The sequence below is a fragment of the Alosa sapidissima genome, chromosome 10 (genome assembly GCF_018492685.1).
Source record: "Alosa sapidissima isolate fAloSap1 chromosome 10, fAloSap1.pri, whole genome shotgun sequence".
Lineage (NCBI taxonomy): Eukaryota > Metazoa > Chordata > Actinopteri > Clupeiformes > Clupeidae > Alosa > Alosa sapidissima.
The window spans coordinates 37883040-38026258 of NC_055966.1; the positions used below are offsets into that span (position 1 = coordinate 37883040).

At 41.6% G+C, this 143219-nt stretch overlaps 7 protein-coding genes and 2 long non-coding RNA genes across 16 annotated transcripts; 3 read left to right on the top strand and 6 right to left on the bottom strand.

Annotated features, from left to right (window-relative positions):
• Nucleotides 1–600: 600 nt before the first annotated feature.
• LOC121721397 (free fatty acid receptor 2-like) lies at nucleotides 601–6331 on the bottom strand. Of its 2 annotated transcripts, XM_042108284.1 has the most exons (3): nucleotides 5919–6331; nucleotides 2817–3825; nucleotides 601–2770 (listed from the first exon to the last, which is right to left on the bottom strand). In XM_042108284.1, exon 2 carries the CDS (start codon nucleotides 3798–3800, stop codon nucleotides 2817–2819), a length of 984 nt encoding a protein of 327 aa, XP_041964218.1. In that variant the 5' UTR covers nucleotides 3801–3825; nucleotides 5919–6331; the 3' UTR covers nucleotides 601–2770. The 2 variants fall into 2 exon arrangements, with proteins under 2 accessions (XP_041964218.1, XP_041964217.1); XM_042108283.1 differs by having other exon boundaries at nucleotides 601–3825.
• A 13802-nt stretch (nucleotides 6332–20133) lies between these two features.
• Nucleotides 20134–24162, bottom strand: LOC121720668. The gene is made up of 3 exons (XR_006034602.1): nucleotides 24072–24162; nucleotides 22447–22506; nucleotides 20134–20634 (listed from the first exon to the last, which is right to left on the bottom strand). It is a non-coding gene; the product is annotated as an uncharacterized LOC121720668 (long non-coding RNA).
• A 4606-nt stretch (nucleotides 24163–28768) lies between these two features.
• On the bottom strand, nucleotides 28769–36050 carry LOC121720858 (stonustoxin subunit alpha-like). Its single transcript, XM_042107330.1, has 3 exons — nucleotides 35884–36050; nucleotides 35336–35425; nucleotides 28769–30931 (listed from the first exon to the last, which is right to left on the bottom strand). The coding sequence occupies exons 2-3, from the start codon at nucleotides 35421–35423 to the stop codon at nucleotides 29373–29375; spliced, it is 1647 nt and encodes a 548-aa protein (XP_041963264.1). The 5' UTR covers nucleotides 35424–35425; nucleotides 35884–36050; the 3' UTR covers nucleotides 28769–29372.
• A 1004-nt stretch (nucleotides 36051–37054) lies between these two features.
• LOC121720510 (stonustoxin subunit alpha-like) lies at nucleotides 37055–41321 on the bottom strand. 2 transcript variants are annotated; one of them, XM_042106711.1, is made up of 4 exons: nucleotides 40661–41321; nucleotides 40028–40117; nucleotides 37650–39284; nucleotides 37055–37426 (listed from the first exon to the last, which is right to left on the bottom strand). In XM_042106711.1, exons 2-4 carry the CDS (start codon nucleotides 40113–40115, stop codon nucleotides 37410–37412), a joined length of 1740 nt encoding a protein of 579 aa, XP_041962645.1. In that variant the 5' UTR covers nucleotides 40116–40117; nucleotides 40661–41321; the 3' UTR covers nucleotides 37055–37409. The 2 variants fall into 2 exon arrangements, with proteins under 2 accessions (XP_041962645.1, XP_041962646.1); XM_042106712.1 differs by lacking the exon at nucleotides 40661–41321 and having other exon boundaries at nucleotides 40028–40203.
• A 4956-nt stretch (nucleotides 41322–46277) lies between these two features.
• LOC121720511 (zinc metalloproteinase nas-33-like) lies at nucleotides 46278–61562 on the bottom strand. 2 transcript variants are annotated; one of them, XM_042106714.1, is made up of 14 exons: nucleotides 61466–61562; nucleotides 61178–61235; nucleotides 56547–56906; nucleotides 55845–55904; nucleotides 55598–55720; nucleotides 55035–55152; nucleotides 54591–54769; nucleotides 54389–54470; nucleotides 48927–49051; nucleotides 48167–48427; nucleotides 47690–47794; nucleotides 47513–47568; nucleotides 47358–47425; nucleotides 46278–46702 (listed from the first exon to the last, which is right to left on the bottom strand). In XM_042106714.1, exons 2-13 carry the CDS (start codon nucleotides 61218–61220, stop codon nucleotides 47408–47410), a joined length of 1530 nt encoding a protein of 509 aa, XP_041962648.1. In that variant the 5' UTR covers nucleotides 61221–61235; nucleotides 61466–61562; the 3' UTR covers nucleotides 46278–46702; nucleotides 47358–47407. The 2 variants fall into 2 exon arrangements, with proteins under 2 accessions (XP_041962648.1, XP_041962647.1); XM_042106713.1 differs by having other exon boundaries at nucleotides 46278–46705; nucleotides 47361–47425; nucleotides 55035–55155.
• LOC121720512 lies at nucleotides 57182–75810 on the top strand. 2 transcript variants are annotated; one of them, XR_006034570.1, is made up of 4 exons: nucleotides 57182–57376; nucleotides 61050–61116; nucleotides 61662–61734; nucleotides 75661–75810. It is a non-coding gene; the product is annotated as an uncharacterized LOC121720512 (long non-coding RNA). The 2 variants fall into 2 exon arrangements; XR_006034569.1 differs by lacking the exon at nucleotides 75661–75810 and having other exon boundaries at nucleotides 57186–57376; nucleotides 61662–61781.
• Nucleotides 63051–88274, bottom strand: si:dkeyp-97a10.3 (putative uncharacterized protein DDB_G0271606). Of its 2 annotated transcripts, XR_006034568.1 has the most exons (10): nucleotides 88086–88274; nucleotides 87841–87895; nucleotides 84784–85125; nucleotides 83632–83901; nucleotides 75682–75966; nucleotides 75233–75337; nucleotides 74890–74945; nucleotides 72546–74375; nucleotides 63644–63721; nucleotides 63051–63587 (listed from the first exon to the last, which is right to left on the bottom strand). XR_006034568.1 is itself a non-coding variant. In XM_042106710.1 (9 exons), the coding sequence occupies exons 2-9, from the start codon at nucleotides 87878–87880 to the stop codon at nucleotides 63698–63700; spliced, it is 2952 nt and encodes a 983-aa protein (XP_041962644.1). In that variant the 5' UTR covers nucleotides 87881–87895; nucleotides 88086–88274; the 3' UTR covers nucleotides 63051–63697. The 2 variants fall into 2 exon arrangements, 1 of the variants encoding a protein (XP_041962644.1); XM_042106710.1 differs by having other exon boundaries at nucleotides 63051–63721.
• Nucleotides 88275–106655: 18381 nt separating this feature from the next.
• LOC121720769 lies at nucleotides 106656–109289 on the top strand. Of its 2 annotated transcripts, none has more exons than XM_042107179.1 (6): nucleotides 106656–106989; nucleotides 107178–107262; nucleotides 107364–107705; nucleotides 108603–108833; nucleotides 108913–109009; nucleotides 109107–109289. In XM_042107179.1, exons 2-6 carry the CDS (start codon nucleotides 107223–107225, stop codon nucleotides 109132–109134), a joined length of 738 nt encoding a protein of 245 aa, XP_041963113.1. In that variant the 5' UTR covers nucleotides 106656–106989; nucleotides 107178–107222; the 3' UTR covers nucleotides 109135–109289. The 2 variants fall into 2 exon arrangements, with proteins under 2 accessions (XP_041963113.1, XP_041963114.1); XM_042107180.1 differs by having other exon boundaries at nucleotides 107189–107262.
• A 15770-nt stretch (nucleotides 109290–125059) lies between these two features.
• si:dkeyp-97a10.2 (neuronal growth regulator 1) lies at nucleotides 125060–131669 on the top strand. Of its 2 annotated transcripts, XM_042107178.1 has the most exons (7): nucleotides 125060–125279; nucleotides 125390–125447; nucleotides 125563–125697; nucleotides 126780–127124; nucleotides 127514–127750; nucleotides 129868–129964; nucleotides 130415–131669. In XM_042107178.1, exons 3-7 carry the CDS (start codon nucleotides 125643–125645, stop codon nucleotides 130473–130475), a joined length of 795 nt encoding a protein of 264 aa, XP_041963112.1. In that variant the 5' UTR covers nucleotides 125060–125279; nucleotides 125390–125447; nucleotides 125563–125642; the 3' UTR covers nucleotides 130476–131669. The 2 variants fall into 2 exon arrangements, with proteins under 2 accessions (XP_041963112.1, XP_041963111.1); XM_042107177.1 differs by having other exon boundaries at nucleotides 125060–125447.
• Nucleotides 131670–143219: the final 11550 nt, after the last annotated feature.

Here is a 143219-nt window from a genome sequence, read left to right on the forward strand (position 1 = left end):
GTTTTGTGTTTGTGGTGGGGTCTAAGCTAACTGGCTAAGCTAACTGGCTAATTTGTTTTGTGTTTGTGATGGGCTGTGCCTAGGTTGATGGTTGGTTGGCCAGGGTTTTTTATGGCGATGGTTCAGTCCACATCAACAGGACGGACCAACCTAGCCAACCTTGACCATGCCTGGGCTGGTTAAGAGTATTTTGGGTACTGGATATTTCAATGTGGTAATATGGTGGCAGCATGGAGGGGAGTGTCTCCAGGACGCTGGTTTCACTGTTAAGCCTTCATGAGGTGTCGTGGGCCTAACTTAACGAAACATCGGTGAATGAGGGTGCCCACTTGATAACCCCAATGACATGCCGCATACTATATACTGCTGTTGGATGGGCCATTTGTATTGTGCTTGTGACCATTTGTTGGCGGATTTGTGGGTAGTGTGCTTTTTAAAGTTAAACTTGAGCAGGGGCTTCTGAATGTGTTTTTACCTTGGATTTTGGCACAAGGGATTTTAACATCTAATCCTGTGTATTAATGTAAAACAAATTCCAATAAAGTCTTTCAGTCTTTCCCCGTGCCTTAAGGAATGTGTCTAGAAGAAATCCTGTATGAGAAAAGTATTTTATTGAAATGAGACCCAGGTAACACATATGAATGTATGGATATCTACTGTATGATAACTCCAGTGAAAAATAATTTACATGATTTAATCGGTTGATAAATTTACTACTGGATGACAGCAAAATAATTGACATGATTTAATCGGTTGATAAATTTACTACTGGATGACAGCAAAATCATTTACATGATTTAATCGGTTGATACATTTACTACTGGATGATTTAATCGGTTGATAAATTTACTGGATGACCGCAAAAGCGATTGACAAAGACTGGGAAATAAAAAAAATGACAAACTGGGGAATTGCCCTAAAGATGGCTGGAGAACATTTATCTCTCAAATAAAAAAGAGGAAGAAATATGCGGAAAAGAAGTGAAACTTCTCTATAACTCTATATCTGCTGACCAAAGCATAATAGTATTTTACTATTTTTGTGAAATCGTATTTTTGTCAGTATTCATCTGGTTGGCAGGGAGATAAAAGGGTAGTAATTGGATCTGATCTTATCTGATTGGAGTACTGATGTCTCTGCTTCTGTTTGAAAGTGCATTTAAATGATCTCACCTGTGAAAAGATGCACTGAGCCTAGAAACGATGCTGATTGACAAAATAAAAAAATAAAAATAAAAAAAAATAAATAAAAAAAATCATGCTGTCTGGTTGTTTGATTATCTGCTACAACATTATCAGCAGAGTTGATACTATTTTAGTCTTAGTATAGTGCTCTTATAATGCCCCTGGATATGTCATCTGAACTCTTATAATGCCCCATATGTTATCTACAGTGCAACCGGAAGGTTTTCAGACCCTTTAGTTTTTCACATTTTGCTATGTTTCAGACTCATCTTAAAATGGATTCAATCACAATAATTCAATACTCCACAAAAGCAGATGTTTGAAGTGTTTTGTAAATGTATATATAAAATAATTTTATCTGAAATATCCCATTTACATAAGTATTTGTTATGACATTTGCAATTGAGCTCTGGTGCATTCAATTTCTATTAATGATCCTTGAGATGCTTCTACAACATGATTGGAGTCCACCTGTGCCTACACACATCTGTCTAGGTCTCACAGTTGATGATGTATGTCAAAGTGAAAACCAAGCCACAAGGTCGAGAGAATTTTCCATAGACCTGCAAGACAGGATTGTGTCAAGATCTGGGGAAGGGTACAAGAACATTTCTGCAGCATTGAAAGTACCGAGAGAGCCTCCATCATTCTCAAATGGAAATGTTTGGAAAAACCAACAGTCTTTCTAGATCTGGCCACTCAGCCAACCCGAGTAATCCAAGACAGAGGGCCTTGGTCAGACAGGTAACCAAGGTAATCAAGGTAACCAAGGACCCAATGGTTACTATGAATGAGATCCAGAGTTCCTTTGTGAAGATGACAGAAGCTTACAGAAGTACAACCATCAGTGCTGCACTCCACCAATCAGGCGTATGGTAGAATGGCCAGATGAAAGCCATTTTTGCCGAGAGTTTTCCAAAAAGCACCCGAACGACTCTGAGACCATGACAAGTAAAAAACCTTTGAAAACCGATGAAAAAGATTGAACTTGACCACAATTCCCAACGATGTGTGTGGAAGAAACCAGGCACTGAGCTGCACTGATGGTTATTGGAATTGAATCCATTTTAGGAATCTGAAACATAACAAAAGGTGGAAAACTTGAAAGGGTCTGAAAACTTTCCGGTTGCAATGTAACCTGCTCTATATTAATGTGTAAATTATATTTAAAAATAAAGATACTGTATCCTAACATAAGTGTCAACATGAGATATAAGACAACATGACATACATTTAGGTAAATTATTTTATGGATATAAATTCATTATATAAAATTGCAACAGACTCAGAACAGAGTCTTTGTAGGCCGTGTTTGCCTCTGTAGGGGGAAGGAAATCTGCGATCATAACACATGTTGCAAGGTGTCCTACATCCGTTAACAGACTATTGAAATAAACAAGCAAGAACAAGAAGAAGAACAGGATGACTGTGCCAGCACAACCATTGAACACACAGGGTAAATAAATTATACATTATACATTATACAATACCCTTCAACAAACCCTTAGAAATCTTAGTAGTAAAATGTTCATAATATGACCTTCAAGAGGATAAATATCTCCATAAGTTGAGGAAAAAATGTGGTCCTAGCGTGAGCTATCGTTGGAGCTTTGTGTGCGCTCGTCCGCAGTCCTAGCGTGAGCTATCATTGGAGCTTTGTGTGCGCTCGTCCGCATCTGTGCAGGTCAACAAGGGACAGTAGACTGCCCTGCAGCAGCACCACAGGTGCAGCCTGTCCACCATGCTCCTCATGACGTGCCTGAACGTGCTCCGCAGGGCCGAGGAGGAGAAGTAGTAGATGAAGGGGTCCATGCAGGCGTTTAAGGTGCTGGTGAGCACGGCGATCTTGCGCCACCACGGGCTCCTCCAGTAGACGAAGCCCACCACATGGGAGAGGTTGTAGGGCCCGAAGCAGACCAGGAACACCAGCATGGTGCCAGCGGCCAGGCCAATGGCCCGGTAGCGCTTGTGCGCTGTGATGTTGGGCAGCCGGGACAGGATGCGGATGAAGTTGATGTAGCAGAAGGAGCAGATGAGCAGGGGGATGCAGAAGAGCACGATACACAGCTCCAGCCGCACAGGCAGCAGGATCTTCAGTTGGGCTGGCGTGAACTCCTCGTAGCACGTGTCACGCTCTGACGGCTCGATGGCCGTCTTGTTGGTGTGGTCGTAGTACTGCATGATGTAGACGATGCTGCAGTGCGCCATGGAGATAGCCCACGCCACGAACCCAAAGACCACGGCATAGAAGGGCCTCCGTTTCAGCTTGTACTTGATGGGGAACGCAACACCGAGGTAGCGCTCCACGGAGATGGCAGTGAGAAACAAGGTGCTGTTGTAGATGGTGGTGTAGAAGATGTACCCTGATAACGGGCAGAAGAAGTAGGGCATGTTCCACTTCATGTCGTCTACAGCTTCCTTCATGCGGAAAGGCAGGAACACCAGGAAGAGCAGATCGGACACGGTAAGGTTCAGCAGCAGGATGTCCACGGGCGTTGGATTCTGACGCACCTTCTTGATGAAGGTGAAGAGTGCCAGGATGTTGGCCGGGAACCCAAAGACAAAGGTGATGATGCAGACAGCCAGCACTAGCTGCCTGTCGGGCTGTATCTCCATCGTGCCGAGTTAGAACAGCAAAAACCTAGAGCAGGAAAAAACACAAACACGTCATCAAGGGTTACCCAACATCCCCTCTCAGCTCAAGTGAATTGCAACACACAGACCACAGGATTCTTCACATCAGCAGCAATCCCTGACACAAAGTAGCCACATTTATAAATACACAAAACTCAAAACTTCACTCAATTCCTTTGCAGGTATTTCTATCACAGCAGTGTAAAGTTATGTGAGGCATTGTCAGGGTCAGGGTCAGGGTCAGGGTTAGGGTTAGGGTTAGGGTCAGGGTTAGGCATTGTCAGGGTTAGGGTTAGGGTTAGGGTCAGGGTTAGGCATTGTCAGGGTTAGGCATTGTCAGGGTTAGGGTCAGGGTCAGGGTTAGGCATTGTCAGGGTTAGGGTCAGGGTTAGGCATTGTCAGGGTTAGGGTTAGGGTCAGGGTCAGGGTTAGGCATTGTCAGGGTTAGGGTTAGGGTCAGGGTTAGGGTCAGGGTCAGGGTTAGGGTCAGGGTTAGGCATTGTCAGGGTTAGGGTTAGGGTTAGGGTCAGGGTTAGGCATTGTCAGGGTCAGGGTCAGGGTTAGGCATTGTCAGGGTTAGGGTCAGGGTCAGGGTTAGGCATTGTCAGGGTTAGGGTTAGGGTCAGGGTTAGGCATTGTCAGGGTTAGGGTCAGGGTTAGGCATTGTCAGGGTTAGGCATTGTCAGGGTCAGGGTTAGGCATTGTTAGGGTCAGGGTTAGGGTCAGGCATTGTCAGGGCTTCATTTGTCCCTCTCTGCTGAAATGCTCTGTATGCGCAAACACATACTGTACTGTACACCTGTGCATGAAGGCAGAGAAAAGAACAACACAAATCCTTCCGTTAGAGTTCACTCCACTGTGAAGGACACCGTTTGCGTAGGGAAATTGAATTTCTACACTAGACGAGATGTGGGATTACCTCAATTCTCTGCCTGCAATGTCCCAGATTACATTATCGCCAAGTAATAAAAGTGCTACTCAATGACCCTTGAGTGTGAAATGAAACACTCAGCTGAGCTCCATGGGCATTGGTTTTGAAAATGGCCCACAGGAAAACTTCATCTACAGATAACTGATTACCACCATGGAAATTAAAATGACCTGATTATGTCTTGTGATAGTGTGTGTGAGAGTGTGTGTGTGTGTGTGTGTGCCACTCTTCCTTGTTGGCTAGTGGCCCCCTGTATACAAATTAGGGAGGTAATCAAATCAAAACACAAAAGACAGATAGTTTTCAAAATTTTGTTGAAAACCATGTCCACAGCAAGCGTGTGCTGTAGTTGCATGGTGTAGGCCTGCATGTTACAATTTTAGCATGTGTTCTGAATTCAAAACGTAATTATATTCAGATGCAATGTGCTGTATGCCAAATCCCATTAAATGAATGATTCATTTTCCTTCAGTTAATGACCTGTAATAAGGATTGTAATTAAGTTACATCCGCCTTCACAAAGCAATTCAGGAAATCAAAACACATTTAAGGACGTCGTTACGTTCAGTGTTCACAGTGACAGGAGTTCAGTTACAAACTAGGGGACATGCGACTGCAAGTCATCACAACAGGCTATAGGCAGTAAATCTAGGAATCGAGCCAGGGGTCGAGCTACACACACACACACACACGGTGTGAGTGTGTCTGTGAGTTTGTTAGTTTTTAGTGCCTATTTATTACTGTTTATTTTTAAACACACTGCCTGAAACTGATGAGAAACAATATTTTGTTTTGTCTGTGTATGTGAGTACGTGTATGTGAGAAATTACAAATAAAGCGAATCTTGCTCGGAAGCATAGTTTGTGTCACACTATGAACTATAAGCAGTGACATGAATTTGTGAATGACAAACAAGACATAGTCAAGACCTCTTTAAAAATGTAAATAGACTTTATAACTATGTGTCTGAACCCAGTATTACTTAATCTATACTTACATCTTGGCATAGACACACTAAGCATAAAAGTATAAAAGATGATTATTCATTGCAATGTAATTTAACAAGTTTCTTATATTTGTTCGTTACATTTGTTTTCTAGCTTCAAAGTCTCATCAAGACAACACATATCATACTGAACTATGCAACAGAGGAAAATGTTATACCTTACCTTAGTACCAGTTAGACAGAGCCACCGAGTCTGATGTGAAGATGACAAAGTAGGAAGTGCTTTTTGGGAGGACAGTTTAAAGTGATGCAGCAATGCACATGCACACACTGTGTACACACTTCCACATTTTAGGACTATAAAGGGTATTGCATTCACAAATGACCACCCCTAAGCATCACATCCTTTGAATACATAAAAAAAAAACTTTAAATATCACCCTGAATCAGCAAGCCATGTATTAACTCATGAATAAAAAAAAACATGGTATTACCTTTCAGCTTTCACTAAGGACTGTTCAGACATATGACAAAAGTCCACATCAGCAAATGTGTTCATAATACAGGTTGCTTTCTAAGGAGAGGCGTGTCCTCTGTACTATCTGGAATCTTCCGACACTGTACCTGCTCTTTGCCTACCACCACTCTGCAGTCCTGGTTTCATCTTTTTGATCATCTCCGTTTTCACACAGACAGAATCTTATTCTTACAATTTACCAAACACACAACCCCATGCACACACACACACACACACACATACACACACACATTTAATTCACACTGTATAAACTAAATGACTTGTCTATGCTCTTTCTTTTAAATATATCACTGGTCTTTTCAGCCCATGACAAACACACATATTATTTCATGTTTGACACATTTTGACTATTTGGGTGGCAGGACATTCAGTCACTGCTCAAAACTACTTGAACTCTAGTTAAACTGCCCATCCCCCCTCCTTACAACTTACCAGACACACAACCCATGCACACACACATTTAATTCACACTGTATAAACTAAATGACTTGTCTGCTCTTTCTTTTAAATACATCACTGGTCCTTTCAGTCCATGACAAACACACATAATCTTTTCATGTTTGACACATTTTGACTATTTGGGTGGCAGGAAATTCAGTCACTGCTCAAAACTACTTGAACTCTAGTTAAACTGCCCATCCCCCTCCTTTTCATCGTTCAAAACTCAGGTCATGACTCGGCTCTTTCTCTACGCTACTCTGAATATCTCTTTGATCACCACAACTTCCTGTGATCTGTTGTGTTCGTTGCCCCCCTGTGCTTATTTACTGCTATCCACTTCCTCCTGCTTTTACTGCTATCCACTTCCTCCTGCTGTTAATTCTTATGCTTCATTGCATTAAGTGACAAGCGAGTGTCTTCCATTTTTCTATTCAGTTCTGTTCTGGGCTTGTTCTAATCTAAAGTCCAGTCCAGTCTAGCCTGGTCTATCTAGTGTGCTGTCCAGGAATGCATCATTTCTTTATTGGAATTTGGAAGTTCTATGATGAGTCAACACATATATCAGGCATTTTGCAAAAGGAAAACTGGAAAGTTACTCATTACTTAACACACGCACACACACTATTAATATTTTGAAACCCAATAGTTGTGCAAGATAGAGTAGTATGCTCAGAGGTTCCATTGTTGCGTAAATCAGGATTTCCTTGGTAAAATATACACGTTTGTCAGACACAACTGCATAGCCACTTACAATGCAAATGCTGAACTGTTTTGAAAGCCTTTCTATGGCCACGCCCACATGAAACCATCAGGCATATTTGTTCTCACTGCTTTCACACCTTTAAAGGGATATTCCACCATTTGGGGAATTCTACTCATTTTCCACCTCCCCTTGAGTTAAACAATTGATTTTTACCTTTCTCCAGTTCATCCAGTCGTTCTCTGAGTCTGGCGATACCAGTTTTAGCTCCAGCCTAGCATCATTGAATCTGATTAGACCATTAGCTTCTCGCCTGCTAGCATCACGTTTAAAAGTGACCAAGATTTCCGGGAATTTTTCCTATTTAAAACTTGTCTCCTCTCAAGTTAGAAAGTGTAATAAGACCAACGGAAAATGAAACGTGGCGATTTTCTAGGCTGATTTGACATGGAACTATACTCTCATTCCAGCGTAATAATCAAGGAACACCATGGGCACAGCAGCACAATATCATGCAGCACCTGAAAATAGTCCCTGTAGGCTAACTTCCAGCAACAAGGTTGAGCTGCAGCAGACAAATTGGTTAGTGACTGGATTATTACGCCTGAATGAGAGTATAGTTCCATGTCAAATTGGTACTTTTTTTGTATTTTCTGTTATTTTTTTAACTCTAAATGATATGTTGTATGATTATGAGCCAGGTCGTAGCTGGTTAGCCTAAGGCACGGTTGCTTTTCTGGACCAGTGAGTGACATTTGGGTAATTTTCTGCGGCACACCTGATGATCTCTCACGGCACCCCCGGCACAGTGGTTGAAAAACACTGGCCTAAGGCACATCGTAGCTGGTTAGCCTAAGGCACGTCGTAGCTGGTTAGCCTAAGGCACGTCGTAGCTGGTTAGCCTAAGGCAGTGTATCTCAAAGTGTGGTCCGCAAGCTATCCCAAGTGGTCCGCGAGCAGACGCAGTCGTAGCTGGTTAGCCTAATGCAGTGTTTCTCAAAGTGTGGTCCGCAAGCTATCCCAAGTGGTTCGCGAGCAGACGTGGTAAAATACCCCTGATGAAAAAAACAGCTAGAAACCAGCTTATGCTGGTAGCTGGTTTTAGCTGGTCTTTGCTGGTTTTCTTCCAGCTCTTGCTGGTCTTTGCTGGTGTAGCTGGTTAGGCCACCAGCTGGACATGCTGGCGTGACCATCTGAGGAAGCTGGTCATGCTGGTGTGACCAGCCTGTCTTGTAGGATACAGCTGGTGCAAGATGGTCATGCTGGTGACCAGCCTGTCAAGCTGGTCATGCTGGTTTGCTAGAATGACCAACATAAGCTGGCATGGCCAGTTAAACCAGCACTATAGACCAGCAACACCAGCTAAAATGACCAGCTTGAGGTGGTACGACAAGCAAAAGAAACCAGGTAGGTTGAAGGTATGTTTTCGCAAGAGTTTTGCTGGTCTAGCAGGACAACTATCATAGGGTGGTCATAAAAGCTGGTTATCAAGCTGGTCAACCAGCAAACCACCTTTAGCTGGTCAGGCTGTTTTTTTCAGCAGGGACAATAGATGAGTTGTTTGCAATATTGAACCAACTTGTATAAATCCAAACAGTTCTGCAACACTATTTATGTAAGCTATGCCACTTTCAACCATATGAATCCTCTGACACAATAAGCAGTTGCAAAGACAATAAGTAAGGTCCCTGCTGAAAAAAACAGCCTGACCAGCTAAAGGTGGTTTGCTGGTTGACCAGCTTGATAACCATCTTGTATGACCACCCTATGATGGTTGGCCTGCTAGACCAGCAAAACTCTTGCGAAAACATACCTTCAGCTGGTTTTCCTAGCTTATGATGGTAATTCAGTTGGTTTTGCTTGTCGTACCACCTCAAGCTGGTCATTTTAGCTGGTTTAACTGGCCATGCCATCTTATGTTGGTCATTCTAGCAAACCAGCATGACCATCTTGCACCAGCTGTATCCCACAGGCTAGCATCCAGCTGGTGGCCCAACCAGCTACACCAGCAAAGACCAGCAAGAGCTGGAAGAAAACCAGCAAAGACCAGCTACCAGCATAGGCTGGTTTCTAGCTGTTTTTTTCAGCAGGGGTGGTTCAGTGAGTTGGCCTAGGCCTATTGTGTAATATACTGTTTAAGTAGGTCTACTGTTTTTTTTTAGCTAAGTGGTTTGTGATTTTTTTTTTTTTTATTGGTCAGGTGGTCCTTGGTCTGAAAATGTTTGAGAAACACTGGCCTAAGCCATGGTCTAAGGCAGTGGTCCCCAAACTTTTTCTTCTGAGGGCCAGCTCACTATGCCTGGCTCTAAGAGAGGGCCAGAGACTCGGAGTATATCAGTAACCATAAATAGCTTAGAACTGTGAATAACAGCAGTCTACCTAGTTGAATATTCCATTACATTTAATCATAGGCTACTGCAATCTAATACCCTTGTTAGCTGTGTTTATATTGCCATCATGCCATATCAGTGTAAAATGTAGCTCAAATGAAACAATACTAATAAAAAGACTTAAGCACTCCTAAAAGTATTAGCAGGGAGTCCCAAAACTATATTTTATTCAAAATGTGTGAACTCTGAACTCTGTGTCTTTACCTACACAGCTCAAGTTGTGAACAAGCAATATCCTACAAATAATTTAAAGTTCTCAAACTATGAGAGTTTTATGAAGTGCTGGCAAAAACATCTGAAATAACCACTTTCACTGACCCGATGAGAACTTTGTGAATTGTGAATTTGTATGAACATTTGAACAAGTGAATAAAAAATAGAAATAATTATCCCAGAAAGTCCCAAAAATATGACTTGAATAGAAGTTAGTTAGTTATTAACAATTAATTGATAAACTTTTATAATACTTTGAGCACTGATGCAATCAGCATAGGCATCTTACATTGTTTGCAGGTAGGCCTACATTTCATTCCGTTTTCGATCGCAAACTCGAAACAGCGCCAAAACAACCACCAGTGGACAAAAAGAGTATTACATGTGTACTGTTAAGACTCGCCATAGAGAATGAATGGGGGAAATTACGGAGGTTATAGTTTGACGATGTTGTACTCCCGTGCGGGCCAGATGCTATATACCACGGACATGTTTTGGAGGGCCACCCAAAATGAGGTGGCGGGCCGTAGTTTGGGGACCACTGGTCTAAGGCACTGGCCTAAGGCATGGTCTAAAATACCTTTTCATACAACCAATTCTGATTACTAGGGCCCCAAGGGGAGGGAGGGCCCTTTAAATGTCTGGAATATACTGTGCTTCATTGTATTTATTATGGGGACCCATCAGGACTGCCTATGCAATCTGCTCTGCCCTCCATCCAGCCCTCACCCACTTAGACAATAAAGACTCATATGTGAGAATGCTGTTCATAGACTTCAGTTCAGCATTCAATACCATAATACCACAACAACTCATCAGCAAACTGGACAAGCTAGGATTCAGTACCTCCCTCTGCAACTGGCTGATGGACTTCCTGTTGCAGAGACCACAAGCAGTATGTGTCGGGGACAACACCTCAAGCACTCTGACCCTGAGCACGGGGGCCCCTCAAGGGTGTGTGCTCAGCCCCCTGCTCTTCACACTGCTAACACATGACTGTACAACCACTCACAGCTCCAACCATCTGGTGAAGTTTGCGGACGACACAACACTGGTGGGCCTCATCACTAAGGGCGATGAGGCTCACTACAGAGAAGAAGTAGACCTGCTGGCTAAATGGTGCAAAGACAACAACCTCCTGCTAAATGTCAGCAAGACCAAGGAGATTGTTGTCAACTTTCAGAGAGGCCACAAACAACTGCCACCACTGTCCATCGACGGAGATGCTGTGGAGAGAGTGAGCAGCACAACATTTCTGGGGGTGCACATCAGCGACGACCTCTCCTGGACCACCAACACAGCATCACTGGCGAAGAAAGCCCAGCAGCGCCTCTACTTCTTGCGCAAATTGAAGAAGGCAAGTGCCACGCCTCCCATCATGACTACATTCTACAGAGGGACCATCGACAGCATCGTCTCCAGCAGCATCACAGTGTGGGGCGAAAGCTGCACAGATCAGAACAGGAAGACCCTCCAGCGCACTGTTAACACAGCTAAGAGGATCATTGGAGCACCACTCCCCTCCCTGCAGGACATTTACACCACCCGCCTCACCCGCAAAGCACTAATGATTGTCAAGGATACAACCCACCCTGCACATGAACTGTTCAGCCTCCTGCCCTCTGGAAAGCGGTACAGGAGCCTCCGCTCCCGCACCACCAGACTGGCAAGTAGCTTCATCCACCAAGCAATCAGGATGCTGAACACTCTACCCACTCTCCCATCACTGACAGCCCCCCCCCCCCCCCCCCCCACCAGCCAGCCAGGAACCTAGGAAACTAGGATCCTGTCTACCCTAACCCCCCCCCCCCCCCCAACACCGCCCTGTGGAACTGCACTGTGACTGCGCAGCCTAACGTGTTGCTGCTTCACATCAAGCCTGATATACTTGAAATTACTGCATACTGCATATCAATGTAAATATACAGGTCACACAAGCACAAGTTTAAACTTCATGTAACTGTTAAGACTATATAAATATACAACACAACTACCTCTATTTTTTTTTTTATATATGTCCTATATTTCTATTTTGATACATACATGCTCTATATTTCAGTCTTGCACTTTAATTTAATGTTTATTGTCTATGGCTATGTCTATAGTATGTCTATGTCTGTATTTAAAGTACTGTATGTCTATGTCTGCATGGGAAAGTAAGAAACTAAATTTCAATTCTTTGTATGACCAGTGCATGTAAAGAAATTGACAATAAAAGCCGACTTGACTTGACTTGACTATGCAGCTCAGGCCCTTGGTATAAAGGGCCCTCCTGAAACTCTCACACTACGCACGTCTGTCAGGTACTCCTCAGACAACATTGTGTCATTCCGTGTGAAGCACAGTAACCGTTGTCCGATGTCTAGAGAGGAAGAGGGAGACAGCCACAGGAACTTGCACTGTGACAGAAACGGCTTGCATAACCTAGTCAAGTCAAGTCAAGTCAAGTTTATTTATATAGCGCATTTCATACACAGAGGTCATTCAATGTGCTTTACATAAACAAAACCAAACAATAATAACAAATAAAAAGCACAGAAAGGCAATATAGTCAAAGAATAGTTAAAAGGTAAAGATCATAATAAAAAGAAAACATAAAACACAAGGTAAAATAATTTAAAAATAAAGGATAATTAGAAAGCAAAAGACAAAAGTAGTAAAAAAAAGTAATAAAAGATAAAGTAGAATAATTATCAAGGCAGATTCAGAATTTGTAACTCGGCACAGTTAGCAGAAAGCATCTGAGAACAGTTTGGTCTTAAGTCTAGATTTAAAACTGGCTACAGTTGGGGCCTTTTTGATGTCATCCGAAAGTTGATTCCACAGCTGAGCTGCATAGCAGCTAAAAGCTGCTTCACCATGTTTAGTTCTAACAGTAGGTTTTACTAGCAGGTTTTTCACCTGGGACCTGAGAGGACGAGAAGGTGTGTGCTGCTGAAGCATGTCTGACAGGTTTTTAGGTCCTGCTCCATTTACTGATTTATAAACAAGCAATAGTGCTTTAAAGTCAATTCTGTGACTTACTGGAAGCCAGTGCAAGGACTTAAGAATTGGAGTAATGTGGTCAGTTCTTTTAGTTTTTGTTAGAATCCTAGCTGCTGCATTTTGTATCATCTGAAGCTGTTTAATAGTCTTTTTAGGAAGGCCTGTGAACAGTCCATTGCAGTAATCAACCCTGCTGGAGATAAATGCATGAATGAGTTTTTCTAAGTCATATTTTGACATCAGCCCTCTGAGTCTGGCAATATTTTTGAGGTGGTAAAAAGCTGATTTAGTTGTCGCTTTCATGTGGCTGTTGAAATTTAGATCACTGTCAATTAATACACCAAGATTTTTAACTGTATCCTTTGCCTTCAACCCTTTTGTGTCAAGGAGACTGGCAACCCTAAGTCTTTCCTCCTTTTTACCAAATATAATTACTTCAGTTTTTTCTTTGTTCAGCTAAAGAAAATGTTGAGACATCCAGGTGTTGATTTGTTCTATACACTGACACATAGATTCAAGAGGACCATAGTCGTTTGGTGACAGAGCTAAGTAAATTTGTGTGTCATCTGCATAGCTATGATATGAAATCAAGTTATTTTGGATGATTTGTCCAAGTGGGAGCATATAGAGGTTGAATAATAGTGGCCCCAAGATCGACCCCTGGGGAACACCACAGGTCAAGGACGTTGGTGTTGAGGTACAGTTTCCGATGGCAACAAAGAAGCTCCTTTCTTGTAGATATGATTTTAGCCAGCTGATAACTATGCCTGTAAATCCAACCCAGTGTTCTAGTCTGTGTAGTAAAATATTGTGATCAACAGTGTCAAATGCTGCACTAAGGTCCAGTAGCACTAGGACTGATGTTTTACCTGAATCTGTGTTTAGGCGTATGTCATTGGAAACTTTTATGAGAGCTGTTTCAGTGCTGTGATTTGCCCGAAAACCAGACCGAAAGTAATCAAAATACCCATTTGATGTTAGGAAGGTGGTTAATTGATTAAAGACTACTTTTTCAATAATTTTGCCAATAAAAGGTAGATTGGATATGGGCCTGTAATTGTTTAGCATGGAGGCATCCAGGTTATTCTTCTTGAGAAGTGGCTTTACAACAGCTGTTTTCAGTGACTTAGGAAAAGTGCCAGACAGCAGTGATACATTTACAATTTGAAGGACATCCGCCGCTATGAGATGAAAAACAGTTTTGAAGAAATTGGTAGGCAGAGTGTCTAAGACACATGTGGAAGAGCTGAGATTCTGTACCGTTTTTTTAAGTGTTTCGTAGTCTATCAAGCTGAACTCTGACATTAAGTTTAGTTTCCCTCTGTTTGTTACTGGAAGTTCAGGTTGTTGAATTTGTAATTGAGCAGATATGTTGAGTCGGAATTTGTCAATTTTACCTTTAAAAAAAGATGAAAACTCATTGCATTTATTAGTTGAGAGAAGTTCAGGTGCTAATTGTGAGGGGGGATTTGTTAATTTATCAACAGTTGAAAATAGAATACAAGTGTTATTTGAACTTCTATTGATAATGTTAGAAAAAAAGGACTGTCTTCCTTTGCATATTTCAGAGTTATATGTGCGGAGCATCTCTTTATGGATTTCATAGTGGATCTGAAGTTTGTATTTACGCCATTTTCTTTCAGTCTTCCTACACTCTCTTTTTAGAAGTTTGACTGCTGGATTTAGCCTCCATGGTGCTTTCTGTTTGTCCTTAACTTTCTTGAATTGTAATGGAGCAATGTCATCCATAATGTTTGCCATTTTTGCATTAAAGTGATCAAATAAGTCTTCTACAGAGTCTGACAGTTGACTTGACTTTAGTGAAAGTGCTTGCTCAAAGAGAGCACTTGTCTGATCATTTATGATTCTCCTTTTTACCATCATAGCTGTGTTTTGAGTGTGTGGGGACATAGACACATCAAAGAACATGCAGAAATGATCAGATAAGGCCAGGTCTTTAACAGCTGTAGAGACATCGAGACCCTTTGTGATAACAAGGTCGAGGGTATGGCCGAGAGAGTGTGTTGGCCCCTGTACATACTGTGTTAGGGAGAAAGTATCGATTAGTGCAATGAATTCCTTGGCGTAATTGTTTTCAGGGTTATCCACATGCAAGTTTAGATCCCCTGATATAATAAGACAGTCAAACTCAACTCAATAAGACAGTCAAATGCAAATGACTGATAGCAGTTCACCTAGCTCTTCAAGAAAAACTTTTGCTGAATGTTTTGGAGGCCTGTAAATTGTCAGTAATAAAATCTGTGGAGACGACTTAATGCATGCACACAGATATTCAAATGAAGTAAAGTCACCGAATGACGACTGATTGCACTGAAAAGACGTCTTAAAAATTGTGTCTTAAAAATTGTGGCTATCCCCCCACCTTTTTTATTTGCTCTGGTAGCACACAAAAAACTGAAATTTGGGGGAGCTGATTCAATGAGAGTAGCAGCACTGTTTGCTTGATCTAACCATGCCTGTTAAAAGTAAAACATCAAGGTTGTGTGTGCAAATTAGATCATTAATTAAGAATGATTTGTTTGAAAGAGAGCTGATATTTAGGAGTGCTAGTTTTGCTGTAAGTGTTGGGGAAAAATGGTCCATGGGGGAAATCTGAGGTGGAATTGGTACGGGTAGGAGATTGGACTGGTTTACCCTATAAGCTCCATGCATTTGTGTTCTATTTCTTGTCAATACAGGAATAGAGAATGTCATGGGCTTACTGGGTCCCGGCATGTTCTCAAAACTACTGTCAGTACCATTTATATTGCAGGGACCCTGAGAATATCATACAATACAGTCATCATCATCATCATCATCAAATAATTGAACCAACCTATGTGAGTTTGACATTATGGATATAGTTGGATGACTCTTCCAGGCAAAAGAGAGTGCTTGCAGAGTTCAAGTTGAGTGAGTCAATGTTTAGGAAGTCGAAGCCTAATGTGCTTCACCTACACTTTCAATGTTTGTTTAGGTACCTCTCGTTGCTTAGTTACAGAAGGAAGACTAAGCATTGAATGGACTATTTGTAGTAGAGTCTATAGGCACAATGTGAGACAGATACCTCTGCACCTCAACAGGGCCATGACCACATCACAGTAGGGCTGGGTGATATGGACCAAAACTGATATCCCGATATTTTGGGGCTGATTGGCGATATACGATATCAATATTTTAAACAGAAAGAGCTAAGTGTTTCATATTCACTCAACATGACAAAGGGGTTGGGGCAGCCGTGGCCTACTGGTTAGCGCTTCGGACTTGTAACCAGAGGGTTGCTGGTTCGAACCCCGACCAGTAGGCACAGCTGAAGTGCCCTTGAGCAAGGCACCTAATCCCTCACTGCTTCCCGAGCGCCGCTGTTGATGCAGGCAGCTCACTGCGCCAGGATTAGTGTGTGCTTCACCTCACTGTGTTCACTGTGTGCTGAGTGTGTTTCACTAATTCACGGATTGGGATAAATGCAGAGACCAAATTTCCCTCTCAAAAGAGTATATATACTTATACTTACTTATGACAACACAACCAGCTTTAATTAGAATAATTTCAGACTGCTCTAACACAGCTGTGCAAAAAAGTGTAAACAATAGTATAGGCCTACCGATACCAATAGGCATAGTAGGCTACAGCTGCTCTGATAAAGCTGTGCAAATAACAAAAGACCAATAAGTCCACCCTGACTGACAACACAGGCCTACATTGTACTGCACAATGCAATATTTTGCGCACAAAAATATTGCAGTAGCCTACTGCAGAAAAAAAACTGCAGTTTTGTCACACAATGCACAGGGTTTGATAGAGCCTAGATGATGTTGGGCAGCCGTGGCCCACTGGTTAGCACTCTGGACTTGTAACCGGAGGGTTGCCGGTTCAAGCCCCGACCAGTGAGCCGTGGCTGAAGTGCCCTTGAGCAAGGCACCTAACCCCTCACTGCTCCCCGAGCGCCGCTGTTGTTGCAGGCAGTTCACTGCGCTGGGATTAGTGTGTGCTTCTGTTCACTGTGTGCTGAGTGTGTTTCACTAATTCACAGATTGAGATAAATGCAGAGACCAAATTTCCCTCACAGGATCAAAAGAGTATATATACTTATACTATACTTAAACCATTTTTGGTCCTAAGTTTATAGATCTGAAACGGGAAACAACTAGGGCATATTTTTATGTCATCCAGAAGTTGGTTCTGAAGCTGAACCATATAGTAGAAAGCTGCATCACCATGTTTAGTTCTGACAGTGGGTTTTACTAATAAATATGTCTCCTGTGACCTGACTGTCCTGTGGCCTAATTCTGAGAGGTCTGGGATGTGTGCACTGCTGTAGCATGTCTGATGGGGAGATAGGGAATTAGGTCCTGTTCAATTTACATTCATATGATTTATAACCAAGCAGTAGTGCTTTAAAGTCACTTCTATGACGTACTGCGAGCCAGTGCAAGGATGTAAGTAATGTGGTTCTTGTCGTTTTCCTGAGGGCCCTAGCTGTTGCATTTTTTAGCACCTGAAGCTACTGCAGTGTTTCCCCTACAATGTATTCATCAGCGAAATCTAGTAGAAATCAAGCGCCACTGCAAAAAAAGTTGCCTAATTAAAAAAAAAAAAAAAGACGCAAGTGAACTTCAGGAACAGCTTAACTTATGTTTAAGTTTATTAGCAGACGCAATTTTGTGCAAAAAAACGTAGCCTACATTATGTTAACCAAGGAACCAAATTAAACACGCCAGCGAGATAGCTCGCCCCTACCTTCAGTAGCCTATTCCCAGATAAATTCCACGCATTATTTTGTTTTTGTTGTTTGTTTGTGATACAGGCAATGCTTTCAAGCCGTGTTGCTAACATACCTAGGCTGTGAAATTAAGGTCTAGCTAGCCTATTGGTGGGTTTAATTGAATTTGAGTAATAGGATACTTACGGAGCCCCGGATATGTCATGGGGGAAAAAAATAAAATAATAATAATAAGTTGTGGCCACGAAATAGCAATTCGTTCCCACAAAGTACTAATTTGTGTCCACGAAATATTAATTCGTTCCCACGAAATAGTAATTTGTGGCCACGAAATAGGTAGGCCTATAGGCTGTGCACTGGACAGCTGGATGAGCAAATCAAGCGCAACTCCTCAAACAGGAACAGTCGCTGTCACACAATGGACAGGGATAGTATGGTAGAGTGTTATTTTAGGCTGGGAATGAAATACAAACACATTTTGAAAAGCCTGGCATTGGAGGGATTCATTATTAGCGAGAGGCATCTCCACAGATGTATACAAAGTGTATACAACACGGAATTCGTATCCGAAAAGAAGACGTCAGGATCCTCCTCTCTCTGCTGGACCCCGTTGGTTCACAACTTCGACGGACCAGACGTCTCTCGAGGAGGCAATATTTTGCTCAGGGACCTAACTTTGTGTGGCACATAGACTCATATGACAAACTAAAGCCATACGGGATATGCATTAATGGCTGCATTGACGGGTTCTCATGCAAAGTCATGTGGCTGCGGGCCGCTCGCACCAACAGTGACCCGATAGTCATCGGGGGGTACTTCGTGGAGACACTGGAGCGCTGTCCCAGGCTCGTACGGACTGATATGGGCAGTCTTCTTTTCGGATACGAATTCTGTGTTGTATACACTTTGTATACATCCACCGATAACCGTGATCCTTTCCAGAGCCTTGCAGTTGGTCAACAATGAAATCTATCCCGGCGTCCAAGTCGTAGGGGAGACCGGGGCTGGTTGGAACAGGGGCAGGTTGAAACACTGTTAATATCCAGGTTACTAGAGGGAGCTGCAACAAAATTCCAACACTAAACTGACGGCCTTATTGAGTAGAGTAAACTCACGTATGTAACTGGTCTCCAGGTCATTAACCCTTTGTAGTGTCAAAACTTAGAATATGCACCTCCCACTAAATACATCCTAGAAGGGTAATAGTTAGGGATATATAAAAAATATTCATTATAATTGATTGCTAGGGGACTCATCTATATCTTAAAATGAAGTTTGAAAACCTGAGGTGATTGACATTAGCAGGCTAACAGCATTTGTGCAAAAAAGTTTGACCTAATGTGGGCGGGGCAGGTTGGCACACTGATTTTGGGGTTGGTTGGCACATATATTCCCTATGGCTATTTTGTGACAAATCTATAAACTTTGTATTTTACACATAAAAACATCATCAATCTTTATTTTAGCATTGTTATTGTAATTACTGAATATAGTTTTACATTTGGAAGCATTTCAGACATTTTTAAACATTTGAAGTAAAAAAACAATCGGTAGGGACCAAATTGGTCATGACGGTGGGCCCTACTGAAGAAAAACACACATGAATGACATCAGCAAAGCCCTACAGGCAGTGATATAGATGAGCACTTCAAGCAAAAGCAAAAGGAGTACTGCAAAGGACTATAACATAGGTGTTCCAACCAACCCCGACTACATGTGCCAACCAACCCCGTGCATGGGGCAGGTTGGCACACGTGCACAACACCACTTTAATCATATATAACTCAAAACAAGGGATAATTTGTTGACATTGAATGTATACATTTTGTAGCTGAGATCCCAAGCTTTCAGTTAATCACAATTTGACAATTTCAACGCATTTTAAGACGGAGAAATATAGCCGAGAGTGAAAAGTGTTCCAACCAGCCCCGGTCTCCCCTACCCACGCCGGTGCAGCGACCTGGCTCTTAATAGTCTGGAGATGCCTCTCGCTAATAATTAATCCCTCCAATGCTGGGCTTTTCAAAATGTCTTTGTATATTAGTGTGATTTAAAATTGTACTATTAGTACTCTCCTACCTATTCTGTTACATGACAAATTACACTTTGATTATGACAAAAACATTTTATTGACATGAATGAAAACAAAACATAATATTCATCCATAACAAAAGTAAAACATTTTTCTGAAAGTTATGGATCTCTTGAGCATATCTTTTCAAGTTGGATGTGGTAACGCGATAAAACATGCATTTGGGCGTATTATATTATTTCACATGCATAGATTTTTCGAGTGGCTGTTTGGAGCGCTGGTCAGATTCCTCCTCGCTCGCAGCATTTTCTTCCATGCTTGGGGAGCAGTTTCCTCTGAGTGCACACGCGCAGAGAATTTGCGCGCACACATTTAATATCTACGTGTGAAATAATATATAATATAATACACCGGAATGCATGTTTCATCGCGCAAGTGCTTTTTGCCACTATTGTGTCGCGATACTCTACAGCCTCATTGGTAGACCATCAATTCAAAATGCAGATTTCATGAAAAACAAAAGTTGTTTACCCTCCTAGGTGAGAGAATTTGCCCTCTAAGCTTGAAATTGTTTACTGGACACCCAGCCTACAAGCCAACAACTTAACAGTCTAACATGGCTAAATTTGTAATGCATGATCGTTTATTGCTTATTTGTTTGCAAAGTCTTCTGGCCCAGAAAGAAAAACATGGTGGTTACGGATCATGGCTGAGGAGGAAAGGTACAGCTGGTAGAGTTGTGCAGTGAGTGAACTTCCCTCCCAACACTGAGATGTGGTGGCAAAAGCTGTGGTAGCTAGCTTCCTTACTAGCACACCATCTTCCAGTCCAAGATGCATAAAGTTTTCGGTGGCAACCCGGGGCTGGACAGCAGTCAAATGCATTGACCTTGGTATTAGAGAATTTGTCTCTGTTGTCTGTGAACAGAAAGAAGATTGACAACATTTTACAAGATAAACAATATTTTACACAGAAATCCATTGGCAATGATGAGATTAATACAGATTATCTGTACCTATTTGACATTTACTTTTTATGGGTCAAATTGGTATTGACACCATCTGTTTGCCATCCTGGTTTGGGTAGACCTGGCCAGGTAGTCTTTCCTTAACCCTTAAACCCCGATTGACGCAAAGTGCGTCAAAAAACACACCCTCTCTTCTCTGTTACATTTCTCCGCAACTGTTCATCGCAGCGAGATGAAACCTGTATTGCGTGACAGAGGAGAAGTGGGGCTTTCCAACGAGACCACTTGTCTGTACGTTAAAGTATGAACATTTTGAAAAATCTTGAAATTAAATCAAATTGCATCATATTTACAGTCTATACTTCTCTGCGTTCACCTGCGCACCCATTACTCTCATCGATCCTTCTGGCTTATGAAAACAGACAAAGTGACTGCAAAATAATAACGTCATGTACACAAACCAACGCTGCACACCCATTACTCTCGTTTGAATTACTCGCGGACCCGTGATCGGCTAGATATGCCACACGCATGTCAAATGAAAGAGGAGACACAGAGCTATCATTTGATACCAAGTACATCCTTCTGGATGATAAAACAGACGAAGTGACAGCAAAATAATAACTTCATATAGCTGGACTTACCCCACGTTTTTGTCTGTTTTTTGTGGCAAAGCATGTTTATAATCCAGCGCTATCGTGTGTTTCTCTATGGCAAAGTATGTTCATTATCCGGTTTTGAGATCCTAGCAAATTCCTGCATGGCAGGGCTCACATTGCATCCCAATTTGTTTAACAAAGAAACACCTTTTTTGCCTTTACTTTGTTCATGGCAATCCAGTAAAAAGTTGAGAATCATTATGAGTGCATACACATAGGCACGCAGGCTAACACGCAATCTCGGGTCAAGTCAGGTCAGATCAGTTCGTGTCACAGATATGGAGCGCAGAAAAGTCATTTTTCACCACTAAATAAAAAATGGCATTTATTTCCTTAAATCACACACCACATATTTCTGTAAATTGCTCAGCCCCAGAGTATCCCTCCAACATGGCAATTATATTGCCCAATTCAGGACAGTCAGCCCTACACAAACATGAAATGCATGTAGAGCTATGAGCTTGCTGTGGTGAGATACATGTCAAAATATAAGAATTTTTATAGTACACTTTTTATATTTTAATTCTTTAAAAATAAAAATCAATGCTAGTACTAATACATGAAATGATGGCAGATCTGGATAGCCTAGACTCTGCTGAAAAATAACAATATATAATATGTGTGTGTGGCACTTACAATGACCAGAATAAATCCTTATGAATAAAGGTAGTGAAAATGCCCTAAAAACAGCTTAGGGTTCTAAGGGTTAAAGCGTTGTGCACCTTGGCACCGATATGAGTGCAACCACCCTGTTTTCTGCATTTGATTACCTTAGATTCCTTTGTTTCCAATACAACTGTATTATCGTTTTCGGGTCAAATGGCATTTTAAATGGGAGTCGTAGGGGCACTAGCCTACTATTTTGATGCATGAATCAAAATCATCATGTATCAAAATAGTTCTGCCCCTACGACTCCCATTCAAAATGGCATTTGACCCAGAAACGACAATACAGTCAAGCTTAATGGTGGCGCTTCTGACTTAATTATGCTTTCAAACGAAAGTTTGACTCAGGTACATTCACAAAAAGACCCTAGGTTGCATTTTGGCTTGAGTTATGCTTTAAGAGTAATGGGACAAGGTCCTGGATGAAGAATATTTACCTTTACTGCTGATTATTTGAGGCGTTCAGACATCTCGGTTTCAAAACTGTCCAGGAACACCTGTAAAAACATAGTTAGGCTACAGATTAAAACTAGGTAAATTACAAACACTACCATGAAATGAACTTGAATGCTCTGTCAAACACAAATAATTTAAAAAAAATCTAAATCTATCGCATAAACCAAGGCATAATATCAATCATGTAGCTATAAGCTTCAACTTAGTAGAACAACAGGTTTAATTCCCCCTCTAATATCAATGGTGGAAAAAAACATTCTACTTCATAAAATGCATGTACTTTGTCCTGTAGACTCATTTTAAAAGATGTCTCCACGATTAAAGAAAAAAACAGCTACAATGTCATTAGCATGCCTAATGAATGTGAAGTGTGAAGTGTGACTAGCCTAGCACCATCCTCCTTTCTGTGAGTTAACTTAGAGGCCGTTTACACGACACCACCGGGTGGATTTTCTCTTACCGCTTTCACACCTTTAACGACTCCGGCAAGAAAAAACCTTGCGTGTACACACAGAGGTGATCCGTAAGGCTAAATGTGCTGTAGTGCATATGCCAGACCAGTCGATGGCACCGCTGTGCAGAAGCTTCACGATAATTTTGCGTGAATCGCTTAGAAGAAAACATTGTTGAAACAGTTTGTTAAGCCAGAGAATGTCTAATAAGTGCTCTGGTTAAGCAGTCGCATGAAATAAGGAGACTACAGACAATTCGGTTTTCAATTCAACTGTTAAACTAATAAAGTTCATTTTCAAGGTATGTGACTGCTGTGTGAAATTTCAAATGCTTAGCCTACGCATTGCATTAGGTCTGAGCACCACTGGAGAAAACACTAACATGCAGTAAGCTAATGTTTAACTAAGTTAAGCTAACGTGTGCTTCTAACTTAGCCACTAAAGGCTGATAGGCTACATTGTGCACATAAATCATGACAGGGGAAAGAAAAACATTTTAATATGATAAATAAATGGTTTGTTTTGACAAGCAACATGTCAGGTCGAGTGCCGTGGCTGAGTTGAGAGGTGTGGCTACAGTATGTCGTCATAAAGTTGCCGGCTTCGCACCTACAGGCGTCTACACAGCGAAAGTTAGCCAGCGGTTTCAAAAATTCCCACTTCGGAAGCCGGTTTCAAAAGCTGTCAGTTTCAGTCTCCTAAACTGCCGGCGTCGTGTACATGCAAGGCGTAACCGTTAACAAAACCTCACCGGTTTCACAAAAACCGGCGTCGTGTGCACGGCCCCTTAGCCTACACCACACATAATATTAAAGAACATTGGTGAACTTTAGGCAAACGTTGCTTAATAAAGATCATACTTTCTTCCATCATAGTTTGTCTAACGTTAGTGCTAGCCAACGCTTGTCAATAATCCCACAAACACAAAGCAGGCTAATGTAGTTTTCTTCTTGATAGGGATCTGGTCGACGTTTATGACGTTAACGTTAGCTAAATTAGCTAACGTGATCTGGCATTGCTAGCTTGTACTAGCAAGGATAAAAACAAACTCTTGAAAGATTGCTAAGCCATCAATTTAACTTCTCCAAAGACTACCGAAGGTCATAAAGAGTAAGCTACATCAGAATCATTTAACAATATGCTTTGGGACTCACCTGATAACGAATAACTTGGCACTTTAGATCCAACTGGCTTCAGCCCTTGTTATCTCATATGAGGAGTCCTTCTGGCTCTGTAGGACCAACGTCTCTGCCATGATTAGAATTTATGGTATCTTTAATTTGGACAAACCTGTAACCTTATACGGACCGTAAACATATGCATTTTCTGGTCTCTACAGTCCATCTGTCTTGCAAATAAAGTTACAAGCATAGACTGTATAAAATAACGTTAAAGGAGAATTCCGGTGTGATATTGACCTAAAGTGTATTGAAACATGATACCGAGTGTGAACATATGTCTCATAGCCCATCTCGGCTTGTCCCCTGCACTCCAAAATCTGGCGCTAGTTAGCCGATGCTACCAACAGCTTTTTCAACAGTGGTGCTTCGGCATCGGGCTAGCCATGCAAATAAATCACTGTTTTACACCTATTTACGAGGCTCAATGTATCTCCACACTTCATTGGTAGACTTCCGAGGGCCCTGACATTTAAAACGAGACATTGAGAACTTTGAAAAAGCACTGGTAGTTTACTTACAAGACGATTTATACAGACAGTATCTTCACGAAGTTTAGCGTTTGCAGCCATCTTGAATTTAGTCACGATAAGTCGAGCAACGAGTAAGAATGAGATGAGCTATGAGACATACGTTCACACTCGGTATCATGTTTCAATACACTTTAGGTCAATATCACACCGGAATTCTCCTTTAATGTTTGCTCACACCACGTTTTGCTCGAAAGCTGCAGATCCGCCCACTCCATTTCAAATTCAAACAGCCATGTTATTGGTCAACTGGACTGCCTATACATTTAACTGTGTTGCCTATAAATTTAACAAAATGCCACATTCATCCTCTCACACAACCTCTACTACATCACAAACGTATAGGCTACTACCTTACTAAGACACAAAATCAACAAAAGAAAAAAATATTATTTGATGACCAAAACTGATAGATCAGTGTGTCTAGGCTAGGTTATTGCACATTGCCATCCATGTGGCTGACATATCAGGCCTAAAAGCTACACACATTAGTATTTCATTAAAGGTGAGATGACTATGAAACTATACAAACAATGTATTAGGCCTACCAAAAAAATATACTTTCCATAAGTACACTATATTACAACTCTAAGTATTAGCCATTTAATACACTTAATCTAAATAAACTTCTTTACCATTTAAAATACACTAACAACAAAGTACACTTTTTAAAAGTACATTACAAAAACACTTTGAATATTGCACAATAAGTATATTTAATTTTAGTACACTGAAGTTGAACTTAATAACATCTACTTTGAAGTATACTTTCTAAAAGTACACATTAAACATACTTTACATAAAGTACAAAAAGTGTAAGCATACTTTCTTTATACTTCATGTACTTTAATCATATTTCTAACACACTAAAGTATACTACTTTTTTACCTGGGAACACTCTACCATACTATCCCTGTCTATTGTGTGACAGCGACTGTTCCTGTTTGAGGAGTTGCGCTTGATTTGCTCATCCAGCTGTCCAGTGCACAGCCTATAGGCCTACCTATTTCGTGGGAACGAATTAATATTTCGTGGCCACAAATTACCTATTTCATGGCCACAAATTACCTATTTCGTGGGAACGAATTACTATTTCGTGGGAACGAATTCATATTTCGTGGCCACAAATTAGTACTTTGTGGGAACGAATTGCTATTTCGTGGCCACAACTTATTATTTTTTTCCCCCATGACATATCAGCGGCTCCGTAGATACGCAACCATTTACATCTGAGATAGTTTGTAATTCCTGTAGAGCTCACCAAAATTATAGATATGATACAAGACACTTATCTGCTATAATCCAAGATAGATTTTCTTCGAGTTTTTGAGCATTTATTTTACCAAATGACATGGGAAACATAATTTCATCCACATATTCTTATGCACCATGCACAACAACGCTACTAAGTTAGCTTAAAACCAATACAGTAGCCTGGTCCTTACCGCCTGTGACTACGTTTCTCTTCGTCATACAGTCTGGAACAAAGTAATAATAATCTGTCTCCATAATGGGCAGATGCTTATTTTGAGGTTTAAAATCATTGGAGTTCCCTTAACCAATCAGCAACGTTTGGTAATGACGTATGCTGTGCGCCAGAGTTCAGGCTCTTACGCTTCCCACTTCTGCTCTCAGTAGTAAACAGACCGCTGGCTAGTATGCAGGCTACCTGACCGCCAGGGCAGTCTCTTCGTAGTGGATCTATCTCTAACTTGCGCCAGCCACAGACCGAGAGTTGTATACCAAAAGCGTCACGTCGCCGAGATTATATCAGCTCTTGTCACACGCCAGTTTTCCCTCTTATCTCTTCTCGCCGCTTATCAGACGATTGTTGTTCTACGCATCCCGGTGACTCCAGAGGCCCTCGAGAGTTGCGACAACTTCGCGGATAGCTTCTAGCGTCTCTTCCTCCGTTGCCATTGTTGCTGTGCTGTTGAACTACAAGCTTCGCTGGACTACAAGCAACTCGGCAGGCAAGTTCCGCGTCATCACTCAACTGTTCGCTGATTGGCGCGGTCGTATGCGAACCGCATACTGTGGGTTGGGCCAGACTACGTGCGAGGCTGAAATCAAATTTTGGCCGGAAGTACGTAGGATGGTTAGCCTAGAAATCTAGACGCACCCTAGCGGCGGCAATTTAATTTGCTCAGCCTGTACGTCTAGTATCAAACTATAGGGATTTCTATTGGCTGACGCCGTGGACGTCATCCAATCACAGCGCTCTATTTTGTTAGTCTTAAGGCGGGCTTAACAGGATAACGACAGTCCTGTGACGGTTGAACAACAAGGAAGGTGGCTATGGTGAACGAAGAGCGGTTGTTTGAATCGGCGTTGGCGTCAACTTTGGAGGAGTTGGACTTGTGCTTTTCTTTGAAAGTTGAGCAACACAATGCACTTAAGTCATTCCTTTCGAAGAAGGATGTATTTGCCGTTTTGCCGACCGGATACGGATATGGTCGTAGCGCTGGCCTATTGCATGCCTAGGCAGTTTAAAAGACAATTCTCTGCCCGTCTCTTGGATTAAGCGAGGTGAATGGTTCGATTCCAGACTATACATTTCAATGATATAGGATGGCCTGCCAGGCTATAGGATGGTAGCAGGCTACCAATACAGTGTAATGACATGAAAGAGAAGTCTATATAGTTTACACAGTGCTGTGCAAAAGTTAAGACACCCATGCTGAAATTGACTAAAGAGAGGAATAAAAAACATATTTTGCCTTTTGTCTTAATTAAAAAAAAATAGGACATAAATTATTTTTTATTGTATCATGTATCGTAAATAAATAAATGTTATTATATAAATAAATGTCTTAACTTATGCACAGCACTGTATATTCTAAATAGTAATAGTTTGTACAATGGCCTACAGTGTACAGTTGTACAGTGGCTAATTACGAATAATGTAAATGAAAAAGGTGAAACAAGAACATGAATAATCCTGTTTCAAGTACTGCAATAATCAACCTTGTGTTGATGGTTATGTCATAATTTGTAACTCAATCTGTCCATTTCTTTCACAAAATTCACCAGAAGTCACCATTTAAGGAATCATTTTTAAAAAATGTTTTCTTTTTTTTGGGGGGGGGGCTTCCTACGATCAACAGCACCGCTGCTGGAAAAAATTCTAGGGGAAACACTGTACTGTATGGTTGCAATAGAATCTAAGGTAGCAACTTTATACTCATTCAGGCAAGATCAATATACGGTATATATATATAATACAGTACATATAATCAATATACGGTATATATATATATACACATATATATATAATACAGTTAAGAACAAAATTGACTGAAAATAACACTGCCACATGCCAATAGGTTGTAAGACAATGTGGTAGAAACATGGAATCCAAAAAAATAAGCGTTTTTATCTTTTCTCTTGACCAATATGTTTGCCACATGCCTATAGGTTGTAAGACAATGTGGTAGAAACCGGATTGGAAATAAAGATGTTTCCAATGATTATTTTAAAAGGGTATGAATAATTGTGGACACACCATTTTTCATAAAAATGTTAAAAAAGATAAAAACACTTATTTTTTTGGATTCCATGTTTCTACCACATTGTCTTACAACCTATTGGCATGTGGCAGTGTTATTTTCAGTCAGAACAAACATATTGGTCAAGAGAAAATCAATATTGAATCAATATTTGCCAGGGGTATGAATAATTTTGTTCTTAACTGTATATAAAGTGACTTGTGGGCCCAAACAGCACCAACAAAGCAGTCTTTCAGAGTATTTCACTGGAGTTATTTGAGATATACTAATCCAAATGAGACCATAGGTGCTCTCTGAAAATATATTTGAGTACTAGCATATCACTGGTACACGAGTACTAGCATTATATACGTTGCTCTCTTGGTACACTAGGCCATTTTAGTGTGTAGCAACCACAAAGCCTTCTTGTGATTGAATCTTTCCAGAGTCTATATGATTTTATCTTTAGGACTGATATGTCCAGAGATAACTAATATACATCAGACAATCTAGGAAATTAATTGAATTTAATTTAAACTGCTCTGAATAAGCCTTGTCTTGGCACTAGTGAATGAATGAATCCATTTCCTGAATTTCTGAAGTCTATTTAGCACCCCTGATTATTACAAAAACACTGAGTGAAAGTTGAAACCTGTTAAGCCAGTGGTTATTTTATTATTTTTCTTGTTCTTGTTCTTTTCAAAATACAGAGAAACAGAATTATTAAATGCAGACCCAAATAATTTGCAATATCCACTATGAGCCACTGGGCGGCACTCATGTTTATGTATTGCTGTCATGAACCACTTCACACATTTTGAATGGTCAAAGTGCCTAGAAAAAACATAATCATTTTAACCATTACAAGAACATAATAGACAAGCAAATAGACAACTGGCATTAAACAACATAATTACCGGTACTCTTTAAACATATAAAAATTATGTGGAAGTTCAAGCTTGTATGTTCTGAAATATTCTTCCCCTTGATCTCCATCCAACAATAGTCAACAATAATCAGGCAATGGCAAGTTAAATGCCTGCAAGCAATCAGGAACATTATCAGCAAATACTGTATTTGGGTATATTCTACAATTGTATTCCATGTAAAACTAGATAGTATCCATTTACATGCCATAGGTATGCTGCACTCTCAAATATGCTCAAAGCCCCATCATTCCTTTGGTCTGTATCTGCTGGCCTCAAGGAGATGTGATCATTAGCCGACCATTGGACACTTTAAATAATCTAGTTTTTCCTTTAATCATCAAAGCTCAGAAGATCCTCCTGTTCTTTAGTGGCGCTCCCTTCTCTCTGGTGGCTTGTTAACCCATCGCCTTCACTAACCGCCATCTCACACTCCTCGTGCTTCTCTGGCGGTTTCAGGTGGGGGTTTATGCACTTCCCATTCTTGTAGACGCGGAGAGAGGATCCCGGGTGAGAGGCATCTGTTACGTAGCTGATCAGCGCCGCATGCAAAGGATTCCTCGCACATCGGGCCTTCACCCCCAGGAAGATCGGGCAGCAGGAGCGCAAGGCTGGAATGGCTCCCGGATACTCATACCAGGGCACAGTGTTCTTCGAGAATGTCTTCTGTAGAGCAACGTTCACGTCGGCCATTTTGGCAAAGTCCTCACAGTTCAGGCACCCTTCTAGGTTGGAGAGGTACGGTTCAGGGTACTCCAGCGAGGTGAAGCTGAACATGACCACCGTGTCCACTTTCGGATGATACAGGACTTTGTCCAGCTCTGGGCCTGGTGGCACCAGTGAGGTGCTGCCGAGTAGGCTGATGTAAGACTGGACGATGGTGATTTCAGTTTCTTTCTCGTTGAGCCACTCCCTCATTTTTATCTTGGAGAAGGACGACTCTTCGTGGAACCTCAGGATGTCGGTGAAGGCCGTCTCGGCAACTGTCCCCCCTCTGATCTCCGGCAGCACCCCCTTCAGTTTCCGTTTAAAGATGATGGTGTACTCTGCACGCATGTTCTGGAAGCTCTCCAGTTTGTCTCGGAGCACTGTTAGGCTCATGTTCTTGCTCAGCTTAATCAGGTCACGTGCTCTCATTTTAGCCTCATGGAGGTGCTCTAAAATCAACTCAAGCATTGACACCGCGGACGCATTGATGTCTCGCACTAGCTTGGCGGCCTTTGGTTCCAGGTTGTTCAGGGGGTACAGCCAGACCCTCATGGGCACGGCAGCCTCTCCTTTCTGCCCCAGCAGGGAAGGAAGGTGCTTGTACACAATCACAGCCTCTTCGAATGATGAGGGGTTCTCTTTCAGTTTGAAGTCGCCGTGAAACTTGCAGCTGAACTTTCGTGCCTTGCGTTTGTCCTCCTCAGTCATGGCCACTTTTCCCTCACCTGACAACTGAAGCAGGGGAATTTTATTGATCATTGCCTTCAGGGTGCCTTTGATTTCTTTTTTCTCCTGATAGTCGGAGGCCATCTGGTCAAAAACCATGAAGGCCTCGGCGCCGTAGAGCACTGCAGTAACCACGTGCGTGGCCTCATTCCTCTCAAAGATCTCCGGATGCTTGATCTCCATGTCGGTGGCAATGAGTTCTTTGAATTGTGTGGTCTCCTTGTATTGCATTGTCACCCTGCACTGGCGGGTCGAAGAAAGTCTGTCATTCAGAAAACTAGCTGAGCCTTCAATACTCACTAGTCCCAGCAAGAAGCTTCCTTTTAAAGAGGCACTGATTTCAAGGAATTTGCTTTTCTGTCTCATGGAGTCGGATGCTGTCACATCGAAGGACGTGTTCTGATGTCCTTTGATTCTCATGACCTTTTGCATGTCTTCATCAGACCATAGTGTCACACCTTGGAGTAAAGTTCAAAGGTTTTATTCATAATCCAAAATGTAAGACATTGTCTGATAAATGATAAATACTTTACATTGTTGTGTATATAAAGTTGTGAGAATAAGTTTACACACCCATGCTAAAGTTGACTGAAAAGAGGAATAAAATCTTAATGCCTTAATTAAAAAAATTAGGAAAAATCCATCCTTTTAAGGACACCAATTTTCTTTGTGAATGAATAATGTATTGTAAATAAATACACGTTCTTCCTTAAAATACAGGGGGCATACACACCCCTATGTTAAATTCACATTATTTTTAAAGGCCAGTTATTTAATGGATTCAGGAAAGTTCCCTTGGCCTTTGGGATTACAATATCCCCACATCATCACATACCCTTCACCATATCTAGAGATTGGCAAGGGGTACTTTCCATAAGATCATCTCTCAATGTAAATCAAATTAGCTATTAGGTTAACTGAAATAAAACCATGCCAATCTCTAGGTATGGTGAAGGGTATGTGATGATGTGGGGCTATTTTAATTCAAAAGGCCAAGGAGACTTTATCAGGATGCATAGTATCCTGTATAGTATAGGGGTGTGTATACTTATGCTCCCTGTATTTTAAGGAATAATATTTATTTATGATACATTATTCAGTCACAAAGCAAATGAATGTCATTAAAGGTTGGATTTTTCCTCATTTTGTTAATTAAGGCATTAAGATCAACTAGAAAAGCATTTCCTGAAGGAAATACAGTGCATGAAAATGCAAAAAATATTATGTAAAATATCATACAGAGTAAAAACAAATAATTTATATTATAGATATATTTCAGATATATTGCAGATATATTTGCAATAGTATTGGTAGGGTACATATGTTGGTTGTTATGCCAAGTTAAGTTGCTGCTATGCTGGTTGCTTGGGTAATGCTGTTGGTTGCTATAGTGGTTGCTAGGCTGTTGCTAGGGTATTTGACATGGTTGCTGGGCTGTTGCTAGGGTACTTGAGGTGGTTTCTAGGCTGTTGATAGGGTAGTTGTGGTGGTTGCTATGCTGGTTGCTAGGTTAAACTCATTGGTTGCTATATTGGTTGCTAGGCTGTTGCTAGGGTATTTGACATGGTTGCTAGGCTGTTGCTATGGTACTTGAGGTGGTTGCTAGGCTGATGCTAGGGTAATTATGGTGGTTGCTATGCTGTTGCTAGGGTACTTGATGTGGTTGCTAGGCTGTTGCTATGTTAGTTGTAGTGGTTGCTATGCTGGTTGCTAGGTTAAACTCATTGTTTGCTGTATTGGTTGCTAGGTTGTAACTGTGGAAGTGGTTGCTAGGCTGTTGCTAGGGTACTTGAGGTGGTTGCTAGGCTGTTGCTAGGTTAGTTGTGGTGGTTGCTATGCTGGTTGCTAGGTTAAACTCATTAGGTGCTATATTGGTTGCTAGGTTGTACCTGTGGAAGTGGTTGCTAGGCTGTTGCTAGGGTATTTGACATGGTTGCTAGGCTGTTGCTATGGTACTTGAAGTGGTTGCTATGTTGGTTGCTAGGTAGGTGGTGGTTTAATATAGTTGAAATGGCTGTTAAATAGGTGGATAGTTTAAATCAGCCATCACCAAATGGCGGACCGCGGTCCGAGTCTGGACCGTGACGTGATCCTATCCGGACCCAGACCATAATAACCTAATTTAGATTTTCACGTAAGATTTCAAAGCTGCGCTAAATGTTTTGTTGGTTAGGATAACAGCATTTACTTCAGGAGCTTCAGGAACCATCATTTAGCTTGCTGCTACTCAGCCAGTGAAATCTGTGAATTCTGATGAAGTCGAGTCAGTGAGTAAAGTAGCCTACTATGGAGAAGAGACTGATAGCCTGAAACGAGCGAGGAGAGGAGATGGGACGAGAAACAATCAGATGGATATCTAAGTTAACGATAAGTAAGCTATTTTCAAATCATCGATTGCTCAAAGAGGAGAAAGCTAGACAGCGAGAACAGAGCTTTATATATAACGATACTACCACGCAAAACTGTCACGTCCGTAACGCCAACTAAATATGGATGTGACAGTTTTGCGCGGAATTTCCCTGGACCGCTTCTATGTATTCTGAGACAGCCGATTTTAAGCGCCAATTTGAAGCACCTCTACTAGACAAAGCATATATTTTGAGCAAGCATAGGGTAGGCTAGGCCCATTCAACAGTAAACTGAGACCACAGAATATTTTACGATTTAAGAAGGCAATATGATTGATCCACCACAATCTAGTTAAGCCTACATGCATTCACTGCCCAACAACGTGATATTCCTGGGTTTCCAGGATTTCGGGTCAACATAAAAAAAATTAAAAAAATTAAATTAAACTTGCTGATTAATGATGAATATCCATCCTTGTCTCAGCTCAAATTTTATTTTAAGTTCACGTTGAGATCTTAAAAATAGCCAAGGATACTCAGTTTTTCTCCCCAATTAGGCTACTCTTATCTTGCCTTATTTCTCCTCATTTCGAATGTTGCCTTTTAGGCTACTTATTTTATTTCACATTAAACATTAGGCCTAGGCCTACAATCTTCTATTTCTTGAATTTCCCTTTGGGGATCAATAAAGTATCTATCTATCTATCTATCTATCTATCTACAACTAGGCTCCATCCATCCATCCTAATTAGGGTTGCAAAATTTCGGGAATTTTCAAAGTTGGAAACTTTCCATGGGAATTAACGGGAATATATGGAAATTAATAGGAATAAACGGGAAATAATGGAAATAAACTGGGAATTTTTAATATGGCAAGTTAGTCTATAACAGGGAACTTAAATGTAGTGGGCAAAACCCCATCTTGCAGCATAATATTAGTTAAAACAACCTGATTTAATGCAATTTCAGTCAAATTTCTACCCTGCACATATGTCAATCTCATGCACACAGCAATCAGCATAGGCTACTAGACATAAAGGAAACCTATGGTGCGTTCATGTGCATGGGGAAAATCAATTCCCAGTGAAAATGTCATCTCATGTGGGAATAACTGGTGTGAAACTGGGGGAAGTTTGCAAACAGAGTTGCCCAGTTATGGGCTTGTCGTCACTTTTGTCCTCATTCAAATGGGTGTACGCCATTTTGCATAAACTGTAATGGGACGATTAATCTGTCTGATTAAGCTTGACAACTTATATATAACTTAAATAATCTATAAGGTTTGGTGAGGGTGGTATGTTGTGTCATTGTATTTTTTTAAATTTTTTTTACAAATCTTGGATTTTAACTGAACAAACTGATAGTTAGTTAATGTTCCAACCAATCGGATTTTGTTGTTGAGTGGCGTGGTTTGTCTTGGGCAGTTCAGTGGTTTCAGTGTTGCTAGCTTAACACGCTAGTAAAACATAGGCGGAGAATGGGTTTCCCGCTAGCATGGTAGCTAGCTTTGTATGCTAAGCTAAATGAAAATACGAACAAACAAATCATATTGCTTATTACGAAACAAAATGTTAATGTTTGTATATGAAACAGTATAAATTACCAAAAATTCCCAGTTAATTCCCGTAAATTCCATGAAAGTTTCCAATTTGGAATATTCCCAATATTCCCCCAGCTTAACTTCCCATGGAAAGTTTCCGGTAAGTTTCCGGAAATTTACCGGAAATTTTCCGCCCCTTTGCAACCCTAATCCTAATATTATACATACATACATATACATAGCCTAAACACGCACGTTAAACATTATGATGCTCCGGACCTTTGCTTGAGGAAATTTTCCGTAACTGGACCTCGCTGAAGATTAATTGAATACCCCTGGTTTAAATGGTTAAATTGTTTAACAGTGAATTATTGTGGTGAGGACTTTTATTTTGAAACAGTTGTGGACAGAGGAAACAGTGGAACAGGATCTGTAGTCTTAAGAGAATTAAATTTTATGCTTAAAGCCTGAGAAACCGACAGTTGGTGCAGGTGGCCTGTGATGTCATCAGCCCAATGTTAAGTCTATGGGGAAATTTTGAGTAGTTTTTAATTAATAGTTTAAAAAGTATAAAAGTTACAAAGATGAAAAATACAAAGCCCGGATGTCACAAGTAAGACGTACGTAACAAATTTTGAATGAAGTTTCTACGTTAAGCGGTTGAAGCTGCATTAACTGCGTTAGAAGAAGAAGAAGCCTAGGAAGAACAGTACAGTGCATTTTCATGCACTGTAATTACCAAAAGATGATTTTTTATTCCTCTTTTTAGTCGACTTTAGCATGGGTGTGTAAACTTATTCTCACAACTGTATTACACTCCTGTGATATTACTGTTTGATCATTGAACTGAATTAGAGGAGGAGCTATTAAAGTGACTCATAACGCTGAAATGGCAGAATTCACACACACGCTCCTAGACGCACGCTCTCTCTATAGTTTTGAACATCAAATGCAGTGCTGAAGCGGTGGCCTACCTGGAATGATGGTGTCGTTGCGAGCGTTGTAGAGCATCCCAGGATGGAGAGGCCGCCCGAGTGCTGCTATCTGCCGATCTGAGTGCATGACTGCAGTACAGCAAGTGTGCAAGTGAACAAGCGCACATCATTTCGTAGTAGCTTTTTTTAACTCATTAAGTCTGATGTTACTATGTCACAAATACGACAGCAGGCATTATCATATTATTGCTAACCAATCAGTGGTGTAATGAATTTCTAATGACCAAATTGTTAATTGTCAGAACAACTCAGAATTCTAGATGCCAAACCAGTGAGTGTCATCAAAATTGAGATGATGATATGTACTATATTAAATGTTAATACTTATATACTTATACTATCATAACTGAGATGATGATATGTACTATATTAAATGTTAATACTTATATACTATCATATCTGAGATGATAATATGTACTATATTAAATATTGTAATACACAGGAAATACACAATTTGCCTTTCTTACATCAAAGCAAAGTTTTAGAATGTGCGTATTGAATCAACAGATCGTAATGATTATATTTACCTCAAATAGTACCACAGAATGAAAAGACTTGCCTTTCAGTGTGCAGACTTTTCAGTGTCGGAAATTCAGCTGGTTGATTTCAAAGTTTCAAAAGTTGCATCACAAAAAGCAGTAGACTTCTCTAACTATTCTTACGACGTTTAACCGAAGTGGCATGAGTTCAGTTGAGCTGTGATGCTGAGAGCAAGCACTTTTTTTGCCTGACACTGTAACAGTTACAGGCAGATATTGCTGACAGAGGAACGGGCAAAACACAAACAAGCATAATTAGCATAATGCATAAAATGCCTGGATCCACAATCCTTCTTTCAGTGGAAGTCACACTGGGTGTAATACTTCACTGGGATCAATGATACATTTTATTGTGGAGCTGTTGAATAATTGCTCATGTTATTTTGCAATTCTAAATAAATATAAACATGTGCTTGGCTTGAGGTTCTTAAAACTTAAAGCAGCACAGGAACGTAAGTGATTGTTCCCCTAATCATTGTGTGATCAGCTAACCTACAGAATGCACTTAGAGTGTCGGTGTTTGTGTGCAGCACATCTGATGTGCCAGAAACTGGACTAACAAGACAACAGAACTGCCATTTGTTTGTACAATGATGTCACCAAAGCATAATACTTTTCATGTACTTGATTAATTTGGCCTTTAGAACACTGTCCAGGGGCCTCATTTATAAAAGTGTTCTTATTTCTGAAATAATCATACATGTGATTCAGAGAAAACGAGTTGTTTACAAGGCGGAGACCTAAAACCATCCGGCTACGCACAAGTTGACGTTCATTTGTGATTTATAATGGGCACATCTGGAAGGGTGGCGTACGTTCGTTTTTTCTGAATCACATATACGATAATTTCAGAAATGATCTTAGATCAAATGAAAGAATGGTTTGCTATGCAACAATTTTATAAATGAGGCCCCAGGTGTTTGTTACAGGTTCTTATCTTATACTGTTGACGGTATGAGTATAAAACTCAAAAGCATTTTGCTAGTTGATTTGAAATACTACACATAATGCCAACACTTATTTGGACAAAGTTCAGTTTTTCCCCATTGTATGTGACATTACTACCATTTATTACATGAATGACCACTGGCAAACAGATTTCTCTGCTTTATTGTTTTATTTGATCAAGACAGGATCAATGAAATGAACACACAATAAATCTGATATCACTGTATATCTTTAATACCTATTATTAAATTATACGTGCAACTCTACTCTAACTAAAAATAATGGTTATTTAATATTCAACAGGATTTAATAGAATCTATGTGTTAAATATTGCCCAAGTTTCATGAAACAAACTATCACAATTCACACTAAACCTTAAAATAAAATGGTTTGGTTAATTCATCTTCTCAGTCTTGCTCTTGCTGTTTCTGAAGTCTGTTTGGATGCCTGGATGTGGTGATGTTTGGATGCCTAGATGTGGTAATGTTTGGATGCCTGGATGTGGTGATGTTTGGATGCCTGGATGTGGTGATGTTTGGATTTTTGGATGCCTGCAGAAAGAGCTACTATGGACACCAGAACTCTGGAAGAGGGAAACAAAACAGAAATCATAAAACATGGGTACGCATGTTTACTGCTATTTAAAAAAAAAAAAAACAGGATACAAAATACAAGCATAGCAGTGCACTTGCATCTGAGTATACAGTGACAAGGTTAGCAGGGTTTTCACAGAGCCTTGATCCACCTGAATGAACATAGTTTAACACAATGAATAGAGGTGCATCCCTGTTTTATAAACACATTACCTTTTTCGGTTGAGGTGATTTTAGATGAGTTTTGAGATCCACTGAATCTGTCAGGAGGATCCAGGTTTAGTCCAGTCTGCTGATTGGGTGCGGGATTCTGCCCGAACAGGACGTCTCCTGGGTCCTGGGCTCCGTCTGCTTTTGGGCGATCGCCATCATTGACGCCTCTCCCCGACTCCCTCTGTGTGTTTGGAGGTTTATAATGCGGGTTCACACACTTCCCGTTTCTATACACACGGATGGAGGATCCTTGGTAAGATGAGTCCGACACAAAGCTGATCAGAGCGGTGTGCAGGGCGTTTTTGTCGCAGCGGCCCTTCACTAGGAAAAAGTTACTCAGGCACACTCGCATGGCAGGGATGGCCTCGGGATGCTCATACCACGGCATGGTGTTCTTCACAAAGGATTTCTCGGTGGCAACCTTCGCATCATCCATCTTTCTGAACTTCTCACAGCGGAGGCACTCATCGAGGTTGGCCAGATACGGCTCGGCATACTCGAGCGAGGTGAAGCTGAACATGGCAACGGCATCAAGCTTTGGGTGGTAAAGGACTTTGTGCAGATTGGGCCCTGGCGGCACGACTGGGATGCCCTTCATGAGGTGAATATAAGAGGACACGATGCCCATCTCCGTTTCTTTTTCATCCAGCCACTCTGTCATCATTTTCTTAGTGAAAGAGGATTCATGGTGGAACTTCAGGATCTCTTCGAAGGCAGTCTCCTCCATCGTGCCCCCCCTGATTTCTGGGAGAACATCGAGCACTTTCCTCTTCAGCACCACGGTGTATCCTCTCAGCTTCATTTGGAAGACCTCCAGTTTGGCCGTGATCTCAGACAATGGAATGAGTTTGCTCACCTTTATCAGGTCGCGGACTCGGGTCTGCGCTTTGTGAAGATCCTCCATCGCAGCTTCGAAGGCGGCCACTAGAGTGGAGTTCACCTCGCGAATCAGCTGGGCAGCCTTGGGATCTATGTTTTTCAGAGGGTACAGCCAGACTTTGATGGGTACCGCGGCCTCCCCTTTCTGGCCCAGCATCGTTGGTAAACTCTTGTACACAATGGCAGCTTCTTCATAGGAAGACGGGTTTTCCTTCAGTTTGAAGTCACCGTGGAAAGTGCATTTGAACTTCTTGACCTTTTTCCGCTCATTCTCGTTGATGACCACCTTGCCCTCACCTGAGATTTCAACCTGCGGTATTTTCCTAACGCTGACTTTCAGCTCACCTAGGATCTCTTGCTTTTGTTGGATGTCCTCTGCCATCTGGTCAAACACCATGAAGGCCTCTGCCCCATAAAGCACTGCCGTGACGACATGCGTGGCCTCATTTTTCTCAAAGACATCTGGGTGTTTGATGTCCATCTCCAGCGTCATCAGCTCCTTGAACACGGTGGTTTCTTTATATTGCAAAGTGACCCTGCACTGGTGCCTGGACGTGGTCCTGTCCTTCAGGTAATGGGCGCTCCCCTCCACCTCCACCATCCCGGACAGGAAGCTGGCCTTCAGTCTTGCGCTGACTTCAAGCAGTTTGGATTTCTTGGAAAAGGAGTCGGACGCAGTCACGTTAAAGCTGGTGTTCTGCTGCCCCTTGATCCTCAGCACCTTTTGCATGTCTGCATCATCCCATAGTTTCAGTCCTGTCAAGTAGAGCATGAAACAATATAATATTTTGCCATTTGTAGATTCACTTCCATCAAGGATCCCACTTGATAATTTTGTGGCTATAGTTCAACTGTTAAAGCAAAGTGCTAACAACATAATGATGGGGTCAAATCCCAGAGAGTGCCCACCGGCTATGGAAATGATCTCTACTCTAGAATATCTCTACTGTAATTTAAAACATGTCTGCTAAATTAATTAAGTAAGGGATAATGTATAGAACGCCGGTCATTATTGGGAAAATAAGTGGAGGGGTCTTGTTTCGCCCTGAAGGGACTTATTTTCCCATAATGACCGTTCTATACATTATCTCGCTTATTATACAGCTACTTGCCAAAACGAAATAATAAACTCCCCATGATATGACTTTAGCCTACATAGCCTAGCCTATTTGTTACCGTTCATCGTGATTTGCTGAGAAACAAATAGTTCGCAACGACACACGCTGCTGAACTTGAATCAAACATTCTTTAGAACACAGCTGATCAACCGTCTGCTTTCACGTTTGAATGAAGTTCCAGTCCTTGAGTAGTGATATGAAAGACGTATCAGAAGCACAAAACCTGTTGCCATTGACAGCGGTAATTATATGTTTGCAGCGGTAATTACATTAATTTATTTTACCGTAGAACGTTGGGAAATCCCATTCAAGTCAATGGAGCGTTCTACTAGCATTGTGAAGAGCCGTATAATAATGTACAGTAACATGCAAAAACCGCACCTGGAATAACTGTGTCGTTGCGAGCATTATACAGCATGCCAGGGTGCATGGGCCTCCCCAAGGCTGCTATTAGAAAATCTGCATTCATGTCTGCAACAGCAAATACAGAATTGTATCATAATGGACAGCATGCAGTTATGATGCAAAACACTCAGTAATAAGGTTACTTTTCTAAAACTAGGCATTCTTTCTTTCTCTTAAAAAAGGCATCTGTCGTTCTCTCACATGCACTGTTTTATTGTCCCAGAGTTTCACCATTTATCACTGACTTAATTTTAATAGAAATACATTTACTTTTCATTATACATTAATTAATTATTTTACATTCATGGCTATGCCCACATTTGACTAAACATAATGGAATGCATTATTTCACTTAAACGTCCCAGAGACATTCAATTTAATTTCATAATTCTGTGTTTATAACTTTTATTTTTATACTTTTTTATACATTTATAATTTATACAGTAATTTTAACTTTTATTTAAATAATGTGAAAAGGCATACTCTCACAGCTCAGACAATGGCAGCAAAGCACTGAAAATAGTTTGAGCTCCGAATAGCATTTCACGCAGAAACACTACAACATTTAGTCAAGGCTTAAAATCTGACCTGAAATGTATAGAAGCTTACCTTGACCGGGGTATTTTTCAATTGAACTAATTTGTGTATCGTTCAAAAGAAAGTTGGAAACCTAGCTTCTTTTTCTCCCTGCTTGTTGAGTGCTGTTGTTGTGTGCTGTGTGCATCGATGGTGTTAAACCGACTGTTTTAGTGGTTATTACTGTCAAACTGCTTACTTTGCATGTTAGTGCAAGCTACAAACAAGAAGGAGAAGAAAGCTTAAAAAGGAAAATGTTAGGCTGCTTTAGATTGTTATAATAAAATATACACATTAGAGGCTTTTGACATCTGACCCATCTGAAAATTCTTAACATGCATGTTTCAAAACATAATGTATACTGCACGACATGTAGCCTGGGTTAAATAACACAAATCTTGTGAGAGCATTTGAATTTGCTCTGCAGATCAGTCTAGCAACTAGTCCATTTGCATTCATTTCTGATTAACCAAATATCCAGGAACCAATCACATCCGCTTATCCAGCATAGAGCAGGCTTTATACATGACACTATTGTGTAAATTATTTGGAATTGAGTAAGCAACTACATTCAAAACCTTTGTTTACATCAAAGATGTGTTTGATTTCTTCCAAAAAGACTAGTAGAAGAGTATAATCTATGCTACCAGTTGAAGTTAAGTCTCATGGCTGGTTACATTTACACCAGCAGGATCCCCTGGGCGTTGGTCATTTCCAAATTAAATGCCATAATGAATGTAAGACAAAATATCAAGTTCATTTGTAAAGTGTATTTGCTGAATAACATGGTTGATTGACTGACTGAATTTTGTATATAAAAAACAGTGGTTTAAAAGTGGGTTTAGTCCGCCCACAGGACAATAGGTGGGCTATGCACTTTTTGTTCAGGAAGGCTGTGGTTCTATGACTGCTATCATTTTGTGCATACTGTCACATAGTCTGTGCACATAGTCACATAGCTCTAACAGCAAATGTCATGTCCCCTCCTGTCAAGGGTTTTCAGCTTTGGATGTATTTTCATTTCTCAGTAAAACAAGAAGGAGAAGAAAGCTTAAAAAGGAAAATGTTAGGCTGGAGGTGAGTTTAACAGGTGTCACCTTTACATAATTATAATTACATAAGTATATATACTCTTTTGATCCCGTGAGGGAAATTTGGTCTCTGCATTTATCCTAATCCGTGAATTAGTGAAACACACACAGCACACAGTGTGGTGAAGCACACACTAATCCCGGCGCAGTGAGCTGCCTGCAACAGCGGCGCTCGGGGAGCAGTGAGGGGTTAGGTGCCTTGCTCAAGGGCACTTCAGCCGTGCCTACTGGTCGGGGTTCGAACCGGCAACCCTCCGGTTACAGGTCCGAAGTGCTAACCAGTAGGGCTGCCCCTAATTCAAAGCTGCAAGGCTATAGTTGCTCAGGAGCTACTCTATTGATGTTGTCTATGTGAAGAGATTAAACTCCTGATAGACTTGCTTAAAATTGTGTTAGGAAAATAAATGTTGAATACCAGTGTATGTTTTTATAGTATTGCAATGCTATAATCAATTAATGTAATATTTTGTACGTCTCAATTTAGCATTTTGGAGGACCCAGAATTATGTCACAGGACCCACATTTTCTAGCAGCACCCCTGCACACCTACATACACGCAAACAAACAAATAAACACACAACTCGTTGGGGGATATTCCTCAATCAAGGAACTGAACTGAGGTGACATCACTTGAAGTTGATGTACAGGACAGGAACGGAACTTAAGTGGCATTACATGAAGTTGATGTACAGGAAAGGAAGAAGCCTACATCACAGAAAAGCCGTCCATGGCGTCAGTATTAAACGATCCATGGGGTGGGCTTTATTCATGACTCATGGCGTCAGTATTAAACAACACAGACTTGTATCTTCTTTTGAATTGAGTGAAAACAATTCAAGAAAGATGTGATTGCTGTACTCCCGAAAAGATCCAGTAGGCCTAAGAGTTGAATGTCCCTATTGGAAATCAGAAGTGAACAAAGTGTTCCCAGACCACTTCTCTTTTGAGAGCCAACAAGATCCTCAACCGCTACCAGAAAAATAACCACAATAACTGCTGTCCATTTGGACAAAAATCCATATCTTCCATAGTTCCATTCCATATTCCTCCAGTCAGACCTGGTTCATGTGCCCAATATATTTACATTTACATACCTGACTTTCATAGATAGATAGATAGATACTTTATTGATCCCCAAGGGGAAATTCAAGATCTTTCATGATCTTAATACAGTGACGTTTCACCTTTGAGCTCTGCCAATTTTATGTACATCCTTGTAAACACACAAACTCTCAAGGGCCCCAAACTCCTTATTAAACACATAGCTGAACAAAATTACACACTTCAACGCGGTTTTCCAGAGCAGTCCGCTCCCGCAATCAACTCGCTCCCAACAGTGTCAGTGGAGAATCTACAGCGACCAACAACGCAGCGAGAATCTGTCTCTCACATCTTGGACAACTTCGATGGAGCTGCTGAGAATGTCACATCACCATGTCAGACTGCGCCTGAACCGCCGCAAGACCTTCATCCGAAGGTAAAGGTTCTCACAGCTGGTTCACCGCAGGAAGTTCTGCAGCATGCGCAAGACCCTCCTCCCGTCAAATTTGCGTTATTGAACGCACAATCTATCTGTAACAAGACTTTCATTTTAAACGACCGATTCACGTCTCATCACCTGGACTTTCTGTTTATAACGGAGTCTTGGCTCAGCGGTAATGACGTCATTCCACTTGGTGAACTCTGCCCTCCTCACTGCAGCTTCATGAATTCCCCTAGGGCTACTGGTCGTGGAGGTGGTCTGGTCACTGTTTATAATAACAACTTTAAATGTAGAATTGTACAAATTGATATGTTCTCCACTTTTGAGGTACAGCTTGTAAAGATAAATGCCACCCTCCTCTGTGCATTAGTTTACCGACCACCAAAAATTAAGCTTAATTGTAATTTCATTCAAGAATTTGCTGATCTACTATCTTTTATGGCCTCTCGCTCTGACAATTTCATGATTTTAGGGGATTTTAACATTCACATCTGTTGCCCATCAAAACCTTTGGTTAAGGACTTTTTATGCCTTGTGGACTCTTTCAATCTTGTGTAATCTGTTATGGCCCCGACGCATCAGAAAGGCCACACATTAGACCTAGTATTGTCTTATGGTTTCAATGTTTCCAACTTAGAAATTATGGATGTTGGGGTCTCTGATCATTTTTTGATTTTATTTGAATCTATTTTGTTTGGTCCCCCTGTATCTCCCCCTAAGTCCTATTCCTTTGCCCGTTCTATTAATTCCACCACAGCCACAACATTCTCTAATACTTTCATCCTCTCTCACTCACCTACTATCTCTGTTGCTATTTCCACCTGCTCTGACATTGAAAAATTAGTCACTCTCTTTAATGCATCATGTCTTGAGACCTTAGACTGTATTGCCCCACTAAAACAAAAGCGTGTCAAAACTATCACCACTCCATGGTTAAATGCCACGACCCGTTCTGTCAGAAAATCTTGCAGGAAAGCAGAGTGCAAATGGAAAAAAGAGAAGCTTCAGGTCTTCTATGACCTTTTCAGAGATTCTCTAAAGACCTACCAAAACTCTGTTAAGGCAGCAAAGGTTGAGTATTATGCTCAGCTTATCAACAATAATGCTCATAGGCCAAAAGTTTTATTTAATACCATTAACTCTATTATAAATCCTGCCTCTGCGTCATCTACTCTTGCCCCTTCAACAGAAATCTGTGAGAAGTTCCTCAACTTCTTCATCGATAAAATTGACAAAATAAAATCTCAAATCTCCCCTCCAGATTCGGATCCCTCAGTGATAGAACTTTCACCTAGCTGCCTCCAACAGTCTCAGGCTATATCTTCCTCCCAGCTTTCTGAGGTGGTCTCCCATATGAAATCTACATCCTGCCACTTAGATGTTTTACCTGCACGCCTTTTTAAAGAAGTTTTTACCATCATCTGCCCTCTTGTATTGGCCATAATTAATCACTCACTAACCAATGGAGTGGTCCCCTCAGGTTTTAAACGTGCAATTGTGCAACCTTTACTTAAGAAACCTAACCTTGAGCCCAGTGACCTGAAGAATTATAGGCCTATTTCTAAATGACCTTTTCTGTCAAAGATACTAGAAAAGGTTGTCCTCTCTCAGGTTTCTTCTTATCTGAGTGAGTTCAATATATGTGATAAATTCCAATCAGGTTTTAGATCTCTGCACAGCACTGAATCGGCCTTGCTTAAAGTCCAAAACGACATTCTCTTAGCAGTTGATTCTGGATCTTGCGCCCTCTTGGTGCTTCTTGATCTGAGTGCAGCATTTGACACCATTGACCATAACATCCTATTAAAACGCTTGGAGGATGAAGTTGGTCTCCAGGGTTCTGTTCTGCAATGGTTCTCTTCTTATCTTAGTGATAGATCATTTTCAGTTAGTTTAGGCAATTTCTCCTCTTCCTCTGCCCTTATAAAGTGTGGTGTTCCTCAGGGTTCCATTTTGGGCCCTCTTTTATTCTCTCTTTATATGCTACCCCTTGGCTCAATTTTTAAAAAGTATAACATTCAGTATCACTGCTATGCAGATGACACTCAGTTTTACCTGCCTGTTAACACTAATGGCATTTGTTCTTTGGAGAATATTTTTAACTGTCTCAGTGACATCAAATGCTGGATGGCAAGACATTTTCTTCAACTGAACGAAAGTAAAACTGATATAATTATTTTTGGCCCTCCAAGTGATGTTTCTATCTTGGAAAATGCACTAGGACCTCTCTCTGCAAACTGCCACAGTGAAGTAAAGAATCTTGGGGTTTTCTTTGACTCCTCTTTAAATTTTAATAAGCAAATAAATAGTGTGGTCAAAGGCAGCTTTTTCCAGTTAAGAACCATTGCAAAACTGAAGCCCTTTTTGTCCTTCTCCAATCTTGAAACTCTTATACATGCTTTCATAACATCTAGACTAGATTATTGTAATTCATTATATGCAGGCCTGACCCACTCCACTCTCAACAGACTTCAGCTAGTTCAAAAAGCAGCAGCTAGATTATTAAGTGGCTCTAAGAAACGTGAGCATATAACTCCTGCGTTGGCTAAGCTGCACTGGTTACCTGTGGAGCACAGAGTTAAGTTTAAAATTTTACTTTTTGTCTTCAAAGCCCTCAGTGGTTTGGCACCTAGTTACATAGGTGACCTACTAATTCCTTACAGCACTCCAAGATCACTTAGGTCTTCATCTCAGAATCTTCTCTATATCCCCAAAACACGCCTTAAGACTAAGGGTGATAGAGCCTTCTCTGCTGTTGCCCCCCAACTCTGGAATAGTCTACCTGTACATATTAAGTCCTCTCCAACCATTGACTGCTTTAAGTCTAACTTAAAGACTTTCATTTTCTCCCAAGCTTTTAATCAACCTTAATACCCCCCCCCCCCACACACACACACTCTTTATTCTTTATTTTATTTTTGACCAATTTGTTTATTATTTCAATTATTTATTTATTTCCCCCCCATGTTATATTGTTGTTGTACCATTGTCATTGTTTTATGTTTGTTTGTAAGCACTTTGGTTCAACTCAGTTGTTTTTAAATGTGCTATAGAAATAAAATTGACTTGACTTGACTTGAATACAGCTCAAAATATGATTGCAATGACGTCATCAGTGAGAAAATATAGAAAAACAACTTGCAACACCAAAATAGCTCCCATCAATAATTGAATGTGTGTAATGTTTTGAGCGTGTTGCAACACCAAAATAGCTCCCATTAATAATTGAATGTGTGTAATGTTTTGAGCGTGTTGCAACACCAAAATAGCTCCCATTAATAATTGAATGTGTGTAATGTTTTGAGCGTGTTGCAACACCAAAATAGCTCCCATTAATAATTGAATGTGTGTAATGTTTTGAGCATGTTGAATGTGTGTAATGTTTTGAGCGTGTTGAATGTGTGTAATGTTTTGAGCGTGTTGAATGTGTGTGTGTTTTGAGTGTGTTGCTATTCTTCAGACTGCTCTTGACATCAGGCCATATCTTCAGTTCGGGGGCAAGTCATTACATTACATTACATTACATTTGGCTGACGCATTTTTAGCCAAAGCGACTTACAACATGGTAAACAGTTTAAGTTTTAGAGCAATTCTCAACAATTTTAGGACAATTTAAAAAGCATTAGAGTACAGTAAGAATAAGTGCATCAGTGAGTGCTGTTTTTAACAGTTACTTGTCAGTTTAAGATGGCTGGTGAGTGCTAGGATCAGCAAGACTTGTTGTAAGTGTTGCTATGAGAGGAGATGTTCTCTAAAGAGCTGGGTCTTCAGGAGTTTTTTGGAAAAATGGAGAGGGATGTCCCTGCCCTTGTAGGAACTGGCAGTGTGTTCCACCAAAGAGGAACAACAGATGAGAGCGTACCGGTGGTAGAGCTAGCCGTCGTTCGTCTGAGGAGCGCAGCGGTCTGGAGGTAGCGTATGTCTGTATGAGGGCATTTAAGTAGGTGGGAGCAGAACCGGAGACTACTTTGTAGGCAAGCGTTAGAGCCTTGAATTTGATGCGGGCCGCCATAGGTAGCCAGTGTAGCTGGATTTTGGGTTGGTTGTAGACCAGGCGCGCCGCCGCGTTCTGGATCATCTGAAGTGGTTTCACTGCGCAGGCTGGGAGACCTGTCAGGAGGGTGTTGCAGTAGTCGAGTCGTGAGGTGACAACTAAGTCTGGGTCACTTAGTTGTTTATCCTTCATCAGATGGCCGAATCCTGGACCTATGTATTCCCATAGGGCTGGGAGACAAATAACAGAGAAATAATGTTTTTTTTCCCTCAGTAGTCAGTAGCAGACATTACTTCCTGTAGGAGTCAGATTCTCACCATGAAGTTTGGGTTTCTGATGTTGACACCATATGCCGTATGTACCTTTTGTTGTGCTGGAAAATTGGAAAATAAAGACCAGATAATATCAATAATATATATATATATATATAAAGAAATAAAAATAATACTGGTAATAATAAATATAATAAATAATAAATATATAAACAATAATACCTTTCCTCTGTTTAACGAGCAGCACAATGGCAATACAGAGAGCAGAAAGGACGATGAAACAGGCTATCACAATCCCTATCAAACCTCCCAGGGTGAGACATTTATCTGAGAGAGAGGAAGAGAACAGTGCGTGAGAGAGGAGACTGAGAAAGAAGAGCAATGCATGCATGTCTTAAGTGAAGATTCATTTTATTGACTTTATAGTGTTTTGTGCATCATGTCACTTATTGTGAATTGCCAAAAGTGCCTTTCTGAATCATGTAGCTCTTGTATTTTGACATGTAATCATGAGCTCTTGTACTTTGACATGTACCTTTCAGTGTGTACTTTTCATGTCTGAAAAGACATTTACTTGGTCATTTACTTAATGCGGTATGCCCTGCCATGAATCTACAGTAGGTTTGTGATACATTTCTGTACATTTATTGTATTATTTACGCGCTAGATTTATTTGTATTTGAAAGGTTCATGACTTACAGTGGACAATGAGTGTGGCTCTGGTGGTCTCGGTAGTCTCAGCGGTGGACACAGTGCAGCTGTACTCCCCTGCGTCTTCTCTCTCCAGTGTGCTAATTCCCAGAATCCCCTCGGACATGGCGATGCGGGAGTCTGGCGTGAGTGTCACGCCGTTCCTCCTCCAGGTGACGCTCGTCTGGTTTCCTGCCCAAGTGCACTGCAGGATCACACTCTCCCCCTCAATGGCTGTGGACTGGATGGTCAGCCTCACAGAGAGCGCATCTGAAGGGTTGATTTCAGAGCAGATCTTGACATAGACTGTACTTTCACAGAGAGCGCATCTGAAGGGTTGATTTCAGAGCAGATCTTGACATAGACTGTACTTTCAAATGTGCTCAGTTTATCTATAGGTTTGGGATTTTTCAAGCCATAATTATTGTGATGTTTTGTTGTTTTTGACTAAGTAAGTTAGAGCTCCTTGCCAATCTGGGCTGGATTCTTAAACAAAGTTAAAGTTAAAAGTTTAAAGTCATACACTTTTTTCCAAATCGATGAGCACTCACAACGGTAGATTCAGGAATTGAACCCGGGCTGACCGATAGTGAGGTGGTGGCATTACCACTTATCCTACACACTCACCCATGTTCTGTTTGTCTAGAGTGCAGTCTTGTCTAGAGGGCAGTCTTGTCCACTTGTGTACTCTAATAGTGGTATAGTGGCTCTAACAGAAGGCAATACTGACGACTTGTCACTTCAGGGCGGTGACAGAAATAGAACTCACTGCACTCGTATAGCCTGTTGAGTCGGATGAAGTCATTGTGGCTCATGCTGAAAGCTATCCCAATAGGAACGCTGGAATTAGGGATGGGCACCAGGGTGGCCTGGCCATTCTTGGAAAAAGCTGCTCTGAAACACAAGGAAGTCTTTTCAGTTCAATTTTGTTCTTGATGTAAATGTAAATCAGGTTTATAGGCCAAGTATACTTGTGTATGCAAGGAATTTGGTCTCTGCATTTATCCCATTCGTGAATTAGTGAACACACAGTAAGGTGAAGCACACACTAATCCGGAGCAGTGAGCTGCCTTGTGAGCTGCCTTGCTACAGCAGTGCTTGGGGTTAGGTGCCTTGCTCAAGCACTTCAGCCGTGGATATGGGCATGGGAGAGCAGTGCTCAACCACTTCCCCTGCCCACATTTTTCCTACTGGTCAGGGATCGATCTGGCAAAGCCCTAACCAGTAGGCCACGGCTGCCCCAGTGATGGCTAAGAAGACACAAGGGAGACCATATAAGAGAGCAAGGACAAAAACTATCACAGATGCAATCCGGGCCACTTCGGTAGATCATAGTTCAGTTGGGTTATGGAGGCAGAGTTTTGTTGGGTTATAGTTCAGTTGGGTTATGGAGGCAGAGTTCAGTTGGGTTATGGAGGCAGAGTTCAGTTGGGTTATGGAGGCAGAGTTTTGTTGGGTTATGGAGGCAGAGTTTAGTTGGGTTATGGAGGCAGAGTTTTGTTGGGTTATGGAGGCAGAGCAGAGGGCCCACTTCACAGGAGACTTTGTGCACATCCCGGGTGCTGAACAAAAAAAGGTCAAGTTTTTTAGGAAAAAAGTTCGCACACTCCTTGGTACTCTTTTGTTGAGTTTATTTTCTCATTATTTGGCACATGACGTTTCGACCTTGCGGTCTTCCTCAGATTCAGGGCAGAGGGCCCAGCCTACTGTAAGGTGGTTGTTCCAAGACATATCCAGACATTTCGAAATGAAAACAGGAAAAGACTTGAGTGGAGTGGTGCGCTCTAGAATCGTTGCTCTATAATAAGTACCATGGTATAGAGTCTGAGGGCCAGATGTACTATTTTTTTTTGCTTTTGCACCCACTTCAGGCGTTTTTTGTTTCGCAACGTGCGTGTAAAATCATTGCGAGGTATGTAGAAACAGGCCACAATGATGTAAAAGCGCAAACTGCCTGTCGCGGGAGCTGAAAATGGCTGATTGCGTTATTCGTGTCATGCATATACATTCATGGGAGGATCCAGGGGAAAGTGGGAGTTTAGCATAAAAAGATGGGAGGGGAAGAGTAAAGAGTGCCTAATTATGTATTCCGCGGTATGTACAAAGACTGCTCCTGAAAGCGCACGTCTATTCTGCGCCTAAATACTTCCACCTTGTTAAAGCAGGTGTTGTAAAGTATTTGTAGCCTACTATCAAAAGCATCCCTGCTGAAAAAAACAGCTAGAAACCAGCTTATGCTGGTAGCTGGTTTTAGCTGGTCTTTGCTGGTTTTCTTCCAGCTCTTGCTGGTCTTTGCTGGTGTAGCTGGTTGGGCCACCAGCTGGATATGCTGGCATGACCATCTGAGGAAGCTGGTCATGCTGGTTTGACCAGCCTGTCTTGTGGGATACAGCTGGTGCAAGATGGTCATGCTGGTGACCAGCCTGCCAAGCTTGACATTGTTGGTGTAAGATGGTCATGCTGGTTTGACCAACATAAGCTGGCACGGCCAGTTAAATCAGCAGTGTAGACCAGCAACACCAGCTAAAATGACCAGCTTGAGGTGGTACGACAAGCAAAATCAGCTGAATTACCATCGTTAGGTGGGTAAACCAGCTGAAGGTATGTTTTCGCAAGAGATTTGCTGGTCTAGCTGGTCAACCATCATAGGGTGGTCAAACAAGCTGGTCAACAAGCTGGTCAACCAGCAAACCACCTTTAGCTGGTCAGGCTGGTTTTTTCAGTAGGGATCCCTAACTTTCATTGGCCTTTCGAATGTCTGACTTTCACTTTCACGTCATTCACTTAAACTTTCCTACTTGCTAGATTTGACCAATTTTCCATAGCCTACATGCACAAGTAGTTTGAGTAAAACTACTGATCTTCATTATCTCCCTGCTTGTTGACATCTTATCATGTATGGTATTATTTCATGATCGCTAAACGTTTGATTCTTTTTAATGTTGTCATCAGTTAACTTCATTCAACTGCGCTTGTATGTACTGTAGGCTCTGCTGTTCAGTTGTGGATGTTCGTAAATTGCGTTTATGGGCGGAGAAAGGCAGAGAAAGGCGCAGTTTACACTAGATTGATAAATACAACGGAAACTTGGGTCTGACAGCGTTCGCAATCTGCGGTTTGTCCATGACACTGATAACGCTACATTCGCAAATGTACGTACATCTGGCCCTGAGTCTCATACCATGATAATCTATAGCAAAGATCTTAGAGTGGAGCGCTCTAGAATCTTTGCCCTATAATAAGTACCATGGTATAGAGCAGTGGTCCCCAAACTACGGCCCGCCACCTCATTTTGGGTGGCCCCCCAAAACATGTCCGTGGTATATAGCATCTGGCCCGCACGGGAGTACGACATCGTCAAACTGTAACCTCCGTAATTTACCCCATTCATTCTCTATGGCGAGTCTTAACAGTACACATGTAACATTCTTTTTGTCCACTGGTGGTTGTTTTGGCGCTGTTTTGCGTTTGCCATCGAAAATGGAATGAAATGTACTGTATAGTAGGCCTACCTGCAAACAATGTAAGAGGCCTATGCTGACTTCATCAGTGCTCAAAGTATTCTAAAAGTTTATCAATTAATTGTTAATAACTAACTAACTTCTATTCAAGTCATATTTCTGGGACTTTCTGGGATAATTATTTCTATTTTTATTCACTCGTTGAAATGTTCATAGTCAAACATAGTTCACAAAGTTCTCATCAGGTGAGTGAAAGTTAGAATGGTGGTCATTTCAGATGTTTTTGCCAGCTCTCAAAGTTTGAGAACTTTAAATTATTTGTAGGATATTGCTTGTTCACAACTTGAGCTGTGTATGCAAAGACACAGAGTTCAGAGTTCACACATTTTTAATAAAATATACTTTTGGGACTCCCTGCTAATACTTTTGGCAATGCTAAAGTCTTTTTATTAGTATTATTTCATTTGAGCTACATTTTACACTGATATGGCATGATGGCAACATAAACACAGCTAACAATGGTATTAAATTGCAGTAGCCTATGATTAAATGTAATGGGATATTCAACTAAGGTAGACTGCTGTTGTTCACAGCACTAAGCTATTTATGGTAACTCTTATACTCCGAGTCTCTGGCCCTCTCTTAGAGCCAGGCATAGTGAGCTGGCCCTCGGAAGAAAAAGTTTGGGGACCACTGGTATAGAGTCTGAGTCTCATACCATGATCATCTATAGCAAAGATCTTAGAGTGGAGCGCTCTTGAATCTTTGCTCTTAAATAAGTATCATGGTATAGAGTCTGCTGTGGAGTCCCAGAGCTGCTCTGTATAACACTATACTATTGTATTATAGTACAATTTTACACTGTAAAGCACAGTTGTTCTGAAAACAAAGTAGATTTAGGATGGACCCTATTTTTTTTGTATAGGTTGCATTATTTTTGTCACCATATCTTCTAATACCGTGCATGCCATGCATCCTGACTTGTCTGTTACTGTTTGTTTCCAAAAACACTTTTTTGTTTTAAAGTATAAATGTACTGAATATATGTGCATAGTAAATGTGAATGTGTAGGTGTGAATGAGTAACTCACAGCAAACCACATCATACAACAGAAAAGTTTGACCATTTCTATAGAAGTAATGTTATGAGAACAATGTTAAGCTTTGTAAGGCTAGATTTGAGCTGAATTACAGTTTGAACAATACTGACAAATCTGTCAGCGACTCAAATGACATCCTGTTGTAATGTCATGATCACTGGAGGAAACAGAGACATACTCTCATCAGACACATTTTTATGAGTCATCATTCCTTGGCAGTTTCAGGGAAACACTCTGATCTCATCAGGTGATCACTGCTGGCACAGAGAAACCTTTGTCTCAATTACACACATTCAAACTTCTGGTTGAGGAGTACGTCCATTGCAATACATTGAGATGGCAGAGTTCTATGTTATGGTTTGTCCTGAAGTTTGGAACGTTTATTTAGGATTTGGTGACATTACTGTGATTACTACCTTCCCTATCTGAAGTCAGGAGAACACTGACTCAGGAGTGGCTGTTCTGTGATGACTTTCTAAAAATAATTACCATGGTTACCAAGCAGATAATACTGCCCCGCAGTAAGTGTTTTGGTTTTAGCATTTTAGACAATAAATAATCAGACAATGCATTGGGTTTAAATAAAGAAAGCACTTTATATGGCAGTTATGTATTGAGTTACTGTGCTGAGAATGGCCAGTCCGTCTCTAAAATATATATGATCCAGGAGGCCACCGCCGTGGTGCCGTCATCTACCCACTCCGTAGAGGCGCATATCATCTACCCACTCCGTAGAGGCGCATAGCCTTGGGTGGCGAGGTAGGCCTACAATCTTGCCATCTGACCTCCTGATTGTAATTTTTGTTTCCTCCCAAGTTAGTTTCTTCATCCTCTTCTGTCGTGTTATCCCAATGAAGCTAACTAGCCGGAACTAGCAGACCAGAGCCGTGAGCACCAGGCAGAAGCTAACTAGCCGGAACTAGCAGACCAGAGCCGTGAGCACCAGGCAGAAGCTAACTAGCCGGAACTAGCAGACCAGAGCCGTGAGCACCAGGCAGAAGCTAACTAGCCGGAACTAGCAGACCAGAGCCGTGAGCACCAGGCAGAAGCTAACTAGCCGGAACTAGCAGACCAGAGCCGTGAGCACCAGGCAGAAGCTAACTAGCCGGAACTAGCAGACCAGAGCCGTGAGCACCAGGCAGAAGCTAACTAGCCGGAACTAGCAGACCAGAGCCGTGAGCACCAGGCAGAAGCTAACTAGCCGGAACTAGCAGACCAGAGCCGTGAGCACCAGGCAGAAGTGGGAGTGGTGGAACATAAGGGGCATTCCCTCTTTCCTTCCCAGCATGCATCACTTCTGTCTTTCTTTGGATGATCACATATAACTCTGATTTAAACTCTTATTTCTTACTATCAGACTTATCCTAACAGCATTTCATGTTTTCAGTAACTTATTTACTTTAATACATTTCTTTTTTTTAACCTTTCTCCATGTGTGGTCTCCCTCATGTTATCTCACCAAAAACAAGCCTGGTGGTTTAACACTATGGTAAGCTATATCATCGTTAAGCATAAGTCAGTCAGACAGGTGGACAGTTCTGAGCATTACTCACCTTTTGTTAGACAGGTGGACAGTTCTGAGCATTACTCACCTTTGGTCAGACAAGTGGACGGGTCAGTCAGACAGGTGGACGGTACTCACCTGTGGTCAGACAGGTGGACAGTACTCACCTGTGGTAATGCATAACTGAGCTGTAGTCATATGGAGTGTTCTGGTTCAGAGTGTCCACTTGCTCAAAGTTTCTTTCTTTGCCTTAAAAAAATCAAGACTGAATTGTTAAAAAACTGCATGTGTGTGTGTGTTTTTTTTTTCTTCCATACTGTAAATGAGACAGTTAAGAAACTGTACACTATTTAAACACTTCTTACTCACCTGACTGTACATTCTCCAGATGGATGCGAACATACTTGTCTCGATCACTCCTTTGATGTTCGTGATTGAAGCCCAGGGCGTGTAGGAACTCATGCTGGATGGTACCCAGGAACATACACCCTGGACGCTGCAGAGAGACCTGCTGCACGCTGCCTCGCCGTCCAACGAACGAGCTACAGCTGCAACACACATCAACTATCTTACAACTATCTTACAGCGACCTCCACAAATGTGCTAATGTGACATTTATTTATAAATATATAAATAAAATAAGGAGACACAGGAGTGAAATATTCATTTGCATTCTAGTTGTGAATAGAGTATCTGTTTTCTAGACAGATAGATAGATAGATAGATAGATACTTTATTGATCCCCAGGGGAAATTCAAGTCTATCTATAAAGGTAAGTGCATTAGAGTTAAGGACTCATATTGATTTTCATACCCTGTCCCAGAATATATCTGCAGGTAGTCTCGTTCAGTTTGACGAGGTCTGAAGCGGATGCAACTGGAAGACTGGATCGAAGCCATGGCCCTCTGAATGAGATTCCTATCAATTGGTGCTACAGTTCAAATAGCAAACAGAAACTGTGACTGGCACTATAAGTCATCAAAACATGTGCATGGAAGATATAGTATGTCTTATGGAACAATAGAAGAACGAAATAGAACAAAAGATATAAGTAAGTATAAGTATATATACTCTTTTGATCCCATGAGGGTCTCTGCATTTATCCCAATCTGTGAATTAGTGAAACACACTCAACACACAGTGAGGTGAAGCACACACTAATCCCGGCGCAGTGAGCTGCCTGCAACAACAGCGGCGCTCTGGGAGCAGTGAGGGGTTAGGTGCCTTGCTCAAAGGCACTTCAGCCGTGCCTACTGGTCGGGATTCGGACCGGCAACCCTCCGGTTACAAGTACGAAGCACTAACCAGTAAGCCAAGGAAGATATGAGCTATTAAAAATACAGATTTCAGGCCAGTAGATTTAGCAGATCACTCACAGTATTCATTGCCAAGGACGTACGGTACGTAGACGCTTCCATCTGTAGATTTCTCCCATGTACAGCCGCGTGCTGTGCAAGGATCAGCGTTTCTCTGATCCACTGGGGCCACAGAAATGTCGTCTAGCAAAACAAAACATCTTTCTTGTCATGTGACCATAAGAATGTGAAGATAAGGCATACAGTATAGAAAAGGCAATTCCTATTGTACACATTACAACAGATACTGTAAGAAAGGGTGACTCACCTAAGCCAGCATTAGCTGCCTCCAGTATCTCTGATACTGTGTGTTTCATCAACGTGTCTTCTGTAATGTGATTAGATTGCTCAAAATTATATTTTGAGACTCACAGAAACCTATTTCAAAACAACCAGCATGCTTTCTTCTTCTTCCGTGTAAGAACATACTGCCATACTGCAACTTGCTGTAAAAATGACTACAGTACCCAGCATGCTTTCTTCTTCTTCCGTGTAAGAACATACTGCCATACTGCAACTTGCTGTAAACATGACTACAGTACCCAGCATGCTTTCTTCTTCTTCCTTGTAAGAACATACTGCCATACTGCAACTTGCTGTAAACATGACTACAGTACCCAGCATGCTTTCTTCTTCTTCCTTGTAAGAACATACTGCAACTTGCTGTACGCTAGAGGCCCAACTCCCCTATACTGGCTGCTGCAGTTTTTGTCCATGGCCCCTGACATTCTGGCATTCTGCTTTTCCCCAGAATGTCTTCTCTCTTTCTTTCACTCTCTCTCTCTCTGTAGTAATGCTTGCTTACTGTAGCTGTGAAAGTTAATTCAATTTGACTGAAATTGATATAATATCCTTCCCTATACAGTAAATCTCCAATCTTTTGTAGTCTGTTACCGAAATATATATTGTATAGATCTAAGAAGATAAATCTTAACCTAATTATATCCCAACACACAAAACCATGACTCACCATACACTTGCACCCACACAGAACTGACGGTTATACCACTGGTACTATTGGTGACTACAGTGACAGTGTAGTTTCCAGCATCATCAATCTGAACTGTTGAGATCCGGAGTTGTGAATTTGTGATTTTCACCCGACCGCTGTACTGAGGGACATGACTGTAGGCCACCCCTGATGGGCCGCCATCTGGACCTTGTGCCCATAGGCCCAGTATCACCCCACCGGGGGCATGCCATGTCGCGGAGAGGATGCCCATCATCCCTGGCACTGACAGGGTGGCATCATCCCCAGAACGCACCACCACTGGGTCTACTTCAGGGATCTTACCCAGTAGAGGCTGGAAGTGAAGTGTACCCAAAATAGCTGTGGACAGGGGATATATAAAGTAGAAAAGAGTGAACTGTGATCTCAATTGGCATTATTGCATTGCATGTAAATGCAATGGACTATTATCGCTGTTCTTCTTAATATTCTTCTTCCGACCAACTTTGACGTTCAAAGGCTCTAAAACCACTGAACCGTTTGACGTCATTCAAACAATCTTCTTGGTCTTGTAACAGAGATTTGGCCAATGTATTTTTCACATTTGTAAACTTTATACTTTTTGAGATATGTACGATAAAAGAGCAAGAAATTCTCATAGAGTTAACATTGACCGCTGTGGCGGCAACTTTTAGCATTATGACGTGACCTGCAGCTGAAAGCAATCAACTACTCAACATAGTACCACTGGAGCTGTGGATTTTCTGAACGTCTTTGCCTGCTGTGCTGTGGTAACTTTATTTGCTCGTAAAACTCTCCTTCTGAGGCACATTTCACTAATTACAGACAAGGTAAGTGTTCCGGTTTTTGGTATTTGAGTAATTTATGTCGTCAAACATTATGTTATGTTACGTTAGCGTTAAATATGTAGTATGAAATGATGGGTCACAAATAGCTAAACTAATGTTAGGTAACGTTAACGTTAGTGAAATAGTTAACGTTAGCACCTTGCTACGTTGATATTTATTATGTAAGGAAACTCACTGTTGATCAACGTTAATGTCGTCAACTTTAGGGCTCAGTCAGTTAGCTGTAGGTTTGATAGCTAACGTTAACGACAATCAAACATAACGTTAACAACAATCAAACGTAACGTTGGCTCCCAGCTAAGCTAACGTTACATTTGCTCATTACTAACCAGCAGCGTTTTAACTAGAACGTTAATGTAAACCAGAGAATTACAGACGGCTCTGGTTTGGCCTAGCCTACATGGTTTCTATTCAACATCAGCTAACTTTCCACAGGTGTATTATCAAGCACCTAGAATAGATTATGAATGCAGACTGCATGGTGCTTGATTATATGGTGAAGGGACCTCATGAAACCCATGATTCTTGTTGGTAGTTGGTTATCAAGATACTTAGTATCAGAATGATCCGTCCTTAAGACTCATATGCTTATCAACAGCAACAACAAACTCTTTGCCTACAAAGTTTTCTAACTGTTTACGTTTTATATTTTAAAAAATATGATTAGCTATCAACTATCCTTAAAGGAAAATTCCGGTTTTTAGCACTTTAAGGCCCTTTTCTGGTTTGTTTTGGGTGAACTAGAGTGGTGGACACCGAAATTTTGACGATTGGTCCTGTCTCGACTTTTCTGACTCGTTTTGAATCGCCTTTGACTTCTCAGGGTGGCTGGCAATGAGCATACTGTAGTAGGCTACTCAAGCATGTCCTAAAACAACCCTTAACGTTCGTTTTCAAAACTGTGCAACTCACCGAGTGGTTAGTGGTGTTCGTTGATGTTCCAAAACAAGTAGCGTAGCGAAATACAGTTTCTGTCGTCTTTTATTTGGCATTTTGTAAAATCCCATTGATTTCTGTTGGAAGACTCATTGCACGTTGATAGCTGCGCCACCGTCTATGCTTCAGGTTCAAATATTGAGTGGTTGTGAATAGTTCCACAATTACGGAGCCCGTGAGGTGACATGGAAAAAAAAAAACGAAGCTAAAAAAAAATTAAAAAAACTGAGAAAAGGTATGTACTTGTGACAAACACTGACTAGGTTTGCGAGATCTTGAGTTTGTTTTTGCGAGATCTCGAGTTTCTTTTGCGAGATATTGACTTTCTTTTGCGACATATTGAGTTTGTTTTGCGAGATCTCGAGTTTCTTTTGAGAGATATTGACTTTCTTTTGCGAGATCTCGAGTTTGTTTTGCGAGATCTTGAGTTTGTTTGGCGTGATATTGAGTTTGTTTTGCGAGATCTCGCAAATCCATCAATGCAGAACCACAAACGTTTTGGAGAGCTTCAGTCACTGAAATTACGTTGCAGTGCCTTGTTTTGCCAGCATGCAGCGAACAAGAGCAAAACTTGTTGCTTGTTGTTTCTGGCAGTTTCCCTATTGGCTGATAATGATTTATATTTAAAAAAAATGTATCAAAAGTTACCCTTCCCCCGTGGGGAGTAGTAGGCTACGTTAGACGTGACCTGTCAAGACGTGAGGTTGAGAGATTCTGTTCTCGGTAGTGTAGCCAGAAATGTTCAAATGGGTGGCCATACAAACATTAATCATAGGCATGTTATATTTATGGCATAAAAATGGAATTTATTGAAGGCATTTGATCACAGCTGACAAATTACACAGAGACATTTTCAACTGGAGCAAAACAATGCATGAATGTAGCTTGGGTGCGTCTTGAATTTCCCCTGGGGATCAATAAAGTATCTATCTATCTATCTATCTATCTATCTATCTATCTATCTACATGAAACACAATTGAGACAATAGATTGACCGTATTGGACAACTTCAAAGCCTTATCATAGGCATGTTACATTCATGACATGAAAAGTGGAACTTATTGTACAAAAATGACACATTATGCTGTCGGCTAAACATTTTAAACTTGCGCAAAACTCGGTGCGTCGCATAAATTAAAACACAAATTGAAGCAACAGTTTGACCATCGGACAATCCTACTGCAAATCCTTTTCATAGGCATGCAGCGTTTATGACATAAAAAGTGGAATATGAACACATTTCATCACACCTGACAATTACGGAGCTGCCGGCTGTAGCCTACGCGATTTTACTGATTTTACTGATCAGCGCAGTGTTGACTTGCGCGTCTTTTTTAGATGGTGAACGTAAACGATGGAAAGCCCTCTAATTGGACGGGCAAGACTGACAAGTAGACAGGCCCGTATGGTTCATCTATATTATTTTAACTAATTGATCTGAATAGGTTGATGTTTCTCCTGGTAGCCTGTGCTCGCTGTGCTCGCCTGTGCTGCGTGCGTATACCTAGGCCATAATGGCTGTTGCGGTCGTGGGCGTGTTGCTCCCCGGCACAGAATAACGTAGGACCGGCCCTGTCTAAAATCAAAAGACTATCACTGTGTGTGTGTGGTAACGTTAACTTCTGGTCTTGACTCACTGCAGAATGCAGCGGCTTGTTCACTGCACTGGAGAATACAGCTAAACAAGTTAAAGAAAGGGAAACGAAACTTGTGATGTGTAGGAGCAATGACGCCCCCCCCCCCCCCCCCCCCCCTCGGCTTTTTTCACAAATCGCACCCTGACTAGTTTTGCTTGTCAGTGCGGAACGCAACCTCAGACCAACGCAGATGCCAAAATAAGGAACGGCAACGTAATTCCAGTGGCTAAAGCTCTCCGGAACATTTCTAGTGGTTCTCGTATGCATTGATGGATTTGCGAGACTCGCAAAAGAAAGTCAATATCTCGCAAAAGAAACTCGAGATCTCGCAAAACAAACTCGAGATCTCGCAAAACAAACTCAAGATCTCGCAAACCTAGTCAGTGTTTGTCACAAGTACATACCTTTTCTCAGTATTTTATTTTTTTTCATGTCACCTCACGGGCTCCGTACACAATAGCAAATAAGACGGCTGGAAATCATACATTGCGCCGATATATGTGCTTTTAATAATCAACGAACACCACTAACCACTCGGTGAGTTGCACAGTTTTGAAAACGAACGTTAAGGGTTGTTTTAGGACATGCTTGAGTAGCCTACTACAGTATGCCCATTGCCAGCCACCCTGAGAAGTGAAAAGGCAATTCAAAACGAGTCAGAAAAGTCGAGACAGGACCAATCGTCAAAATGTCGGTGTCCACCACTCTAGCTCATCCAAAACAAACCAGAAAAGGGCCTTAAAGTGCTAAAAACCGGAATTTTCCTTTAAACTGAAAACAATAAAACGGAATTCTGCTTTGTTTGCAATTTAATATTATAGGCTAGTATTTAACTACCAGCAGCTTGATGGTGCAACAACTGAATTGTACTCTACCTTTTTTTTTTTTTTTTTTTAATTGTCCTAGAATTGTTGAGAGAATTTGTTTAAAAAGCTTAAAATGTTTACCATGTTAGTCGTTAGGTTAAAAATGTGTCAGCCTAATGCTTCCCTTAAATACCTTAGTTGTATTGAATAATTGTACAATTGCAGACATTCCTTGTTTTGGTATAACTGTTAAACTTGTTTGCTTTCGCCTTTTAGGTTCCAGACCAGACCAGACCAAACCAGTGGTGATGACCGTGTATTACATTTATGATAGGAAAGTGAGGTTAGTGTCAATAAAAGACAACACTGAGACAAGATGGAAGAGGTAATATCCTTGGACTTACTGGACACATAAATAGCAAGAACACAAGTTTGTGACAGGGTCATGTCCAGCAAAGAAGGCTGTGAAGACAAAGAGAGAGAATACTTAGGTTGTGTAGGTCTACTATGTTTAGCTATACACTCAGGGACTAACTTAAAAGATCTCATGAATATGTACATACTGTATGTACACACCTATGAAACAAGTATGTTTAAAATAATAATACAGAGACATTTCCCAAACATATATAACCATTGACAAGGAAGTGGACTGAAAGTAAGAATAGTCCTGAAAATTCAAATCAACTTACCAAAGATTAATCGAAAATATGAAATTAGGGATCCCGCAAAGAGTCCCCCCGTTAGTGGCAAATTAGCTTTCCTGATGAAAGATGATGAAAGTTTCGCTTCAATGCTGACAGTTTGTTAAGGACAGGTGTAGCGCAAACGATGGCAGTGATCTCCACATGTGATAAGACTGCACTTCTCTTCACTGCACTTGTTCAGCAGGAAAGATGGCATTCCTGGAAGGTGTAGAAATGAAGACGCTTCCAACGCTTGAGTCTGAGATTTTTTCTTGGTAATTATAGTTGTTATATGTAACATAATAAAACACTTTGAATTCAATTCATTAGAATATAATTGTGTAATGCTTGTGTGACACCAATGCAACTGTATTGGATTCTTTTCAGTTTCCATACAAAGAAAGCTTCAGGAAAGAGTTATGAGTACATTCATACAGAAACAGGAAAGAGTTATGAGAGTACATTCATACAGAAACTGATAGCCAGATTATTCTCAAGGCACAGTTTGTGATTCTGACAAAAACTGTTGATACTTATTCAGCAAATCAAATCCTTCTGTGTTCCTGAAGCAACACTTTGATTAGAATAATGTGTATGGCTCGGTCAAAACCAAGATAGAGTAACCCTAGCCCGAACTCCTGACCACTATTCAAAACAACCTATGTTGCTTTTTTAATTAGCAGAGTAACAAATGACAAGTTTATTTCAGATCCTCAATACTTGTTTCTGAGACTGTTATTGAGAAGGGTTAAATCCGTACAGTACAGAAATGTTTAATTTTGTCAAGTATGCACAAAAATATAAATTGATTTTGTGAGCCAGAGCGAAAATCTGATAATGAATGCATTATTACACTACATGTTGACAAAAGTAAGGGGAGAAAACACATCACGTTTGTGAAGGCATACTTGACAACACAGGGCCAATGAAGTGGGAGTTGTGTCTCCTAACATCTACTGTAGATAGATGGAAAAAACAGGGTACCTGACTGCTCTTTCATCAGCACAAAACACGAATGTCAGGCAGCAGTGCCCCACCTCTGCTGCAGTTAAGAGCTGGGTGCCCCACCTCTGGTGGCTTTGAAAATAAATAAAACGTTTCTGTATTAGCCATCTATTCCTTTTGGCTAAGACCTAAAGTTTTAGTGTGGTTGCACCCCTACATCCGCACCTGTAGTACACCATACCGCACCCCTACATCCACACCTGTAGTACATTATTCCGCACCTCACCTAAACTGCAACATGGTACATCATATCGCACCTCACCTAAACTGCAGTGCAACATACATTATATCGCACCTCACCTAAACTGCAGTGCAACATACATTATATCGCACCTCACCTAAACTGCAACATGGTACATCATATCGCACCTCACCTAAACTGCAGTGCAACATGGTACATCATATCGCACCTCACCTACAGTAAACTGCAGTGCAACATGGTACATTATATCACACCGCTCCTCACTCAGGCTTTTGCAAACTCAGGCAATTTGCTGATTTTCCCGAGTCATGTTTCTGTAACTCACTGTCCTTTTTTGCTACTCTAACCCAGGGTGAATTACACAATGATGACAAGGACAATTAATGAACACATTAGACAACCAGATCACTTTTATTAACAGTATCAATTCATGGGAACACCCGAGCTGAAAAATCTTTGGCATTGAAACAGCACTTTTTACTGATACGAGTTTGATTCAACAGACTTAAGATATTGTATTACTGTATTATAGAACATATTTTTTCCATAAAATATATTAAGTAAACTTTATACTGTTCTTCCATCAGACAAAATAAAAACAAACATCTAAAGCAAAACAATGACCTCACCAGATTGACAATTGCTTGTTTTTTCACACTTCATATTCATATTTCACACTTTCATAACATATTACAGAAAAAAAAAATTGAAAGTCACAACAAAAGTACTTCAGTTGTAAATACACCACATCCACTGTGAGCTTTTTTTATGGCTCCGAAAGATACTTCATAACTTCAAGGAAATCACATGTCCTTCAAAAAAAAAAACATCCTTCATGTACTGTCTGTCATAATTCCCTGAGTCATCAGCGTGCTGTTTTAACAAACTTGGAGAACCGGTTCCTGAGATGATGAGAAGGAACCACACAGCGTGAAAAAGATCAGAATTTGGTGTTGTCCATATAGCACCATTCCCTGGTCATCCAAAGGAAGTATTCTTTGCATGGCAGTGCTGAAGCATTGATCACCTTCTCATCTTGGCCGGCTCCTGTGAACCTAGAAAAGAAAAGGAAACAACAGAAAAGCTTCAATGGGAGAGTGTTTATGACAAGATACAGAGGCCCTAGTGTTTATGACAAGATAGAGAGGCCCTAGTGTTTATTAGAGAGGCCCTAGTGTTTATTAGAGAGGCCCTAGTGTTTATTAGAGAGGCCCTGGTGTTTATTAGAGGCCCTAGTGTTTATTAGAGAGGCCCTAGTGTTTATTAGAGAGGCCCTAGTGTTTATGACAAGATAGAGAGGCCCTAGTGTTCATGACAAGATAGAGAGGCCCTAGTGTTTATTAGAGAGGCCCTAGTGTTTATTACAAGACAGAGAGGCCCTAGTGTTTATGACAAGATAGAGAGGCCCTAGTGTTCATGACAAGATAGAGAGGCCCTAGTGTTTATTAGAGAGGCCCTAGTGTTTATTAGAGAGGCCCTAGTGTTTATTAGAGAGGCCCTGGTGTTTATTAGAGAGGCCCTAGTGTTTATTACAAGACAGAGAGGCCCTAGTGTTTATGACAAGATAGAGAGGCCCTAGTGTTTATTAGAGAGGCCCTAGTGTGTATTAGAGAGGCCCTAGTGTTTATTAGAGAGGCCCTGGTGTTTATTAGAGGCCCTAGTGTTTATTAGAGAGGCCCTAGTGTTTATGACAAGATAGAGAGGCCCTAGTGTTCATGACAAGATAGAGAGGCCCTAGTGTTTATTACAAGATAGAGAGGCCCTAGTGTTTATTAGAGAGGCCCTAGTGTTTATTACAAGACAGAGAGGCCCTAGTGTTCATGACAAGATAGAGAGGCCCTAGTGTTTATTAGAGAGGCCCTAGTGTTTATTAGAGAGGCCCTAGTGTTTATTAGAGAGGCCCTAGTGTTCATTACAAGATAGAGAGGCCCTAGTGTTCATTACAAGATAGAGAGGCCCTAGTGTTTATTAGAGGCCCTAGTGTTTATTAGAGGCCCTAGTGTTTATTAGAGGCCCTAGTGTTTATTAGAGAGGCCCTAGTGTTTATTACAAGATAGAGAGGCCCTAGTGTTTATGACAAGATAGAGGGGCCCTAGTGTTTATTAGAGAGGCGCTAGTGTTTATTAGAGAGGCCCTAGTGTTTATTACAAGATAGAGAGGCCCTAGTGTTTATTACAAGATAGAGAGGCCCTAGTGTTTATTACAAGATAGAGAGGCCCTAGTGTTTATGACAAGATAGAGAGGCCCTAGTGTTTATTAGAGAGGCCCTAGTGTTTATTACAAGATAGAGGCCCTAGTGTTTATTAGAGAGGCCCTAGTGTTTATTAGAGGCCCTAGTGTTTATTAGAGAGGCCCTAGTGTTCATGACAAGATAGAGAGGCCCTAGTGTTTATTAGAGAGGCCCTAGTGTTTATTACAAGATAGAGAGGCCCTAGTGTTTATTAGAGGCCCTAGTGTTCATGACAAGATAGAGAGGCCCTAGTGTTTATTAGAGGCCCTAGTGTTCATGACAAGATAGAGAGGCCCTAGTGTTTATTACAAGATAGAGAGGCCCTAGTGTTTATTAGAGAGGCCCTAGTGTTTATTAGAGGCCCTAGTGTTCATGACAAGATAGAGAGGCCCTAGTGTTTATTAGAGAGGCCCTAGTGTTTATTAGAGAGGCCCTAGTGTTTATTAGAGAGGCGCTAGTGTTTATTACAAGATAGAGAGGCCCTAGTGTTTATTAGAGAGGCCCTAGTGTTTATTACAAGATAGAGAGGCCCTAGTGTTTATTAGAGAGGCCCTAGTGTTTATTAGAGAGGCCCTAGTGTTTATTAGAGAGGCCCTAGTGTTTATTAGAGAGGCCCTAGTGTTTATGACAAGATAGAGAGGCCCTAGTGTTTATTACAAGATAGAGAGGCCCTAGTGTTCATTACAAGATAGAGGCCCTAGTGTTTATTACAAGATAGAGAGGCCCTAGTGTTTATGACAAGATAGAGGGGCCCTAGTGTTTATTAGAGAGGCGCTAGTGTTTATTAGAGAGGCCCTAGTGTTTATTACAAGATAGAGAGGCCCTAGTGTTTATGACAAGATAGAGAGGCCCTAGTGTTTATTAGAGAGGCGCTAGTGTTTATTAGAGAGGCGCTAGTGTTCATGAAAGGATAGAGAGGCCCTAGTGTTTATTAGAGAGGCCCTAGTGTTTATTAGAGAGGCCCTAGTGTTTATTAGAGAGGCGCTAGTGTTCATGAAAGGATAGAGAGGCCCTAGTGTTTATTAGAGAGGCCCTAGTGTTTATTACAAGATAGAGAGGCCCTAGTGTTTATTAGAGAGGCCCTAGTGTTTATTAGAGGCCCTAGTGTTTATGACAAGATAGAGAGGCCCTAGTGTTTATGACAAGATAGAGAGGCCCTAGTGTTTATTAGAGAGGCCCTAGTGTTTATTAGAGAGGCGCTAGTGTTTATTACAAGATAGAGAGGCCCTAGTGTTTATTAGAGGCCCTAGTGTTCATGACAAGATAGAGAGGCCCTAGTGTTTATTAGAGAGGCCCTAGTGTTTATTAGAGAGGCGCTAGTGTTTATTACAAGATAGAGAGGCCCTAGTGTTTATTAGAGAGGCGCTAGTGTTTATGACAAGATAGAGAGGCCCTAGTGTTTATGACAAGATAGAGAGGCCCTAGTGTTTATGACAAGATAGAGAGGCCCTAGTGTTTATGACAAGATAGAGAGGCCCTAGTGTTTATTAGAGAGGCCCTAGTGTTTGACAAGATAGAGAGGCCCTAGTGTTTATTAGAGAGGCCCTAGTGTTTATGACAAGATAGAGAGGCCCTAGTGTTTATGACAAGATAGAGAGGCCCTAGTGTTTATTAGAGAGGCCCTAGTGTTTGACAAGATAGAGAGGCCCTAGTGTTTATTAGAGAGGCCCTAGTGTTTATTACAAGATAGAGAGGCCCTAGTGTTTATTAGAGAGGCCCTAGTGTTTATTAGAGAGGCCCTAGTGTTTATTACAAGATAGAGAGGCCCTAGTGTTTATTAGAGAGGCCCTAGTGTTTATTAGAGAGGCCCTAGTGTTTATTAGAGAGGCCCTAGTGTTTATGACAAGATAGAGAGGCCCTAGTGTTCATGACAAGATAGAGAGGCCCTAGTGTTCATGACAAGATAGAGAGGCCCTAGTGTTTATTAGAGAGGCCCTAGTGTTTATTAGAGAGGCCCTAGTGTTTATGACAAGATAGAGAGGCCCTAGTGTTCATGACAAGATAGAGAGGCCCTAGTGTTTATTAGAGAGGCCCTAGTGTTTATTAGAGAGGCGCTAGTGTTTATTACAAGATAGAGAGGCCCTAGTGTTTATTAGAGAGGCGCTAGTGTTTATGACAAGATAGAGAGGCCCTAGTGTTTATGACAAGATAGAGAGGCCCTAGTGTTTATTAGAGAGGCCCTAGTGTTTATGACAAGATAGAGAGGCCCTAGTGTTCATGACAAGATAGAGAGGCCCTAGTGTTTATTAGAGAGGCCCTAGTGTTTATTAGAGAGGCCCTAGTGTTTATTACAAGATAGAGAGGCCCTAGTGTTTATGACAAGATAGAGAGGCCCTAGTGTTTATGACAAGATAGAGAGGCCCTAGTGTTTATTAGAGAGGCCCTAGTGTTTGACAAGATAGAGAGGCCCTAGTGTTTATTAGAGAGGCCCTAGTGTTTATTAGAGAGGCCCTAGTGTTTATTACAAGATAGAGAGGCCCTAGTGTTTATTAGAGAGGCCCTAGTGTTTATTAGAGAGGCCCTAGTGTTTATTAGAGAGGCCCTAGTGTTTATGACAAGATAGAGAGGCCCTAGTGTTTATGACAAGATAGAGAGGCCCTAGTGTTTATTAGAGAGGCCCTAGTGTTTATTAGAGAGGCGCTAGTGTTTATTACAAGATAGAGAGGCCCTAGTGTTTATTAGAGGCCCTAGTGTTCATGACAAGATAGAGAGGCCCTAGTGTTTATTAGAGGCCCTAGTGTTCATGACAAGATAGAGAGGCCCTAGTGTTTATTAGAGAGGCCCTAGTGTTTATTAGAGAGGCGCTAGTGTTTATTACAAGATAGAGAGGCCCTAGTGTTTATTAGAGAGGCGCTAGTGTTTATGACAAGATAGAGAGGCCCTAGTGTTTATGACAAGATAGAGAGGCCCTAGTGTTTATTAGAGAGGCCCTAGTGTTTATTAGAGAGGCCCTAGTGTTTATTACAAGATAGAGAGGCCCTAGTGTTTATGACAAGATAGAAAGGCCCTAGTGTTTATTACAAGATAGAGAGGCCCTAGTGTTTATTACAAGATAGAGAGGCCCTAGTGTTTATTAGAGAGGCCCTAGTGTTTGACAAGATAGAGAGGCCCTAGTGTTTATTAGAGAGGCCCTAGTGTTTATTAGAGAGGCCCTAGTGTTTATTAGAGAGGCCCTAGTGTTTATTACAAGATAGAGAGGCCCTAGTGTTTATTAGAGAGGCCCTAGTGTTTATTAGAGAGGCCCTAGTGTTTATTAGAGAGGCCCTAGTGTTTATTACAAGATAGAGAGGCCCTAGTGTTTATTACAAGATAGAGAGGCCCTAGTGTTCATGACAAGATAGAGAGGCGCTAGTGTTTATTAGAGAGGCCCTAGTGTTTATTAGAGAGGCCCTAGTGTTTATGACAAGATAGAGAGGCCCTAGTGTTTATTAGAGAGGCGCTAGTGTTTATTAGAGAGGCGCTAGTGTTTATTAGAGAGGCCCTAGTGTTTATTAGAGAGGCCCTAGTGTTTATTAGAGAGGCCCTAGTGTTTATGACAAGATAGAGAGGCCCTAGTGTTCATGACAAGATAGAGAGGCCCTAGTGTTTATTAGAGAGGCCCTAGTGTTTATTAAAAGAGGCGCTAGTGTTTATTACAAGATAGAGAGGCCCTAGTGTTTATTAGAGAGGCGCTAGTGTTTATGACAAGATAGAGAGGCCCTAGTGTTTATGACAAGATAGAGAGGCCCTAGTGTTTATTAGAGAGGCCCTAGTGTTTATGACAAGATAGAGAGGCCCTAGTGTTCATGACAAGATAGAGAGGCCCTAGTGTTTATTAGAGAGGCCCTAGTGTTTATGACAAGATAGAGAGGCCCTAGTGTTTATGACAAGATAGAGAGGCCCTAGTGTTTATTACAAGATAGAGAGGCCCTAGTGTTTATGACAAGATAGAGAGGCCCTAGTGTTTATTAGAGAGGCCCTAGTGTTTGACAAGATAGAGAGGCCCTAGTGTTTATTAGAGAGGCCCTAGTGTTTATTAGAGAGGCCCTAGTGTTTATTAGAGAGGCCCTAGTGTTTATTACATTACATTACATTACATTACATTACATTTGGCTGACGCTTTTTAACCAAAGCGACTAACAACATGGTAAACAGTAAGTTTTTAGAACAATTCTCACAATTTTAGGACAGTTTAAAAAAAAAAACATTAGAGTACAGTAAGAATAAGTGCGTCGGTGAGTGCTGTTTTTAACAGTTACTTGTCAGTTTAAAACGGCTGGTGAGTGCTAGGATCAGTAAGACTTGTTGTAAGTGTTGCTATGAGAGTAGATGTTCTCTAAAGAGCTGGGTCTTCAGGAGTTTTTTGAAAGTGGAAAAGGATGTCCCTGCCCTTGTAGGAACTGGCAGTGTGTTCCACCAACGAGGAACAACAGATGAGAAAAGTTTGGATTGGCTTGAGCGTACCGGTGGTAGAGCTAGACGTCGTTCGTCAGAGGAGCGCAGCGGTCTGGAGGTAGTGTAATTCTGTATGAGGGCATTCAAGTAGGTGGGAGCAGAACCGGAGACTACTTTGTAGGCAAGCGTTAGAGACTTGAATTTGATGCGGGCCGCCATAGGTAGCCAGTGTAGCTGGATGAGCAGCGGGGTAACATGTGCCCTTTTGGGTTGGTTGTAGACCAGGCGCGCCGCCGCGTTCTGGATCATCTGAAGTGGTTTCACTGCGCAGGCTGGGAGACCTGTCAGGAGGGCATTGCAGTAGTCGAGTCGTGAGATGACTATTGCCTGAACCAGAAGTTGGGTAGCATCTTGAGTCAAGTAAGTCCTGATTTTCCGTATGTTGTAGAGTGCAAAACGGCATGACCGGGCGACTGAGGCAACATGATCTGAGAAGTTTAGTTGGTTGTCAAGAACAACTCCTAGATTTCTTGCAGTCCTGGTCGGTGAAACAGACAGGGAGTCAAATTTGATGTTGATGTCGTGGTGTATGGTAGGTTTAGCTGGGATGACCAGCAGTTCAGTCTTTGAGAGGTTCAGCTGGAGGTGGTGTGCCTTCATCCATGTAGCTATGTCTGAAAGGCAATCCGAGATCCGTGCTGAAACCAGGGGGTCGTCAGGTGGAAAGGACAGATAGAGCTGTGTGTCGTCTGCATAGCAGTGGTATGAGAAGCCGTGCGAACGGATAATCTGTCCCAAGGAGGTGGTGTAGATAGCAAAGAGGAGGGGGCCCAGCACTGAGCCCTGGGGGACCCCTGTGGTGAGATGGTGAGGTGCGGATAGCTGACCAAGCCATGATACGTTAAACGAGCGTCCTGTGAGGTAGGATTCAAACCAGGAGAGAGCAGAACCGGAGATTCCCATGTCAGCGAGTATAGAGAGAAGGATACGGTGATTAACCGTGTCAAAGGCAGCCGATAAGTCAAGCAGAATGAGTACTGATGTACGAGCGGTCGCCCTGGCTTCTTTTAAGGCTTCTGTTACAGACAGCAGAGCCGTTTCGGTAGAGTGGCCGCTTTTGAACCCAGACTGATTTGGATCCAGGAGGTTGTTCTGTGAAAGGAAGTGAGAGACCTGTTTGGAGACTGCTCGTTCAATGCCTTTGGATAGGAAAGGCAGTAGTGAGACAGGGCGGTAGTTCTCGACTTGAGCAGGGTTGAGAGAAGCTTTCTTAAGTAACGGTGTTACCCGGGCCATTTTGAACGCTGTTGGAAATGTGCCGGAGGTTAGCGAGGCATTGATCACATGTGTGATAGCTGGAGCGATGGTCGGGCTGATGGACTGAAGTAGGCTCGTAGGTATAGGGTCCAGCGAGCATGTGGTAGGACGGCTGCATGTCAGGAGTCTGGACACTTCACTCTCGGAGAGAGGCGTGAATGCTGAAAAAGATGTTCCAGCAGTCCCTAGAGGTTGTAGGAGTGCGGTATCTGAGTCAGATGCGTTGAGTGGGCATGTAGAGAATTGACTGCTGATTGCCGCCACTTTGTTTGTAAAAAATGAGGCGAGGGTATCTGCAGTAAGGCTGGATGGAGGAGGAGGCAGCTGAGGGTTGAGTAGCGATTTGAAGGTTGAGAAAAGTTTTCGAGTGTCTGTAGCGCTGTTGATTTTGTCATTGTAGAAAGCAGTCTTAGCAGCAGTGATGCTGGCTGAGAAGGAGGTCAGGAGTATCTGGTAGTTTTTGAGGTCGTCAGCTAGTTTGGATTTGTGCCATTTCCTCTCCGCGGCTCTGAGTTTGGTGCGCTGCGATCGGAGGGTATCATTTAGCCATGGATGAGAATGTTTAGATCGAGCTGGCCTTGTGGTAAGAGGGCACAGCTCGTCTAGACACGAGGTCAGTGTGGAGCAGAGCGAGTCAGTGGCTTCATTGACCTCCAGAGAGGAGAAGGTGTTGAGTGGAGGTAGACCGGAGGCAACCACAGAGGAGAAGTGCGTTGGAGACAGGTTCCGGATGTTGCGGCGGAACGTGACCATCGGCTGAGGAGCCGGAGGCTGTTCTGACAGGCTGACGTTGAACTGGATGAAGAAGTGGTCAGAAAGATATTAGAGAGGCCCTAGTGTTTATTACAAGATAGAGAGGCCCTAGTGTTTATTAGAGAGGCCCTAGTGTTTATTACAAGATAGAGAGGCCCTAGTGTTTATTAGAGAGGCCCTAGTGTTTATTACAAGATAGAGAGGCCCTAGTGTTCATGACAAGATAGAGAGGCGCTAGTGTTTATTAGAGAGGCGCTAGTGTTTATTAGAGAGGCCCTAGTGTTTATTAGAGAGGCCCTAGTGTTTATGACAAGATAGAGAGGCCCTAGTGTTTATGACAAGATAGAGAGGCCCTAGTGTTTATTAGAGAGGCCCTAGTGTTTAGAGAGGCCCTAGTGTTTATTACAAGACAGAGAGGCCCTAGTGTTTATGACAAGATAGAGAGGCCCTAGTGTTTATTAGAGAGGCCCTAGTGTTTATTACAAGATAGAGAGGCCCTAGTGTTTATTAGAGAGGCCCTAGTGTTTATTAGAGAGGCCCTAGTGTTTATTAGAGGCCCTAGTGTTTATGACAAGATAGAGAGGCCCTAGTGTTTATTAGAGAGGCCCTAGTGTTTATTAGAGAGGCCCTAGTGTTTATGACAAGATAGAGAGGCCCTAGTGTTTATTAGAGAGGCCCTAGTGTTTATTAGAGGCCCTAGTGTTTATGACAAGATAGAGAGGCCCTAGTGTTTATGACAAGATAGAGAGGCCCTAGTGTTTATGACAAGATAGAGAGGCCCTAGTGTTTATTAGAGAGGCCCTAGTGTTTATGACAAGATAGAGAGGCCCTAGTGTTTATTACAAGATAGAGAGGCCCTAGTGTTTATTAGAGAGGCCCTAGTGTTTATTAGAGAGGGCCTAGTGTTCATGACACTGTAGGCGAGCAGACGAGTTTAGACAATATACATTTGGATCATCACACTTATCACACAACATACATTGGATCATCACACTTATCACAACATACATTGGTTCATCACACTTATCTGTTGATTTGTCTTTCTGAATGTATCTAACAAATTTAATTGTTAAAAAAAGTCAGTAACACTTTTACAGTAAGGGTACATGAATTATCATTTATGTATTGCTTTATTCTCCTCAGTAGCAGATGAATTACTACACATGAGACCTGACAGGGTTCAAATGTAAGAGAAAGTCACTCACTTGTCTCACGTGTGCAGAAGGCGGCCTGTGTGTGATAGCGTGCCTATGCAGGTTGGCATGCAGATGGGCATCCTGTGGGTGTCTGTGAGCGTGAGCGGGCACATGCCATACAGGTCTGTGTGTGGCACCTGGTGGTCTGTGGCCCGGTGGCATGTGCACTGGGTGTCTGTGCCCGACTGGCACTGTGCCGGCAGGGGGCACGGCGCCTGCTCTAGCCTGCTGCTGCGTCCGTTCTCTGGGCAGCGTATGGAACTGGAGCGGCGGCAGTACCGGAGGTGGCGTTGGCGGCCGGTGGCCCGCACCGTTGGTCTTCTGGTTGGCTGGGGGAGGCTGGGCTGGCTGGGTGCGGGGCGGCTGCCATGCCTGGGGTCCGGCTCTCTGAAGAGCCGCCTGGGTCTGCTGGTTCCGGCTGGCGAAGGGCTTGTTAGTGTGGCGGGTGTGATGCTGAAGAGTGGCCTGCGTGAGCGGGCTGGGTTGGCTTGGGCTGGTTCTGACCGGAACTTGAGTGCTGGGCCCCTGTGTAGCCATCTGCCTTTGCTCTGGGCTACTCTGGACATGTGTGTGGGAGGGCACCTGGCTTACATGCGGAGGAGGCTGATGATTCTGGGGCACAGCTGGCATCTGTGTTGTAGCTGATCTTGCCGCAGTACTGGCCTTTTGTCCAGCGTGAGTGGTCCTGTTTTGGCTCTGTAGTTGCTGGCTGTGCTGTGGACCAACATGGGGCCCAGAGCTGCTCAGGACCTGCTGGGCTCTCTGTGCCTGAGCGTTGGGGTCCATGAAGGCAGGGCTGTGGTCCTCCCTCTGGTCATGCGCTCTCTGGGCCTCTCGCTCTTGCCCTCTGGCCCCCCTCCCGACTGCTCTGGAGGCCTGCGTGGGCCGTCCGCTTGACGGAGCTGAATGAGAGGGCCGTGGTTGCTGGCCAGAGGACTGGGAGTCAGTGCTGCTGCTGGTGGATGAGACTGATGGACGAGCCTGCTGGCTGGGGTATGCTGGAGTTCCCCGCAATGTGTCCCAAGGCCTCTGGCGGTGCCTTGCGCTAGGTTCCACAGGATCACGAGAGTCGTGGGGATCACTGGGATATTCACTGTCCCTTGTCCTGGACCTATTCTGACCATGGTCAGAACGCCTGAGACTGCGATCTGTTGAGGGTTGTCTGCTGGTACTACGGTGGCCAGCATGGGTCACATCAGTTGGATGTGACTGATGTGCCTGAGCAAAGTCATTGTGGATGTGGGGGTCACTCCTTAATGATCTCTGTGCTGCATAGCTGTACGGTGGGGGTAGTCTGGCTTCAGCCACATCTGGTTCAAATGCAGGATTGACATGCGAGTGACCAGTCTGTATGAGGCCATCCTGATGGCCATTCTGATGGAACCTAGCAACAGAGCTCACGTTGTTGTGGGGTAATAATGTGTTGGCTTGCGGGGCGCTGAAGGCAATCTCCTGACGGTTTGGGGACAGTGGTGGGTATGTATTTAAGTTCACATTGACAGTTTGAGGCAATGTATTGTCTGTGCTTGGCAAGGTGTTCAAGTTGACATGAACCGTAGGCTGCGAAGTACCAGGTGGAATTTGGCCTGTCTGTATGCGAATGTTTGGATTCTGTTGGCCAGCGTTATTCTGGTGACCACTGTAGCCATTACTAATGTCAATTGCGTTTCCATTGCCATGTGGTATGCCATTACTGAGGTGGCCATTTTGTTGAATGGCATTGTTTGTGTTGTTGTAGTTAAGTCCATTGTGTGGCAGGCTGGAGGTCACATTTGGCTGATGGTGCAGTGGTGGGTCAGGTGCTGATTCTGCTCGGATGTTGGCTGGAGGTGGAAGAGTCTAAGGACAGATCAAAGGCATGGAATTTTTAAAATGAAGATGCAATGTCTTACTCTTGAAATGAAAAATGGTACATAGATTTAGACATGATGCATTTTAATTGTGGGACTTTATTTAAGACACTTCAAAAAAATAAAGTGAGAGCCTGTGTAAGGAATAAGCTTGAGAAAAACAGGAATCTCCCTAGTGAACAGAGCAACTTTAGAGTGTAAAAAACAAATAACTCATTAGGTCAGGGAATGGAATGGGAGGAAGAAAGGAAATATAGAAGAGGAAAGAGGAGGAGGAGTAAGTGGACAAAATAACAACACACACGCACACACGCACGCACGCACACACACACACACACACACACACACACACACACACACACACACACACACACACACACACACACACACACACACACACACACACACACACACACACATTAAGGATGCAAGTTACATGAAGTGAAGAGGGCATTTAAATGGAAAAAATACGTTCAAGCTGTTTTTAAACTCAGAAGTCTTACCACGGGGTTTTGACTTGTCTTTTGGAGACTGATGGCATCCCGTAGCCTCCTATCCACTGTGAGATATAAAACAAATTGGGTTACATGAAGTGAATCTGTAGAGAGCTATCTAAATCCATGTATTTGAAGGTTTTATCTTTCACTGACCCTATTGTTGCTTTAGTATACTTGATAGATGTGAAATGTTAGCATTACCAAGACAGAGGGTTTTATTTGATAAAGAACAGTTATCATAAAATGCATTCTTAACCTCTAATGAACAAACGTATATGCAAATCACAGATGTAGACCAACTGTTGTGTGTATAAATGACTGGCAATGACAGAAGATGGAGGACACATACTGTTCCTCTGACGTAGCAGCACTATAATGATCACAATGATGATGACGATGACGAGGAAACAGGCGATAACGATTCCTGCCACGGCTCCACCGCCCAGGCAGGTAGCTGAGAGAGTAGGAAACAGGAAGCAGAAATCAGCCAGCGATCAGGCCACAGATAAATACAGACATCAGGCTGCGGAATGTTCAAGTGTAAAGAAATGGTTCTATTCAAAGGCAAGGCGTTTAGATTTGATCAGGTTTATTATTATTTTACCAAGAGAAGATAACATTGGTGATGTCTGTCACCACATACTTTTTAAACTCCAATTTTATTTTTCAGAGGAAGACATTTTCGGAAGCAAAAGCCATATAACATAGGGTGGTGCAAAGATTGGAATCAAGATTCAAGACAAAATTCATCTCATTTTTCTCAACGGTGTCTTTCAGTCACAACTGGTACTAACTCACCAACGACAGACACATCTGTCTCCTGCCGTGACGAGGCCCCAGTGATGGAGTTCTGTGCCGCGCAGACATATTGGCCACTCGAATCGGCCGAGGAGATCTGCAGAGTGAGCGACCCCGTGCTTGACTGGCTGGAGGAGACGGCTTGGTCATTGTGTTGCCATGAGAATCTGGCAGGGGGGAGAGACTCTGAGGTGCAGGTGATTTCCAACGCCTGGCCCACCACTGCATCCCCACCTCCCACACAATCTGCTGACGCCTTGGTCAGTGTTGGGGTGTCTGGACCATCTACATATATCAAGCACAGAGAGAAAAGGACATTGCCGTGATCATCACATTAGTTCAGTAAAAATATAATAATCTGAAGCACAAAGAGTTTACTGAATTATTGGGATCTGAAGAGCACCAAAGGGACACCCTGTAGTAAACCCTAGCAGCACTCCAAAAAACGTTCATCATATGTTGTATTTGCATATTTCAGTGTCTTATGCGTGACCAACTACAGTAACTGAGCTCTTATGTCTCAAATCTGCTTTCAACCACCTAAACCACTATTCCCCAGTAGTCCTATCCAAGCCTTTGATGGTGCAACTCCTGTAGCACAATACAAATGCACCACATGCCTATTGTTTCTACAAATAGGAGAGAGAGTATGAATACACTATTGCAACTCCTGCAGCAAATACACATGCACCACATTATATAGGAGAGAGTATGAATACTGTTTCTATATAGGAGAGAGAGTATGAATACTGTTTCTATATAGGAGAGAGAGTATGAATACTGTTTCTATATAGGAGAGAGAGAGAGAGTATGAATACTGTTTCTATATAGGAGAGAGAGTATGAATACTGTTTCTATATAGGAGAGAGAGAGAGAGAGTATGAATACTGTTTCTATATAGGAGAGAGTATGAATACTGTTTCTATATAGGAGAGAGAGAGAGAGTATGAATACTGTTTCTATATAGGAGAGAAAGAGAGGGAGAGTATTAATACTGTTTCTATATAGGAGAGAGAGTATGAATACTGTTTCTATATAGGAGAGAGAGTATGAATACTGTTTCTATATAGGAGAGAGAGAGAGAGTATGAATACTGTTTCTATATAGGAGAGAGAGTATGAATACTGTTTCTATATAGGAGAGAGAGAGAGAGTATGAATACTGTTTCTATATAGGAGAGAGTATGAATACTGTTTCTATATAGGAGAGAGAGAGAGAGTATGAATACTGTTTCTATATAGGAGAGAGTATGAATACTGTTTCTATATAGGAGAGAGAGAGAGAGAGAGAGAGAGAGAGAGAGAGAGAGAGAGAGAGAGTATGAATACTGTTTCTATATAGGAGAGAAAGAGAGAGAGTATTAATACTGTTTCTATATAGGAGAGAGAGAGAGAGAGAGAGAGAGAGAGAGAGTATGAATACTGTTTCTATATAGGAGAGAGTATGAATACTGTTTCTATATAGGAGAGAGAGTATGAATACTGTTTCTATATAGGAGAGAGAGTATGAATACTGTTTCTATATAGGAGAGAGAGAGAGAGTATGAATACTGTTTCTATATAGGAGAGAGAGTATGAATACTGTTTCTATATAGGAGAGAGAGAGAGAGAGTGAGTATGAATACTGTTTCTATATAGGAGAGAGTATGAATACTGTTTCTATATAGGAGAGAGAGAGAGAGTATGAATACTGTTTCTATATAGGAGAGAAAGAGAGGGAGAGTATTAATACTGTTTCTATATAGGAGAGAGAGTATGAATACTGTTTCTATATAGGAGAGAGAGTATGAATACTGTTTCTATATAGGAGAGAGAGAGAGAGTATGAATACTGTTTCTATATAGGAGAGAGAGTATGAATACTGTTTCTATATAGGAGAGAGAGAGAGAGTATGAATACTGTTTCTATATAGGAGAGAGTATGAATACTGTTTCTATATAGGAGAGAGAGAGAGAGTATGAATACTGTTTCTATATAGGAGAGAGTATGAATACTGTTTCTATATAGGAGAGAGAGAGAGAGAGAGAGAGAGAGAGAGAGAGAGAGAGAGAGAGAGAGAGAGAGAGTGAGTATGAATACTGTTTCTATATAGGAGAGAAAGAGAGAGAGTATTAATACTGTTTCTATATAGGAGAGAGAGAGAGAGAGAGAGAGAGTATGAATACTGTTTCTATATAGGAGAGAGTATGAATACTGTTTCTATATAGGAGAGAGAGAGAGAGAGAGAGTATGAATACTGTTTCTATATAGGAGAGAAAGAGTATGAATACTGTTTCTATATAGGAGAGAAAGAGAGAGAGAGTATTAATACTGTTTCTATATAGGAGAGAGAGAGAGAGAGAGAGAGTATGAATACTGTTTCTATATAGGAGAGAGTATGAATACTGTTTCTATATAGGAGAGAGAGAGAGAGAGAGTATGAATACTGTTTCTATATAGGAGAGAAAGAGTATGAATACTGTTTCTATATAGGAGAGAAAGAGAGAGAGAGTATGAATACTGTTTCTATATAGGAGAGAGAGAGTATGAATACTGTTTCTATATAGGAGAGAGAGAGTGAGTATGAATACTGTTTCTATATAGGAGAATGCACTATTCATACGGTCATCTATAACAAATCAACTGATAGTGCAGATGCAGCTGGGTTTTGAGTGAGGTGGAGAGAGAGTGTATGAATACTGTTTCTATATAGGAGAGAGAGAGTATGAATACTGTTTCTACATAGGAGAGAGTGTATGAATACTGTTTCTATATAGGAGAGAGAGTATGAATACTGTTTCTACATAGGAGAGAAAGAGAGAGTATGAATACTGTTTCTATATAGGAGAGAAAGAGAGAGAGAGAGAGTATTAATACTGTTTCTATATAGGAGAGAGAGTATGAATACTGTTTCTATATAGGAGAGAGAGAGAGAGTATGAATACTGTTTCTATATAGGAGAGAGAGTATGAATACTGTTTCTATATAGGAGAGAAAGAGAGAGAGTATTAATACTGTTTCTATATAGGAGAGAGAGAGAGAGAGAGAGAGAGAGAGAGTATGAATACTGTTTCTATATAGGAGAGAGTATGAATACTGTTTCTATATAGGAGAGAGAGTATGAATACTGTTTCTATATAGGAGAGAGAGTATGAATACTGTTTCTATATAGGAGAGAGAGAGAGAGTATGAATACTGTTTCTATATAGGAGAGAGAGTATGAATACTGTTTCTATATAGGAGAGAGAGAGAGAGAGTGAGTATGAATACTGTTTCTATATAGGAGAGAGTATGAATACTGTTTCTATATAGGAGAGAGAGAGAGAGTATGAATACTGTTTCTATATAGGAGAGAAAGAGAGGGAGAGTATTAATACTGTTTCTATATAGGAGAGAGAGTATGAATACTGTTTCTATATAGGAGAGAGAGTATGAATACTGTTTCTATATAGGAGAGAGAGAGAGAGTATGAATACTGTTTCTATATAGGAGAGAGAGTATGAATACTGTTTCTATATAGGAGAGAGAGAGAGAGTATGAATACTGTTTCTATATAGGAGAGAGTATGAATACTGTTTCTATATAGGAGAGAGAGAGAGAGTATGAATACTGTTTCTATATAGGAGAGAGTATGAATACTGTTTCTATATAGGAGAGAGAGAGAGAGAGAGAGAGAGAGAGAGAGAGAGAGAGAGAGAGAGAGAGTGAGTATGAATACTGTTTCTATATAGGAGAGAAAGAGAGAGAGTATTAATACTGTTTCTATATAGGAGAGAGAGAGAGAGAGAGAGAGAGTATGAATACTGTTTCTATATAGGAGAGAGTATGAATACTGTTTCTATATAGGAGAGAGAGAGAGAGAGAGAGTATGAATACTGTTTCTATATAGGAGAGAAAGAGTATGAATACTGTTTCTATATAGGAGAGAAAGAGAGAGAGAGTATTAATACTGTTTCTATATAGGAGAGAGAGAGAGAGAGAGAGAGAGTATGAATACTGTTTCTATATAGGAGAGAGTATGAATACTGTTTCTATATAGGAGAGAGAGAGAGAGAGAGTATGAATACTGTTTCTATATAGGAGAGAAAGAGTATGAATACTGTTTCTATATAGGAGAGAAAGAGAGAGAGAGTATGAATACTGTTTCTATATAGGAGAGAGAGAGTATGAATACTGTTTCTATATAGGAGAGAGAGAGTGAGTATGAATACTGTTTCTATATAGGAGAATGCACTATTCATACGGTCATCTATAACAAATCAACTGATAGTGCAGATGCAGCTGGGTTTTGAGTGAGGTGGAGAGAGAGTGTATGAATACTGTTTCTATATAGGAGAGAGAGAGTATGAATACTGTTTCTACATAGGAGAGAGTGTATGAATACTGTTTCTATATAGGAGAGAGAGTATGAATACTGTTTCTACATAGGAGAGAAAGAGAGAGTATGAATACTGTTTCTATATAGGAGAGAAAGAGAGAGAGAGAGAGTATTAATACTGTTTCTATATAGGAGAGAGAGTATGAATACTGTTTCTATATAGGAGAGAGAGAGAGAGTATGAATACTGTTTCTATATAGGAGAGAGAGTATGAATACTGTTTCTATATAGGAGAGAGAGAGAGAGTATGAATACTGTTTCTATATAGGAGAGAGTATGAATACTGTTTCTATATAGGAGAGAGAGAGAGAGTATGAATACTGTTTCTATATAGGAGAGAGTATGAATACTGTTTCTATATAGGAGAGAGAGAGAGAGAGAGAGAGAGAGAGAGAGAGAGAGAGAGAGTATGAATACTGTTTCTATATAGGAGAGAAAGAGAGAGAGTATTAATACTGTTTCTATATAGGAGAGAGAGAGAGAGAGAGAGTATGAATACTGTTTCTATATAGGAGAGAGTATGAATACTGTTTCTATATAGGAGAGAGAGAGAGAGAGAGTATGAATACTGTTTCTATATAGGAGAGAAAGAGTATGAATACTGTTTCTATATAGGAGAGAAAGAGAGAGAGAGTATTAATACTGTTTCTATATAGGAGAGAGAGAGAGAGAGAGAGAGAGTATGAATACTGTTTCTATATAGGAGAGAGTATGAATACTGTTTCTATATAGGAGAGAGAGAGAGAGAGAGTATGAATACTGTTTCTATATAGGAGAGAAAGAGTATGAATACTGTTTCTATATAGGAGAGAAAGAGAGAGAGAGTATGAATACTGTTTCTATATAGGAGAGAGAGAGTATGAATACTGTTTCTATATAGGAGAGAGAGAGTGAGTATGAATACTGTTTCTATATAGGAGAATGCACTATTCATACGGTCATCTATAACAAATCAACTGATAGTGCAGATGCAGCTGGGTTTTGAGTGAGGTGGAGAGAGAGTGTATGAATACTGTTTCTATATAGGAGAGAGAGAGTATGAATACTGTTTCTACATAGGAGAGAGTGTATGAATACTGTTTCTATATAGGAGAGAGAGTATGAATACTGTTTCTACATAGGAGAGAAAGAGAGAGTATGAATACTGTTTCTATATAGGAGAGAAAGAGAGAGAGAGAGAGTATTAATACTGTTTCTATATAGGAGAGAGAGTATGAATACTGTTTCTATATAGGAGAGAAAGAGAGAGTATGAATACTGTTTCTATATAGGAGAGAAAGAGAGAGAGAGTATTAATACTGTTTCTATATAGGAGAGAGAGTATGAATACTGTTTCTATATAGGAGAGAAAGAGAGAGAGAGTATTAATACTGTTTCTATATAGGAGAGAGAGAGAGAGAGAGAGAGAGAGAGAGAGAGAGAGAGAGAGAGAGTATGAATACTGTTTCTATATAGGAGAGAAAGAGAGAGAGAGTATGAATACTGTTTCTATATAGGAGAGAGAGAGTATGAATACTGTTTCTATATAGGAGAGAAAGAGAGAGAGAGTATTAATACTGTTTCTATATAGGAGAGAGAGAGTATGAATACTGTTTCTATATAGGAGAGAAAGAGAGAGAGAGTATTAATACTGTTTCTATATAGGAGAGAGAGAGAGAGAGAGAGTATGAATACTGTTTCTATATAGGAGAGAAAGAGAGAGAGAGTATTAATACTGTTTCTATATAGGAGAGAGAGAGAGAGAGAGAGAGAGAGAGAGAGAGTATGAATACTGTTTCTATATAGGAGAGAGAGAGTATGAATACTGTTTCTATATAGGAGAGAAAGAGAGAGAGAGTATTAATACTGTTTCTATATAGGAGAGAGTGAGTATGAATACTGTTTCTATATAGGAGAATGCACTATTCATACGGTCATCTATAACAAATCAACTGATAGTGCAGATGCAGCTGGGTTTTGAGTGAGCTGGAGCAGCGGTAGCGCTGCCTCCGGACTAGCGATCAGCGGTAGTGTTGCCTCCTGACTAGCGGTCAGCCCAGGTTCAAATCAGTCTGTTGCTTTGGATAAAAATGGCAGCACATCTGGCATACCGTTTTCCTGTTGGGCCGACGCACCTTTTGGGCCGATACAATGTATAGCCTAATGTAATTAGTTTGGCCAACGATTCCATAAGGGAATCATTCCAACGTTCAGCCCAAAGCAAGGACAGTCAGCTACCCATTGGTTAATTTTCCATATTGACACTGGACTGATCCAACAAAAGCTCTTGTCAGGCCTTTCCCCTCCCATTCTGGCTCAGAGCCAAGATTATGTGAGCGCATCAAAATTAATCGAAGTAGCCTGCACGCTGGAATTGCAGCGGGTGGATGCCAGTAGTGCCAATTGTGCAAAAATAACACCAATGTAGAAGCTTCAACAGTAGCCTATACAATAGCAAGTAGGCTAGCCTATGTCAGCAACAGGTTCAAGTTGGTTGAATTTGAACGAGGAGATGTAAGTTATAGCCTAGAGCAGAGTGACGGTGAGCAGCTAGAGGAGAGTGTAGTCGAGGCTACATGATAACAAGAACTCAGTGATGGAGCAGGTATGTGTGATATGCCATGCTAACGATGATAATTATGATGCCAATTAATTGCGATAAGGTAATATAGGCCTAATGGTATGGTAATGATAACATAAAGTAGGCCTAAGACTGTCATCCACAGCTGTGAAATAACGCAACATAAGTTTGCTATGTGAATGATTTGCAAACCCGGACAGCAAAGGAGTGTCAAATCAACGTTAATTGTTGGTCAGATTGATCAGTTTCCGTCAAGACATCTTAAATGTACATTAGGTTTCTAGGCCAAGTATATTTATATATATACACAGTACAAGGAATTTGGTCTCTGCATTTATCCCATCCGTGAATTAGTGAACACACAAAGCACACGCTGAACATACAATGAGGTGAAGCACACACTAACCCAGAGCTGTGAGCTGCGATGAGTTCATGTAGCTCTACTGTTCCAAAATATACCAGAAATGTAGGTGGTATAACCTACAGGGATGACATATTTCCAGCAACGGGCTTTGTTTATGTTGTGTTGTTTCAGCTGTCCTATAGTGGTACCTGGATAATCCTATGGTATAAATTACAGTAAGGCCTACCACAACCTGTGGGTAATTTAGCTCTTTGCAAATTCAGTAATTATTTAGTGCTGCTATCAATTGAGCGTTATACCTGGTTTACTGTACATGTATTGAATACTTTGAAAATGATCATTTGAATTCTAGCAGAAACTCTTTCAGAATTGCTTGTAGGCCTATTTATACTTGAGTATGAAGATCATGTGCTTCATGGCTTCCTGTGATCACCAGTGAGTCCAAGAGATAGCAAGTGAGGCCTACATTTGTCCACTTTCAGTGCTTTGGTCGCTTGGGCCAAATTTGCCAGGGCCGATCTTGTGTCCCAGTCCGTCCCTAGGCCAGCTAAATACTGGTCATTTACTATCATTAAGACTGTGATTTGTTGTTTACTCACAGTAAACAGTAAGACTGTGATCTGCTGCTTACTCACAGTAAACAGTAAGACTGTGATTGTTACTTACTCACAGTAAACAGTAAGACTGGTCCTTGCTGTCTGGACGCTGACTGGGTTGCTAACGGTGCAACTATACTCTCCCGTGTCGTCTCTCCTGGCCGGGTTGATTACCAGGGTGCCGCCGGAGATGGTGATGCGGTCGCCGGAGGTCAGGGCCATGCCCCCTCTCCCCCAGGCCACGCTGGTCTGAGTGCCGGCCGAAATGGTGCACCGAATGGTCACGTTCCGCCCCTCCACTGCCACAGATGGATCCACACTCAGACTCACCCCTGCCACAGCGACTGAGAGAGTGTGACAAAACAGACAGACACAATATGACTGAGGAACATTTCTTAAAAGGGAGAGTCAAGCCTGACATTTTGAGGTATGAGAATTCCTCAGTCCTCCTGAAAACATTGAGAGTCTCCTGACGATGTTCTCAGAGGGCACTGCTCTAATAAGTCTAGCCGCAATAGACCAGAGCTATTTTCAGAGGTGTGAATTGACATGGTGTGGGATGCATTGTGGACCAAGTTTTGACAGAAACACAGGAACAATGTTGGGTTGGTGTAGTGTTCTATAATTATTTATTAGAATCTTGTCAGAACTATGTGCAATGTTCTGTTTAAACACTTTTTTTCCTTTCAACTGATGTGTTGTAAACTTTATTTAGTGGTAATACAGGCCTTAGGTTTAAAGGATAGAAATGAATGTCTACATTCAAATTCTGTTCATACTATATATGGTGGATCAATAGCTTACTTTGTTTAATTCCCCAATCGTGGTTACTATTACTTCTAAAACAACAGCTATAGCTAGTATAATATCAGTGGGCCTAGGCTACTAGAAGTACATTCATCATTTACATTTATTACTTTAGCAGCGGCTTTTATCCAGAGTGACTTACATTGGCTATGTCAATTATATTACAAGGGCCACTCTCCTCAGAGCAATGCGGGGTTAATGCCTTGCTCAAGGGCACAACAGTGGAAGCTGGGAATTGAACCCACAACTTTTCAGGCTACTGCATGCTAGCCCATTCTCTTTAAGCACTACGCTACCACCACTCTGCAGTAGAAACAGACATTTAAGTATGAGACAAATCAAGATGAGAAGGAGCCCTGCAAACAGTCCCATAAAGAAAGGAACTGGGGACAAGATTAGAAAAAAGACTGATGCCTCACCAAACACCTTCAGCTCCACTGAGCGTCTGTTTTGGATGAGGCCAGTGGTGTCACTGGGCGTCACAGTGATGCTGTAGTTCCCTGCATCTCGCAGCTCTGCGGTGTTGATCTGGAGCCGAGTGTCCGTGAGGCTGACCCGACCGGTGTAATCGCCGTTGATCACTGACCCGGCGGAGGTCCAAGTCCCGATCGCCCCTCCACCAGGCGCGAACCATTGCGTGGTGAAGATGCCGGGCACGGTCACGATCGAAAAGTCTGCTGGTGCTCCCGACGTGGCCAGCACTGGAGAAGTGGTAAACTCGATCGGAATAGGATCCTGAGAATGTCCACACTTCAGCCAGGCTAAGGGAGAGAGAGAGAGAGAGAGAGAGAGAGAGAGAGAGAGACTCTTTTTGCACAACTCTAAATCAGAGATGGGGACTCACGTCTGAGACTCGGACTCGAGTGCCACTTAATGGCCTCCTTACACCAAACAACTTTGATTTTGGAAATATTATTGAAAGAATAGAGCCTTCTAACTAATGCTCTCCATTCAAGTTTTACTCAAAAGACTACAATTTTCCCAAATCTTGCCAAAGTCTTCTGGTGTAAGAATGGCTTTAGTTGCAAAAACAGTAACTTCAGATTTAACTTGGCGACTCAAATCAAGCATCTCAAAATGCACCTAGATAGGTCAGTCACCTACTTACGACAGAGTATTAGGGCCACACATGAAGATAAAACATATTTTTGCCATGTCGACATTAAACTCGAAATTTCGAGAATTAAGTTGAAATATCATGGCGAATTTAATCTCGATGTGTCAACATTAAACATTTTGAGAATAAAGTTGACATATAATATTGACTTTAATCTTGACATTTCATCTATATGTCCATCAGAACTTCTTTGGACAGAGAACGACCGTTCCAAAGTAGGCTACAACTGGGGATGAATGAAACATGGGACGAATGAAACAGTCTAGTTTTCTCTTAACGACGACAGACAGACATCATTTGTACAGAACATAGAACATATTAATCTGCTTTGCTCAGACAAATACTTTCCTGTTATGCCCTTTTATCATAAGGGATGGTCAAAAGTAAACTTCTTTAGCGTTTTTTTTTATACTAAAGAGTGTTTTTCATCGAAAGTTCGACTTCATGATTATTCAGTAGACTATTAAGTGCTCTCCCCAATCCCAGACTTTCACATTGCATGTTTGTTTGTAGGCTAATGGATGCAAAACAGCCTAGGCTATAATGCTGAATGTCTATGTTTTAGAAAGATGTTAATATATTTGGGGCTATCAGGTCGAGGTTTGCCATGTTAACCTATGGCAGCGTTTCTCAAACTGTGGGTCGCGGAGACATGGCAGGTGGGGCAGGAGTTTTTTTTTTATTTATTTTTTTATCTGTAGCCTAGGCCCAGGTAGCACCCGATGCGCAATGGACGCACTGTATTATTCACAGGGAAGCTCTCGTGTCAAGGCAGCTTAGTTAGTCCCGACCTACATGAGATTTTGATTGTTGTTGTGAGAGTGGTGAATTTCATCAAAACCCGGCCCTTAAAAGCGCGTCTATTCTCCGCACTTTGCAAAGAGATGGTAGCTGACCAAAAGGCTGTACTGTTTCACAGCGAGGCAAGGTGGCCTTCCCGAGGTAAAGTGCTGTCGCGCGTGTTTGAGCTCCGAGTCGCCTCGCATGTTTGAATCTGCAAGCACGTTCACTAATGAACATTTCTTGACGAAGCTGGCCTATCTTAGCGATATATTTGATATATCTTAGCGATACATTTGAGTTAAATGTCCAGTTACAAGGCAATACAAGCACCTACCTCACCTAGCAAATAAGATTACTGCATTCACCAATCAGTATGGGACAGGCGCCTCGATCGCGACAGTATTATGCCTTTGAGATTTCTGAGCGAAATCGCTGAAACGTCTGATTGGGAGGCTCTTGTGATCCCATGTATTAAACAGTAGGCCTACATTACATCCCTGCAAAGTTTATTTCAAAAATATTTCCCAACCAGCAGTGCTCAGTATGACTAGATTATGGATCCATTTAATGCAGCATGTTGGTATTTCATTGAATATATTGTACAATGCTGTAAAATGACCTATGCTTCCTAATATGTTGCTGGAAAACAGAAATGTGTGTTATGTATTTATTTATTATATTTGCAGCACAAGCTGATTTTAACTCTGTTGAAGAACTTGTCATTATTTCAATAAATTTGACAATTTTAAGCTTGACCTACCACTTTCTTAGAGCAATGAGGGTGGGGCTCGAGAATGCCCCCTTGATCAAAGTGGGGAATGAAAGAAAAAGTTTGAGAACCACTGATCTAGTTTGTTAACTACCACAGTCACGAGTTGGGTCGCGATAGTCTGTCATTTTTAAAAAGTGGGTCCCCAGAAAAAAAGTTTGAGAAACACTGACCTATGGTGACTGACGGTCTGTGCAGTGGCCTTAGGCTACCCACGTAAAAACAAAGTGAAATATAATTTTGTCATTTTGTATATATAACATATATCATATGTTAAACACAACAGCTCAAAATCGATTACACTTGACACAACCAATATAAGTTAGTTCAGAGTGCAAACAGGTTGTTGAACAGTGCAGGTTCTTATCAACAATGGGCAGAGACAGTGAGGCATTCCAGTGCACCGTCAGCTGTAGACAGCATTTAGGCTACAGTCCTGAAATGCCTGTGTTTTCCAAATGTGTTTTGGCAATAAACTGTAACAGTTCCTTATTTAATAGATGTGAACAGGCTAATGTGTGGCCACACTGAATTCACATTTAATCCTGAACACTAAAGCCCCTGCCATAAATGTTCAGTGTGTGGTAACGCCCACTTCACAGCTCCACAGCTATAGAAACTGGGTATGTCCTGACTCCCAACAGACCATTCAAAAGGCAAGAATGTAAGCTAACTGGTTCTTTCTTTTTCATTTCCAAGTGATTTAATGTCCTAATTGCCAAAAATCTGCAGGAGTGTGATTAGATCTGTCTTATTCGGTCAGACACAACACAACAAAATTACTTCAGGAAGGAAATGATGACTTACCAATCACAAAAATAGTCACAGCAGCCGATGGTAGGGTCATTTCAACCAGTGTAGGCTAAAGGGAGAGAAACTCTCAGCTGTGTTATGCAGCAGGGTGAGTTGATTCAGCTAAGCTGCTAGCTAGGCATGATAAGCTAGTTTGTTTACTCACACGCCAACCTCTATCTCACTAACTCACTGATAAAAGCTTGCACTCAACCATTATTGCCCGTTTCTGTCAAATGTAAAAAAAATAAATGACTCACCAATGAGTTTCTTTGTCCTTCATTATTCTGGAAGCAACAGTCAGGTTTACAAATGGATACTAGTTCATGGAGGTTCAAGATACAAGATTTCTCTGTACTTCCTGGTTTTACCTGTGGGGTGTACTACGAATCTCGATTAGTGGGTTAGCGAGGTATGTTGCGCTCAAAGCCAGGGTATGCTGTGACACGAAAGTGGATCTGTTTTAGTGTCGCTATATCACCATGGTATCTTATGCTGTCAACCAAAGCTGGTCAGGAGGAGGTTATGTGCTAAGTTATAGCTCAAATCGTGTTATCTACCGCCCACTAACCAATCAATTGTCTTAAAAACGAAGTTCTCACGTGTAGGATTCTGTCATATATCTTACAGGTGGAGCTCCGCCTCTACTAACATTTTGGATCTTGAATGCGCTTTAATAGTGCTGTGCGTGCAAATATCCCACTATGGACCTGCATACCATACAACAACTGATTACAATTGATTTATTTGATGTTATAGGGTAGACACTGTCGCTCATTAATGCGAAGTAGCCTAATTGTTTTTTACTATAGGCGGTCTTGTGCGTCTCCACGTTTCACGATTGGCCAAAGTCAGCCCAACACCGAGAACGCGCACAGATCTGAGCTGAAAGCCTAGTTTGACAAATATATTACATAACTGTTATCGTAGTATCACTTAACGTATACCCCTGAGTCAAGGCTTTGTGAAGCCTCTATATGTCTACATAACCTAGATATGTCTAACGTGCTTCGTAGCATACCCCACTGAAACTCCCTTGAGTAAGCCACACCTGATATCTTAAACAGGCAATGGTATATGGGTGGGGCCCACCAGAACGAGTGGGTGGGGACCAGTTACACAGGAGTAGCTGTCTGACTGCATTCTGAAGCCATCATCATAATGTTACAGGGTTTTTTTACAGGTTGTTTACGTTTGTATGTGGGGTTAAAAAAAATATCATACAAATCAAAAAGAATGTTTGTAGGAAGGAAATACAGATGGTAATACAAATTAAAAAAATAATATACTATAGTTTGCAAACTGAGTGCATTACCTCCACCAAGCTGGACTGAGGTGTAATGGCAAGTGTAGCCTACCCTGTAGCCTCGCTCTGGCCGCCGGGTGAATAAGGCGAATTGCTCTTGCTGTCTAGAATTATTGTGGAGACATGGAAGATATTATTGGTAGATATCTTGGTAGATATTATGAGAGCTGTGAATGCAAATAAAGATGTTTCCAGTGATTATTGTAGAATTCTGGGGTGTTCTTACTGTATTCTGATGTCTTCATATGTTAAACTGTGCCTTAGGCCTATGTACCAGCAGGAAGGTCAGACAGGACGAGGCTGAAGTTAGCACCACTTTCAGATCGCGGGGGAGTCAAGTTTCGATTCCACCTTAAATATTGTAATTTTCTACCACAAGGGGGCAGGGTTGACCGCAAATCCGCGATAACATTGCCGAATGTTTCCATTCCACTCCATTGCCGAATGTTTTGATAAATGTTGTCTTTTGTGTTCTATTAAATCATTTGGTAATTTAGAGGGGGGGGGGGGGGGGGTCTGGTTATGTAGTTGGTAGCAGATTATGTATTTTTCCTTTACTTTCTGTGCTGGATCTTTTGATACATGTTGTGTTATGTTTTCTATTAAATAAGTTTGTTCATTTTGCACTGGGGGGGGGTTATGTAGTTCGTGGCAGATTTTGAAGTTTTTCTACAGTAAATGTATTCCCTACAGCCTACATGTCATTTTGCATCAGATTTTTCAACACATTCTAAAACTACACTCTCTCCTCTTTCCAATGACACCCCACTTGTGAAATTCTATGGTGGAAAATGGCGTTTTTAGCCCTTTGAAAATATAGTATGTATTTGTGAAATTGCAGAATTTCAGCACTAGAACAGCCACACTCATCTCAGGAGAGATTTTGCAAGGGGTCTTTCACCACATTCTGAAACTACACTCTCTCCTTTTTCCAATGACACCCCACTTGTGAAATTCTATCATGGAAAATTGCCTTTTTTGCCCTTTGAAAATATAGTATGTATTTGTGAAATTGCAGAATTTCAGCACTAGAACAGCCACACTCATCTCAGGAAGGATTTTGCAAGGGATCTTTCACCACATTCTGAAACTACACTCTCTCCTTTTTCCAATGACACCCCCCTTGTGAAATTCTATCGTGGAAAATTGCCTTTTTCGCCCTTTGAAAATATAGTATGTATTTGTGAAATTGCAGAATTTCAGCACTAAAACAGCCACACTCATCTCAGGAAGGATTTTGCAAGGGATCTTTCACCACATTCTGAAACTACACTCTCTCCTCTTTCCAATGACACCCCACTTGTGAAATTCTGTAGTGGAAAATGGCCTTTTTTGCCCTTTAAAAATATAGTATGTATTTGTGAAATTGCAGAATTTCAGCACTTGAACAGCGACAGACATCCCATTATGACACCTCACTTGTGAAATTCTTTTGTGGAAATGTGACCTTTCCACCTCTTAGAACATATAATATGTATTTGTGAAATTGCAGAATTTCAGCACTTGAACAGCTACACACATTCCAATGACAACCCCCATGTGAAACCCCCATCGCATAAAATGGCTTTTTTTTTTTTTTCGATTAGAACTCCCATGGCTTATTTCTCTCATTGCAGTTTTTATACACTAAAATTGGTCCCTATTGGTCAAGACTGATTTGTTGCATACAATTCCACCCTATATGAATAGTTGAGTGTGTCCTCTTCCAATGACATCCCCCATGAGCAATTCCATCCAAGAAAATAGGCTTTTTTAATTTCAAAATCCACAAGCTATTATTCTGATGGGGGGCCAAGCAGTGAAGCTGCGAAGCATTATTACTGTTTCTACCTTTTCTTATTTGAGCCAGTAGCAAAGCCCAATTGTATATTTACGCTTTCCTATTATTCGGGACCAAGCAGTGTAGGCACCCATTGTGTTTGTACATTTTCCTATTATTGCAGGGCCAAGCATTGAAGCTGCAAGGCACCCACTGTGTTTATATGTTTTCCCATCCTAAAAACACACAATAAATGTGGAGTCTTTTTACCACTGTGGGGGCGCTATAATCACAGGCTCATATATCAGCAATGCTTTCGCGTACCGAAACCAAACTTGGTATATGGACTTAGGACCCCATCCCGAGGACACACAATATATTTGGTGACCTTGGACCACTAGGAGGTACTAAAGTTACAGGAAATGAGCTCATATCTTGGAAATGCTTTCTCGTACCGAAACCAGACTTGGTTCATGGATTCACCACACAATAATGTTGATGTTTGGCCACTAGGGATAGATTAGATTAGACTCAACTTTGTCATTGTGCAGAGTACAAAGTCAACTAAATTCAGACACTGCTCTTGCTTGCTTGCCTGCTGGTTCACACCTCACCCCTCACTCTCAGTGCAACGTGCACCTCCACCATCAAAGGCTGATGCACCCCTCCCCCACAATGTGATCATGAACAATGCGACTACACTAACGCTGTTCACCAGCCACCAGTCTACAGCCACCAAATACTCCTCACCCCCCCTCCCCTGGACAAGGGGAAGAGTGCTGTGAGTATCATGTTCCTTGACTTTTCCAGTGCTTTTAACACCATCCAACCCCTCAGACTGGGTGAAAAACTCCTGCAGATGAGTGTGGATGCTCACCTGGTATCCTGGATTGCAGACTACCTGATAGAGTGGCCACAATTCGTCAGACTGAAGAACTGCCTCTCCGACACCATGATCAACAGCACTGGAGCTCCACAGTGAGCAGTGAGACACATGGCAAACAAGCAAAGGAGCACATGGCACAAGGGACAGGAAGTAAACAAAGCAAACAGGAAGACACATGAGGAGCAGACATAACGGGAAAAGAAGACAAGACAGGATCCTAACAAGAGCCTCCCCCCTCTTGCCTGCAGCAAATAGGTAAGGGATGTGGCCCTGTTTCTAGAATGCTGGTGAAACCCTTGCTGGGATGACACAAACATGTGCATCATTGAAAGAATAAAATCTGAAACGTTTCCTAAACCTCATACTCCAAATATCATATTATTACAGTGCATGAAAATGCACTGTACTGTTCTTCCTAGGCAACTTCTTATTATTATTCCGCTTACCACTTTTTCCGTACGCTATTTCTCTTGAACAGTTTAACTTAGAAACTTCATTCAAACTTTGTTACTTAGGTCTTCAAACAGATCGGGTTGGTTTGACTTTTCAACTTTGAAACTTTTATACTTTTTAAACTATTAAAGAAAAACTTTTTAAAAATCCCCATAGACTTAACATTGCCGATTGTGACATCATAATACGGCCGTTAAGCAATTAGAATCCTATGGCAGGTGTTCAGGCCACCTGCAGCCTCAGGCTTTAAGCATACAATCTGGGTCAATTAAGACTACACATCCTATTCAACTGTTTCCTCTGCCCAAAACTGTTTCAAAATAAAAGTCCTCACTACAATAATCCACTGTTAAACAATGTAACCCATTAAACTACTGAACTTTTTACATTCAACTTTTAAACGGTCTACTTTTAAACTATCATTAAACTATCTATCTATTAAACTAGCTGTCTATCAACAACTTTTAAACTATCTACATTCAACTTTTAAACTATATACATTCACTAGCTGTCTATCAACAACTTTTAACTTGTCATCAACTATGTCAACACTTTTCATCAGCTATGACTCCTACCCACTGTAGCTAGTTAGCATGTTAGCATTGCTAACATTGTTAACATTTTTAACAAAACTGCTAAAAATGATTAGCTAGGTTAGCTAAGTCACATGGTTAGCATAGTTAGCATGTTAGTTAGCATTTTTAGCAAAACTGCTAAAAATGATTAGCTAGGTTAGCTAAAGTAACATGGTTAGCATTGTTACTATGCTAGCATGTTAGCATGCTAGTTAGCATAGTTAGCATAACTGCTAAAAATGATTGTTAGCATGCTAGTTAGCATTTTTAGCAAAACTGCTAAAAATGATTAGCTAAGTTAGCTAAGTAACATGGTTAGCATAGTTAGCATGCTAGCATGTTAGTTAGCATTTTTAGCAAAACTGCTAAAAATGATTAGCTCAGTTAGCTAAGTAACAAGGTTAGCATAGTTAGCATGCTAGCATGTTAACATGCTAGTTAGCATAGTTAGCATAACTGCTAAAAATGATTAGCTAAGTTAGCTAAGTAACATGGTTAACATAGTTAGCATGCTATCATTGTTAGCATGTTAATTAATATAGTTAGCATAACTACTAAAATTATAAGCTTGGTTAGCTAAGTCACATGGTTAACATAGTTAGCATGTTAACATTGCTAGCATAGTTAGCATGTTTAGCAAAACTGCTAGAAAATGTTAGTTAAGTTAGCTAAGTAGCATGGTTAGCATGTTAGCATTGCTAGCACTGCTATAAAACATTAGCTAAGTAGCATGGTTAGCAGAATTAAAAATCTTAGCATAACTGCTAGTAAACATTAGAGCCATTCCAACTTTCAGTTATCACCATTAAACTATTTGAATATCAACATTCATTAAACTGCTAGAAAACGTTAGCTAAGTAGCATGGTTAGCATAGTTAAAAATCTTAGCATAACTGCTAGCAAACATTAGAGCCATTCCAACTTTCAGTTATCGTCAAATATCTACCTATACACAGCCATTAAACTATTTGAATATCAACATTCATTCAACTTCCAGTCTGTCAACAACTTTTAAACTATTTACCTTCAACTTTTAAACTGTCTACTTTTAAACTATCATTAAACTATCTATTAAACTAGCTGTCTATCAATAACTTTTAAACTATCTACTGTCTATCAACAACTTTTAAACTATCTACATTCAGCTTTTAAACAGTCTACTTTTAAACTCTCAACTTTTATTAAGCTATGCAACCACCATGTCTATCCTAGCATCACCGTAGTAACCATCTCTGTATTATCTGTTTTAACTATACATGATATTTTACATCACAACTTTAGCTTTTTCATGCACTGGTAATTCCTTGGAATTGCATTTCTAGTTATTATATTGCTTTTTTATGTAGAGTATTAAACTGAATATATTATAAGAACATTTCAATAAATATGGAAAGTCAGTATGAACCGTATAGACAGATATTGTGACAGCCTTGCCTGGCTCCTCCTCCTGTCTGTGTTGCGTCTCTCTCTCCTACAGGTGAGCTGGGTGCAGGTGTTTGGAGACACGCTAATTATTTCCTAGTCTGGGCTTTTAAAAGCGCTTCAATGGAGACCGGGTTGTCAACCACTTCCGCTCCGTCTCTACAGCACCGTTTTGGATTTTGTTTTAGCTTATTGTGTCACCTAGTCTTGATCCTTACAAGCTGGCTAACGATAGACCTATATCTAATCTCCCTTTCATGTCAAAAATACTTTAGAGATACTTTAGAAAAAAATATCTTTAGTATCTTTAGAGATACTTTACAAAAAATAGAGTCCAAACAAATCTGTGCCTTCTTACATATGAACAAAATCCAGGAACTATACCAGTCTGGCTTTCGAGCTCACCATAGTACTGAATCAGCCTTAGTTAAAGTTTTTAATGACCTCCTCATTGCTGCTGATAATGGATATGTACCATACCTTTTTAACCGTAAAGAATTTGTACAGGTCCATAATGAACCATATACCCATATACCATATGCTCATTGGATCCCAGTTATTTTCCCATTATATGTTATGCAGATGATACACAATTATACCTTTCCATAAAGCCCGATTAATTAACCCTGTTAAACAAACTTGTATGTATGTTACATGTTACATGTATAAGAGATATAAAAACATGGAGAGAATATATATATATATATATATATATACATATATATATATATATATATAAACTTCCTGCTTTTGAACTCTACATACTGTATAGTGATCTTCCACTGACCTCATCCACAAGTGCTAAAAATCTAGCAGTTATAATTGACCAGGACCTATCAATAAATAAAAACGTAATTTTACCATTTAAGGAACATTTCAAAGATAAGGAAGTCCTTATCCTTACCAGACACTGAAAAATGAATCCACAGTTTTGTCACTTCAAGGATAGACTATTGCAATGCTCTATACACTGGCTGCTTATACAAAGTGCAGCTGCTCGCACACTCACTAGGACCAAAAAATATGAACACATTTCCCCACATCCTAGCATCTTTACACTGGCTACCTCATTGACTTAAAAAATATTTCTTGTAACATACAAAGCCATAAATGGCTGGGCACCTATATTAAAGATTTTAGTAGCCTACCACATTACCCACCTAGACTGCTACGATCACAGAATACTGGACTTCTTGTAATCCCAACAGTAGAGGCAGAGCTTTCTGCTACACCGCACCCCTCCTCTTGAATGAACTCTCTCCAACACTTTGATTAGCAGACACCCTCCCTATTTTCAAGTCTAGACTTAACACATACATCTTTAGTGCGTCCCATGCTACTAAACTGTTGCTGCTCAACTGCTTGGCCCCCAAATATAGCTGCAGAGCTGCAAATTTAGAGAGAAATGGACAAAATTCAAGAGCTGTGAAGCTTTCGGAAAGTTTTCACCTTGGTCTGTTGGTGGTGCTACAGTGCACATGATAAAGTCTTGTAAATTGATGGGTGGGGCCTTACCTTTTGCCTTAATCCACTGATCAAGTTTGAGCTTGATAGATCAAAGCATTGCAGAGCTCTTTGCATTAATGCTGTTAAAAGATTGATGGATTTTGACCAGTTGGTGGTCCTAGATATTTGAGGTTTTGGGGGCAGTAACTTGGTGAAATTGGTCAGTGGCCTGAGTAGAATAAGTGTGCAAAGTTTGAGCATTTTACTATGTACATTTGTATGTGCTGCCATGGACTCCCATGGCACTAGAAAGAAGCATAATAACAAATCCTACTAGCCAGAGGTGGAAAAAGTATGAAAATATTGTACTCAAGTAAAAGTACCAATACCTTGATAAAATATTACTCAAGTACAAGTTAAAATACCAATCTGAAAATGTACTCAAGTAAAAGTAAAAAGTAGTTAATTTAAAATGTACTTTAAGTAAAAGTTACTTAGTTACTTTTTTTTTTTTTGGGGGGGGGGTACCAGAACAACCAGTTTTACCAGAGACTTTCTAATGAGGAGATACAGCACTCAAAAAATCCTCCATAGTAATGCATGGGGTTAGTTTGTAACAGTTGTCTACACATATCACAACCCTTCCGCGGCAAAACATTGACATGTGAATACATTGAGCCAATCATGTGGTGTGTTGTAAAATACATCTAATCATCTGTTGTGATCTCGCTGCTGGAGCAAGGTTGGTGTCGTGAAGCCTTACGCACGCGCATTTCTGCCGAAATAGATGCACGATAAGTGCCCAAAAAGTGTTGCAATATGGCCACCGAGTAGAGGTACTTGCCTGATAAGGATGTTGAGAAATGGAGATCTATGTGAAAAATCACCTCCTTTAAGTTCTTTAAGTTCGAGCAGTAGTTGATTTTCAAAGTTAGTTGCACTCATCCTTGGGTCGCTTTGCAGTGAACAGTAATCCAGCACAACTGAAAAGCCCCTCACAGGCAGCTGAGGCAGGCAGGCCATATTGAGTTGCAGAGAGTTTTTTTTATATTTGGAAACGAGCAGAAGGATCAGCAGATTAAAGGGCGTCAAACTAGGGGGGGGAAGTGGGAAGTATAGGGCAATGGAGGAGAGGGCCCTTGAAAAGTGGAATACAGGGGGCACAACATTTTCATCAGGCATTAGTAATAACTCAGGTAATCCACACATAAAAACTCCATAAGTAGAGTCATGTGTAATGAAGTGGAATAACACAGGGAAAAAGTATTGAACACGCTAAGAAAAAGCACTAAGGCAAGGAAAAGGAAGGAACGAGCTGGAATCTGTAAGTAGTTAGAGAGTAGTTATCCTTTCTATCTGCGCAAATTAATATACCATAAGCTTGGTTAGTAGCCTACATATTGATGGGCTATAAAAAGGTTTTTCATTACCAAGGTGTCACACAAGAAACATTTCATGATGGATAAAAGCAAAAAGCTCTCCCAAGACCTTTGCAACCTTATTGTTGCAAAACATATCAATGAAACTGGTTACAGATGCATTTCAAAACTTCAGAATCTTCCAGTAAGCAGCATGGGAGCCATTATCTTCAAGTGGAAGAAACATCACTGCATCATCAACCGGCACAGGATCTCCTCGCAATATTTCTGACCAGGGAGTCAGAAGGATAGTCAATTCCAAGAGCCAAGGACCACTCGGAGAAAGCTCCAGAAAGACTTGAAGGCAGCCAATTCAATTAAATTCAATTAAACAGTTCTGGAAGTAATCTGGAACTAAAGATCAGGATTCACAAGAGGGACCCCTGGAATCTGTTTAGAACAATGGACCAAAATCACACCTGATACTGCGACTAATAAGTTTTGTCATACAGGAAATGTCTTGAAGCTGTCTTTACAAACAAAGGCTTTTCCACAAAGTATTGAAGAAATTTCAGTAGGCACGTTCAATACTTTTTTCCTGTGTCATTCCACTTTAATACACAAAACTCTTATGTTTGGATTTTTTATATGTGTGTTAATATAATGTGTGGTGAAAATTTGGAATAGACTCACTGGAAGTTTAGGCCAATTACTGAAAAAAAAAATTAAGCGTTCAATACTTATTTCCACCATATATTTATTTTACCTGAATATTTTAACTTCCAAATTAAATGTAAAAATGAATGTCAGACGAAATGTAAAGTTTGACTGACTGGATTTTGTATACAAAACATAGTGAAAACTGTCTAAGGTCACTCTCACTCTCCCTTGCTAAAGAGCTAAATGGTTTAGTCCGCCTGCACATTCATAAGGTAGTCTATCTTTTGTTTATTTAGTTGAGCATCGCTAGTAGTGGACCGCTAATTGTTGTGCTGCTGGTGCAATGTCTTTCCCCAAGAAAGCCAAGTCAGGTTACTAAAAACAAAGGCCAAAACAGGAAAAAGAGAGACATCAAAATGAGGGGAAACAACTGCTAATAAACTTCTTTCCAAAGAAAGGTGAGCACAAACGTCAAAACACGAAATCCCATGGTGTTTGCTTGAATATCTCCGCAATCATTGGTGCTAAAACGAACTGAGACAACCCATTGGAATAGCAGAAAATACACTTTCATAGGTTAGGCTACACATGTAATCTGATGCATCTCGTGATCCAGCTCCATCTCCATCACTTTCAGAAAGACTGCATGGCGCCAGCTTGATTCATGTCCTGTTGTAGGCTACATGCTGATCATTATCACTAGGCTAGTGGTTTAGGGCGCAATTTTTTTTCTCTCCCTTTCTGTTTTCGTTAGTCTTTTTTTTTTTTTTTTACTCAAGTAACGGATGGGATTTTTGATGTAGCGAAGTACAATACTTCACTCAAAAAGTAATCAAGTACAATTTAAAATACCGATTTTATAAACTACTTAAAAAATACAAAATACACAGAAAAACTACTCAATACAGTAACGTGAGTAAATGTATTTCGTTACTTTCCACCTCTGCTACTAGCCCTATAGGGTCCCTACGCAGCTTTAATGCTTGGCCCCCAATAAGACAAGGTAGAAACACTAATGGCCCCAAAAATGACAGAAATGTGGCAAATGACTTTTAAGTAATAGGGACCAAATGTAGTGCTGAAAATGTATAATCAGAAAAATAGGCCAAAATAAATGTCCCATGACAAGTGCATTATGGGTAGTCTAGACCAAATCTAGTGCTGAAAATCTTCAATTTCCCAAATACATTTTATTTTCAAGGGCCATTTTTCACAATAGAATTTCACATAGGGGGTGTCATTGGAAAGAGGAGAGGGTGTAGTTTCAGAATGTAGTGAAACATCCGTTGCAAAATGCATTACGGGATGTCTGTCGCTGTTCAAATGCTGAAATTCTGCAATTTCTCAAATACATACTATAAACTCAAAGGGGCGAAATATGCCATTTTCCACGATAGAATTTCACAAGTGGGGTGTCATTGGAAAGAGGAGAGAGTGTAGTTCCAGAATGTGGTGATAGATCCCTTGCAAAATCCTTCATGGGATGTATGTCAGTCCGCTGCTCTTCACCCTGCTGACGCATGACTGCACTGCAACCTACAGCAACAATCACATAGTGAAATTTGCTGACGACACAACTCTGGTGGGTCTCATCACCAAGGGCGACGAGACTCAATACATGCTGGAGGTCGACCATCTGACCACGTGGTGCAGGGACAACAACCTCCTGCTGAACGTCAGCAAGACCAAAGAGATTGTTGTTGACTTCCGGAGAGGTCACACCCAACACCTGCCACTGACCATCGACGGTGCTGTGGTGGAGAGAGCGAGCAGCACCAAATTCCTGGGGGTGCACATCAGTGAAGACCTCTCCTGGACCACCAACACTGCATCACTGGCGAAGAGAGCTCAGCGCCGCCTGTACTTCCTGCGGAAACTCAGGCAAGCAAGTGCTCCACCAGCCATCATGACCACATTCTACCGAGGCACCATTGAGAGCATCCTCTCCAGCTGTATCGCTGTGTGGGGCGGAAGCTGCACTGAATACAACAGGAAAGCCCTGCAGCGCATAGTGTACACAGCTGGAAGGATTATTGGTGCTTCACTCCCCTCCCTGAAGGACATTTACACCACCCACCTCACCCGCAAGGCGACCAAAATTGTGAGTGATGCAAGTCACCCCGCTCACAATCTGTTTGATCTACTGCCCTCTGGGAAGAGGTACAGAAGCCTGCGCTCCCGCACTACCAGACTCACCAACAGCTTCATACACCAAGCTGTAAGGATGCTGAACTCTCTCCCTCCTCTCCCCCCTCCACCCTCAGCTACATAACATCCTGGACATTGGACCCACAATGGCCGCCTGCACTACTCCACTTGCACACTTGCACACTTGTACACTTTACAACTTGTTGTTGTTGTCCTGAAAACACAACACTTCCGCTGCTCTTACATAACTTGCACCACTATGCCACCTTCTTTCTTACTTAGGTCAAACAGAACTACCCAAGCCTTTTATTGGCCTGACTTTGCACTAGTATTTTATTGACTGTCTATGCACAATTTCAACCAAATTTTGCTGCTCTGATTTTTTTCATTATTATATTGCCCTCTTATTTACTTATTTACTTACTTTTTTGTTTTACTTGAATGTTATGTTTGTCTGTGGACTTAAATTGGTAAAATATGTCTTGTCTTCACCGTGGGATAGTGAGAAACGTAATTTCGATCTCTTTGTATGTCTGGAACATGTGAAGAAATTGACAATAAAGCTGACTTTGACTTTGACTTTTTTTTTACTTTGAATGTCGCTGTTCAAGTGCTTAAATTCTGCAATTTCCAAAATACATACTATTATTTTCAAAGGGCGAAAAAGGCCATTTTCCACAATAGAATTTCACAAGTGGGGTGTCATTGGAAAAGGAGAGAGTGTAGTTTCAGAATGTGGTGAAAGATCCCTTGCAAAATGCATTATGGGATGTCTGTCGCTGTTCAAGTGCTGACATTCTGCAATTTCCCAAATACATAGTATAAATTCAAAGGGGCTAAATATGCCATTTTCCATGATGGAATTTCACAAGTGGGGTGTCATTGGAAAGGGGAGAGAGTGTAGTTTCATAATGTTGTGAAAGATCCCTTGCATAATCCTTCCTGAGATGAGTGTGGCTGTTCAAGTGCTGAAATTCTGCAATTTCACAAATACATACTATATTTTCAAAGGGCTAAAAACGCCATTTTCCACGATAGAATTTCACAAGTGGGGTGTCATTGGAAAGAGGAGAGAGTGTAGTTTCAGAATGTGGTGAAAGATCCCTTGCAAAATCCTTCCTGAGATGAGTGTGGCTGTTCTAGTGCTGAAATTCTGCAATTTCACAAATACATACTATATTTTCAAAGGGCTAAAAACACCATTTTCCACGATAGTGGAATACCGGATACGGATATGGTCGTAGCGCTGGCCTATTGTATGCCTAGGCAGTTTGAAAGACAATTCTCTGCCCGCCCCTTGGATTAAGCGAGGTGAATGGTTCGATGCCAGACTATACATTTCAATGATATAGGATGGCCCGCCAGGCTACCCTTGTGGTAGAAAATTGCAATATTTAAGGTGGAATGGAAAATTAACTCCCCCGCGATCTGAATGTAGTGCCAACTTCAGCCTCGTCCACGACGACACGTTGGCATGATTGACGTTTGTATGTTTTAGTATAACAGGCTTTGTCTCTGAGATGGATCGAGGAAGCGACCCGAGGACCATCTTCTGTCGGAAGGCTCAGCAGCCGCTTCTAATAACAACCACAACTGTTTGACTCTGCACAGTTTTACTATTCGAGACTTAGCCTGTGTTCTGTTATTCATTATTGTACCATCTACAATAAATCATCATCTAATCGCCGATCCTGATCCCGCCGTCAAGTTTGCGTTGTGTTTTAGTTCTAATGTTTGTATTGACCATCTTCAATACAAACATTAGAACTAAAACACAACGCATCTCGCAAGAGGAGAAGAAAGACGACAACATTTGGCTACCGTGACCCGAACACAAGAGGAGAAGAAAGACGAGAACATCCAAAGGGTTCAAAGAGACTTAGGGGGTAGATTTTGGATTCTGAACATCTGTAAGAAGAGTCCATCTTGGCACCCTGATTGACGCGACTGAATCCCACCTGGAAGCCTGCCAAGAGGGGAAACTCTGTTGCATTGCGCACACCCTGCATGCAGTGAAGACATTCTGACCAGGTGAAAGCAAAAAGTCTTTACTCCTTTATGCGGGAAAAAGAACCAAAGTAAAGCTAATTTATTAGATAAATTAGAAATTAAGAGCTGCACATTAATGAGAGTATTGAAGTTTGTGTCATTAAGAGTGTTGATATGCCTATATTAATGACTGTGACGTCTATAGGTCATTGGATATAGGAGGAAAAGTGTTCACTTATGACAGATTTGTGAACCAATTAAAATAAGTAATCGATTAAACTGACAAGTACTTGGGGAACTTATTTTCTTTGCTGTGATATCAATACATGTTGAGCTGTGTGTGTGAGAGTTTCATGCGATAATGCTGTGTGTGTGCCAATGAGAAAATAGGAGGCTGTGTAGTGTTCATGTTTTCTCAACGGTCTTTGTTTGGTGACGATTAAACTTAGATTCAAGATTCAATACTTTAATTGCCATACAACAGAAGTTGTTAGGAATTTGCTGCAGTGTGCTCTACAGTACAACAGACAAGACGACACCAAACAGAGATAAGAAGCCAAAGACATAGACAGACATCAGACATAGTAAATTCATCCATGGCTCATCCCTTCATAGGCAAGAGTCAAAAGTGACATTTTAGTGGAAGTTTACCCAAAGTTCAGGATTTAAGTTCACTTCCAAAAGTGCAAATGTCACAGGGTGATGATGACAATAAATAAAATAAATATACTGTATAGTCCTGTGGCATATAGCATGAATACAATTTAAAACATATTGCTAAAAAAAAGAGCAAAAACACACTATCCAAGACCTATGCTGGCAATGCTTAGTGCTACAGTGTTAACAAACGGAATAACAACCACCAGTTTGGGTGTCTTGGTTTTGCAGTTATTGGAAAGTTAAGTTGGATAGGCTCACCACCTATGTTTTGGTTGACTAGGTCAACAGGTTTATGTAATTGTTGTTTTATCACTGTCCAGCTGGAAGGGAGGGGAAAAGGGAGAAGAAAGGAGATAGAACTGACCTGTGTTGATTTCACAGTGGCAGCTGCGGGCTGCGGGGGCAGTAAAATAACTGGTAAGGTGTCTGGTTTGAGAGCGAGAGAGTCTGGTTTTTTGCTCTTATTTTCTTTCCCTTGAGGAAGAGTGTGTGTGTGTGTGTGTGTGTTGTTCCGCTGTGGAGGGGAAGGAGAGAGACAGAGCTAGATATCTCTGACCTGTGTTGAATTTATAGTGGCAGCTTCGGGCTGCGGGTACAGTAAATTGCATAAGTGTTGGAGATACGTCTAGAGGGTTGTCTTTCCTTTTCTCTGTGGGGACGAAGTGTGAGTGTTGTCCCACTGTGGGGGGGGAAGAAACAGAGCTGGATATCTTTACTTTTTTCCTGTGGGGACTAAGAGGGCGAGAGTGTGTGTGTGTGAGTGTGGAACAAAAAAAAATAAAAAGGGTCAAGTAACCCAGGATCCCAGATCCTGCCCACACTGGCTTTTTTATATATATATATATATATAAATATTTATTATATACAGTAGGAGATTGATGAGGCTGACAGGAAGCAAGTGGGAGAGAGAGGATGGGTGGGATCGGGAAATGACAAACCCAGGTCCCTATGGGCATATGGAGCCATGTGTGCTTTTAAAGTAGAAACTGTCCCATTGGATAGGAGGTGATTCATCTGGCATACAAGACAGTAGGTGTTACCAGCTCATTCTACCCACGGACCAGCTGTCTCTTGGGCTGGATGAAAGGGAGTTTTCTACACAGGAAACTCATGTCTGCCTGCTGGGCATCTGGAGATATATTTGCCCACTTTTATTGTTTGGCATTACGGACACGCCTGTGCCCAGCACTGTCCCGCCAATAATGTGTTGTCCACTGTCGTTTACAACATTGCCTTCCATAGGTGACACTGAAGAGCTTAAAGTCCTATGTACTGTACTTATTCATTGCTTAGTGCCTATCAGAGGAAATCTGTGATGATTTACATTACCATTAACTTATTATTACATGCTTGCATTTCGTATACTCTTGACAATAAAAAAAATAGGGATAAGGGGTCCGTTGGCCTATATGCATTTGTTTAGGTTACAGATTGTGGCCAAGCTGACAGCTTGTAGCCCAACTGACTGTCGTTGACGGACTCTGTACCAAATCTGGTCTTTATGGAATATAATCCCTAACTATGTTTTCTCCAAAGTTGGTGAGTTGATGTGCAATTACAAAATGTAAATGTAATATAAAACCAGAATCAAGTTGTCAAATTCCTTTGGCTTGGTCCCTCAATTTAAGTAAACTTTTAATCTGAATGGTAAAATGTACTGTACCTTGGAGGAAAGTGTGGTCCTTACCTTTCAAATACTTTGTTACTAAAGAGAGAGATGTTCTGTTAGCATCCCTAGCAAATACATTTGCTAACAGGCTAGTGTGGGTTCACCCAGGCTGATGTTAACATCAGAAAACAAGTTTAAATGTTCTGTTAATCTATTCTGTCATCTTTATGCAGGACATTGCATCTGATCGTTCTGTAATAGCTCAGATGAAAGTGTTTCTGTTTTGGAAGTGTGTGCCCATCATGAAACACATGCTTAAAGGAACCGCATGTAAGAAATGTATTTCAATTAATCATAAAATGGCCCTGATATGTCACTAAATATTAAGTAATTATGTTCATTTCAAATACTTGTATCACTGACAACAGTGGTCCGGCCAGGATATTGTCATTTAAAAAGTTGCAGCCCTCAACTGATGTTGATGTTGTGTTTTGTCATGTCATGTTGTGTTTTGGCCTGATGCGCCACCCTCCACCTATCTACTAATCACGAAGTCAGTAGTGTTTCGGCATCCAGGTTGGCAACCTCGAGTCAGGGGGGAGGGGGAGGGGATACACCGCTCTACAGTAATTTGAAAGTGATTACAGTACCAGTTTTGGCCACAATCTTACATATGGTTCCTTTAAGATTTGATTTACATACGGTTCCTTTAAGTGTCTGGTTAACCTTTATTATTTCTTACAATTCATTTTCATTTAAAATCTGTGAATGGCGTTCAGTGCTGGCAAATTAGCTTGCATTGAGTTATCTAAGACAACAAAAATGTAGATGCCTATTTAAAAACATAGGCAACAAATGAGTTTATTAACTTAAAACTAGCAAAACCATTTTTGTATGGTGCAGTCCAACACGAATACGAATCCTGTGGGTGCCCCTGTTGCATAAGCAGAGGCCTGAGGGATGTTCCAGAAAGGAGGTTTAACTAACTCTCTGTCTAACCCTGGGTTGATTAATCCTCCTGAGATGGAAAACTCTGATGTTTCAGTTCCAAAACAGCTGATATGGGTTAGTTCAATCTTGTTCAGCCAGCAGCCAGACCAACCAATACCTTGTCTTTGCTGCCCCTTGTCCCTTGGTGCCGTGCACACAGTGCGAGATGCGCGTGGTAGCGGTGGCACTGGACACTTTGTTCCAGGTGCGTTTACAGTAGCATACTATTGACAAGTTAAAGGAGAATTCCGGTGTGATATTGACCTAAAGTGTGTTGAAACATGATACCGAGTGTGAACGTATGCCTCATAGCCCATCTCGGCTTGTCCCCTGCACTCCAAAATCTGGCGCTAGTTAGCCGATACTACCAACAGCTTTTTCAATGGTGGTGCTTCGGCATCGGGCTAGCCATGTAAATAAATCACTGTTTTACACCATTTACGAGGCTCAATGTATCTCCACACTTCATTGGTAGACTTCCGAGGGCCCTGACATTAAAACGAGACATTGAGAACTTTGAAAAAGCACTGGTAGTTTACTTGTGTTTGTGTAATGGGACTGGTGAGTCTTGAAGTCTTCAATAATTTGTTTCCCTTAAACTAATCATTTACATGAAGTACAGTATGCCGATTTAACACATTCCACTCAGGTACTGTAGTGGCTACCAGGCTCATACAGTATATCACTTTTCATTGCAAACAGAACATGTCTAGCTAGCTGTTTATACCAACTTAATATCATGCCTAGCCTACTGCTAATATTGTGCTAAATGTGGCACAAACCATGTTAGAGTTTGCTGACTAGCCATAGGCTAGTATTTCAATGGAGCTGGCAAAAAGACCATTATGAGAGTTGTGTAGACGCTCTTAAAGTGAGAGCGCACCGTTTATAAATTAGTTAAACGGCATCAAATTAGTAGTATTTCTTAGGAAATCAATATTTTAAAGTAAAATCACTCATTATTATCATTTAAATATTACTGTATAATTTTATTTATTTATTTAATAAATAAAATGTATTAAATAAATAAATAAAATTATACAGGGGGGGGGGGGGGGCACCACAAAGCAATTCTGCTTTGGGCACCAAAATAGCCAGCAGCGGCACTGGTTTTATTTGTTATTTAATACTACTTTTACATGTGTTTGTTGTGATACTGCTGTTTTATGAAAATTGTATTGTGTATTGTAAGTTATCGCTGACTTTTCCACACGGGTACCGTTAATTAATGGTGGTTTAGCTTAAAATAGTAAACTATGCCTAAGTGTAGTATTTTTACAGTGGAGGCACCGCGCTATCGAATGTCATTATTTATTATCTCCTAATTTGTAGCCTACTGGTATACAGGAATTCAGCCAGCCAGTTCATTCCACGGCTGAGAGCTCAGGATCATGTTGCGCCACAGTTTTATGTTTATACTGACAGCCCATAAGAAGGGGTTACAGCTGTCTCTCCTTCCTTCCTCCATCCTGCTATTGTTAGGGTTAGGAGGGGTTATGGCAGGAGGACAGGATGGGAGGCATGGAGGGAGGGTGAACAAAAACAAATGATCTGCAGCCTGATCTGGGTTTGTTATGTTCATCGAGTCTTACTTCATTTCTTACTGGAATGGGAAACCCAGAAATTCCTTTTCCTCAGGGTTAACTAATTCAGATTTTTAAGACCTGCTTTCTGGAATGTTGCTGCAAGTGATTTTGTTATTATATTGTGTTGGCTCTTTTGTTGCCCATGTTGAGGGGAGATCAAAGAAGTGTAATTATATGGTAGTGGATAATTGCCTATAGGCTTGTGCTTCCGTAGTTGCAGGGGCAGGACATTTTTAAGTCCACTTGGCTGGGCTAGGTTGGGCAGGAACGCCCTTTCATTTGCTTGAGGAACAGCTATCCGGACAGTGTTGAGCTGAGTAAGAGAAACTTCTTTCATTCTCATGGAACATTTTATGTCTGTTTATTTATGGTTCTATAGAATGTGTTTAACACAGTTGGCATCAAGCCAAACATAACAACATAACTACAGATAACAAATACACAACAGTAGGCTACATATTTTACTAAATGCTAATTTTGTATTAATTAAACTGCTTTATTCTTTAATGGTCACAGAAAGAAACACAACAGGTCAACTTTAAAGCTGAGGATGAATCTAAAATGGAATGCTTGTTCTATCGTGGCTATGTGTAAGTCTCATTTTATGTTCACATTTTCAGTTTAACCGTTAAGCCTAATAAATTACCTGTTGATAACAATCCGATTCAGCCCCTTGTTATGTCCTCCACAGGGCTGCGTATGGCCCAGGGCTTATCGGTACACTTCACAAATCCACATCCATTCCATGTTGCTCTGGGTAGAGAGCTTGTACTGGAGGCTTTCATAGAGAAGATTCCTGTTGAAAAGATCTTCATGGTGGCGTGGGAGTGCAATACTGCCGCAGGGTCCAGGAGACTGGCAACCTGGCAGGGTGACCCTGGTAAAACGCAAGGCCCCAGAATCAGTATAGAGAAGGAAGGAGCTACTCTGAAGATCTCTGGTGTTCGGGACTCAGACTTTGGCCGCTACACCATCACTGTCACAGACCAAGACGGGACACAAACATTTTCGGAAAAAGACGTTAGCAAAAGCGGTAAGGTGGATTCTCTCTGTGCAGCATTCAGCTGTGGAGGGTGGTTGTAAAAATAGAAGCTTCTTACCAGTTCAGCAGCATATTTTGCATTGATAGTCATCAAACACAAAGGCTGGCCTATTTAAAATGCTACTGCTACTATCAAGTCATACTGGTTTCATAACTGGTTTCTTCTAATATGGTGCCATTATCATACAGTATATTTCTGGGTGCATTCACTGATGCTGTAAATGTTATAGGCTACACACTTCACACGTCCAGCAACTTAATTGGGTATTGCTGCCCACAATCATCACATGCAGTAAAAGTGCTATCTTAACTGTAAGTAGGCAACATGTGCTGTATAAAGTGCATCTGTCTCCTTCATTTGCATGCTGCATGGAAATGAGCTTTTGCATTATCAACAGACATCATCAGAGGTACAGTAAGGTCTTTGCATAGCCGTGGGAAGTGGGGGAGCACTGCAAGCCTGTTAGAAAAGCAGACATCAAAGCACCCCTTGGAAGATGACAAAATATATAATAATAAAATAAATTTATAAACGTACTAAAACATTAAAAAAATATATATAAAAAAATGAGAGATACCCAAATCCAACCCCAATCCTCTTCCCAAAACTCTGGGTCTTTGAATTGTATTTTGCCCGTTAAATTCAGTGTGCAGGAGTTCTTTGTTCAATCAACAACTTCATAAAATAAAGAAACTTTCTCACAGTTCAAAATGTATTATACTGCTTTGTGTAAGCAAGCATGAAGTTAACAGAGTTTTAGTCAACAGCCTCTGCTGTGTCATTGGATTAAAAACAGCTCAGAGCAAAATATTAGTAGACAAAAAGTAGGAAAGCTTATTGTCTCTCTCTCTCTCTCTGCCTACATGTGCATGTGCCCCCTCCCTCAGAGGAGCCTCCAAAGGCGTCTGTTAAACTCCAGTGTGACGTGTCTGGTGAGAGAGCCCAGTGGGACAGTCCTGTGATCACATGGCTGGTTGACGGTGTGGAGGTGACCAATGAGACATCTAATATATCTGATGCAGGTAGCAAACTCCACCTGCAAGAGGCAAAAGGCCATAACTACACCTGCATCAGTAACAGCAGCTTGGGAATCAGTGTGGCTCATTTCATCATACCAGGTAAAAAAAATAAAAATGGCCAATTTCAGAAAATAGCAGTGCATCAGTGTTGTGTAATTTGCATTTCTAAATTCCTCAGAGTATGACAAACCACAACATTGCACCGCGGCGATCTCAATCGTCTTAGGGGTTGTTTTGTCCATTGTGCTGCTTGCAATAGGGATACTTTGGTATCGGTAAGTAAGATTACAGAAATTGCAATATTCTTACATAAATGACATATCAGAAGAAATTTACTATTCATATTTTTTCATGTAATTTTACTTCTTCTAGGTCTAGGAGACGAAAACAACTGATCTGAACCCACAACTTTTCTGGCTACTGCACCTTCACTATAGCACTATACAGCAGGACATTACAGGGTCTGTGTTTACCTCAAGTGACTAAAACTATTCTAAAAGTTTATCAATTATTGTTAATAACTAACTAACTTCTATTAAAGTCATATTTCTGGGACTTTCTGGGATAATTATTTCTATTTTTTATTCACTCGTTCAAATATTCATATCGATACAAAGAGTTCACACAAGTTCTCATCAGGTGAGTGAAAGTTAGAATGGTGGTCATTTCAGACCACTTCACGACTTTAAATTATTTGTAGGATATTCACAACTTGAGCTGTGTATGCAAAGACAGAGTTCAGAGTTCACACATTTTAAATAAAAAATATACTTTTGGGACTCCCTGCTAATACTTTTGGGAATGCAAAAGTCTTTTTATTAGTATTATTTAATTTGAGCTACATTTTACACTGACATGGCATGATGGCAATATAAAAACAGCAATCCCTGCTGAAAAAAACAGCCTGACCAGGTAAAGGTGGTTTGCTGGTTGACCAGCTTGTTGACCAGCTTGTTTGACCACCCTATGATGGTTGACCAGCTAGACCAGCAAATCTCTTGTGAAAACATACCTTCAGCTGGTTTTCACAGCTTATGATGGTAATTCAGCTGGTTTTGCTTGTCGTACCACCTCAAGCTGGTCATTTTAGCTGGTGTTGCTGGTCTACACTGCTGGTTTAACTGGCCGTGCCAGCTTATGTTGGTCAAACCAGCATGACCATCTTACACCAACAATGTCAAGCATGGCAGGCTGTTCACCAGCATGACCATCTTGCACCAGCTGTATCCCACACGACAGGCTGGTCAAACCAGCATGACCAGCTTCCTCAGATGGTCACGCCAGCATATCGAGCTGGTAGCCCAACCAGCTACACCAGCAAGAGCTGGAAGAAAACCAACAAAGACCAGCTAAAACCAGCTACCAGCATTAACAGCATTTAATTACCTGCTCTGTACAGTATATTTGTCAGGATTCTGCCTTGATGGAGTGACTTTGTGCCACCCAGGTGGCTATTTTGAGTAGTGTCCTGTGTGTGCTGTGTTTGCCTGGTGCCCCAGGTGGCTATTTTGAGTAGTGTCCTGTGTGTGCTGTGTTTGCCTGGTGCCCCAGGTGGCTATTTTGAGTAGTGTCCTGTGTGTGCTGTGTTTGCCTGGTTCCTCAGGTGGCTATTTTGAGTAGTGTCCTGTGTGTGCTGTGTGTCCTGTGTGTGCTGTGTTTGCCTGGTTCCCCAGGTGGCTATTTTGAGTAGTGTCCTGTGTGTCCTCTGTTTGCCTGGTGCCCCAGGTGGCTATTTTGAGTAGTGTCCTGTGTGTGCTGTGTTTGCCTGGTTCCCCATGTGGCTATTTTGAGTAGTGTCCTGTGTGTCCTGTGTGTCCTGTGTGTGCTGTGTTTGCCTGGTTCCCCAGGTGGCTATTTTGAGTAGTGTCCTGTGTGTGCTGTGTGTCCTGTGTGTGCTGTGTTTGCCTGGTTCCCCAGGTGGCTATTTTGAGTAGTGTCCTGTGTGTCCTGTGTGTGCTGTGTGTGCTGTGTTTGCCTGGTGCCCCAGGTGGCTATTTTGAGTAGTGTCCTGTGTGTGCTGTGTTTGCCTGGTTCCCCAGGTGGCTATTTTGAGTAGTGTCCTGTGTGTCCTGTGTGTCCTGTGTGTGCTGTGTTTGCCTGGTTCCCCAGGTGGCTATTTTGAGTAGTGTCCTGTGTGTGCTGTGTGTCCTGTGTGTCCTGTGTGTGCTGTGTGTGCTGTGTTTGCCTGGTTCCCCAGGTGGCTATTTTGAGTAGTGTCCTGTGTGTGCTGTGTTTGCCTGGTTCCCCAGGTGGCTATTTTGAGTAGTGTCCTGTGTGTCCTGTGTGTGCTGTGTGTCCTGTGTGTGCTGTGTTTGCCTGGTTCCCCAGGTGGCTATTTTGAGTAGTGTCCTGTGTGTGCTGTGTTTGCCTGGTTCCCCAGGTGGCTATTTTGAGTAGTGTCCTGTGTGTCCTGTGTGTGCTGTGTGTCCTGTGTGTGCTGTGTGTCCTGTGTGTGCTGTGTTTGCCTGGTTCCCCAGGTGGCTATTTTGAGTAGTGTCCTGTGTGTGCTGTGTTTGCCTGGTGCCCCAGGTGGCTATTTTGAGTAGTGTCCTGTGTGTGCTGTGTTTGCCTGGTTCCCCAGGTGGCTATTTTGAGTAGTGTCCTGTGTGTCCTGTGTGTGCTGTGTGTCCTGTGTGTGCTGTGTGTCCTGTGTGTGCTGTGTGTCCTGTGTGTGCTGTGTTTGCCTGGTTCCCCAGGTGGCTATTTTGAGTAGTGTCCTGTGTGTGCTGTGTGTCCTGTGTGTGCTGTGTTTGCCTGGTTCCCCAGGTGGCTATTTTGAGTAGTGTCCTGTGTGTGCTGTGTGTCCTGTGTGTGCTGTGTTTGCCTGGTTCCCCAGGTGGCTATTTTGAGTAGTGTCCTGTGTGTGCTGTGTGTCCTGTGTGTGCTGTGTGTCCTGTGTGTGCTGTGTTTGCCTGGTTCCCCATGTGCTTTGTGTTTTCCTGCCTGTCACCTGTCTTTGTCTCTGCCCATCTCCTTATTTGGTCTGTGCTTCCTGTCTTGTTAGTTTTCCCCCCGTTTCTGCGTCCTCACCTGTTCCCTGTTATTGTCTCGTTGGTTTCGTCCAGTCCTGTCTTTCTGTTAATTGCTCTGTGTATTTCTACCCCCCTGTTTCTCTGTCCTTTGTTGGATCGTCTCTCTGTCTTGTCGTAGTCATAGATGTTTTGTAATTCTGTAAGTTTTGTAGTTAGCAATAAAGTGTGTTTGTCTGTAATTCTGCCTGGAGGAGTCTTGGGTCCTATCTGCCTGCCCTGACAATATTATTGATTGGCTAAAGATATAGAGCAATACAATAGTCATCATCTGCAAATAATTGGCAAATATTGCCATCTAAACCACTAGGTGGTGCCAGTCTTCTTAATATAGTCTAAACTTTTGTAAACTCTCTTACTTGGCATGCAGTGTGTTTGTGTGATTTTGTCTCATTGTCTTTCAGAGGCTGTAGTAAGATCAGTTCTACCGATAGGGTGGATGGTATTGAAATAAACGACCCAATGCATCCATTATCTCTTCAAGAAGTGGACTAAACAACACTTTTGGCTATAGGGAAACTCTGGCATAGTCGTCTCAGTGGGGTTTTAAAGTCTCTCTCTCTTTTCCATCGGAGTGCTCTCAGTTTCTGTCTCTTCCTCTGGGTCTCTAATATTTGCATATGGGTGGTTGACATGACATGGCCTTTTTTTTGTCCAATGTGTCAAAGATAGGTAAATTATAAAAAATATATCAAAAACTATGGTGATATTGTTCAGAAAATGCTGTTTTATATGAACATACAGAGCATTCATGGGATTAATCTTCCATTTTTTCACAATTTTCAGCCAAACCAGAAAAAGCTCATATGGCGTGACTGTCCCAGTCACATTTTACAAATTTTGATTTTGAATAAAAACAAGAAAATTAATTCATTTTCTGTTTATTCAATCATATATTGATAACCCAGATGCCTACTTGTGAGTCTGCTTGACTAAAAGTTCAGGCATAATATTGTGAAGCCACCCTTAACTAAAACACTTTGTCCCAGAAACGGATATCATATGGTGTGACGCCATATTTGAGTAAAATGTCCAGTTACAAGGCAAATACAAGCACCTACCTCACCTAGCAAATAAGATTACTGCATTCACCAAAAAAACTTGAGTATGGGACAGGCGCCTCGATCGCGACAGTATTATGCCTTTGAGATTTCTGAGCGAAATCGCTGAAACGTCTGATTGGGAGGCACTCTTGTGATCCTATGTATTAAACAGTAGGTCTACATCACATCCCTGCAAAGTTTATTTCAAAAATATTTCCCAACCAGCAGTGCTCAGTATGACTGGATTATGGATCCATTTAATGCAGCATGTTGGTATTTCATTGAATATATTGTACAATGCTGTAAAATGACCTATGCTTCCTAATATGTTGCTGGAAAACAGAAATGTGTGTTATGTATTTATTTATTATATTTGCAGCACAAGCTGATTTTAACTCTGTTGAAGAACTTGTCATTATTTCAATAAATTTGACAATTTTAAGCTTGACCTACCACTTTCTTAGAGCAATGAGGGACAGGTGGGGCTCGAGAATGCCCCCTTGATCAAAGTGGGGAATGAAAGAAAAAGTTTGAGAACCACTGATCTAGTTTGTTAACTACCACAGTCACGAGTTGGGTCGCGATAGTCTGTCATTTTTAAAAAGTGGGTCCCCAGAAAAAAAGTTTGAGAAACACTGCATTAGCCTAAAAATCTAGACACACCCTAGCGGCAGCAAATGTAATTTGCAGCCAGGGTAGTCTCACAACTCTCCGTTGGCTTGCAAGCTGGAAAAACCAAACATCTGTCAGGTCAGCAAGCTGGAAAAACCAAACATCTGTCATGCCAAGCACATTGTGTATCGAGTTGGTGGACGGGCTTAAGGTCGAGTTGGTGGACGGGCTTAAGGCTAATGACGGCAGAGTGGCAACGGTTGTGAATTCCCTGCTACTTGAAAACAAACAGCGATCTTTGAATCACGACTCAAGTTAAAAATTGGCAAAAGTTTGATCAACTAGCCAACTAGCTCTGCTGGTGGGAAAACGCATGGGACTAATGAGTTGAAGCGCTATCCTATTGCATGCAGAGCGAATTTGAATCCAGCCAACGCCGTGAGCTACTCGAGGGATGCTCCACACCGGTGACCTCACCACCCACACGGAGCGCCGAGATATCCAGCGTAAGGTCGGAATGTCGCTCCATCCAGGCTCTTCTGGACGAGATCGCCCGCCGCCAGTCTCTACTCTCTCCAACTACATCTACATGCTCCATCAAACATGGAGGCTAAAGCTCTAGCTCCCCTCTCCTGTCCGGTGTCTGCGCTTGGCCCAAAAACCAGCTGGGAAACAGTGACGAGTGGGGAATCTCGGAAACGCTCTTCCCCTTCGAGTTCCGAAGCAGAGGACGGTGCCATCACGCTGTACAACTCCTTTGCCCCACTTCAGTTACTCATGGACGCCGAGCTTGGTGAATCTGGCGCGGACAAACCTACATCTCCAGTCTCTCGTCGCACTTCATCGCTCCTCAGCCTAACTTCAGCGACGGCAAAGCGCTCCAACTGCAGCCCAACGGAACGACCATGCAGGCCTGCTCCCCCACGGGCAGTGGCTCAGCCCGTCAACCTGGCTATGCCGCACCTGCCGTCGGTGCATCTGACAAGAAAACGTCCTACTTCTCCATCTCCCAACCTACATGTAAAACGGCGTTGCTGCCTTTCCCCCCCAGATGCTCCTGATGCTGGCCATATACCGGCTAGCTCTTCAGCCGGCAACCAAGCTATCTCTCCGGCCTCCTTCACAACATCTTCCTCAACATCTGATGACGTCATCCACCTGAGCCCTACTTCTCTGTTACCTGTGCCAATGACCCCACCCACCGACAAGGCACTGCTGCCCCCTAACGTTCGTCATGCCCAGCATTCCTCTCCTCACCAGTTTTCCCCAAAGCACACCGTTTACAAATATGATCATACCTCAGTCCCACAGATCCTCCTATTAGGGGATTCTATAATTAGAGAAGTAAAACTCCCTGCTGCCATCACATAATGTGTTGATAATGGCAGGGTTAATGATCTTTTCCCTCTTTTACCAAAGATCCTACAGCTTTTCCCCTCCATATCCAAGATAATTATCCACATCGGGTCAAACAATGTCATGGACAGGAAATCTGCTCAGCTCCACAGTGAAATCGAAGAACTTTGTATCAAACTGGAATCTGTTGGCAAATCCTGTATTCTGTCTGGCCCCTCCCCTGCGCGTGGCTCAGCCGGCTCTACAGCCCTCATCAGTGTAGCCGCCTGTTACGGCCCTCTGCTCACCCACTGGCCCTGCAGTGACCGTGCAGCAGCCTTTGGGTGATGCATGGGCAAAATCAGCTTAATTGTGTACACCTGAAGGTGTGGATAAGAAGCTCCTGAGTTGACCTTTAGGGGTTGGCATATTATTCACCACACCGGGAGCGAGCGGTGCTCTTGGGTGTGTGGGTCTTTTATACAGAACCCCTAGATTTTAGAATGTGTATTTTTTTTTTTTTGTTGAAATAAATACTATATTTTTGATAAACTCTGATGTCCGTCTCCATACTATGTTGCGGCTAATGAGCCGGCCGTAACACCGCCGGTTAGAACTTCATTGGAAATTTTGACCTTTTCTGGACCCGCTCTGACTTATATGACAAAGACCAGTTTCATCCTAATAAGGAAGGAGTCAAACAGCTCACTTTCAACTTCCTAAATGTCATAGCCTTTGCCCCCCTCTGACTCCCTACTCGGCCTAGTCCTCCCACTGTCCATCCCCTAAGTACCCTCTCTACTATACATGAGGGTTTGGTCGATCTACACTCCAACCCTCCTCCTCTCCCTCGCTTCATCCCTATGATAATCAGACCTAGAGTACTTGAAACACGGCCCATCTCATACTCTAACCCTGCCAACCTGTTGCCGGTGTCAATACAAAACTCCCTCTCTCCTCCCAGCAATCCTTCACCCACACCTAAAATGGCTCTCCTCAATGCTAGATCTCTATCTAATAAGTCATTTTTAATCAATGATATTATTACTGACCATAAGATTGATTTTCTTATGTTAACTGAAACCTGGTTGGACAATGCAAGAAGTGAAATCACGCTCATTGAAGCTACACCCCCAAACTTTGTTTTTAGTTATGCAGCCAGACCACATGGAAGAGGTGGAGGAATAGCCACCATCTCCAGGTCATCCTATCAATGCAAACAACTCACTCTCTGTCATTTTTCCTCCGAGTACCTAGCCAGGATCATTACAGGCCCACCACAGATCCTGCTCATAACCATCTATAGATCCCCAAAGCTATCTGCCAGTAGCTCCATCTATAGATCCCCAAAGCTATCTGTCAGCTCTTATCATCCATCTGCACTGACTATGACTGCCTCATTTTAACTGGGGACGTCAAGCTACATATTGACATCCCAACAAACCACTACACCAGAGATTTCACTGCCATACTGGATACTTTCTCCCTTACCCAGAACATTGATCAACACACACCCATGGTCATACCCTAGACCTAGTTATAACCAAAGGTCTTACAATCACCACAACTGTGCTAGATCTGGGGCTCTCTGACCACTTCTGTGTCTTTTTCGACGTGTCTCTCCCACTCCCTGCCCCCCAAATACCAATGTCAACAAAGAGGCGCATGATAAATGCAAACACCATTACTCTTTTTGAGAAGGCCATTACAACCATCTGTCCAGAAATGCCAAAGGAGCCACCTGTCTCAGCGGAAACAGCACTGGACGTCTTCACTGCTAAGATGACCAATATTATGGATAGCATCGCCCCAATGAAGACAAAAAGAGTCACTAAGAAAAAGAGTTCTCCCTGGCTCTCCCTCCCCTCTGTCAAAATACTTTAACAAGACTGCAGAAAGAGTGAGAGGAAATGGCGTAAGCACAGACAACTCTCTGACTACACTACCTACAAGGAAAAGCTCTGTGCTTACAACAAGGAGATCCGCAATTCCAGACAGTCCTACTTCTCAAACCTCATCAATAACAACATCAATAACACTCGGGTGCTTTTTTCCACAGTGGAGAAATTAACCATTCCCCCACCCAACTTCCATCACACTTTCTCTCCACTAACGCCTGTAATAAATTTGCCTCCTTTTTCAAGACAAACATTGAGGACATTAGAGCTAGTATCCCCCCACCCACAACCTCCCGCTCTGACCCACTGCCGCCATCTGGTGGTAACACTGCCATCTTCTCTGAATTCTCCCAAGTGACTCTTGAAACTCTATCAGAAACAGTAAGCAGGCTAAACTCAACCACCTGCAGCCTTGACACCCTTCCGACTAACTTCCTGAAGTCTGTTTTCCCCTTCATCTCCTCAGAGCTGCTGGCCATTACAAACTTGTCTCTGCAATCGGGAGTAGTCTCTAGCTCTCTAAAAAAGGCACTTGTCAGGCCTGGATCCCACCCTTCTTAATAATTACAGGCCTATTTCAAACCTACCTTTTATATGCAAACTACTCGACAAAATTGTTTTTACTCAACTGACTGATTTTTTAACCTCCTATCACTGCTTTGACACCTTCCAGTCAGGCTTTCAGGCACATCACAGCACTGAGACAGCACTGATCAAGGTTTTAAATGACATATGTCTTAACTTGGATACTGGCAAGGCAACTGTGTTGGTTCTATTGGACCTTAGTGCAGCATTTGACACGGGAGACCATTCCATCCTACTCCACAGACTTGAGCACTGGGTCGGTCTCTCAGGTACAGTTCTTGGCTGGCTAAAGTCATATCTAGAAGGAAGACAATTCTATGTCTCCATAGGCAACTGGTCATCACCTCCCACCCCCCTCCCCTGTGCTGTCCCACAAGGATCTATTTTAGGCCCTCTTTTATTCAATCTGTACATGCTCCCACTGGGTCAGGTGATTCGTCAGCATCGGATCTCCTACCACAGTTATGCTTTATTTTTCCATTTCCCCCAATGACCTCAGCCCACTGGACACACTGACCTGCTGTGTGGACGATATCAAAAACTGGATGAGCACTAATTTTCTGCAGCTGAACAATGAGAAAACGGAAATAATAGTTTTTGGTAAAAAGAATCTCAGAGAATGCATCTCATCCAAAATGACCTGCAGTGGCTATCTGGTCAAAACGGAGGTAAAAAACCTGGGTGTGCATTTGGAAAGTGAGCTCTCTTTTAACTCCCACATCAAAGCCATCACAAAATCCTCCTACTACCACCTAAAAAACATCTCGAAGCTCAAGAACTTCATGTCGCATGATGACCTCGAAAAACTTATCCATGCCTTTGTTTCCAGTAGGTTGGACTATTGTAATGGTCTCCTTACAGGCCTGCCCAAAAAAAACTATCAGACAGCTCCAGCTGATCCAAAATGCGGCAGCCAGAATCCTGATGAGGGCTAAAAGGACAGACCACATTACACCACTCCTCAAACACCTCCACTGGCTACCAGTTCAGTACAGAATTGATTTTAATATTCCATTATTGGTTTTTAAGTCTCTAAATGGAACTGGCCCGTCTACCTGAAAGACCTATTGCAGCACTACACCCCTACCAGGTCTCTCAGATCCCAAGAAAGGCTCCTCCTGGTCCTACCTAACCTGACCCTCGCCAGATGAATTTCGCTCCGCCTAGCTCCACTCATCCATCTGGAACCGATCCATTGGAATGGTGTTTCAGAAGGCTGGATCTAATCAAAAAATGCTTGCATAGGATTGAATAAGCCACTTGTCCGTCATCTATTGACGTGCTACTTCAACCACTCACATCGAAGCCAACCCATGACGCTGATAACAGTCTCACGGTCGCTTCTCCACTACGTCACATCTATGAAACTCCCGCCCTGCGTCCTGATTGGCTGAACCATAAAGTCGGTTGCAGAAATCACTCTCAATGGAAGAGGTCCCAGACAGGGACGTGCACAGGAATTTTGAGGGGCAGTTGCTCTGACCTGAAAAAAGCCCCCCCCCCCCCCAAAAAAAAAAAAAAAAAAAACTCACGGGCTATACACGGGTTTCCCGTTTACCAACAAAACTAGATGTGCGCGCTGCTGTAAGCTACAATCATATTTATTTTGTATACCCCTATTGTCTCAATGATAATAACATCTCATTTCAGACTATATTTCAGAGTTTGCCGTTCATTTACATTTTAATATAACTTCGTATTTTGTCATTTTTGGTGAAGACATGCATTCCGTTAGGGATATTGAACATATTGAAAATTCACTAACCATCGTGATTTTGAATTGGTGCAGTTTTCAGCACAAAAACTCATTTTATTCTTTTGCTCTTTTGCATTGCTCTATGCTGTTCTATGGTGCTTTCTGCCTCTTGGTTGCGCACGCATGTTTTCATGACGTTGCATATAAATCCATGTAGGCCTATACAAAGGACTGAGAATAACAGGGTCTTTGTTAAAATATATATATACACAAAGAAGTACAACGCTGTAAAACAGCACTCAATCACCTTAACTACTGAGTGCAAAGTCTCTCTCACCTGCTGGTTGGCTTTTTCGCAGCCAACCCTGCAGTGATGTGCTGCCCTTTGCTGCCTCCCTGAATTGTCTCCCTCTCCTGAATCCGCCTCTTTTCAGTGGGCACCTTGGCTTCAAACAATAGCCTACCCAAAATAGTGATTTAGGCATTTAACCATTTTGAATAAAATAATTAATGTGATGCATTACTTCCATCATTCATTCTTCTTGCTAAAACTAAATGTGAGAAACTAACTATCAGCAGACATGTAGCTTAGTTTGCTTAATGCCTACCAAAACAATAGTAGCCTAGGCTATGTGATAACGGGCTGCTTGTCTGCAAGCTATCTGTCTGATTATTTAAGCTAAAAGTGACAAACTCTGCCTGGATTTATGAAGATTTTAAGTAATTTCATAAAACTTGATGATGATGATCGTTCGTTTGTTATACATCACAAACTCACCTTTTCCGACAACGTTGAGTTGTCTCACCCGACAACCGCGACAATCTCCTTCTAGGGCCGCTGCCGCTCATGCAGGCTCAGCTCAGGTGCCGGTCGCGTGCAGCACTGCAGCCACGTAAAGAGAGTTTGCCCTTCTCCTACTGACTTTCACTTTGCGATTTTTTTTATCTAGGCCTACGTGAAATTCTGCATCCACTGTACGATTTATTTATTTATTTTTCTTTCCCCTCGGAAGGGACACGTGAGTCGAGAAGACCATATGGGCAGTTGCCCGGGCAACCTGAGCAACCCCCCTGTGCACGTCCCTGGTCCCAGATGGATGTGAGTGAAGCTAGGCGGAGCTAAGCGGAACGACATTCATCTGGCGAGGGTCAGGTTAGGTCCTACCCACTACCAGAACTAAACATGGAGAAGCTGCTTTTAGCTCATATGCCGCTAAAGCTTGGAACTGCTTACCTGAGAACACAAAAACTGCTCCAACAACAAGCTGTTTTAAAAGTAGGCTAAAGACGCACCTCTTCTCCCTCGCCTAAGCCTAGGTCTTTCCATCCCAACATTCCTTAGAGCTCTCCCTCCCTCGTCTATGCAAACACTTTTCTGGTTTTAGGGATTTTATGGTTTTTATGGATTTTATGGTCTTATTATTAAACATTTTTGTCTCGCCTTAGCTTTTATTGAAATATACATTTAAAACTCTATTTTTGTACTATTTTTTTAATGTACATTTTTAGAGTATAAATGCACTTTCCCATTTTTATTTTTTTATTTTTGCGTGTGAAGCACTTTGAATTGCCCTGGTACGAAAATGTGCTATATAAATAAATCTGCCTTGCCTTGCCTATCTATCTATCTATCTATCTTGTTCTTGATGTGGGTCTGGCTCCTCAGGCTGGTTTAACATGGGTTATTCAAAAGTTGAATGAATAAATAGGCTACTTATGTCCTTTCAATTTCTTACAGGTTGGGTCGTTGTTGCCCATAACACGCTAGCATTGTGCTAATGAATGACGTCATTGACACGTTTGAAATACTTTTTAGAACAATTAAGTGACTTTAAAAAATATAATACTCAACAGTGTGTATTTTCTTTGCCTCCCCTTTCGAATACAATATTCAAATTACTAGAAAGAAATTATATCCTGAAAAAAGTGAATGTTGAGGGGTACAGCTCCATAGACCTCTCCAGAATAAGTCCCGCCTCCGTAACTTCCGTATCCATCCAACTTCCTGGCGTCGATTGTCTACGGGAAATAACATGGCATTTCGAAATATCATACCGGTAAAACATCTGTAGGTAGCGAAGTAGAAAAAGCTGGTGGGCAGATTGGCCTACACACTTCTGCCATCTAGTTTCCACTGGATTTTTTTATTGTCGGTGCCGTTTAAGTATACTATAGACTATACTACTTAAACGGCACCAAAGATAAAAAAATCCAGTGTAAACTAGATGGCAGAAGTGTGTAGGCCAATCTGCCCAGCAGCTTTTTCTACTTTGCCACCTACAGAGTTTGACAGGTACGATCTTTCAAAACGCCATGTTATTTCCCATAGACATTTGACGACCGAAGGTTGGATGGATACGGAAGTTAGGAGGCGGGACTTATTCTGGAGAGGTCTATAGACCTCCATTCATTCTGCACTCGTGGACAAGTGCCCTCACGTGGAACCAGAGAAGGAACTGCAACCAGTTCAGAAACCAAAAGTTTTCAGAGAGTGGAAGTTCTCCCCTTATTAGACAATAGGCGTGTTCGACTTGAGGCAGATCTGTGCAGATCTGACTTGATGTGATGCATGCTGGGTTGAACACAATGCATACTGGGATGGACGCAATGCTTACTGGTTAGAAATTCTGTCCGACTTCTGTCAGCCGGGGAGGGACTTACCACCGTGACACCATGTCACATGACCTTAAAATATCGCGGGAGTCTTAGCCTGCAGACAGATCTTGCAGTTGCCTTCCACGAGCTGCACGAGCTAAAACACGCCCTCATGACGTCAGTTCAAAGACGTGATAGGGCCATTTGGGAGGAATGTCCTCATGACGATTTTGACGGGAGTCTCATGGTGCTTCCTTATGTTGGAATATGCGAAAATAAACAGAAATTGAAGGGATACCTTCTTATACGTGATTTCTGCAACAATGGTAGGCTAGCCTACTGAAAACGTTTGGATATTCTGTTATTTTCTGCTGTTGGTTAAATAGATAGACACACATATAGTGAAAACACTTGATATTGAATGTATGTGCTACAAAGCAGGCCTGTTAACTGTATGACAACAGTGGTTTATTTAAACTACATCATAAGAATTTATTTCGTCAGTCATCATGCTCATTTTAATGAGTAAGAATGAAAGTTCTGCTGTATTTATTGCATTCAAAATTCCTCAAGATCTCCCGTGATGTCTCCCGTGAGTCACGTCAGGCAGACTGTAGCCTGTCTGTCTGGGATGAGCTGCCCTCTGCCCATCTAGCTCCTCCCGGCTAGCCTCTGAAGATCACGTTTACGTAGAAAGCCAGACCAAGTCAGATCTGCCTCAAGTCGAACACGCCTATTCTCTGGCCATAACTACACCTGCATCAGTAACAGCTGCCTGGGATCTAGTGTGGCTGATTTCATCATACCAGGTAAGAAAGGAGCCTAGATGTTTTTGACATCAGTAATTTTTAAATGTGGTCATATTTCTTTCCTTTTCAGAATGTCCCAAATAATCTGGCTACTCAAGTAATGTTGCTATAGCCTTGACCCTTGAGGCACTGATTTTCAGTGGCGTAACAAACCAATGGTGGGCCCAGGTGCAAGAGCGCTTCGCGGGCCCCATACCGACATTCTTTGGCCCAGGATGAATTAGCTCTGATACATGCAATACACATTAAGGGTGACTTCAATTGTTTATGCAAACGGCCTGAGGCACCAAAGTAGTTTAGTAGTTACAGATTACAATTTCAAATAAAAAACATACGACTACATAGGATCCATTACATGTGAAAACATTAAAAAGAATTTTATTAACAGCCTGCAGGCCAGGGTAATCTAATATTACTGCATTAACATCAACTCGCATGGAATTATGGGAACACTCAATGCGCTCAATGCGCCTCTTCAACCCTCTGCTGAAACTGCAAGCGTAGATTGCTTGCTTATAAACTCGCACTGCGCAGAAACAAAACTTAATGTAGCCTAATTTATTTAACCGTGCAGAAACCAAATAAAATCATTCATATGCATACAATCCCCAATATGCGTGAATTAGGCCATTAGAAAAAGGCCATCTTACGAGCCTATCGTTGTGCAAAATCGTCAACGATGTTCCCAATATTTAATGCTCTGGCTCTCGTATTTTCAATGGACAAGATAGCTAACCCACTGAGCCTCTCCTGCCCCATGCTGCTCCTTAGGTAGGTCTTAATAAGTTTGAGTTTGGAAAAAGATCGCTCAGCTGTTGCAACAGTCACAGGCAATGTCAGAAACAACATGAGAGCAGTACACACTTCCCCCGAGTTTTGCCACCATTTCCCCTCTTTACACTCCTGCCGCTTCTTGCAGCCGCTCTTGTGTTTGAAGGGCATTTTGGTCGGAACGATGACTGAAATGTGCAGCCACCATCCATTCAAAAAATCACAACAAATCACTTAGCCTACCCACAAATCCTTGCTGCATCTCAGTAGAAAGAAAGATACTCTGGCGAAACAGTATGACGACTAGCCTGGCGGGCCATCCTATATCATTGAAATGTATAGTCTGGCATCGAACCATTCACCTCGCTTAATCCAAGGGGCGGGCAGAGAATTGTCTTTCAAACTGCCTAGGTATGCAATAGGCCAGCGCTACGACCATATCCGTATCCGGTCGGCAAAACGGCAAATACATCCTTCTTCGAAAGGAATGACTTAAGTGCATTGTGTTGCTCAACTTTCAAAGAAAAGCACAAGTCCAACTCCTCCAAAGTTGACGCCAACGCCGATTCAAACAACCGCTCTTTGTTCGCCATAGCCACCTTCCTTGTTGTTCACCGTCGCAGGACTGTCGTTATCCTGTTAAGCCCGCCTTAAGACTCTCTAACAAAATAGAGCGCTGTGATTGAATAACATCCACGGTGTTAGCCAATAGAAATCCCTATGGTTTGATACTAGACGTACAGGCTGAGCAAATTAATTTGCCGCCGCTAGGGTGCGTCTAGATTTCTAGGCTATATGACGACAAGATGGTAATTTGATTTAGCCGTTTTTATTTGATAGTTTGATTCTTAATGGTGAAGTTCTAAAAAAAAAAGGAGGCAGGGCGGGGGTAGCGACGGGCCCTGGTGCGACTGCACTTGCTGCACCTACTATAGTTACGCCACTGCTGATTTTACTGATGATTTCAGTGGTGATACTTCATGTTTTGAGGTAAGTTTCCACCAGACACTCCCCACTTTCCTGGACTTCCCTTCATAGTCATGTGTGATACTAAAGTACAGTACATTACATTTTGCATTTATTCATTTAGACACTTAATTCAACATTCAAGCTGCTCTGCAAAAGTAATATTTAAAGGAACCGTATGTAAGACATGTATTTCAATTAATCATAAAATGGCCCTGATTGATATGTCACTAGACATTAAGAAATCATATTCATTTCAAATACTTATATCTCTGACAACAGTCAGACTCTGACTCTGACTCTGACTTTAGTTTATTTTGTTATGCTGTATTTATTGGAATATGATTTAATGTGATACTGTAATGATTGATGTGTCGAAGTGTCGTTTTTATGTTTGTTTTTTTCCAAAGTTCTAACTACCTCAGTTCAGCCACCACTCATGTTTGAATGAAGAAGAGAGGGGAATTTCAATCTTAATAATGACAAGTGACTATTGTTATATTGGTTATTATATAGTGTTCGCTCAGACATGCTCAACAATATCTGTTTATGTTATTTTTACTGTAGTTCCAACTCTAGATTCTTTTGAATGTGCATTATTGTTGCCAGTTTGAGAAGTTTCGTTTTAGGATTTTCACACAACATGTAAAGAAAGAAAGGCATTTTGTTCCTACAGCTCGCCATTCTCTTGAAAAAACATTTGTATATTGTTTCAAGTTCTGAATATGCTTTCACCTTCTTTTATTGTTTCATTGTTCTGGTTATTGTTATCACCGACTCATATGATAAAAAAAACACTGCATACTTGTGGAGACAATAAAACAAGCTGCTTTGTGCCAGCATTGCAACTCTAGACAATATTTGCGCCTGGGAATACACAAGTCCACATTACATGTTGTAATATCAGCTCAGCAATATCAGGTCGTCTGAAGTGGACACCACTAACTAGAGCCCCAGGCTGAACAGGAAGTTGGTCTGGCTGAAAAACAAGGTGACGCCTCGCAGACTTCTGCTTGTGTTCATCTGCAGAGAGGAAGCACATGTTCGGAGCAAACCTCTGAACTGCACAGACATGCTAACTCGCTGGCTTGTCACTCATCTCACTGACGTATCCCATCAAAGTGTTTCCTTATCTGCGCCAGAGGATTTCTGAGGCGCTTTCATTCTCTCTCTGCCTTCTGTTGTGCTCGGAGGGCAGCCTTACAGGTTTGTTAATGGCATTGTAAGGATTTTATGATCGGCCCTTGTGACCTGGGTGGATTGCGTAGCCACTCCTTGTGGGTAAAACGTTTTGCGTGTGTGTCTGTGTGTGATAGAGAGAAACTCCTCTTTACCAAAGTCTCAGAAACATCGGCGTGCCTCAACAACAGAAAGGTAGGTGATTCCCACGCAGCAGGCACTGATACAGTCTCTCATGTGTTGCTACTGATATGTCTTGTAACATATCTGTAGTGATCTATAGATCAATTTGGTTTATGCTGTGTCACAGCTCGTAGGTTTCAGAGAAGTTTATGTTGGTGTTGGACTGCTGTGCTGGACTTGTGCGCTCTTCCCCCCCAGACGTGTAACATGGAACTCAGGACACAGTCACCTCTCTGGGCTCTCTTCTTAATGCTGGGCTTGTGTGAGTTTTATTGTCTTTTGACTTTGGATTGTGTAATAGCCTTTGAGCAAATCTGTATTTTAACTGAATAGCTATTCCCTCTCTTTGAAATGTACCTTCAGTGCCAAGGTTTATTTTGTCCACTGATCATTGTTTTTACAAGAAATAAGGGCTACTAGTTAGAAACGGAGTAACTGGACATGCAGACCTACAGTACAGTGTATATGTGTGCATATCTGTGACTTTCCTGTGGTTGGTTATATATGGGTGGTGTGATTTCTGCATGGTTGTCTGGACACAAAGTAAATCTTGCCAAACTCAAATGCTACAGGAACCCAGACATTGTATCCCAAGCAGTGTGAATGTGCGTGTCTGTTTATGTTTGCATTGTGTGAAGCAGTGGTCACTTGAGGTGAATCAGACAATTGGAGGTTGTTCTAGATTCTTGGCAGCTCCACTGTGTGAATCACGGAACGCATGCACGGTCAAACGTGTGTTGCGTTTTCATATCATGTCCTGCCCCGTCCAATCTTGTTATTGTTTTTACAGAGGGGTTGGCATGGCAACGTTCCCTCACTACACTATTTGTGTTAAAGAGTTCAAATGAACAGATGAACAGATTTCCAAGAGGGCACATTAGAGCCGCAAAATAGATAAATAATTAATATTAACATGTGGCTCATGACTGCATTTTAGACTTATCATAGACACATGAGAGAAGTCCGAAATCAAGTTCTGAGTTGCTAGGAATTTAAACTATAACCAATCATAGATTATTTTACAATAGCAATTTCTTGGCTTGTAAGATAAAATGTAAATGTAAAAGGCTTTCTAACCTTCACTTGTGTTGTCTTGTTTTCTGAATCTTGTTTGAGAATCTTGTTTTTGTTTTCCTTGAATTTCCCCTGGGGATCAATAAAGTATCTATCTATCTATCTATCTATCTAGAAACAGTTATCTGGTTCACTGTCTGCAACAAAAATCAGATCACAGTTGTGGTTATTTTACCTGACCAGTTTTCTGCAGCAGTTGCTCATTGTGTGATAGTGTTTTGCTATTTCCAAAAAAATACTTTTCATGTTTGTTTTGTTGTTTCTGAGTAGTGTCCCAGGTGTGCCAACCGGTGTCTGTCCACTTCCTGGACCCAAAGCCACTGTATGTGGTCCGAGGGGAAACTCTGGTTCTGCGTACCGAGATCAACATCAGGACCAAGCAGGCCTTTCCCACGGTGGTGTGGGAGCACATGCCGTCCGATCCCAAGCGCCCCGCACGGGTGAAGGTTGCAGAGTACCCGGGGCAGGCACCAAACCAACGCATCTTCACAGAAGAGCAGGGTGCTGTGTTAAAGATCACCAACTTTGTCCATGACGACAGTGGAGAGTACACCATCAGCGTGACAGATCACTTGGGACACATAGCCTCTGCTCAGCACGTTGTTGAAGAGTATTGTAAGAAATTGATTATAAAATCAAGACTTATTTTACAAGTTTTTTTTTTCAGTTTCATGTGTACTGCTACTTAATAATAATATTCATTTTTTCATTCATACTGTGGCAAAGTGTGTTGCAGTCACCACAGTTTTGCTCCAACCATTACTTGCTTTGACCTCAGACCTGTAGATTCCAGACCTATTCTACATCTTTAAAAAAACAGTCACTTTTTCATACTTTGTACTGTGTAAAGTTTCTCAGTAGTTTAGTGCTGTGTAAAGTCTCTAAGTAGTTTAGTGCTGTGTAAAGTCTTGCTCTCAGTGGTTTAGTGCTGTGTAAAGTCTTGCTGTCAGTAATTTAGTGCTTAGTAGGTTAGCCTCTCATTCTCTGTGCTCTCTTGTGTCCAGTGGCCGTGTACCACGTGTCGGTGATGGTGAACGTTTCTCATACCTCGCTGCACTGCAAGGAGGCGTGGGGCACCCAGCCCGTCTTCAGCTGGCTGCATGAGCAGGCCAAGGTGGACGGCTCGCAGGGCCGTCTCTCGGCCGACAACTCCACCCTCTACATCACGGCGCGCTTCTGCGGCAAATTCACCTGTGTGGTCAGCAACAAGCTGGGTCACAGCTCGGCCACCTACACCTCTGGTAAGAGTCTATGCAGTGCCACAGTTTGGTGGGCAGATGAGATTGATAAGATGTGTTTTCCCTTCACAATACACCCAGCAGTTTATAATAGTAGATACGGTAGCAGTAGTGGATTCAGTATGAGACATTAGTGAAACTTGAGACGTTGAGATGTTTTGACATGCCATTTTGACTGAGCCTTTAAAGGAAAATTCCGGTATTTAGCACTTTGAGTCCCTTTTCTGGTTTGTTTTGGATGAACTAGAGTGGTGGACACAGAAATGTTGACGATTGGTCCTGTCTCGACTTTTCTGACTAGTTTTGAATCGCCTTTGACTAGTCAGAGTGGCTGCTGAAACATGTCCTAAAACAGGGGTGGGCAAACGTTTTGGCTCAAGGGCCAAATTGGGTTTTGAAAATTGGCCGGTGGGCCGCACCCCCCCCCCCCCCCCCCCACGACACACACATAAAAAAATACATTATAGCCTATAATTTAGTATGAAAAGTATTTATTTTAAAATATTAATCGCTTAAAAATACTGCTAATTTTATGCTGTTTAACAAATGCATAAATTGTGCACTGTCGCTTTAATTCACGTTCTCAATACTTCTTAATCTTCTGCCTGCTCCGCTATGGCTAGTGCTGTACCTACGGCTGGGCCCTCTCACAGTTTTTAAATGGTCAGTAGTTGCCTTCATGATTTCCTTTTAAAAGTTTCTTATAAGAAGGAGATATCAATTATCAACAATGACAAGCCAGCTGGAACCTGCGGCTCTCTCTCCCTCTCGTGAGTGCAGACACGTTCCCAATTAAATGGATCGCATAATGTTCACGTTAGATCTGCTGCAGAGGATCTGCTGCAAACTAAGAGTAAACTTAGTTTAACATGATGTTTTGACATTGACATTGTAAACGTTCTCTAAGGAGAGTGAAAAGCAGTTTGCAGTAAAGCTAACCAACGTCGTCTCTATCGCTGGAAAAAAATAGCGAGCAGCCGCATAACCAAATTAAATGCTCGGCAGGCCGGATGAAAGTGCTTGGCGGGCCGGATCTGGCCCGCGGGCCGCAGTTTGCCCACCACGGTCCTAAAACAACCCTTAACGTTCGTTTTCAAAACTGTGCAACTCACCGAGTGGTTAGTGGTGTTCATTGATGTCCCAAAACAAGTAGCGTAGCGAAATACAGTTTCTGTCGTGTTTTATTTGGCATTTTGTACAATCCCATAGATTTCTGTTGGAAGACTCATTGCACATTGATATTACTGCGCCACCATCTATGCTTCAGGCTCAAATATTGAGTGGAAGTTTATACGCGGTTGTGAGGTGTCTGAAAAAATTGTTCCACAATAGCAAATAAGACGGCTGGAAATCATACATTGCGCCGATATATTTGATTTTAATAATCAACGAACACCACTAACCACTCGGTGAGTTGCACAGTTGCACAGAAAACGAATGTTAAGTGTTGTTTTAGGACATGTTTCAGCATGCCTGTAGGAAGCCACTCTGATTAGTCAAAGGCGATTCAAAACGAGTCAGAAAAGTCGAGACAGGGACGTCAAAACTTCAAATCCAAAACAAACCAGAAAAGGGACTCAAAGTGCTAAATACCGGAATTTTCCTTTAACTTAGTCAGGTAAGTGTGAGCAGATTTGTGCAAGTATGTAGTAGTGTGTTAAGACTTGAAGTGTTAAAGATCTATACAGTGCTATGTTTTTCATTTCTGTATTTCAATGTCACAGAAATGAAATGAATGAGTGTATAGCAGTTACAGGTTAAAGATTCAGAAATATTGCAGAGAAGTCTATCTCTCCTTTTCCCTTAAGTGAAGCATTGAACAGTTAAATGAAATATTGCCCACTATAATAGATTTTGTATATTCATTATTTGATCACTGAAAATGTTGGTCCCTGAAAAGGAGGATTTAAACTTTGATAACAAATGTACGAATATGTACAGGCTTTGTTAAACTAGCCTTTCCTGTCACCACCCTTTCACCCCATCTGTATTGGTTTTGTGTCAGGAGAACATTACGTTACTCACTGTTTTGCTGTGTGTATTGATTTTGTGTCAGGAGAACAATACATTACTCACTGTTTTGCTGTGTGTTCTGCTCTGCTGGGTGTGTTGTGTGTCAGAACCGTGTGAGAGGAAAGGGAATGGTGTAACTGTGGCGGTGGTCTGCCTCTTCCTCTTGCTCATCGGGGCAGGAGCTCTGCTCTTCCTGCTGTGGAGGTGAGGCAATTAGGCCTGGACTCAATGCACAATGCCACATGCCACCATTATCCTGTCCACTCTACACTGGAAGCATCTGGTTAAATGTTTAAATTAGTTGTTAAATGTTTTAAATTAAAGAGTTTTTCAGTTTTAGTCGTGCAATCAAATGTATGACATCAGGTATACAATACATTTCCAATGCCCTATACAGTATATCTTCTGTACTATGGTATGACATCAGGTATACAATACATTTCCAATGCCCTATACAGTATATCTTCTGTACTATGGTGTGGTAACTTTCTTTTATTAGCTGGACTTCAATTAATTATGCTCTGAATCTGTAGACTAATGCTTCACAGTGACGTCCTGTGTGGACCATTCAGTCCAAAGATAATCCCAGTGCTGTGCTATATCAGCAGTGAGTTCGTCCTCATTTGTTCCATGACCCTTGACCCTTGTTCTCAGGCGACGCCGGCAGCACAGGAGCAGAGGAGAAAGACTGAGGGAGTACGACGGCCCCTTATGAGGACATCTGGCACACTCACCTACAAGTGTGTGTGTGTGTGTGTGTGTCCTGAGAAACCCCTCTCAGGCACCCAGAATCTTCAAGGAGGGGTTTCCTGTTTGGGCCTGCATGGTGACCTCAGAGAACTCAACCACACACACACCCACGCACACAACATGGATGTCAGTATGGAGCTGATTGCTTGGCTGCAGTTTGAAGTTCTCTGGCAAACAAGTGAACACTTCTCAGACTTCTCCATTCTTCTGGGCGGTATTATTAGCTGCTTATTTATAACAAATTGTGTTATTTTAGACCATGATTGTGTCCATACTACTGAATGTGCTAGTAGTTATGTCAGTGTTGTTCAATATCACAACTGTGAAAAGGTCTGTTTTGTGGTGTTTACAAAGTAACCACTGCTCATTTAAAAATTGTACTGATCTGTTGAAGACTTCAAACAATGGAAAGTTAAAATTCCCTAGCATTAATAGCCTTGTACTTTTAAGACAAATCAGGACATGGTTTTGTTGAGCTACAATGAAGCATGGTTAGCATGATGTTCTTAATGGTGAGCATGGTATGGAGGCAAAGGTATCAGGCTGGAATGATGTATAATGTTTTCAGCATGCATTGATCCACATAGTCATTTGCATATGGCATGAACACATTAACTTGTATCATGTGGTCTAGTTGCTGATGGTCAGTTGATGATTTTCACCAATGATGCCTTGCATAGATGTCCGCACAGTAGATGTCTGAGTTAGTGGTGCTTTAAGCATACTGTACACCCTGAAACATTGTGGCTACGGCCGAACACCACCTGTGGGAATATCCAGTACCATTCCTACTCTCACTCATGCTAGATTGCTTAATAATGCTCTTTGTTCTAGTGAAAGTTTGGATCTTTAAAAAGACTCATCTGTTTTAACTTGTATCTAATTAAGTCAACTGTCAGTTTGTATGTTTATGGTTATTCTTATTACTCTGTTACATTTAATGTAGTCGATCACTAATGTTGGTATTTTTTATTTAAGCTATATGACTTCTCTTTAAACTGTTCATTTTAATGTAATGCTTATCAATGTCATTGTAAGTTGCTTTGGACAAAAGTGTCTGCTAGGAAGCATAAACCCATATTCATAAAAAGAAGATGGATATAATAACTGTCTATTACTGATCCTCTGAGATCTATAAAGATAATTATGGTCCAGCCAACTTTTCCAATGGCCACTATGTAGTGTTGTCCAATGCACTTGTCCTCAATGCACAAGTCCTCAATGCACTGACTGTGCATCCATCCGCAGTTCATCTACAGTAAAGATCACTCAACACGGGCACTATAGGCCTACTTCATTGAACTTAATCTCAGTTTACATAATCATATTATAGGCCTACATCCCACCACTGTACAAAGGTCAGTTTTGTGAACATAACCTTTGCTGAAATATTGTCAGAATTATCTGTATCTGTATCAGCACACCCCCCTATTGCATTCATGTTATCTTCCCTACTTCCGGGCCAGCTTGTCTGCAGTTTGAGTTTCTGTTTACGTATGGAGATCACTGGGGCAGTAAGTGCTCCTGCGGGGCAATCCGACAGACAATGGACCCAAGTGGAGAGGGGCCTGTAGGTGAAACAGGGTAAACTTCAGGCAAACGGCTGTTAGAGGACTCCAATCTCTGTGCATCCGGTTATGCAAGGCTTGCAGGATATTCTCAATCAACGCCACTGTAACAACACTCTTAATAAGGATAGCACACAACTGTAGATAGGCTGATTACTATACATTAAACAGTCATGTGTATGTTTGGCACGTAGACACATTTCCTTTTTCCCCTTTGTTCATGGGATCGTTATCGTGGTGTGCGCCTGCAAGATATAAGCAGTTGTGTGCCTCTGATCACGTTTGTGTCTTGGCCTTTGTCAAACTCGTGGAATTCTGTGATAGATTAATCTGTGCCAGGAAATGATTAGGCGGCAATCATTTAGTAGCCCACAGTATAGGCTACTGCACAACTTTTTCATCATCTGACGTCTCGTTCTTTCCAGTTTGAAGTGTCAACACCTATAGCTTGGTCACGTCACATTCTCCACATAAGCCCCTAGTCCGGCAGTCATGGGGTCAGATCTGGTTTTGTCAGTTAAAGTTTTTTTTTTTTTGTAATACAAATTTCCTGTGTAAAAGACTTTTCATCTAATTATATAAACACAATGAAAAAGAAATTTTGAACCTGGCTTCCTCCAATAATCAGATTTAGTTTTTTTTTAAAAGTTTTTGCAAATCAGCACATATTTAATTAGATGATGCCTAATTTGCATATATAAACATTACATTTCAGATAACTTGTAATACACTTTTTTCCATATTAATGTAAGTAATCAACTGGGGACCCAGATAGCAAACATACACTGGGACGGAACTGGGCCACACCTACCACAACGTCCGGCACGGATCTGCATAATGGACCTGATCCGGCGTCCAAACGGTCCAACAAATCGGTCCAAAATTGGTCTGGATCCGTTTGACGGATCTGGTACCAATAAGGGCTAAGACTGGCCCAGTTCCGTATGGTAGTCTGTGTTACTGACGTGTTCCAGATCTGTTTATCATATGCAATACGGGTCCGCTTATTGTGTGTGGTACGGACCCGTTTATCAGACATCAGCCGGCTTTATTTGACATGTGAAATGTGATTGGTAATTAGGGCTAATTATCCTGAAAAATCTGTTTGCTACACATTTGCTAACAGGTGTGTTATAGGTTCACCCAGGCTAAAGTTCGTAACGTTTTCCCAACAGCTCAACTGATAAACATAAGCTAGGCTACAAACACAAGGGGGGTAAAAAAAACTTTACACATAAGTGTCTTATTATTTTTTTTTTATTCAACAACCTGGCTGTAGAAGTGCAATCCCAGACAAAGTTTAAGTCGTGTTAATTCCACATTTATTCTTTTTTGCAAATAGGCTAAGTCACAATTACACTCCTTTTTTATCATCAGTGATCCTGTTAGCGTTATCACTGTTTATTCCAAAATAGTTATTGTGATAGCTGTTTTGCTTAAATTAAGCTAGTTGTTGTTGCTGGAAAATAATAGTAAAGTTATCAATCGCTCGGTTGCTTGTTGTTGTCTCTAAATAAACCAACAGAGATAAAAAGCAGATACTACCTTGAAAAGTTGGGCTGTCCTAGTCCAACCCCAGGCTGGCAAATCATGTCAAAAGATTGATAGTGAGCAAACCAAAGATCCTTGATTAACATTAGGCTACTGCTTGGACTTCTGCATGCGTGGCAAGAATATGGGGTTGTTTCATAGCACTGTTAGATCTGACACAAACAACAATTGACTACTTTTACCACTGCTAGGTAATAATAAAAATAATGAAACGAACATATGATCAATATTGAGCCAACTATATCTTCTTTTCCAGCCTTACTGTAGAAATGAAGTGGCCATGAGAACATAGTGCACCCCCATGGTTTCTAAATTTGTGCCATTCCAAAATACCTTTTTTTTTTCTTTAGCAGCCAGTTGACAATTAAGTAGGGAAAGGACAGTCAATTTAGAATCAGCACCTTAATTAATATCATTACCACCTGGGTCTGCTGTGAAAAAATGGTCCTTCGGCTCATATCCGTATCACAGGTTTGGGCCAAATCAGTGTTTTGTATTTTAAACGCATCTCCTGACTTCCAGTTGAGTTGCGGAAATTGGACCTGGGACAAATCTGTAAACTGGTGATAAAACAGCATTGCTAGCAGAGCTGAAACCTGTATCGGGAGTAGACCTGGCCCACAGTCAGATACCGTATGTCCGCTACAGGCGGATCTAAAGGCTTTTATGCGGATCCGGCCCAAAGGAAATTGCTATCTGGGGAAGTTTCATAGTGATAGCTGCTAGTTATTTTTTTTTTACCCTATTCACCTGTAGTGTCTCGCCTTGTATTCAATACATTGAACAAGAGAGGGTTAATATACAACATCCTTCTAAATCTTAATCTAACTAATTACTTTTCCCGTCGTTACAACGCCGTTAACGTTACTGGACGTTAAATGCGGTGCGTTACTATATGCGTTGATTGAATAAACTGTGTAATCCGAACGCACCCTGGCTCACAGCTAGTGAGGAGGTGAGTTAATAACGACGTAAGCGATTATGATTGGCTAAGGCAGAGTCATGTTTCATGATAGCCAATCAGAGCCAGTGTTTTTACACACTTGCCAGCACACGTGCCACACACACACACGCAACCGCTAAAATAGAGATTCGACGAAACAGCAGAGGTCAGGAGCAATCCGAAAAGTTGGCCTTTTCAAGGTGGAGATATAAGCACTACTTCAAATTCATCAAGGCAAGAACGTGCATGTAATGTGTACATTATGTCCGGGAGCGAAGACTTTGTCGACATCCATTGTAAGCAACTCTAATTTAATGAAGCATCTCACACACGCATCTAAAGCTAGTGGCCAAAAACACCGATACCTCCACCACAGATGATAGCTCGCCATCCACTAGCAAAGAAGGACTCGGAGCAAAGTCCTCCAAGCAGCAAAAGCTGCTTCAAAGCTGCTTTCTGCCTCACAACAAAAACCTATGACACAGGCTGAAGTCAACCGTAGGTCTGTCGATGTGCAATATCTTGAATTTCCCCTTGGGGATCAATAAAGTATCTATCTATCTATCTATCTGTCTATCTGTCTAATAAATATTGAAAGTTATGTAGCCTACAAACACCTGTCTGTTCTACTCATTTCAAATGGCTGCTCAAAACTTTGACATATACTGTAGCAACTTTTTTTTGTAACAGTAAAACAAATAGTTACTTTCCCTGGTAACGAGTTACTCTTATAGAGTAATTCAGTTACTAACTCAGTTACTTTTTGGAAGTAGTGAGTAACTATAACTAATTACTTTTTTAAAGTAACATTCCCAACACTGGCAACGATTATGCTGTTGACGAGTCGAGGGACAAGCCATACACATGCCCACATAACCAGCCTTGAAGCTTCAGTTACACCACCTACTCAGTGAGACAGTCCAGCCTTCAAGCTTTAGTTACACCACCTACTCAGTGAGACAGTTCTATCTTTACCTGTGCAAACAGTGTGTTGTAGAAATCAGTCAGTATCTGGCCTTCATGACAATTCAACATAATCAGGAAACATTGCACAAACACTGTGGTGTAACTGAAAAACTCACTATTAATTTTGAATAGAAGATCTACTTAGGAGGCTGTTAAATCATTAAGCTACCAGATCCAACTTATCATGAAAAAATATACTCTAGCCCTTGGCTCATACAGTAGACTATTTTAAGAGTGCCTTTACTTATTGCATTCAAAATAAGGAACCGTTGTAACTGTCGACACAGGAAGTGACCCGTTATATCCATGGCAACGGCAATCCCAGCACCACTTCCCCTGCCCTGGCCCTTAAAATGTCCATTCTGTAGAACTCTGATTACACTGTCTCATCCATGCACACATACCTGAATACATCACAGTTACCACAAACAGCATATTTAACACTCGAGCATGGAATCACATGAAATCAGCGCCTGGGAGAAAAGATTTATTGGCTGATATTACAGATGAAATAGCTGAAGACCTAACTAGACTATAGTTTCATCCTCCACATCAGTGGCGGAACAAGTCAGAGCCGGGCCGGGGGCGGGGCACATGACTGGGCCCTTTATTAAACTCATCATAACATAATTTTACAACATACACATGCCCGCAACAGTGGGTCTTACAAGTGTCAGCGCCACGGAGAGCAACTATGTAATTTTGAAGTCCATCGAACGTACATGAAGTGTAACCAAGAGAACAACAACAAAAACATTAGGCTACATGACCCCTAATAATAAAACAACAATAATACGCAGCACTATTTGAAGGGCATACGACGAGCCTTGCGCTCCGCGAACTCGTCCACAATGCTCTGTGTAGGCCTATGTCCTTTTTATTTACTCTCTCATTCTCTATGGACAACATGGCAAGTCCACTCAGTCTCTCCTGTCCCACTGTGCTCCTCAAGTGGTTTTTAATGATCTTTAACATGGAGAATGAGCGCTCAGAGGTTGCAACGGTGACGGGAAGAGTCAAAAATAAAATTAGGGCGGTGCAAATCTCTCATGCAGAAGTTACCGCTGGGTGGTTGCCTGGCAGAGCGAGGGGGTGGAATCTCTTTTCAAAAGCCCCGAATCTTTTTTTGTATGTGTGTTCAATTTCCAACAATCTAATTTCTAATTGAACTTCTCCTCGGTTTCTCTATAAATGTTACAAAATGTAGCCTACTATTACTGAGCAAATATCCCTTACTTTCAAAGCCCAATATTGACAGATAATCTGATTTCCCACACGATGAGTTTAGGCAATGCCAGAGCCGAGATGTAGCGGTTTACGTCATAAACCTGGCAGGAAAGTTCAGAGCGGTGCAGTCAGTTTAAACAGCAAGCCGGTAAGAAAAACTATTGTCAAGACATTAGGCAATTAGGCTACTGTACCCCGGAATACAAAAATAAACTTCAGAAAGACAGAAAGTTTGTTGTACTGTATTCTGTAGTCTCAATGACCGAATCAGTAGGCCTATACCTGTTGTCAGTTGAGTTCGTTCAATTCATTTATTGTAGGCTAGCAGGCCTAGCCTAGGCAATTATGAAACGGAGATGTAACGTGGCTACCTGCGGGATTTTGAACTTGCATGTTTCATGCATTTTAGGGCAAAAAATACCTACCATGGGATTGATGTGTTCTCCATTTGAGGAACGTAATCAATTGCGGACGTGCACAGACAGCTCAGACACAGAGCGCATATAGGCCTAGGTTAGGCTACTTTCACTTTCTAGAGCGCATTCATTAGGCTACTAAAAGGTAACCTGACTCTCGCCAGATGAATTTCGTTCCGCTTAGCTCCGCCTAGCTTCACTCACATCCATCTGGGACCTCTTCCATTGAGAGTGATTTCTGCACCCGATTTAATGGTACAGCCAATCAGGACGCAGGGCGGGAGTTTCATAGATGTGACATAGCGTAGAAGCGACTGTGAGACTGTTATCGGGTTGGCTTCGATGTGAGTGGTTGAAGTAGCACGTCAATAGATGACGGACAAGTGGCTTATTCAATCATATGCAAGCATTTTTTGATTAGGCCCAGCCTTCTGAAGCAACACTCCAATGGATTGGTCCCAGATGGATGAGTGGAGCTAGGCGGAACGAAATTCATCTGGCGAGAGTCAGGTTAACTAAAAGATGCTTCATACCAAAACAACGATCAAACATTATCAAATGTATCATGACGTGTTGTCACAAAGACTTACTCCAATTAGAAAATCGAAACCAAAATCATGTAAATGTAAGTGTTTTCTCATTGACGCCTGTAGGAGACAATATCGTTGATCCAATTTTGTAAATTTGCACGTCGTAAAGTTCAATATGAGAGTTAAAATAAAGCCAGTCATACAGCAGAACATTTTATTCAATATTTTACACCTACTAAATCATCAAAGTAAATTTCAAAACTTTTCAGCAACCGTGAGTCATAACCCGTCCTGACTGGGGCAACCTATAAGCCTAATACGTCCCACTCTGATGAAAATGATTGAAAAGAAACCGTTTGCATGATCTTAGCTCCTCCGGTCTTGTGCCGTGGGAGGCCCGTCCCACATTACCCGGAGGTGGGGGAGGGGCCCCTGCGGGTCCCGGGCCGGGGGCGTGCCGCACCCCCTTAAGCTCCGCCCCTGCTCCACATCCTAACTGTTCTTTGATCAGCTACTCGATGGTACCCATGGTAAAGATTAGTAAAATCAACTTTTGGCATTTTACCTCATCGTTCTCTTTATCTAACCCTAGCAAAAATCCCAGGAAGCAGATTCATTTTGTGAAGAAAAATATTTCCTCAAAAGAAATAAGTAAAAAATCCCCTGCTTTGTATTGTCCAACTTTATGAGATGTTACCCTAATTGAGCTGTTATTGGTGAAGGGATCTTTACAAAACAAACAATTAAATACAGTGGCCAAGTAGCCAACTTTCCGTGTCACTTTTCTCACCTAAAACTATTTTTGCATCTACAACTTTTTATTCAAAAAAAATAGTTTTCAAGATACTCTTTTCTCACTGAAATACTTTTTTTAAATGTTTAAATCTAAAAAGGGCGTGTTTAATACCTATGATTGACAGCTGGCTGGCAGTGGTATAGTCTACGTCAGTGGTTCTCAAAGTGGGGTCTGCGGCGCACTGCCTGGTGGTCCGTGGAAAGTTTGCTACAAAATATAAACATACCCGGAGAAAGTGCAGGGGCCATCGTCATTACTCCCGCGTGTGTAACGTTAGACCAATGAGCGTTCGGCTTTTACATTACGTCAATCTGCCAAAACATTTCCCTCAGGATTTAACTTCACATCTCACAGCTGGAATTCTAATGAATGAATAAATGAAAGCCAATTAAACAGGCGCATTATGTTAAGAACTTCCCCCGCTTTAATTTTGGGCCAATAGAAACTCTGTTGTTACATTACCTCAATCTGTCAAAGCACTCTCAGAGTCTGAAAACGCTAAGTAGCCTACAGAAGAATACAATGGATAAATATTTAAAAAGATTAAGTACTGATGATCCCAAACAAACAGCAAAGTGAGGAAGTACGATGAAAATTATATTGTGTCTGGATTTATTGAGAACAGCGGTGGGAAGCCGATGTGCGTTGTGTGTCTTCAGGTGTTAGCAAATGAAGCGATGAAACCGGCTAAGCTAAAGCGGCACCTCATAACCAAGCACCCGGAGTATATGGATAAACTGAAGGAATTCTTCATCCGGAAAAGCGAAGGGTATCACCATCAGCGAACAAAACTGACTAATTTGGCCACAACATCTGAGAAAGCACAGAAAGCTTATTTTTTAGTAGCCCAGCGAGTAGTACAATGCAAGAAGCCTCATACAATCGCACAAGAGCTGATTCTCCCAGCAGCAGTCGATATGTGCGAGATAATGCTTGGGACAGAGGCAGCAAATAAATTAAAAAGCAGACCCCTCTCCGATGACACCGTGAGGCGGAGGATCGGTGACCTAGCCGATGACATCTTATCACAACTTGTGGGGAGATTTTCCCTTCAGCTGTATGAATCTACTGATGTGGCTAGTGCAGCACAGCTAATCGCTCTTGTCCGCTATCCGTGGGATGAAGCAATTCTGGAGGAATTCTTGTTCTGCAAAGAGGTCCCTGGCAGGACAACGGGCGAGGAGATTTTCAAGATCCTACATGAGTTTATAGAGTTTCATGAGCTGAGTTGGGGGAAATGTGTGGCCGTTTGTACTGATGGAGCAGCAGCAATGACGGGCAGAAAAAGTGGCTTTGTCACTCGGATAAAGGCAGTGAACCCCAGAGTGAAATCTGTCCATTGTATGCTGCACCGACAAGCGCTCGCCTCCAAAGGTATGGAACCAGACCTGCACTTTGTGTTGAGCACAGCTGTGACTGCAGTTAATTTGGTTAAATCGAGGGCATTGCGGTCACGTTTGTTTGGGCAACTTTGTCGGGAGATGGATGCAGGCCATGACACACTTTACCACGCAGCGAGATGTCAGAGTTTCTGAGAACGGAAAAGCCCGACATCGCTGAGTTTTTTTCCGACCCCGAGTATGTTGCCAAATTGGCCTATCTGGTGGATGTATTCAACATTCTCAATAGCCTCAACCTCTCCATTCAAGGACGCATCCATCCTTGACGTTAGCGACAAAATCACCGCATTCATGAGGAAAGCTGAGCTATGGAGAAGAAGACTTGGAGATGGAGTGACCGACATGTTCCCTCATCTCACTGATTATCTCAACGCAAGCAACATGCCAGTTGCTGTAGTGAGAGAGGTAGCCACCTCTCACCTCACTGCACTCAGCAAGCACTTCACTTCCTACTTCACGGATGTAAACACGGATGCTTGGGACTGGGTGCGAGATCCGTTTGCTCCAACAGCAACATGTAGCCTCACTAGTAAAGCAGAGGAGGAGCTGGTGGACTTGTTTTGTGACCGGACTTTGAAGGCCCGATTCCAACAGGTGAGTCATGCAGACTTTTGTCCCTCCCTCTCACGTGAGTATCCTTAACTAACAGCACAGGCCATGCAGATATTGCTCCCATTCTATATATATATATATATATATTATTGATCCCCAAGGGGAAATTCAAATATGCATGCACTTGACCTGTCAGTGATTTTGTTTTTTGGTTTGTTCACACTATTTGATTAATTAAAAAGGTGATATTGCACTATTTTTTGTGTATTGTGTTCCACTGTGTTGCTGCAGTTCATTTTTAAACTGGGTAAACATATAGTCTCTGTTTATTGCCTGTTACTGCATTTTTATTGTATTTTATATTTTAGCAATATACTTATTCTTATCAAAAAATCCTGTTGCTGCAATGTTACGTTTTAAACTGGGTAAACATACTGCATCAGTGCATTTTCATTGTATTTTATATTTTAGCACTATACTGTAGTAAAAAATCAGTTTGCGCTATTTTCACTCTGTTCCACTGTGTTGCTGCAGCGTTAATTAACCCCCCCCCCCCCCCAACACCGGTTAAACATGTCTTTTCCTAATACATGAAGTATTTCCAAAAAATGATTCTCTCTGTTTATTGCCTGTTACTGCATGAGTGCATTTTCATTGTATGTAAGCACTATCCTTATCAAAAATCCTTTTGCACTATTTTCACTGTGTTCCACACACACACACACACACAATTTAGCTATTATATTTGCGCTGCGGTTATGAGGGGGTCCTTGGAATTGTATTCTCCCCTATGAGGGGTCCCTATCTCCAGATAGTTTGAGAACCCCTGGTCTACGTGATGCACAGGACTACACAGTAAACCCATTTAAAAAGCATCATCATCTCAGTATACCCATTTAAAATAGGCAAGGATACGCATTTAATAACATTTGGGGTTGCTCACAGTATACCCACCACTACAACTAACTAGACTACACCACTGGTTAAATGGCACATTGCAATTTACAATTTGTGTGAGTTCAGGAGCATACAGAAAGTTGACGTTTGGGTGACATCAATAAAGAAAATAGAAACAAAGTGATGTGTACAGCCTCAAGTATGAATGATGTAACATTAACAGAAGGTTCAGAGCAGCGGCAGACCTTTCTTGGTGCCCCGCAAGTTATTGAAAATCATGTGTTTTCAGAATGTAGTGGTGCCGCCACCTCCAGTACATTCAGCCATCACCCATACCTTATCTGCAAAAAGGAAAGTTACAATAAAGTTAGTCAGACAATTTTACAACATTACACAGCATCTAATCAGGCACTCAACATCACTAGTAATACCAATTAATTAATGTATGCAATAAATTCCACAGCCTACCTAATGTTAACTACACATTTAAATATGCGGTGTGAATGTTATTAACTTGCGTCAGCTTGAAAAATAACGTTATCAGTATGACTGATCATGGACGTTAGATGACAAACTGAGGTGTTTTCTTTCTCAAATGTTCACCGATATCCCTGTTAAGTGACAGGTTCTTGGCATAGTGTTTAATGCAGGCGTTTCATTTATCAATCATTCACTTATGCGGTCTACAACTACCGACTTACTGATCTATTTTTCACAGTCTATGCTACCGACCTACCATCACAGAAGTAGCTTTAACGGAGGTGTCTTTGTCGTTAACGTTAGAAAAAAATGCAACGCTGGCAAACTGGCTAACGGTAGTAGTTAATTAACATGACAGGTTGATGAGGTCCATACTTCACATTACGTTAACGTTATGTTGCTTTCTCACATCATATCATATACTGTACTGACTGTCTAGTGTTATTAATCCCCATGTACAGTCAATGGTTACTCCATGTTGAGATGGCATACACTAAGATTGAGATATTTGAAAACAGCAAAAACAAAACCGAGTAAATCATGCATCAACTGTTATGGGAGCTGTGTGCTAATCTTCACTTCAACGACTAACTTAGCCTACCGTTAACGGTAACGTTAATGTAGCTGCTAACGTTAGCATGTAATTTGCTGTCCGTATTTCTGTTGTTAGCTCATTAGTTTTCACCATACTAAATTGTCACAATCTATAATCAACATAACAAGCTCTCTTAGACGTATTTTAGAACAACAATAGACAAAAAAACTTTTCAGTTGATACACACCACTTACCAGACAAGAACAAGCCGAAGACAGTTGTTTGTGCTGTTTAGCTAACTCACAGCTGCAAAATTCATCCAGCCAGCTAGCCTTCGGTGCCGAGTTGACCTGCGTTGTGGAAAGGAGAAGGGGGCGGATTTCACTCGACAAGGCGTGTTTCACTCACTGAGTGGGCGTGCCTGACCGTGATTTCTCTTCACTGCGCATGCTTCAACTTCTGCTGTGCAGCCGCACTTCAAATTGGCTCCAAATTTTCCAAGATGGCGTCGCCTCGGCGGCTTCAATTCCATAGAACACTGCTGAATGCAGCCACACTGTCCAGTTCTATATATACAGTTTATGAGTTTAGGCACTCCTTAAACTAGTCCTACACATCCTGTAATTAACTGCTTTTGAACCACACTGCTCAATTCTCTTCAAGACAGTTTACGTTCTTGGTGTCTGCTTCGTCCAACAAACTACGACAAAACGGATGTTTTCCTACCACACCCAATGTAAGTTACAATTAATTTGTATTTTCTATTTGAATGGAGTATCTATGTGAAGTCTGTTTTTAACGACTCGGCTAGACATGTAAGCAAGTAAGCTGGCGTTAGCTGCCATCAA

Bases quoted from the DNA above. Each gene is read 5' to 3' on its own strand.
- LOC121721397 (XM_042108284.1), bottom strand. From the start codon at position 3,800: ATGGAGATACAGCCCGACAGGCAGCTAGTGCTGGCTGTCTGCATCATC.
- LOC121720858 (XM_042107330.1), bottom strand. From the start codon at position 35,423: ATGCACTCAGATCGGCAGATAGCAGCACTCGGGCGGCCTCTCCATCCT. The intron at 30,932-35,335 runs GTAGGCCACCGC...CTTTACTCCAAG, and splicing joins CAACGACACCATCATTCCAG to GTGTGACACTATGGTCTGAT.
- LOC121720510 (XM_042106711.1), bottom strand. From the start codon at position 40,115: ATGAATGCAGATTTTCTAATAGCAGCCTTGGGGAGGCCCATGCACCCT. The intron at 39,285-40,027 runs GTGCGGTTTTTG...TCTACTTGACAG, and splicing joins CAACGACACAGTTATTCCAG to GACTGAAACTATGGGATGAT.
- LOC121720511 (XM_042106713.1), bottom strand. From the start codon at position 61,220: ATGACCCTGTCACAAACTTGTGTTCTTGCTATTTATGTGTCCA. The intron at 56,907-61,177 runs GTAAGTCCAAGG...CCCTGTCCACAG, and splicing joins TCTTGCTATTTATGTGTCCA to CTATTTTGGGTACACTTCAC. The intron at 55,156-55,597 runs GTGAGTGATCTG...CTATTTGAACTG, and splicing joins CGTCCTTGGCAATGAATACT to TAGCACCAATTGATAGGAAT.
- si:dkeyp-97a10.3 (XM_042106710.1), bottom strand. From the start codon at position 87,880: ATGACCCTACCATCGGCTGCTGTGACTATTTTTGTGATTG. The intron at 83,902-84,783 runs GTGAGGCATCAG...ACACTCTCTCAG, and splicing joins AGTGGAGCTGAAGGTGTTTG to TCGCTGTGGCAGGGGTGAGT. The intron at 75,338-75,681 runs GTGAGTTAGTAC...CTACTCTCTCAG, and splicing joins GACAGATGTGTCTGTCGTTG to CTACCTGCCTGGGCGGTGGA.
- LOC121720769 (XM_042107179.1), top strand. From the start codon at position 107,223: ATGAATCTAAAATGGAATGCTTGTTCTATCGTGGCTATGT. The intron at 107,263-107,363 runs GTAAGTCTCATT...TGTCCTCCACAG, and splicing joins TTGTTCTATCGTGGCTATGT to GGCTGCGTATGGCCCAGGGC. The intron at 108,834-108,912 runs GTAAAAAAAATA...TAAATTCCTCAG, and splicing joins GGCTCATTTCATCATACCAG to AGTATGACAAACCACAACAT.
- si:dkeyp-97a10.2 (XM_042107177.1), top strand. From the start codon at position 125,643: ATGGAACTCAGGACACAGTCACCTCTCTGGGCTCTCTTCTTAATGCTG. The intron at 125,698-126,779 runs GTGAGTTTTATT...GTTTCTGAGTAG, and splicing joins CTTCTTAATGCTGGGCTTGT to TGTCCCAGGTGTGCCAACCG. The intron at 127,751-129,867 runs GTAAGAGTCTAT...GTTGTGTGTCAG, and splicing joins CTCGGCCACCTACACCTCTG to AACCGTGTGAGAGGAAAGGG.